The 143,876-nt window shown below is 42.6% G+C and overlaps 3 protein-coding genes across 6 annotated transcripts; all 3 read left to right on the forward strand.

The window, feature by feature from the left end:
• The first annotated feature begins 11,218 nt into the window (after positions 1 to 11,218).
• CPEB4 (cytoplasmic polyadenylation element binding protein 4) lies at positions 11,219 to 47,568 on the forward strand. 4 transcript variants are annotated; one of them, XM_015876194.3, is made up of 9 exons: positions 11,219 to 14,058; positions 21,167 to 21,248; positions 33,219 to 33,242; positions 35,249 to 35,422; positions 37,633 to 37,722; positions 38,385 to 38,503; positions 39,366 to 39,480; positions 39,696 to 39,877; positions 43,076 to 47,568. In XM_015876194.3, the coding sequence occupies exons 1-9, from the start codon at positions 12,937 to 12,939 to the stop codon at positions 43,301 to 43,303; spliced, it is 2,136 nt and encodes a 711-aa protein (XP_015731680.2). In that variant the 5' UTR covers positions 11,219 to 12,936; the 3' UTR covers positions 43,304 to 47,568. The 4 variants fall into 4 exon arrangements, 2 of the variants coding, with proteins under 2 accessions (XP_015731680.2, XP_015731681.2); XR_014935629.1 differs by lacking the exon at positions 39,366 to 39,480; XM_015876195.3 differs by lacking the exon at positions 33,219 to 33,242.
• A 3,191-nt stretch (positions 47,569 to 50,759) lies between these two features.
• On the forward strand, positions 50,760 to 59,872 carry C18H5orf47 (chromosome 18 C5orf47 homolog). Its single transcript, XM_085518989.1, has 6 exons — positions 50,760 to 54,879; positions 55,827 to 55,924; positions 57,401 to 57,503; positions 58,648 to 58,697; positions 59,278 to 59,333; positions 59,554 to 59,872. The coding sequence occupies exons 1-6, from the start codon at positions 54,519 to 54,521 to the stop codon at positions 59,573 to 59,575; spliced, it is 690 nt and encodes a 229-aa protein (XP_085375115.1). The 5' UTR covers positions 50,760 to 54,518; the 3' UTR covers positions 59,576 to 59,872.
• A 5,843-nt stretch (positions 59,873 to 65,715) lies between these two features.
• On the forward strand, positions 65,716 to 100,307 carry NSG2 (neuronal vesicle trafficking associated 2). The gene is made up of 5 exons (XM_015876193.3): positions 65,716 to 65,894; positions 66,260 to 66,410; positions 79,536 to 79,655; positions 96,696 to 96,806; positions 98,366 to 100,307. The coding sequence occupies exons 2-5, from the start codon at positions 66,282 to 66,284 to the stop codon at positions 98,555 to 98,557; spliced, it is 552 nt and encodes a 183-aa protein (XP_015731679.1). The 5' UTR covers positions 65,716 to 65,894; positions 66,260 to 66,281; the 3' UTR covers positions 98,558 to 100,307.
• The last annotated feature ends 43,569 nt before the right edge of the window (positions 100,308 to 143,876 follow it).

Raw genomic sequence — 143,876 nt, forward strand, 5'->3', positions numbered from 1 at the left:
CTGGGCTCCAGGCTCCAGAAAATGGGTTGGAGCCTTATAAAACAGTCCCTATTTTGAGCCTGTGATGCTTTTCAGTCTGACAGCGTGTGGGTGGGCAGCGGTGTATCAGATGGAGCGCAGTCTCACTCATAGCCTTCTGAGGCTGCAGAAAGAAACAGCATTGCCTAAGTGGCAAGCAGCCTTTTCCGGAACATCTGAGTGAGGCAGAGATGTGGTTACATGGACCCTGGTCTCTTCAGATTGTGTTCCTGGAAAAGCCGTTCAGTTATTGATAAGGGTTGCACTGACATCACCAAAAGACAATGAGGTTCTTGCTTCCCTTTAATAATTTCTTACTCAGCAGATCTTTCACTTACAGCTCAGCAGAATCAGCATTGCAGGCACATAGCTGAAACACAATACGCATGCTGTAACGGCAGACAGGCTGGGCTGTAAAGGCCCAGCTCTTTTATTTGTAAACTAGGAAGGGATGTAGACACGGCAGCCTGGGTTGATTCTGCTCTGCTAAAGCCTGCATGCCACTATGGAGTTGGCACTGCCAGACTTTCTTTTCTGCTGATAGCATTTAGTCCTTGTTCTTTGTTCAGAGCTGCTCTTTGGTTCCTCCTCCCCCTATTTATCACATAGGCTGGAAATGAGGATTTCCCAATAAAGTTAAAGGGAAGAGGCTGATACTGATGCTCCAGATCTAATTCAATTTAACAAGCACTATTCTAGCTCATAAAGCTGCTACTGTTTTGTTCGAACAATAGTGCTGACAGCTTATACAGGGAGGAGCATTAACCCCACCTGTTCCTTGTGATAGACCCAGTATTCCAGGAAAACTTCTTGCATTAGATATCAAGCTTTAAGCCTACGTGTCCCTTTGAGATTTGGGACCAACTTGGAATGGGGCCCTACAGCACCAGATCCAAGCTGGAAGCAGGCTGAAGCTTCAGAGGGCTTTGTGAGGCTCTGGCATTCATAAACTGGAACCCGCAGTGAGTTTGGATGAGAAGCTGAATTGCCACCTAAAATAAATACCTACAGAGATAGGGTTGGGGTTTTTCTTAATGTTTTGTATTTTTCTGCATCTTCTGGTGGTGGCTGCTGTTCTCCCCACTAATGGGATCACTATCTGCCTGTGAAGTAAGGAAGCTAATGATTGAGGCTCATTAGTGGAATAGATACACTCTCATATCAGCAGATCTGAATGTCAGACAGGGCTCCCCATCCATCTGAAAACATCAGACCACGTACTTGCTAGAAATGTCACACGGTGCTGCAAAATCAATTCCTTGCACCAATGCTGTGCCTGGGGAAGGGCAGCCTGGTAGTGGAGCTTGATTTTGGTGCTTCCATTTTATTTGAGAGTTCTGGAGCCTCAGAAGCTGTCACACCAACTGCTTTTCCACCTCCATTTGGTTTTAACAGCAAGTGGGACGCGTGTGTTTGAGCAACCTGTCTACCGTGCAAAGGTAAACAGTCAGGTTCCCTTTTCACAATTAGGCCTGTGTTAGAGGTACATGCAAACATTGGGTTGCCAGCACTGCTGCGTCACGGATGCAAACAATTTTCATTGGGGTGGAAGCCCGGATGATACCACCATGGCAACCAATTTTAAATAGAAACAGTAGGGCAGCTCCTTTGCTGAAATAAAGGCACAGGACCACAGGATCTGGTTCCATATTTGTACAACGTGCAGCAACGTGTGGTTTTGCTGCTCAGAGCATCTCAATCTGCTCTTTGCACTTTCTATGCAGTAAATACTGAAGAAACAAAGCCATCTCACTGTGGCTAGCAGCAGTCAGAAAACAGCATGTGGATAAAGGGAGTTCTTGCCAATGTTACCTTTGCAGGTAAAGAATATTTAAGACTCATGTGGGGTAGCTGGCCTGCCTTTACCTTGAAAACCTCCAAAAAATAGACAAGTCATTAATGTTGGGAAGCTGAAGTGCTGAACTGTGCCTCCCACGCTTTAGAACTTGTGTTCTACTGGGTCTCATTATTTCACGCTTGCTACACAGATCTTTGAGCAACCTCTTCTGAGAATATTCACATTGAAAAAGTCTAACGCTGTGATAAAAGCTGTGGTCAAACTCACTGCAACCAAATGTTGGTTGATCTCCCAGGAATGATGGCACCAAACAAATTCAGGCAAACTTGGAATTACCATGAGAGCAGCATAGTCAATGTGTAGCTGACCAGGTGTATTGCAACCTCAAGAAAATGCTGAACCATAAAGGCACTTTAACCAGTTCCACTTATGTATCTGAGATGGAGTTAGAGTATGTTTGAATTCCACCAGATCCTTCTCCTCTGTTGCAGCCCTGAGCAGAGCAGAGAGTCAGCAGAAATAGGACCCTGCTTTTTACTGTTGCTTGAGTAGTGGGGATAGGGAGTTACTATTTGTTTAAAAAATGCATAAATAAATTACTAACCCGCAGCAAATTCAGGAAGGCAATGCATCAGGTAATTGACAGCTCTTAATGCTCAGAAGGAACTTCAGCACTATGGCATTGCTTTCCTGTGTGCTGTTCTTATCTGACAGGTAGTACCAGCTGCCAGAACCCATGTGGCTTTGCTCTGTACTTTGTATTGAAATACAAATGGAGCTGAATGCTTGTCATAGTCCTTTGGGCAGGGCTCCTGACTACTGCAGAGTTTAATATTGAGATTGGCAAAGCGAAGTCAGATGATGTAATCCATTCCATTACAGATATTTACAGCGTGCCATATTACAATACAGAGGCAGAGGTTTAGAGACTAGAAAGATGTGACAGTCCAAAAAGCCAACCCATTCAGAACCAAGGTTGGCACCGAAGGGCACCCCTCAATTTACATTCACAATAATTCCTTTTAATGCCATTAGGAGTACACAGGGAGCAAAACTCAGGTCAGGCACAAAGTACACGGCAAATAAAGTCACTGTTCCCCAAGGCACATCTGACTGTAGATCTGTCTTTAGCATTACCTAGTGACTCACAATCACCAGCATGTACTGTCCAAAGTCATTCCTAGGTTTCCCCATTCTTTGGCCAAACATCACAAGCCTTTCCTTACTGTAATGAAGGAGGAAGGAGAAGCACAGAGGCATTTGTTCCTCTTTCTAGCAGCCTTACAGTACTCCAGCAGTAACCCAGGAGCACATGCAGTGATTTTTGAGCTATTGCAAGTCACAAAGCTATGTGCAGTTCACTTATACTTTCAAAGTCCTGGATATTTCCTTCTTGAATTTCTCACATGCCACCAGCCTCCATCAGAAGCCAACCCTCATCAAGAAGCTTTTCTAGACTTGAGGGTGCAGGCTGAGTGGCATAACCCATTTCTTTCCTAAAGCACTCCTATGACATATATTGAGCAAAACTAGCACTTCCTCTGGTTTTAAGAGGGGCTCAGCTTGTGGAAGGCACTAAAGAGGCTTTACATGCAACTGGAGATATTCTACTACAGACTATTGAAATATACACAGGTAGTGGTGCTTGGGATTGGAAGAGAAAAAACTACTGGCAACATACTTTGAATACACTGCTGTTTTGAATACAGATAGGCTCAATGTGGGTGCACCTTTCCCCAGTTTTCTTTAAAGTTCAAGGGAGGCTGGAGCCCAAGTGATTAATTGAACAGGATCATTATCTGTTTACTTGTATTTGTGAAGGGAGAGGTAAAAAAAAGGGTATACGAAACAAATGTTGTTTGTTGTACCATTAAATCAATTTCTTTCTTCTTTTGCAATGGTTTCTAAGTGTTGTTGGTAAAAATAAAGTTGCTTTTACAGTATATCACGTAAAGTGATTTCAGCTGCAGTTTTTCTGCTGCTGATCTCTGCACTGCTTTCACTTCAGACTATTTTATACATGTATTGATTACCTGATGTACTATTCTAATTTCTAGGAAGTAAGAATGTAGCTCTTAAATCATCCAGACTCTCTGAAATGCTTTAATTTCCTAAAGCAAATAGGGAATAATTTGCCAGGAGTCAGCTCATGGATCTGATTCCACTTTTACATGGATTTTACGCCTCTACAACTCCCTTCACTTCAGTGAAAATAATCCTAATTAGCATTAAGAATCAGGTCCGAAGTGTGGGAAGGAGGGCAGGTTAATGCCTTTTTTACTCGATATTGAGTGCTTTAAAAGCACTCTGAGCCTGTAACCCATTACCATTCCACTGTAAGTGCCCTCTGAGATGACTGAGAAGGATTGAAGAGTTTTTAACCAGCAAGTCCCTCCAGGTCTTTCACAGAACATTGGTGATCAGTCATTTCCAGCTACTGGCTATCTGGTGACTAAATGTCAGTGCCAAGTCCGAGCAGACAAGGATCCACACCACAGCCACGTTAGCTCCATTGCTGGCACTCTGGAAAGAGGGTGAAAGAAGCATGGGGCTGGTTGTCTTCCCAATCTTTGCAAGTTTTCTATAAAGCATCCTATAAAAATGCTTTACAAAAGCGTATTCTTTGCTTCATGCAGAACTGTCATGCTCCAGCAGCTAAATACACAGGCTGATATTCTCTGAGTACCCTGTCAACTCCCACACTGTGGATGACTGCTTGAAGTTATAAGCACTCCCAGAATAGGGCTGGATTCTCACAGAGCCACCAGGGAGGTTCTGTAGGTGGGAGCAACAGCAGAGACAGTAGTATCAACAGTCAAGGATTTTCACCAGGCTGCTATCTGATTTTATTATACTATATTTACCATAATCCTATCAATGTATAACCTTCCTTTAGTGGATATCTCTGGTACAGTTATGGGCCCTTTTTTTGTTGTCTTTTTGTCAGTGTGAGGTTTCAGTGAGCTAAGATAAGTTCTTATAACTGCCCTTAAGCCCTGGTTCAGGAAAACATTTGTATTTGGGACTGTACTTAAACTTTATGGATGTTGCTAAATCCTGCTGGCTTCAGTGAACTGATGACTAAGAAAAAGATGTTCCTGTGGGGTTTTGTTTTCCTTCAAAATGACGTTTACTTGTTTTTCTTTTCTCTCAGAAGCAGACTCAAAGGTAGATGTTCACCTCCAAGTCCACCTGTGCCACAGACCGGCCAGACCCTGCAGTAAGGCCTCCTGGTTGACTCCATAGGTACGAAGGAAGCCCATGACTGTGCACTGTCCTCCAAGCACCTCCCACCCTCGTTACTGCAGATCCTCTCCATCTCTTGTGCTGTGGGCTGGGGAGAGCTGAGGCTGGGAAGCTGTTCCTCTCACTGGTGCTACAGTGTGCAGATGGTGTTACAAACTGCAAAAGAAAGAGAAGCCATGGCCACTCATTGACCCAGAGGTAGGCAGCAGCAATGCCCCCATCTCTCAGTAGCAAATCCTCCTGGCTCTTGCTCCCCATTGCCCTCTCTGGGAGCCATGTTCCCACACCGCTCACCTCCGCTGCTGTGAGCAAACCCAATGGAGCCCCAGCTGTCTGAGACAGGCAGGGCCAGGGAAACGGTGATGCTATGAGATGGGCACTGAGAACTGCTGCTGGCTGCCCCACAGCACAACCCAACCAAGGCATCATTTAAACAGGGAGAGTTAGAGACATCACAGTTATCTCTTGCTCAAGTTACGACCCCATTGGTCAGTGATCTTACAGTCCATCACTGTGTGTATTTCGGCACCAGCCTGAGCCTCCATCATTCAGAGTTTTTCCTTTGTAACGGTGATATATTTGGGAAAAGAAAATTCATGTGTTTACAATCTCCACAAAAGAACTGAAAAGGTGAATATCAGATTATTTAAATATGAGTTAAATAATGAGCAGCTAAACAGAGTAATATTCTCAGTTACTGTAAGCAATAAGTGCTGTTCTTTTGGGACTACGTGGCTAGAAAGACTGAATCAAAGACCACTTATGGGTCATATTCTTATCTGTTACGCTGCTGTCTCAATCAAATAATGCCAGAGCTGCACTGTGGTAACTGCTGTTGAGATCGGAATCTGATTATAGATATTCTGTCCATGAAGTTCTTAAAGAACTGTTATATCTCAAGACAAACTGCAGAGGAAAGAGAGAACAAATAACACAATTTGTTTCTGCAGATTGTTTTTATGCCTGTGTGCCCCATTTATAAGAATAATCAGTAAATGAATTGTTATCAAGAAAAGTTATTTGTTTGCACTAATCAAGCCTTAAACTTGTGGGCATAATATGGAACTAATTATTTTTAACTAACTAATCGACATGTTTCATTCATAAGTTGGGATTTATCAATATAGCACATGAAAGGAGAGAACATATTATTATTTCAATTTAGATAATATGCAAAAAGCACTGTGTTTGTAATGACCTGCTTTCACTGAATATAATCAAGCTCCAAAGCTCTATTACAGGCTGGAAATAGCAGCAGCTTACTTTAATGAGATTTCTGGCTCTGGGCCCCAGCTGTTCTACGCAAGGCTCTCCCTTTGCTCTATGACCTACCAATATGTGCTGTCACCAGTAATGAGACAGGACCTATTTCCTAACATGGGGAAAAATTGGAAAGCATGAGTTCACTCTACTGTCAGTGGCAACACACCCTCCTTCCCCTGCAAGGCAGAAGTGGGGAACGCTGAATATGCAGCGTCCTCTGTCCCTGCCCACTAGGATACAACACGAGGCCCATTAGGTAGAGAACTCCAAGGTGAGACCGAAATCCTTTTCTTAACTCATCTCCCCAGCACACAGGCACCAGCATTAGGTTTATACAGAATATGTCCCTCCCCTGTGAAGTACCCCAGAAGAGGACTCCGTCTGCGAGAGAAGGGATAACAGTAGCAATCTTAGACACAGAATGTTATGGATTTTGTGGAATTATGCTCATTTCGGAGCTGTACAGGGAATGTGCCAGGAGTCAAAGAGCTGCACTTAATTTGCCTAAAATGGAGCAGATTACCACTGTTCTCCTTTTTAATAATAGAGCTGCAGCTTGGAGACCCCCGATGCAGCAGGCAGAGCTCTGCAATGGCAGGGCTGGGTCCTACTGCGCTGCATTGAGGTGCATGGTGACTCCGGGGGAAGAATCACACCCATCACACCTTTGTGACTCTGAACTGGGCTCTTTACATTGTTTTCCTTACTCTTTAATTGCAATATCTCGTGCTTTTCAAAAGCAGAGGAAAATTCTGTTCCTGAAAGTGGTTAGTTAACAATTGGATTTTGTAATACTATTTTCATCTTTAAACTGCCACTCGCAATCATTAACACCTTGCATGTGAATCTGTGATTTTTAGGACAGGAAAATGCTGTTGTTGTTGTTTTTTTCCCCCTGAATAGCATCGTTAAGTATTTCAGGAATCGAAAATCCACAATCTATTTCCTTGCCCTGAATCTAAACCTCTTTGGAAAAACTCATGTACATTTTAGTCAGAAAATTGGAAAGTGTGTGCTTAATGCACTTGGAAATTAAATGATTTGGTGCTTTTCAATTTGTCTTCTCGCCCTTCCCAAATACCCAAAGGCAGTAGCCCACTTTGTAAATGAATAGGCTATGAAATCTTACTTTGAGAAATGAAGGTGTCACCGAGTTGCAGTAAAAATTACACTTAGCACCGGTGCACTTTGTAAGCCCTGACTAATTGGCCCTTGCAACAACTCTGATGCACTCCTCCTCTTTTATTAACAGGAATTAAAGAGCCTGTTATTTTATATTAGAAGTGAAAAGTAACACGGACATCGGGTAGCCAACTCTCTGCTGTACCAGCAGATCCTATCCCAGTGCAGCTGCTGCACTGCTCTTAGCATCCAGCTGCCTCACACACCATGGATGCTATGGGCAGGCAGGCTGGCTGGCTTGGGGTTGGCTCACCCACTCCTAAACATATGGGAAATGGCACATGGCTGTGCCTGGGGCCATGCCTGCAGGCCAGCAGTGTTGGTGGCACAGCAGCCCTTCTTGGGGCAGCCCTTTGCGTGCAGACTGGGCGGTGTTCTTAAGTGAGAAATGAAAGGCCGCGTTGCCAGATTCTGAAGTATAGCACTAAGAACACCACTGCTGTCACAACACTATTTCCTCTCCTAAATTATTTATGTATTTATTGTATTTTACATGAGCTGTGGAAGCTAGAGGCATTTTTGCAGTGTCAGGTCATTCTAAAGTACATTCCATACAAAGAATAGGGCTGGAAAGTACAGTTGTTCGTGATATTGTTCATTAATATTACATAATTACCGCACACAAAATAGTTCTCTGGGCAGTGATAAGGATTTTTTTTCATAAAGACTAAAGACTCCAAGGCAGTGTATGCCATTAAGGGCCTGCTTAATGTATGGGAGTATATCAGTATATATAGCACCTTCATCCAGCTGCAGAAAAATGACAAAGCTGGCTTAGCCAAATGAAGCCATTAGCATGTATAATGTGTTTTACACAAGAGTTAAATGGTTTACTGGCTTTATAAAATCGTACTTTGATACTGCAGTGACCAAGCTGAGATACGATCCAGCAAACAGCAGTTGCTGCTGCATCAGCACAAAAACCAATAGTTGGAGTTTCTCTGAGACCAAGAGAACAATTTCTGCAGTCTTTGAAAACTGCCCTGAAATTAACATTTTCTCCATGTGTAGGTTAATATTGGCCACTGACAGCTCGGCTGGAGACTTTAACTCAGCCTTCCTGGAGCAATTGTTGAGGATGAAATGTTGATGCAGCTTTTTGAGTCTGTTGGTTGCCTTTATTGCCACTGAACATAGAGAAGCGCTGAGTCTTATGAGATTCATTAGACATAATGTAAGGTGGAGGAACACCTGAGTGACAAATAATCCCATAAATGATCCCTCTGAAGTTCAGTACAGCCCAGTGCGTTCCTTCTAAAGACCTTATGCTCATGTACCGTGTTAAATTTGACTTTTGATTTTATTTACTAAATTGTGTTCATATGTCACAGAGTTTGGCATGGACAAGACACACCAATACTTATTAATATAGAGCTGCAGATCTGGACATCTTGATTGAGCTTTTGACATTCAAGAAAGCATCAAGCTTTGCTGCAGTATTTCACATATAAGATCCAGTTCATAATTCCATTCATAGAAAAATGATTCTTATCCTCTTTCTGCTCCTTTTTATTTTAAAGCAGTCAGAATAGAATTCTCAGCTTCCCCACCACCAGTGTTAAATAGGTGCATCAGCCTCATGTTTCTGCAGTCAGCAGTGCGCAGTGTTAACACCAAGCTCGTGTGTTGAGTCATGGAGGGTTCACCTTTCTTTCTGGATGACACCATGACAGCTGCAATCAGCAGATGTGTGAGAGCTGACAGTCCTTTGATTTAAAAAAAAAGGAGAGTTTTGCTGGCAAGGCGTTTTCCATAAGGAGTTCCTTCTGAGCTCTGCAACTCAATTCACTTCTCGGCTCAATAGGGCCCTGATTTGCTAGCGCTGGGGTTTCACACATCTGCTCCTGCACTCTGCCAGGGACAGCTTTCTTCTTGGGGATTCCTTTATTCTTTTTTCAGGTTTAGTGTATCTTTCAAGTGATTAAAGTATTGTTAATAATTACCCTTCTTATGGTCATATGGTCTTCCCAAGGCTGCATGGTCCAGCTAACGAAGTTCTGCTTTGCTCTGAAAATATTAGAATCATAGAATCATAGGATCATTCAGGTTGGAAAAGACCTTAAAGATTATTGAGTCCAACCACGACCTAACCATACTACTCTAACTCTAATGACCCTCTGCTAAATCAAGTACCCTTTGTTGTGTTTTATTGAGTAACACTGACTATTTGAAAGGCACTGTATGAGATCTAAGCAAACCACAGATCTCATTCTTTTTTTGAGTCAAAAAGTATTTCTGTGACCTAAATCATAACAGAGCATTTATCAGGTGATGTGTTAGTATCAGAATAAAAGCAGGCAAGGAAACCAAATCCTCAGCACAGAGCTGTATGTTCCCACTTGCAATGTAGTCTCCCATTGAAGAGTTTTCCAAGGACTCTTGGATGCTGGTGCCACTGGCAATCATCTGCCACAGTGGCAGGGAATCCTCTCATGTAAGATCACCAAAAGACTTGCATTGTTTCCAGAAATGAGGCCATCAGGTGTTGTTAGTGATTAAGGTGAGTGACCATAATGACTAAAGGTAGTCAAAGTATAATTCAGCTGGAGGGGCTGAGGTGAAAGGTGTTAGATACCCCATGGCCAAGCTGCAAGGGAGAAGACCTTAATGCTGTCTATAACAGCCTGAGAGGAGGCTGCAGTGGTGTTGGTCTCTTTTCTCAGGTGGCAAAAATTAGGACGTGATGAAATGGTTCCAAGCTATGTCAGGTTTAAACTGGATTTCAGGAACAATTTCTTCCTGAGTAAGGTGGTCAAGCATTGGAACAAGTGATGGACTTTAGGTCAGGTATAGGGTTGGACTTGATGATCTTGTTCCAACATATATGACTATGATAAGCTATATGTTGAATTAGGGCAATAGGACAGTCTTTAGGAATGCCTGTCACTCCCTTGGTGTGCCTGAAGTGAAAAACAACATTTCAGTCACTCCATGGAAACGAGCTCAGTTTTGCAGCTGGGAAAGTAAAATTCTCTCCACCAAAACGTCAAAGAGGTTGAATTCAATGACAGAAATCCTGCTGGGTGGCTGATATCGATGGTAACCTATGATGGTAACTGTTATGGTAACCTATTACGGCAACCTATTTCCATGTTTCATCTCACGTATCCACCACAAGTACTGCAATATCTGCTCTACACCAACAGCTCTCTGGGTGTTGTTACAGGGCAGAATAGGGAGGTAAAGGTTCCCATCTTGAGCTCTTCAGCCCTTGGGTGCAGCGTTTCAGATGTTATTTCATTCTTAAACGTTAGATATGATGTTATAGGACTAAACGCTGGCAGTGGATTTCAGGGCCCTGAATAGGGGAGGAAACCCTGCCCTGCACAAAGATGGCCGCCCCGGGGGAGGGCTCATCACCCCTCACTCCAAGATGGCCGCCATCCGCCTGACCTTTTGCCCTCGGCCACCAAGCTGCGGTTGGGACGTGCCCAAAACAAACGTGGCCGCCTCAACTAGGAAGCGACGGGGGGGTGGGGGGGTGTCTGCCCTTACAAAAGATGGCGGCTGGAGGATGGGGGCCGGGCCTGGGGGTGGGGCGGGGGCGCGCCCGGCTCCGAACCGGAAGTGGCGCGGTGCCTCCTCCAGCTGGTTGTCATTTGGTGCGGCGGCTCCGGGCTGACGAGACGGGGCTCGGGCAGCGGCCGGGCGGGGAGGAGAGGAGAGAAGGGAGGCACCGGCTGCGGCAGCGAGGCAGGAAATCTGCGGCCGCTTTGGGGGGGTGGGTGGGAGGGGAAGAGAAGGAGAAAAGGGGGAAGAGACGGAGAAAAAGGGGGGAAGAAAAAATTAGAGGCGAAACGAGGCGGCGGAGGCTCCGCGCGGAGGGCTCATCGCGGCCGGCTCCCGCAGGTTCACCCGGTGCCCCCGCTCCCGGCGCTGTCTCCCGCGGAGCCTCCCTCCCTTCTTCCCTTCCTCCCTCCGCCGCCGCCCGGAGGAGGCAGCGTCCCCCAGCTCCCGGCTGCTGTACATGAGGGGGAAGGCAGCCTGCTTGGAGCCGAGAAGACGTGAGGAACGGGAAGGACTGCACCGAGGAACCGCCGGACCCCACGCCCCGGTTAGTCTGCGGGGCCCCTCGTTACGCGGCGCCCAGCGGCCGAACCCCCGTCCCGTCATCATCATCACCGGGTGATTTGGGAGAACCGGTTAAACACCTTCCATGGGGGAGAGAGGAGCCCGGCCCCCCGCCGCCTGCACCTTCCCCTCCCTGCTGGAGGCTGCTCCTTTCCTGAGGTAAAAAAAAATAACAACGACAGCAAAAAAAAAGAAAAAAACGATAAAAAAACCCTCCCGACAGACAGACGGACTCTCGCGGGGTGGGGGACACCCATAGCCGGGCCTGGGAGCCCACGGATCTGGGTGGAAGGAGCGAACCCGGCACCTCGAACACCCTCCGGCAGCACAGAGAGCGAGAAAACCTCCTTCCCTTTCCTCCTGCGCAGCTCGCTGTCCCCCTCCCTTCCCCTTTTCCCGACCGCTGAATGCTGATTTCTGAGATGAAAATCCTCTCCGAGCAGCCAGGGCTCGTCTGAAGGACATGCAGATATCGGATCACAAATAAGAAGTGAGTCTGGCGATCTCAGCGACCCAACCCAAAAGGAGCAGCAGCATCGATAATCCACCCTTCTCCTTCTCAACTCACTCCCCACCCAGCGCACACAGAATACTAATTTCCTGAGATAAGATCTTACTCCTTTAAAACGACACACATACACACATACACACACACACAGAGTGTATATTATTTCTACACAGAATAGGTTAAACCCTGCAGCACAGTAAAAAGCCTCCTCTGCAACTCACCCCCTCCCCTCCTCACTGCTCTGAATGCTGAAATCCTGAGGTAAATCTTTTCTCTTACCCACAGCAAAGACTCTTTTTGAAACAGGACACAAATATATATTAGATTATAGAGATGTATTAAATTATTCCAGATTTAAATCTATTTTTTTGCTGCCAAGGGGTCGGGGGACCAGACGTCATTGTATATTATTTTTTTTTTTTTGCTCTTAACTCATTTATGGGCAAGTCAAGGCTGCTGAGGAGGAAGAAAACAGGATAGTTAGAATCTCTTTATCCTTATTTCCCTGAAGCTTTTGTCAGTCATTGCTGTGCATTTCCTTTAGGAAAGAAAGGAAACCTCTTATTTTGTGAACCAAAGATTTATTTTTCTCCCTTTCTCCTGGCTGAAGGGAGGAAGTGGGCACCAATTTACGCATTTGAATAGTTGAAGAGATCTATCTTTTGCATAAAAAAAATAAAATAAAAATAAAAATCTATGATCCAAATCTGAGATAAATTTGCGTGGAGGGAGAAACTGGAATATCTAACTAAAAACAGGCTACTTGCTAATATCTCCTTGGAAGAGGAGGAGGTAAACACTAAACATCAACTTGTTCTTGCAGGGAAGATTCAAACCCTAAGTATAATAAATGGGGGATTACGGGTTTGGAGTGTTAGTGCAAAACAACACTGGGAATAAGTCAGCTTTTCCAGTCAGATTTCATCCGCATCTGCAGCCTCCACACCATCATCAAAATGCAACCCCCAGCCCTGCTGCTTTTATAAATAATAACACAGCTGCCAATGGCAGTAGTGCTGGGTCAGCTTGGCTCTTTCCTGCTCCAGCTGCCCATAATATTCAGGATGAGATTCTGGGGTCAGAAAAATCTAAAGCTCAGCAACAGGAAAAGCAAGAGTCCCTAGAAAAACAGCAACTTTCCCCCAGTCAAAGTCAGGAAGCAGGCATGCTCTCTGAACCCGAGAAAGCTAAAACTGAAGAGAATCAGGGCGATAATTCTTCGGAGAATGGCAATGGAAAGGAGAAAATAAGAATAGAATCGCCGGTGTTAACAGGATTTGATTATCAAGAGGCTTCAGGGCTCGGTACTTCGACACAGCCCTTGACATCCACCGCATCTTCTCTGACTGGTTTTAGTAACTGGTCTGCGGCAATAGCTCCTTCTTCTTCTACAATAATCAATGAAGATGCAAGTTTTTTTCACCAGGGAGGGGTCCCTGCTGCCTCAGCTAACAATGGTGCTCTGCTGTTTCAGAATTTTCCACATCACGTCAGCCCTGGCTTTGGGGGCAGCTTTTCCCCTCAAATCGGACCCCTCTCTCAACACCACCCTCATCACCCCCATTTTCAGCATCATCACAATCAGCATCAACAACAGAGGAGGTCTCCCGCAAGTCCTCACCCGCCGCCATTTACGCATAGAAATGCTGCTTTTAATCAGTTGCCTCATCTGGCTAATAATCTAAACAAGCCACCTTCTCCATGGAGCAGCTACCAAAGTCCATCGCCTACACCGTCTTCATGGAGCCCTGGTGGCGGTGGATACGGTGGGTGGGGTGGGTCCCAAGGTCGAGACCACCGCCGGGGACTGAATGGAGGGATAACACCCCTGAACTCCATCTCGCCATTAAAGAAGAATTTTGCCAGTAATCATATCCAGTTGCAGAAATATGCTCGACCCAGCTCAGCCTTTGCTCCGAAATCATGGATGGAAGACAGCTTGAATAGAGCTGACAATATTTTTCCTTTTCAGGTGAGTATGTTCTATTCTACCCGTAAGGAAAATAACACATGACTGCGTTAAAATACCATATAGAGAGGGTGGAATGGGGGTTTGAATAATACTCTACGATTGTGTTACTTCTGTGTTTGCAGCTAAAAAAAGCCACACGGTTAACTTGAAATGCCACAGTGTGAATTACGCTGGGCTGTGAATCATGGTGTTTGTTTTTTTAGCAGTGGTGATCATATAAATATCTATTTCCCACCATACATCTCCGATTAACCAGTTTCCTTCAGCTTAATACTTAATGTTAAGAAGTAACCGAGGAACAAATCTACTTGTAAGCAGCACGTATATCCACTAAGAGGAGTAAGGAGAACAGCGCTGCCTGATGAAGTGTGAGAGATCTGGGGCCTTCTGAAGTATTTGAAAACACATTACATCTGAGAAAAGGATTAAGTGATTGTATTTTACATTAGAGAATCTCACAGGCTTGCAGCTCAGTGTAGTTTTTGTGGCATTTTGGGGGGAATAATCCTTTAACATGATGATGATCAGCACATTTTGCTTTCCTCAGCAGCAGATTTTAGTTGCAGGCCGTTAACTCACAACCCAAAATAGATCTGGATGATTGTCAGGTGGTGGTCTCCTATATTTTCACATGGTCTCATGGTGACAGCAGACAGGTTGTGTGACACTTCAGCCCCTCCTTCTAGCCTGACTTTTTATGAGTTCAAAATGAGCTGTATAATGTTGAGTCTGGCCTGCAGTAAATTTTAAAGCTCTTCATCTGACCACTCATCAAAGCTTGTTGTTTTTGTTTTCATTTTTTTCTCTCTGTGTGTATACACCTTTTGTGAAGTCCTTTAAAGTGGGTTCCAAAGACTGTGAGTTCTTTTACATGGAGTGGGTTGCTTTTAAAGGCCTTCAAACGAGGGCAAAAGTGAGAATTTCCAAAGGATTGCAGTGCTGTTTGCCATGGTGTAAGAAGCAGAGTGACCTACTGTAAAATAATCTGAAAGATTTTAGATAAGAACGGTACAATATGTCTCATGTTCTAAACCACCTGAGCGATATAAATGCATGTAATAATGACACTGTGGATTCAGATGTAGGAGCATTCAGTTCTCCTTAGTAAACTGTTCAGTTTCTGTTTGGTTTGCAGGGCCAGCCTATGCAGCCTTCAGACAACCGAGCAGCTGCTGGCAATAACTTTCCATTAGAGACCTTTCTTTCTGCTGCAGGGCTGGCTGGTTCAGTATCAGGTAGAGCCCATTTAAATTTAGAGCGCATAGTAGCATTTGATGTTAATATCAGGATTTGTAATTCGTATAATGAACCTGTGTCCAGCAAACTGAATTTATACACTGAAACCATTAGAAAAAGGGGCACAGCTGGAGTCGGTCTTTTTTTCAGCCTCACTGCAGCACGACTTGGCTCGCAGTTTAATTCATTCTTTACCCTGACACGTAGCTGATGCACAGAGTGACAGAATGAGATCAAGCGTGTCCTTGCTGCTGCGTGTAGGGCCCAAATGTATGTGCACCAATAGAAACGTGCTTGGTTTGACATCAAGGAAATTTCAGCTAAGTGACAAAGTCAATTTTGACTTTTGGGTTGTGTTCTGAACATAAAATCTCCAACACGCTTATTTTGATCATAGTAAAGAAATAATTTTTGTGTGGCCCGTTGGTGTCTGTTTACATGAACACAGAAATGAAGCTGTACATGTCAAGACCGAGTCTGACGCTTCTTCATGCCAGGAAAAGGAGAAGTGTTGGAGTGAAGTGCTTTCCAGTCTGTTGCTATCGCTTCTGTGAAGAAAAGGGCAGGGCAGCAGAGCAGGACTTCATCACCGCAGACCCAGAAAGATGCTGATTAATTCTGAAGCCATCTTGGACAAAATGCTTCTTACAACATCTTTTTTTGTGTGTGCAGAATCTTCAGCTCCTTTGGTCGCTTTGTGCTTTCTGTTTTATGTAAGGAGTAAGTTGTTCCACTTATTGTATATTTGTGTTCATGCTTATATACATTGATGCAAACTAGCCTCAATGATGCAATCGAGTACTGGTCAAAGCTATTTTGTTACTGGAATCTTCTTGGATTCCTATTTAGGAAATAATTGAAAGCTGTCTTTGCTGCAGCAGCATAATGGGGTAATTTGATACAACTATCCCTTTCATTCAATATTTATGTTTTGCTGCTTAAATCATTAACAAGTGTTGCTGCAGCCTAGTGAAAATGAGTTTCTTTAGAAAGCAAGCTGTAAACCAGCAACTGCAGATAGTTGGGGATCACTTTTTTTCTACCCAAAGGTTGTCTTTACTCCAAAGCTCAGGGAAGCACAGAGGTCTATGTTTAGATGCAAATCTTAGGGTAGCCAAGTGCAAGTGCTGATTTCCAATTTGGAGAGGAAACCAAGGCATAATGATGTCCCCATCAGCGACTGATGTGCACTGCTGCTCACTTGAAAAACGTCTGACTTCTGAGATGAAATGGGCATTCCAAGCAGCGCAGATAGAAGGAAAATCCTGTGTAGATCTGCTTGCTAATCCTACATTTTGGTGGTAGCTTGCTTGGTGTTTGAGAGTTACCTATAAACCACCGTGTTGCTTGTTGTATGTATTCTTTATTTGGTATTCTGTCTCATAACGCTTCCAAAGTGACACATCTGTAGGAACCTCGTCTTGCAGAGATGGAACTCGAAGTGAGGTTACAGAAGAGACTTCTACCAAATGTGTTAATGAAATTAAGTGTTGATATTGTGCTTTAACCGCTGGGCAGCCTTCCCCCTTCAAAGATCTTTTGAAAAGAGAAAAGCCATTGTTCTTTGTGTGTTGGTTTGAAAAGGAAATGGTGTCCAAATGAACAAACGGTTCCTGAATAACAAAAAATAGTCGCGTGTTTTTGGGCTCAGCAATCTGCCCTGGGAATTAATACATGAAAATATCTTTAACCTGTGACTGTTGCATCTTAAAGTCCTGATTTTTAAAATTATTCCTTTTATTTCCCTCCTCACAGCACTGAGAAACTAAATGTTCAGTAATTGCATTTTGCTGCAGCATCGCCCTCAGGATTGTTTTGGCTTTTCCTTTTGCTGTGTGCTCGCACTTCCTCATGAGAGTGGAACATCCTGCCTGTTACGCAATGCATAAATCTTGCTTTGATAGGAGCTTCCAGGTTTCCAGATCTCATCTTCCAATGTGCGGGGATGTTTTTTAAATCGCTCTTTGAAGGCGAGTTAAGCAATAGAGTTCAACTTTCTGTGCAAAATAATTTAGAATAATTCGTGTTTCTTCCCGGAATTGAGCTCGACAACAACTGCTCGTTTCAAAGAATTTCATGCTGGAGAGCACTTCATCATATCCACTTGTTCAAAACTGTTTTTTCCTTTCTTCTGAGGTGGCTGGTTTCCAGGTACATAACCCCTTCCAAATCCACCGAGGGGCTGTGCCAGAGGGACTTTCTCTTCCTTCAGTCTGATACGGAATGTTTGAGAAAACACATACGTGATTACAGACTGTGTTTTAATTCTCAGCTCTACGTCATGGTTTGTTTGCCCATAGAAATGGGTTGATTCAAGAAGTGCATTAAAGCAAATGCGCAGGAATTTGGAATTAAAAAAAAACACAACAAAAACCTTCTTGAATACATTTGCCAATCTTTCTTCTTGAAGGAACTTTGCAAGTAAATTTCTTTACCATGCCTCTTTCATATTTGCTCTTTGTAGTTGAGGAGCCTTTCCATAAATCACGATGGCTGGTTGCATAAAACGAGGCTGCTGCTTTTGCAGAGCTTTGTCGGATTTTGTTCTCGCTTGCAATGATTCCAGGAGATTTCAATCTATCATTTTAAAACAGGCTCAATACTCAAAGTTGAATTTTGAAAAGTCAGATCCCCCATTTTTCAATGAGACCATCAGCTGGGTAGTAATTAGTGTTTTGTGTGTTGTTCCCCACAGCTATTGGTTTGTGGAATTAGAGGCACTCTAATGTGGTACGACATGCACAAGTTAAGTACTGTGGAAGTTAACACTGTTCTTGTTTTATAAACTCACTACTGACGTTAATACCTCGGCTTTGGCCCTCCTGTGTGTTTTTGACCTCGGGGTTTCTTTTTAAAGGAGCTTTTGATAGGAGCTATTTGAATTCTGTTTGTATTTTGCAAGGATTAAAAGGAGTACTCTTATTAAGCGTTTTGCTTTGAAAATGAATTGCGTACTTAGCAGCCCGGCACAAAGGCTGAGAACACAAGATATTGTGGATTATACTTTATAGAAGGCACATTAAAAAACCTAAATATATGGCTAACATAGAGTCAGGCATGTTACTGGAGGTTTTTATGAGGCTCTGTGATTTTTAATGCTTAAAAAAGGGTTTGACGAAACCAGAAGTGCACACTCCTCAAAACGTTCCTCTTTGGCGTCACGTCTTAAGCATTTTCTTATGCTTCCCTGCTGAAGCTGTAAAGGATGAGCAGAGCAGCACACAGCAACATCCTTTCAGGAAAAACCTGTTTATTCAAAGCCTGTAATTCACTGCCTTCTGGATGGGGAGCTGGAATACAGCATTTGCAGGGTGCTGGGAAGGAGGAGAAGCTTATCCAGGACTATAATCAAGACCAAATTTGCTTTGCAATTAATAGAGAAATGTGGAACCTGTATGAGTACCTACAATTTACCTCTCCCCACGCATCTTACTTTGCCTCAGACATCAGGCTTCTTAATTGTGGGAAATAGGTATGAGGCTTCAGTAAGTTTTAAGCTTCCTGTGCTATAATGAGGGTTGCAAATGTGGCCGTAAGTTTTCTAATTTTTGCAAGTATTCTGGTTTCACAAAGCTTTAAATAAAACGAAGCCTCAGCTTTATTGCTGCGCCTACTTCATGAATCCTGCTAAGTCACCTTTAATAAACTGCTTAACTCAGTGCCAGGTTTTGCACTGTTATTGATTCTTTAGCCTTCAGAGGAATTGTGTTTTATAAAGTTAGGTGCAGTCTTGACTATCAGGAGCTCATAACTTGCCGTGCTTTACCTGTTGGACACTTAGGGGCCTTAGCACTGTCAGGCTCATCCTGGGAAGCTCTGAATGGAAACTCTCATCTTCAATCTGAATTGCTTGGGAGATCAGAGTACTGTGGGTACAGATTAATTGTAATGGGTCTGCACTTTACTGGTATAGTTAGACTTAGGTTTTTCTGATCTGTAAGGGGGATTAGGTATGGGATTTGTGAGTGCCAAGCATCAAATATTCACATTTAATTTCTTTTGTGTAGGAGCATATCCTATCCATTTGTATGTGCTTGGTACCGTTGTTTTGTTTGTTTTTTGTCGTTAAATGTCTTTGGGCTTGGAAAAATAATGCCCTTTGAGTCCTCTGAGGAAACAGAATTTTAGATGCACTAAACCAAACCCGTATAAAGCCAAGTTCTTTTGATCAATCTACGTAACTAATACCAGGCTGTAGTTAACTTCCATTGTCAGTGGAGCTTATATACTCCTCTGGATTCCAGGGTAGTCGTTATCCGTGTATCTTTTCTTTATAAATAAGTAAATCAGAGTACAGAAAGCAGCGCAGCTCCTTGGAAAGCACTGTGACTTTGTGAATCGGTCCATTAGAAGCTCATTGCTCACACTCTGTGTTCTCAGTGTTGGGCAATGTTGACTGTGCTCCTGTCTGTAGCTTAGGTTGTTTTAGTCACTTCAGGAGGATTACTGGAAATGTAGAGACTGTCTTCCTGTACACATCTCTAAGCAGTTGGATCTCAGTGGGTTCAGTATGCAGATCCAAGGACTTTTACTCAATCCTCATAAGGTATTTTAATGCAACTGAAGTTTGAAATAGATAGGAACTGGTAATGTATGAACTAAACCAAGAAGCTAAACAACTACCAAAGGAAGAAACCAGCTGGAAATGTGAAACTGAAGAATCCAAATGCCTGCAGTGTTTCCTCTAAGGTACACCGATGAGCAAGGAAATAAATACTGTGGAGAGAGAGGGCAGCGCTATGCTTTTCATAGCAAAATTGATTTCGGGCTGGACTAATACAACAAATGGTTCCTAACTCTGATCTCTCTAATGCTATTTGAAATGCAGTGCAATCGAGTGGAAATACTTCACCAGTTCTGCATCAGTAATCGGCTGTTCTGAGGATATGAAAAATGAAGAAAATCTTGTTGGAAAACAGAATTTTTTTTAGCAGTTGGAACATAACTTCCTTGGAAATGGATCAGGACTCTAAGAGCTAATGGATTCCTCCTCTTAACAAGTATTAAGTGTTTTAAGTCCAAGATGATTGATTGTTGTCTGACAGAAAGAATGGCTCTCACAGCGCTGTCGATAACTACTTTAGCACTTCATTACTGGAAGTAGAGGACGTTGTGGCATTCTGTCCTGCACCAGAGGTGCAATTCCCTTTTGAATTCGCTCATTTAGGCATGATCTGTTTGTGCTGGAGAAATTTCAGCTTTGCAGCTGGAGTCAGGGAGAGACAATACATTTTCACTGCAGTAATAGCAGTAGTTGTAGAGAAGCAGATCAGATCCAGTGCGCGTTGAATTGCCTTCTTATTTGAACCAATACCTTTCATGAATGATCTCTGATCAGAGATGAATCCCTTAAAACATATCTGTGTTGTCACTTAGCAAACCAGACTGCTGCAGCTCTGCTACCTGTGTGAAATGCTTTGTAATTGTGCAGAATTAGAACTGATTGTGCGGATTTAGGGCTGTTTATCAGGGTAGTAATTCAGGTGAGTGGAATTCTGTGTGTCATTCAGATTTTCTTTAGTTCAGGCTGCAATACCTATTTTATCACTTCTCTTTGCTATCCTGTCTCCTGGGAGCTGATCTTTGCGTCCTGACTGTGAACTCAAAATATTTTTGACACAGTTTATCTGCATAGCTAGAAACACAAAGTAAATATTGGAGCTCTTACACAAATGATTGGTTATTATAAACATACATCGGATTTGTATTCCCTGTATTCATATTCCAGTACACTGTTCTCTGTATTAGACTGACCTTAGTGGTGTATAAGCATGTGCTGTAGAATACAACAGTTTTCATGTTACAAGTGGCTTTTTCTTTTTGTTTTATATTAACACTATGTGGCCTAAACTGTCTTTGTATTTGCTTGCAGGATCGCACAAGGACTTTTGACATGCATTCACTGGAGAATTCGCTGATTGACATAATGAGAGCCGAAAATGATTCCCTGAAAGGTAAATTTAGAAGGAGCCCTTTTTCTGCAGTAAATAATTGGGAAGATGTGCTTGCTTAGAATAAGAAACTGAAGTTTTGGTTAGGAAAAGTAAAGCTCTGTTGTTCACCCTGGTGCATGTAGGTCAGCTCAGGTAGGCCTGCTATTTCAGCCGTCCCTTCATAAGGCCACTGCAGCGCATTGATGCTGGAGTGTGTTTTCTCTTTGCATAAAACAATGCGAAACACAAACATGAACCAGTTTTTTGTGCAAATTGCCAGTATTGTTTTTAATAGATCCGATGTGTGCAGCCTGTAAAAATGATCAGCTTACAAATCTGAAGCAGATTGGTGAAACATAGCTATCAGCTCTATAGTATTTTCCTGCTTGATGTCATAGCTCTCAGACCTGGGGAAGAATGAGTTTTAGGTATGTCATTGGGAGAGCAGAGTATTTCTGACTTCTTAGTTAAAATAATCTCTTTACCTTTCTATTTCTCTCTTTATTTTTGCCACTTTAATTGCAGATTTCTTTTTGCCATTGGGAAAAGGAAGGGGGGCAGCTTGAACCAACTTGCAGTTTGGACTGTTTTTCTGTTTTTATTTTTTGGCAAACGTAATCTTTCTTTGAAATTACAACTGACAAAGTACTCAAAACATTGTCTACACACTTGATTGAAGCCTGATTAGAAACTGCTTATGGGATTCAGAAGTGTAGTTTCTCATTCAGTACAGTGAGTAATCTGTGTCAATTTGAGGGTTAATCGTGTAAGTGAAAGTAGACAATCTCTTATTTATGCTCATTATCCAAGAATTCAGTTTTGTAACCAGTCGTGAGACCACTAAGAAACAAAACTAGACTTGTGGTTTCTAAAAGTAAATTTCTTTAGATATCAAGGCTTGTGGTGTTAATGAAATATGACTTGTTCTAGAGGTGGTTCTTTCTCAGACGACCAGCCTTTGATTAACTGTCAATAGCTTGGTTCCTGCATTCTCCATAGCCTGAAATGCAGCTCGCACATCCCCAGATCTGTGCCAGCATGATGAGAAGCACCAAGAAATACACTTTCGTATTGAAATGCCAAGGGGAGCTTGGTGTGGATAGAAACTAATAACAAATGGATTCACAGAAAATAAAAAGAAATTCCCACCTTATGCGTTGGGAGCAGGCTTTTGTTGATTACAGATGGTAACAGCTTTTGTTTGTTTAGTATGCTGTCTGTTAAATGGCAGCATCATATGCCTCAGCATTGTATCCTGAACCAAGAACAGGAGACCTCATCTTCATCTACTAGGCAGGCCCAACCCAATTTTTAGCTGCTCAGGTCTGGCAATACAACACAAAGTGACATCGCTGGAGGCAAATGAAATTTCTCTTAAAAGTTTAATAATGAAGTCAGCTTGGTTTGTATTTATATTCAGCAACTAGACAAGGGTGGTTCTGTACAGTAGTGTGATATTTTGCTCGATTGCTTTGAAAGGATTATTTGCAACTGTAATTTTCCAGCATTTTTTGAGTGCTTTCCTTGTTTTAAGAATGATGGAATAAGTGTGTCAGTGAAGAACACAGGTAGTTCTGATACACATTAATTACTGCTTGAAATTGTTTATCTCCTTTGCAGAGTCATCTTTGTTTTGTGTTGAGTTTTGTAGGCGTTGCAACATGCTGATCAGAGCACGGTGGTATCAATCTGATTGTGTTCTGAGTGTTACTTCCTGAGCTCTGTATGCATTTTTATGTTTCATAGTTAATAAGTGTAAAGTATAAGGAAAAAAAAAGCCCCAGAATGAAGAAGAAAAGTTCAAGGATTCCCATGTGAAACATTTGGTTGCTGTGAAGTCTCTTCTTATTTTTTCAAGGATTTCTACAGCTCAGGTGTTATGTTTGCTTATAGTCAAACATGCAGGATGCTGAACTTGGCAGCTGTTGTCTGGTATAGCAGAACTGATACAGAAATGTATTTGCTGTAATATACTTAGAAATGGATCTTCATTCAAACTAGCTTTTCTCATAGTGTGGTAATGCTGTAGTGATCATCTGTAAGCAGGGTGGGATTCCTAAAGTGAAGAAATACCTTTAACTAAATGAAGTGATAGAGCTGAGAAAAATTGCAGCTTGCCAGTGCAAAGTGCATTTCAACTCTGAAGAAGGGTTCACTTGGTTGTTTATTTTTCCATCGATATCTGTTGGTGTAAGATTGTCTTAACACAGGTTCCCTCCTGTTTTTCTTGCCTTTATTTAAGCTGATGAAAAGGAATCCTTAAGAATTTTAGATCTGAAATTCCTAAAATGTCACGGATTATGGTAGTCAGTTCAAAGTATCACCCTCCGTTTCGAATACCTGCAGTTAGATTATCAGTTCCATAGGAAGATTTTCATTTTGTAGTTTAAATGAGCTATTTTGTGCATGCATTGCTTTTGAACTGAGGTTGGATACTCTCAAAAGGGAAAAGCTTTTGGGTTTGAGACTTTAAAAATAGCCTGGACAAGACACTAACAACACATGCTGCAGAGAGCAATCTCAGAATGGCATGGAAATAATTCAGATGATCTAATAGGTCTCTCTGCTATCTTCCAAGTCCTCGAGAGGCTGTAATGTTGACTTAATGCGAGTTTAGTACATAGCACTAATGCCACCCTCATATATTGTAGAGGAGTTCAGAGAGAGAAAATGTTAAAATATACTTTCACAACAAGAGTATGGACAAGACAGTAGGATAGTACTTTATTGAGGTGATTAGCCATGCTTTCACTTTGGTTGGGAGCCTTATAGTCAATGTTACTGTGTTGTCTCACAATACAAAGTAGTATTTCCCCCTTGAGGTTCAAAGGTGAATCTTAACTACCACTTGTTACTATATTCAACCTTACCATTTAGCACTTCTGATAGGCCTTTTTACCATTTCTTTTCCTCATTCTGATGTATATTTTTACCCCTGCGTGAATCCTCTTCCTTTGCGGAGCAGCTGCCATTTCACTATGTTATTTTTATCCACGCAAGTGAATGTGCTGCATTCTGCACAGCCAATGACAAACTGCAGAAGCCTTTCCCCGGAGACTAATTGCATCTTCTCCGCTGTGCATTCGGCCTTTCGTGTGCTGAGCCTGGGATCCGGAGCCTCATTTTTGAATCTGGCTCTTCCAGATGGCAATTTGAGCATTACTGTAATAGTAGTAGGTTGACTAAATATTTCCTTGTTAAGTGACACTGAAATGTCTTTAAATACTTTATAGCGGCAGGCTGCTTTATTTCTGAAATACCCTATGGTTCAGCTCAGGGTGGAAGGCTTTTTGTCTGCAATTTGTGCTGGGTGAAATTGAAGCAGACCAGCATGTCTGTTTACGGCGCTGCAAAGCTCTCTAAAATTTGGGTGTGAATAGGTCGTTATCTGTATGAATGTGCATCATAAAAGGAACAACGAACCAAACAAGCAAAAATATGCACAAAAAGAATTATTTCAGAGGTAGGGCAAAGTCAGAGTCTACATACAGACACCGGCAGAGCGAGTCAGACAGCAACTCTGCATTTTGGAGGTGCCAGAATGATGAGAACTGGCACCATTTGGGGTTTTTCTGGCTGAACTGATATATGCACAACTGTATATTTAAAGAAGTCATCCCCCTCCTTAATATTGCTCTGGAAAACTATTTCATCTGGAAAGAAAGTAGGTGGGGATTCCACCGTGAACCTTAAAGAGTGTTCTTTGATCAAAGGGAGGAAAATTGTTTTGACAGCATTTTTGGAGTGTTGTTTCTTTTCTAGCTGTATGGATTATGCAACACATTCATATTGAGTAAAATGGGCCATTTCCTTTCCTGTGTGAGCCAGAAAAATAGTGAGAATCTGGCCCAATTTTTTGCTAAGGGCTCAATAAGAAAGGGTGTGATCCATTGTAGGCAAGCGGTCCTTTATGTTTGCATAGACAAACTGAGCTAGTTTAAAATCTAAAATAATAGATTGTGGTTTTTGTTTTTTAAACATCTTCATGTTTTCGTATCAGTGAGTAAAGCTTTAACTTAGTGGCTGAGATGAAACTCTTCCCTCTTCTTGTTGTGTGCGGTTACACAATCCAGTGCTGTCTGGAACTAAATGATGCTAAGGTGCCTTCCAACCCAAACCATTCTCTTTATTGAGCCCTGAATGTCAGATTCCTCTGGCAAATGTGTACATCTACAGCCTGATGTTGCAGGTGTCCTCATGGCCTCTGTGAGTGTCCTGTCCAGGGGGAGACATGGGGGTTTCCCCTCTGACCGCAGGAGCAGCATCAGCACAGTGTGCCATCAGCTATCTCTATCTAAGGATCACTCACTTGCAACACTGATGCACCCAACTTACCATAAATTGTGCAAAAAACTTCCTCTCTGCTGCTCCTGGCACCAGCAGGGTTTGCTGTAATGGTTTTTAGGACTTGGATATTATTTTTTGCATGGGATCTTCCTGAGTTTCGCCTTCCTGTAACCAGGAAAAGCTGATAGGACTTTCAGACTGAGGTGCACGTTAATGAAGAGTAAAACCAATTGTGGTGTCTTCTCAAGGTACCTCTGCACTGGATCTAATAGCAATAACCCACACCCTGTGCTGACAGAGCTGTGGTGGAGGAACAGTTGATGTGGTTGTTTGCCATCAGCAGCTCTCATTGCTGTTCTTGCCACAGTTCTCAGCCGGCCTAGAACGGAATTGCTATAAGTGCATAAGGGCACACTTTATTTGCAAATATACCTGATGTTCATAATTTTGGGGCAGTGTTCAATATTTTAACTTTTTAATCTGTTGCTTTTCCCTCAGCTCATCTCACATGTTGGTTGATACACTTTGCTGAGCTATTCAGAGCGTACCAAAGTTCTCACCTACAAGCAGTGAATCCCCCCTGGCAGTGGGAATTCTCAGCTCTGCCCTTAACCACTGAGCTCAGTTGAAAGGGACCCATAAGGATCATCGAGTCCAACTGCTCTTGCTGCTTTCTTTATTGTTTGCTATAAATCTTCATTGTACCACAAATACTACAAAAATGCCAGGACAGGGGTGCAATATTTCAGGTGTTATATTAGAAACATTTTTAGCAATTGTCCCAGATTATTAGGAAATGATACAGAAACGTTGTTTGTTTTCAGTTATAGGAAATAGCTGTTGGAAGAGCTGAACTACTGTTTACATTAAATTAATTCCTTCAGATTTACTGAAGCCTTTAAGTGTTTGAAGTAGCCTTTTGGTGATGGCACTGCTCAGAGTTTGGGGAATACTTGAAGATATATCTGCCTCTGATAACCTTTGCATTTCTATAGAAGTACAGGATTTAATGATGCAGATGCCAAAGAATGACACATTTGTACCTCTGCAGGAGTTGGGGTGAAGGTACTCAGCTAAGCAGGAATAACACCACAACGTGTGCTGCCATCGAGCAAAGAGCAAGAGGGTATTAATGTAACCACCCTTTGAGGCCAGGAAATTCCTTCGCCTGCCATCACAGAGCAGTACAAATATCCCAGGGTTTTCTGATCTTGGTCCAGCTTTAAAATCAATGTGAAGACTCCTGTTAAATTCATTAGGGTATGAGGTCTATGTTTTTATTTTCTCTGGTCTTGAAACATCGGCCCCTCATCGTGTGTTCCCATCTGATGTTTAAAATACTGCAGTGCAACAACAATGCTGCTACAGTATTTAGAGCCGAAACCAGTGGCTTGATCTTGACAGGTGTTAAAGCCAAGTTGTGCTGAGTACCATCCCCACAGCCTTGCTAATGTGATTAAGATCTTTTCTAAAGTTTTCTTGGTTTCTGTTTAACATTTTTTCGGTTCTTTTTTCTTTATTATTATGATTTTATTTTATTTTTATTTTTTAAGTGTTTTTTTAGTCTTCTGCTTTGTTTCAGTGTTACTGTGCACCACGTGTTTTTTGTTGGTTTTTTCCTATTCTTTTCTGAATCCTTGCTTTGATAATCTCTGGTCTTTCCAGATTCATCTTCAAAGAAGCCTTTAATTTGGAGCTGTGTTCCATGGGTAGTTTCTGTTCATGGCTTTAAAAGACAGAGCTCTCCCTTCCTCTCCTCCCAGGCTGATGGAAATGGCCCTCCTTCATCTTTTGGCTCACTTTGTTTGCCTTTTTTCCTTGATGTTGAATCATTTGTTCCTTGAATCCTTTATTAGCTACATTTTACACGCTCTCTACCATGTTGATCAGGATAGAATTGCAGGAAAGGGGCAAAATGAAAGGGCTGATGTGCTTTTCTTAAACCTGAGCAGGAAGAAGAGAAGGGAGATTTAATGGAAAGGAGGATGAGTTTTGTAAAAAGAAAGCAACAGGTGAGACCTTGGTATAAATGGGGACAAGAGTTTGTGTAACAGCACTGCATTACCTTCCTATGGCTTGTTACTAGAACTCTTCTAGTGAAGACAGTCAAGTGACACTGCTAAGCCAGCTGTCTTTTGAGACAGGCTATTCTCAAAGTATCTTTGCCATCATAGAAGGAGATCAGAACACAGGAGTTTAATTGGATTACCTGTTAAAGACTTGCAGTTCTTGAGACCTAGTTTTACTTGCAAAGCAGCAAACCTTTCTATAATGCTCTTCCTTCATGTTGACAACTAATGTATCAATTCTATTGGACCATATCAGATTTCTAATAGTGGTTTTCCAGCTGGAGTTCTGCATACCTGCAACAAATCCAATTTGGATTGGTTTGTCTTGAAATCCTGGGTATGGAAATATGGGAGCTGATTCTTGAATGCTTTTAATTTCAATGCTCTGCAGCACGGGAGACTTCAGCTTACTTAATGGCTGTGATAACAGAGTGTGATGGCCTAGGAGGAACAAATTAATGAGTGTACATGCAAACAGCTGTGATGTTTCTCACATTTGAGATATCTGGTTGTGCTCCTTAATCATTCAGAAATGCCTTTTATTGGAGGATTGAAGAGGAAAACTAAGTTTAAAATGCTGTTTAATTTGTCGGGAGCAGAAGTAATGGTTCAGCACAGTCCATGCTTAACTTCTGCTCCTCGATTCTGCTTTCTGAAGAGATATTAAAAGCTCCTAAAAATTTCCATTTTTCATTTGTGTTTAAAATTCAGAACAAATTACTCTATTTTTTTAGGCTGGATATATATCCTATGTCTACTATCAGGTGCTTTATCTTAAAAATAAATAAATAGATAATTCTTTTCCAGTTATTTCAGCATTTTTAAATAGTCTTCTTGGGAGTATAAAGCTGTGTATTCTTTACCTGTTTTCTTTTGTACTTAAACATAAGACATAGTAAGAAGAACTTTGGATTAGAGGAGTCTGAAAATACATCCTGAAGTAGATTCTTCCTTACTCTTGGCTTCATTTGTCATTCACTGCAATGCAGATGGGTTGGCTGTCATGTTAGGTGTTTGGGGTTTTGTTTTCAGTAAATAAAACATTTGTTTTTTGAGATGAGTGGGGCAGTCCTTTGCATGTCTTTGATGCCTGTATTTATGTAGGTGTTGAGGTACACAGAGCTGTATTGTTTAAGCTTTACTTGGTGAGAAATCCTGATAACAGGAGTCCTAGCTTGGCAGTCACACTGCATGGATGTGAGTAGAGTGGAGGGTGGGGACACTTGTGATAGATAAATGACTATAGCTCTATTTATAATAAATAGTTTTCCACTGTTTTGTAGCAATGTTATATACAAACACTGTCACCAGTGCACAAAGAGTCAGGGAGGTGGAGACAAGTTCATGGAAGCATCCATAATAATATCTTGGTTGTTCATGTGTGATTTAACGTTGTTGTAGTAGTGTTGCTGTGCTGTATCTAGGCAGAGGAAATAATATGCTGATTCATTAAAAATGCAGTTTCTGTTTCTCCTGTTGGTTGGAGTGGGGCTGTCGTGCAGTTCTGTCTTCATTTTTCAAATGAATTACTGGAAAAATTAGTGTCTTTTTTACAGTTACTGTAAGTATGAAAAATGGGGAAATGTTTTGTTGCAGAGACTTGAGTACATGTGTGTCTCTTCCCGTATTGTTTGGGACTGAAGCAAGAGGATGCTTAAAAAAGGAACAAAGCTGTCATGTTGCATTCCAGGCTGCCTTGTGATCATTCCTTCCACAGACAAAAATAAGTTGCTTTGAACCTATTATTGTACTTAAGGAACTCTAGTTTTAAATCTTGCAGCATGTTGGTGTGTGCCAGTGTAAGCTGAGCTTTGAGTCACATGCAGGAATCGTGTTTCAGGTTATTCATTAAAGCATGGGCAGAGCTCAGCCTGCCCTTCTGCCTCTCTTGAGGGTGTGTAAGGGATCCAGGAACAGGGGATGCATGTGAACCAGAACTACAGAGGGAAGGTTTGTGAAGTTTTTTGCATCTTTTCTACATGTTTCAATTAAATCAGTAGGAAGTTGTTATGGGTTAATAATATCTTATTCTGTCACTTAGTAAATAAATTCTACCTACTGATTTTTAGCACATGGCATCCTTTTCTCTTTCCTCCTATTGGAAAGTCCATCCTTAGTGTGTATTTTGTAGCTGAGAACTTGTTTTGTTCTTTATTAGCAAAGTCATTGAATACTTTTCCTTCTCCCAGCTGCAAACTCTGCCTTCACCTTTTTATTTATCAAGTATAGCAATAGCATACGTGTCTGGAAAAGAAATGCTGTGAGTTGTTCCATCTCATCAACTGGGAGATGCACAGAGGGAAAAGACTGGATATTTTTATAACTCATATATTCCTTAGAAGTCGTGCATTAACATAAGGCAAAGCTCAGTGCCACCAGCAGTGGGGTGGCTGTTACTCTGAAACACACACACAATTCAAAGCATCCATTCTGCAGCAGGGGGCTGTGCTTCATGATTTGCTTTTCTGCTTTTGTTTTGTTTTGTTTTTTAATCTCTGACCCTATTGGGATTCCCGAAGGGGAAGGAAGAATTATTCAAGTATCGATGATATTTATGGGTTCCATTTAGATTGATTTACTATAACCCAGCATTACATAGTGGGAATTATAACAAAAATATGAGTACCTTCTAGACAAAATTGTAGCTCTGTTTAGGATTTAATGCAGGTCTGATATGGAAAAGATGGCTCTGCGTTATTCTGTTTGATGGCAAAGAAAACTTCAAAGTTAGCTTTGAAGCTTCTGTATTTTTTGTGAGGAGTGAGGCTGGGTTTGGTTTGTCAGCTTTCAGGAGGAGTTAAGTGGTTTTTGCTATGTGTAAAAGCTCATCTGTAGAGGTTCAGTCTGCTTGGCACTGTGTTAGCCCAGTAAATTACCTGAGAGCATCCTCAGGAAAGGAATAATGAGAGGAATAGTGAGAGGGGAAGCTCTCACCCAAACCCTATTTGTGTGTTTAATAGTTACTTCTCACTGCAGTGTTTCTCAGCTTCTCTCCTTGCTGACCCCCCCAGTGTTTATAAAGTTGTTAGAAAGTTGTCTCTGACCAAAGTACAAGATTTGGTTATATACATATATATATATATATATATATATATATATATATATATATATATATATATATATATATAAAAGATTGTTATATTGGGAGTCTGCTTTGGCATAGAAGTTTATGCTTTTGAAATGAAGTCAGATTCTAATTCATTTATTTTTCCATAATTAAAAAAGAAAGTAGAATCATAAATGTTGCATACATCATAATCAGTCCCTAACATGAGAATAAGAGACTGTGGTGTGTTGTTAGGTTGGAGTCTGTGCTGATGTAAAGAACACAATCCCTGCCTTGAGCAGCTTGCGGACCAAAGAAGAGTTAAGTACAGAACTGTACAGGTGTTACATGAACCTGGACTATAGCAAGGAGGTGAGGATGAAGATACGGCCGTCATTTAACTGAGCATTCTGGAGCGTTATGTTTACATCAGTACTAAGTATGAATGCTGACCTTTTTGTGTAAATCCCCTGCACTCAATGGCACAAAATACAGCTGCAAGTGCTACCAGTCTGCAGAGTGGGAGGCAGCAGGCGCTTCAGCTGTGCAGCAGTTCAGCTAGGATAAGATTTCTCTTAATATGAAATTACGAAAGCCAGAATCAGAGCTGGTAGATGGCAGTTAAGCTGCTTTCCCGGCCTGCCAAGTGAGCATTCTTTTGTTTCAGGGTTGTTTTACATTGTGCGAAATTAATGGCATGTGATGAGCTCTGAATTCAATGAGCGGAGAAAGTTTGTATCTGTACAGCACTGGGGTAATTTACAAGTGGCTCTTGAGAAACGTTTTGAAATGTCAAGTGCTGGTATTTTGTGGGTTAGAGGAAGCGAATGCGCAAAACAAGTTAAATGAGGGGAAAAAAAATATCTCAGTATTTGGTTCTCAAACCTTCTTCAGTGGTATTTGGCACTGGAAATGCTTTATAGCTGGTGGCCGAGCTGTTTTGTTTTTTGCTGCTTTCCATGCCAAGAAAGGAGAAAAGGTCTTATTGTTGTGAGTGACACAGGTGGCAAAGCAGCAAGGAAGGGCTGTGCTGACCTGAATTGCGTGCACAGATCCTCAGTGGGAGCCGAGTCTGTGCTGAGAGCTGTGCTGCCAAGGGTGGGTGTTCCAAGCGAAGGAGTTTGTGCGGTTTGGTTCTGATTCAGGAACCGCAGGCAGGATTTTTATGGCTTTATAGGCAGGGCCGGTTTTGAAAGTGCTCGGCATTTCTGAAACGTGCACACGCTTCTGATCTGTGTCAGAATGTTGGAAGGTTGCTGGTTGCTTTCCACTGAAAGCCAAGTTTCCCAAAACTTCTCACTTTGAGGACTATATGAGCCTCTTGGATTCTGTGCATAGAGACATGTAAAGCCCCCAGGCTCTTCCCTATAGCCAGGATCTGTGAATGTGAGGTGATGTGCTGCGCTCTGAACACAAAGGCTTTGTTTTTTAATCTTGCTGTTAATTGTGAATGTATCAGCAAAGCATCAGAGACATAAATGATCTTACAGGTGCCAAGTAATTGTGAAGGAAATTGGATTGATATGTTTTCTTTCTTGATTTGGAAAGCAGAAACTATTCATGTTTTATTGTGGTTTGCAGATATTTAAATACTTAAACTAATTGTCAGCCTCAATTTTGAATGAGGAAGCAAAATAAAACGTGTGATGTGCTCCGAGTTTCTCGCATTACTTGCCAGCAGAACTTGAGCCTTACAAACAGTTGGCCTTCTTTCAGGTACAGATTTTAATGAGACCGAAACAGAAAGAATGTGCAAATGTGATGACAAAGTGTAACTGTGCTGAACAGGTTCTGGAAGCTGGCACCGAAAAGTGCAATACTTATTGCTGGTAGAATTGATTTGTTTTGGGAAATGAAAAGTAGGAAGCAGCAGGAAGCTGTTGAATTATTACAGTGAAGTACAAAGTCAGTGTGGGAGATTCTGTGCTGTTGTGCACAAACTGCGGGAGGTCAGAAAGGCAGATTATCCACCCAGACATTTTCTCCTTGAATTTCAGTTTTTCAGCCAGTTGTTTGCCAGTAAGAATTTCAACCATGGATTTTGTGATTCGCACGGAGTGCTTGTAGCAAATGAGTTTGGAAACAGAAATAAGCACTATTGTCCTCTACCATCTTTGTGTTAGGGCTGGGCCTGCAGTTCTGATGTGGCAGGGCTGGTCCTGCAGGTCTGATGGTGATCAGTGGCAGCGCTTGATGTTGGCAAGAGGAGAACATGGTGGGCTGAGCGCAGGGCACCTGCTGCATGAGAAAAGATGGGTTTATGTACAGGTGCGCATCCAGCAGGGGAGCAAGGTGTAGATGCTACAAGAAATCTGCAACTTCAGACGTTACATTGCTTTCAGAAAGTCTCTTTGACTACACATATACCTTGTCAGCTTCAAAGCAACATGTTTTGTGAATAAGAGATGGTGCGAGGAAGGTGTGGTGCTGTGGGTGGGAGGGGAGGTCAGCTCATGAACTCCAATTTAAATGACCTGGAATATGAAGAGGCTGGAGAATCACTGAGTTAGTATAAAGGCAATAAATCAAGGTCTTTTGGTCCTTATAACAATGTTTGAAAGGCTGTTTTCTTTCTCATTTAACATGCAGCAAGGACATATGGGAGAAGGCGAGGTAACAATATTCCTATTTAATTTTCTAATGTTGACAATGTCTCATGGGAGAAAAACATTAAGTTGTTACTAGTGGGCAAACTCCAAAATATCTGAGTATAAAACATCAGTTTCACATAAGTTTCCCTAGTCTGCATGCCGTAAATAAACATTTAAACTGAATTAGATAGTACTCCACAATAGTGCTACTGGGGCTGAGATTATCACAGTCCTTTCAGTGGACGTCTGTATGATATGTTATACCGTAGAGCTGTGTTGCTGTTTGTGTGTATGTAATGAATGCTAATGCTGGAGAAGCTTATTTTGGTTCTTTGGGTGCTGATGGTTTTCTTGACGCAGCAGAGACTGTAGTATTTGTCCTGGCCTCTTAGGTTAGAGAACCAGATGCTGCAAGCATGTGTATTGAGTTATCTCACAGCAGTGGTAATGCTAATGAACCTAAAGAGATATGTTAAGGTACAGAGAATCGCTCCCCTCCAACAATGCCTGCAGGACTGGGGCCTTCAGAGATGAAACAAGTGAAATACGCATCAGTTCATTAGGGAAAAACAAAGCATCATTTAAGTATATATTATGATAGTTTTATAGTACAGAGTCAAGTTTATCTAGTTATGGGAGTAGGTCTTATTATATAGAGATTGTTATTTTAATCAAAGAAGTAAAAAGATCCCTGACGTTTCAAATAAAGGGAGCTGGCCAAGTCTTCCATTTTTTTATTCATATCAATTCTGTGGACTGTTTATTTTATTTTACTTTTTGCTTTCAACCTGTGAACTGTTTGATTTTTGCATGGGAATAGCCAGGATATTGGATCTGGTAAATCTGCTGTTCAAGATGTTGTTTCCTTTTTTAAAATGAAGTAAATGACAGTAATTTCTTTTCAGAGGAAGGAAGCAGAGCAGCATAGATTAACTGTAGCAATGCACTGCTGTGGTGGATTGTAACGGGCTCTGGAAAAGCAGACACATTATATCGTAACTCAGGCTAAAGGAAATATATCCCAAATCTTGTGGCACACCTCATCAATTGGTTACTTTCCCTATGTGTATTTATTCCTAAAGCGCTCATGAAGTGAATAGAAATCAGTTTGTTTTCTAGCTATTGAATACTGTAACCAAAGGAAGAACTCAGGGGTGAGATCAGTTTGTGTGCTCCGTTTATTACGTTATACAGTTGCATTCAGATAATCTTATTTAAAAAGTAATGGATGTTATTAAAGAAATCTATGATAAAAGGATTATCAGAGAAGAAAGAATATTGGGCAGTGAGGGGAAGCATGCTTACATTTTCTCTTAGGGTGATTTCATGAGCAAAATCCTTCTCTAACATCCAAGTGAACTTCCTTCTGAGGATGTCTCAGTATTGCCAAGTTTTCAGTCTTCATTTGCGGTCAATGAGAGTGGGGCTTCCCAGATTGATCAGGATATTTTTGTTATTTGCAAGTGGGTGGCTTGTGATTTGTTTTGCTCTCAGGAGTTGTAGATGTGTAATGTATCTAGGTGCAGAATTCTTTTTTTCCTGCCATCTGCGCTGTGAAATGTTCTCTCTTCCTTGTAAGAAGCTGTTCACTGGGAAGCGAAATGTTTTCAGTGTCTGCTATTGGGAAACACCCTAAAGAGAGATGGGGATGGGGGGAAAGTGGGGCTTTTATTCTTTTTCATTGGAAAGTTCTTTTAAAGGGGTTTTAATTAGAAACATGACATTTATGGACAGTAGTCTGAGCATCCACCATTTTGCTTCGATTTTCTGTTAGTTGTGTTGCCTTTATGAGGGAGGTTGTGACCTTTTCTCTGAAATAATGCATTTGAGTTACTGAACAATAATGAAAACTTTTGAGAGTCATATGAAATCAAGAACAGAATTGCTTATTAAAAGGGAAGGCTGCAAACAGTCCTACTGCCAACACAAAAGCATTAATATGCATTAGTTACCTATTAAAACAGTTTGTGCTTTGTTCTGTTAGCATGTTTTTTTTTTCTCTTCTTTTTCTTTTAACTCCCTCTTCAGGTCAGTCTTCGCTGTTTCCAATGGAAGATGGGTTCTTGGATGATGGCCGTGGTGATCAGACTCTGCACAGTGGGTTGGGTTCACCTCACTGCTTCTCCCATCAGAACGGGGAGCGAGTGGAGCGCTATTCCCGGAAGGTCTTTGTTGGTGGGCTGCCCCCAGATATCGATGAAGGTACGCCCCAAAAATCTTACCCAGAAAAAATTCCTTTTGGCTTAATGGCAGAAAAGTGGTGTGAAAACTTTTGTCTGTTAATTGACTGAAAGGATGTTTTTTCTGACTCTACAGAAGAGCTTTGATGTGTAAATAGGGCTTTGAATATTGCCACTTTTACTCTGTGGCAAATGTGAGATAATTCAGACTAGTTTTGGCTATGACGTTGTTTTGCTGCTGTAAAACAAAACTTTACATTATCACACGTGTAACCGACATTTACAGTATAAAAAGGTACAAAAAAGGGGGTGGTGGTATAACAATAAACAAGTAAATATCCCCTGTTGAAAGTCACAGCGCTTTGCAGTCATTTTGTATGCACCAGAACCTAGTAGGAGGAAAAGGATTTCTAGTAGATTAGTAAGGTGTATGTAACTTAATTCATATGTGGAGGTTTTCGTATGATTTCTTAGAGGTGATTTTTAGCTGTGATCCCATCTTATGGTAGATTCTAACATGACTATGGTGAGGACCACAATTGTGGTGAAGCTTTCTTTCATCAGAAAGTTCTTTGTGTGCATAGAGCATGATGTGGGGATGGTTACAAGAACTACAGCTGTAAATCTGCAAAGTTGCTTTTATTTGTTTTCCAATCATGGAATTATTTTTAATCCCCACTTTTTTGTCAGGGAAGGAGCATGTAATGCACTGCAGTTTGTACTACTGCAGCATGACAACCTGCTACAAAGCTACATGTATCCTGTTTACCATTGCTTATTCCTTCAGCACTTCAAAGGTCAAATCTAACATGATGTTTACAAGAGGAAATTCTTATTACAGCTTTTTTGTTGGTTTTTGTTGTTGTTTCTTTGTCACCTTTGTTGATATAAAAGCAGATGAGACCAATAGTTCTGTGTGTGATCCTGAGTTATCAGGGCACAAAACCTTTGCTAAATGCATGCTGGGAGGGTAGCTTGAATGTGTCAGAGTTGCTTCATGTCAGCACTCCTCTTGCTAAATGCACGAGTATGAATTAGAATGAGGATGATGTGATTTAAAGTGTCTCACACCTGAGTCTGAACTTTTTCTGGCTGTAATTCTAGGATGCATTTTAAGTAATGTAATTTAAAATGAAATTTGCCTTAGTACTATTCTAAATGAAGGTCTGTTATAGGAACAGAGATGTAATACATAATGTTTTCTTTGGTTAATATCTTCATCACCACGTAACCTTGACATACTTCTTTTCCTGGGTACATTTCTGATGATCTGTTGGGTACAAAGCAGCTGTCAGTATGATGGAATGGGAGCTGCTATTTCATTAGCAATGTCATCAGCACATATAAACAGGCTGAGAGGAACATAATCAGTAGCACCATTTCTAACCCTAACACTGTAAAAGGGTCTGTAACACCTTAAGCAGAATTCAGCTAAGAGTTGTGCCAGTTTAGATGGCACTCCAACAACAGGAAGTTTGTTCTTTTTGTTTCCTTTTCCTAATGAAGAATTATTGTTCAGAGAACTTTAACTGGTGATGCTTCAAACGTCTTTTGTGGAGAGGGGAACAATCACTTTCAACAAGAATTTTAACTAGAAGACTCCTACATGACTAGCACATGCACATTTTTACCAGCAATTTTAAGTGGAAGGCAAATTTGAAATGGATGCAAGAGTTGCTTCTTGCTATAGTTACATGTTGTTTGCCACCTCCCCTATAATATTGCTTAACACTGTTGTGGGAGCTTGCTCTGTATTAGTTGGAGGTCACGCTCAGATAGTATTTGCTGATGTGGCATTGACGTGCAGTATGAACAGGTGTGACTGACTCCTATGATAGTCTGCTCCTTTTTTCTCCATTCTGCACTTTTAAGACCCACTGACAGGGCTGGTTGCTCACCAGCAAATCAACAAGTTGCCTTTAAACTCTTTGTGGCAGAATAGTTGAAGCTGTGTTATGGTAGCTGTATAAACTCAGTTTCTGTCAATTAGTGGGTTTGAAATCAACAGTAAAAGTAAAAGTTAGATCTTTGAACTGTCTTGTTTTGTAACGTATGTTCTGACTTGTCCTGAAGATGCTCCATCAGCCAGTAAGCACTGCTATAATTTGGTAAACCATTAAGGTTATGGAATGTTTGTTTATATAATGAAGCTTAATGAAGTCTGTGTTTTTCAATTGTCTTGCAATCAACTGATTTTAATTTCAGTTCATGCCTTTTTTCCTCTCTGTGTAGATGAGATCACTGCAAGCTTTCGTCGCTTTGGACCTTTGATTGTAGACTGGCCACACAAGGCAGAAAGCAAATCTTATTTTCCTCCTAAGGGTAAATATCTGATTATGGTATCGTTGTTCTAGAGTTCATTTTTTCTTGATAAGACTCAACTTCAAAAGAGATTTTTTGTGATGATGACCAATGGGTAGGGGGAAGAATGATGAATCCTTGGGTTATAAACTCATTTTAGAATGGGCTTTGCAATTATTCTGTACTAAAATAATTATTCCTTAACTTCCTGTTTTTACTTCATTTGGTTTTCCTTTTCTTTCTTTTTTTTTTTTCTTCCTTTTTTTTCCCTGCTGTTCCTTGTTCTGCTTTACTTGCTTTTGTAATAATAATCAAGGCCAGTTTTCTGTAAAGCAGCTAAATAGTGTTCACAGATGCCAGAGAGTACTAGCACCTTGTATTAACAGCCATGCTGGGAAGCGTGCCTCCACAGCTGTGGCTTTTGTTCAGTTCTTACTACTGGCTTTTCCTTTTCAAAGGAAATGGGGAGAGAATGTGTCGATCAGCAATCTCCCTCTTTTCTTTCCTTCATGACTGTCAGCGGGCTTGCAGGAAGTTGTGGGAATGTGTGAGGGCATCTCAGAGTTTGTCCTTTATCATATAGCAGCACGATGACATGGTGCTAGGCATAGCTTTGGGTTAAGTTACTGTACTATAAGGTGAATAAAGCAAAGAAATTATGTGCTGTTTTTCCCTTTTGGTAGGATACGCATTTTTGCTGTTCCAAGATGAAAGCTCTGTGCAGGCACTGATTGATGCATGTATTGAAGAAGATGGAAAGCTCTATCTTTGTGTTTCCAGCCCCACCATCAAAGACAAACCGGTAGGTAGCTTTATTAGGGCCGACACAGTTCTTGTATGATAACCAGAAATTGTTATCTTCAGATGCCTTTTGTTTCTCCCACCTTCAGAATGGTAATGTTTAAATTTCCCCAGATTGTCAAGTTAAGATGAATAACATGTTTTTTAAAGTAGATATCAGGAAATGTTGAAGTCCAGTTACAATTCACAGCTTTGTTAGAAAAAGTTTTGCTGAATTTCACCTTTGGTGTAAGAAATAGATTTTCAGGCAGGTATTTTAAGCTTCTTGTGGAATAAAATTCTAATATTATCTGTAGTGTTGTATGCAACCTGTTTTGACAGAGACGAATAAAAAGCATAATATGGCACAGAACTGCACATTATTAATACAAATGATTTTGTGACCGATGCAAATCTGTTAATAGCTGAGAGACTTCTGTCATGTTCTTGCACTTAAAATTTGGCCAGCAGTAAGTAAATATAAAGCTGCTAGTTTGTCGTAGTAAGTAAACACGTGCATTTGAGCCTGTTCCATTGAGATAACGCTGGTCTAGTGCTTACACTTGCCTAGACCAACAGGAATAGTGTAGATATGTGTGCAGTAGTGTGGTTCATACAGCACCGTTTGGTCATGATTAAAGTAAATGCGTAAGTAAGAAGTGAGTTTTTTTTCCCCAGAAATGTGGGTACAAGGAAGTGATGAAATTTGGTACAATCAAGTGGAGCTTACTAACGTTTCATTTTGGGAAATGATTGCTGAATAGGAAGTTAAAAAAATAGTGTAGTTTAAGAGGCTTCCTACTTTGTAGATTACTGTTTTAAGTTATATTACTGATAAACTTTGAATTGTGAATGGTTAAAAAAAAAAGGCTTTTTGTCCATAGGTTCAGATCCGGCCTTGGAACCTTAGTGATAGTGATTTTGTTATGGATGGTTCACAGCCTCTTGACCCACGAAAAACCATTTTTGTTGGTGGTGTTCCTCGGCCTTTACGAGCAGGTACACTGCGTGTTCCGCAGCACTGGGCATGTTGAATATGCAGTCTGATTTGGGGAGCAAGGGGGGAGAGAAGTTATTTCAGCAAATAAACAATGAAGTGTTCCTGACACTTGCAGTGGGGCACATGAATACAAATCAACTATCACACTGGATGCTTTTAGAGGGGGAGAAAAAATAACCAAGTCCACACTGTTTCGTTTTCCTTTCTGGTTTAGTGGAACTTGCTATGATAATGGATCGACTCTATGGAGGGGTGTGCTATGCTGGAATTGACACAGACCCTGAGCTGAAGTACCCTAAAGGAGCTGGGCGGGTTGCGTTTTCTAATCAACAGAGTTACATAGCTGCTATCAGCGCTCGCTTTGTTCAGCTGCAGCATGGAGAGATAGATAAACGGGTAAGGTCTTCAAGTGTATTCTACTTTTTTTTTCAGTGCCTTCTCTAGAAATGGCTTTCCATGTAAAATGTGTGTCATTGTGAAGACTGTAAATGTTATATCAAATGCATTGTATATTTAAGGCTAGATTGTGCCACTAAGATGTAACACAGAATAAAAATGATGGAGTGGTGCAAAGCTATTGCTTCTGGAACGTGGGAGGCAACTGTGAAGCTGACTTTCTCAAATTGCTTAGCATAATGGGAAGCATGTCAGCTGCTTTGCCCTTTTATAAGAATATTACACTCGTCATATACTCCCACTGCAAGGATTTGCACTTGTAGTGTTTGTATAATGTCAGGCAGGAGGGTGTCTGCTAAGGGTGGAGCAGTTTTTACTCTTGTTCTGCATTTTTGTAGAGAATAGGCCAAACGTAGCTCTGCTGTAATGCATTGTATGCTGAGTGTTTCTGAAGAACATCACAGTAATGCACTGTGAACTCTTCGACAGGCACTAAAGCCTCTCAGTTGTCCTGCACGTCTCATGTAAAGGCTGCCCAGTTAATTGTTTCAGTGATAATCTGTAATAATTTGTTGCTTAATTTGTTAACATAAACTAAAGGAATATGTTGAAAAGATCTGTAATCTGCCCTCTCATCTATATAAGATGTGACTTTGTCCACTGCAACTCAGTTTTGAGAAACTGAGATCCCTATATCTGTTGTTCTCACTGTTGCTTTGTCTCTGAATTTTCCTTACGTGACTGTCACTATTTATTTCAATTTTATTATTACTACAGAAGAAAACCCCCCAAACTTGGCTGATGAGCTGATTATCATTTCACTTCTCCCTTGGCTATAAAGCTCGGGTAGAACAACTGTTTGTCTCAGGGCCTGTGAGATGGAATGTCTTTGTTCTGATCTTGGCTCTGAAATAAGTTCTGTATGGCTTTGAACAAATAATTTGGGCTGCCCTTGTGCAACTTCTGCTTGCATAAGCAGACATTTGGGTGAATAGGTCCATTGAAGCTGTCGGGACTAGAAATTTAAGTAATTGTGAACTCTGGCAAGTATTTTGCAATCTGTTTCCCCTTCCTTCTCTCCTCCTCTCTATTTCCCCATTTTGTGTGTTCAGAAAAACCATGGGGAGATAAATGCTCAGAGGATTCGTTATAAGGGTGTTTGGTTGCATAAAAGATATAAAAGGGCAACCATGGAACTAATACTTTTTATTAATTACTTGCTATTTATAATTTTTTCCCCTAATTAATAAGAACAAAAGTAATAACAAGAAGGGATTTCCTGTAAAATTAGGCAAGTAGGTGCTGCTAACAGATGTGCCCTTCAGAGAGGCAGTGCAAGGTAAATGCTCAGTGGCCTGCAGTGCCCACTGTCACTGAGGTTCTTCTGTGTGCTGCCACCTTAAGTGTGCCTGATGAAGCTGCTGTACTTTAAGCTATTTCTTGTACCAGCATGGGTGAGAAATGCAGGCCATGTTGGTCCTGTGCACTATAGCACACACTGGATAAATGTGCTGAGGACTCTGACTCATACCTGTGGTTTATAAACTTGCACAGCAACCAGTGGTGCAGTAACAGGCTAAAGCAAGCAGAGGTATAATTACCTGTGCTGTAGTATGGCCTTTAGGTTGCAGCCTAAGCCAGCCTCTGAACACGGATGTTCAAGCTCAGTAAAGCTGCAGAGCTGCCACGTTAAGGAGGTCAGCACAATGTAGCTGTGTTTTCTTCTCTTAGCTCATCACTGAGTACCAAACATCAAACTGCTTAGCAAACTAGATGACAAAGGGAGAAAGTGAAGTCTCCCTCTTCAGTCTTCTGCTATTCTTTTATGAATCCATTCTTCTGAGCTGGTCTGGAGGAGTGCTGGAGAAACAATTATAGGGAGAGGAGAAATAGAAGCAGGGAAAAGGCTGCTGTATTGTCTCCCAGGTAGTTTGTAAGCACAAATGACATGAACCTACTGCAATGCCTTTTCTGGAGTGTATTAGGATTGGGTGAGTTTAAAACTGTAGGAACTTGTGAATCAGCTGGCATACAGCTCAGCTTTGTGAGTTGTAGAAGGAGCCATCCCTAAGCAGATGCAGAAATAGCAGAACAATGTAGAGATGCCAGTTGCAATCTGGATATTTGGAAATGTTAGTGAAAATGCCTGATGGCACAAGCTTCAGAGAAGGCTCACAAACACAGTCAGGACAGGAACTTGTCTGTATGCTTCATTAAGGTGAGGTTTAAGGTTTGTTGTTTTGCTTCTGATGCGCACATGGACCTTTCATAATCCTAGGGAGTGAAGGAGTGGGAGCAGAGGTGATTCTTGGTTAGGAGGTGAAACCCAGCCTGTAGGGGATGGCAGTGCAATTTGAACACGTAGGCATGTCTAAACTAGCTGTACTCTAGCCAGCTTGTATACTGAGAGCATTGAGCCTCTCCTTCCTGTCACACAGTCAGCATTCTGCGCTGTGGGCAGGGGTTTGTTTTTGGTATGCAAATGCTGAGATGAAAAGCTGGTAGCCTGCAGATGTTGTAGAGGTATCCTTGTACCAGCTGGTAAGTTCCTGTGAGTCATTATCAGTTAAGAACTTAAAGAAATGTCTCTTTCTTGTTTGCTGCTCATCTGGCCCTTCATGCCAACTGAGTAGATGGTCATCAGTCCCATTTTAAGCTTTGTATTTGATACCAGCAAGAGTAGGTGGGTCTCTTTCTGCTGAATGGGCTAAGCCACAGGAAGAGAACAGGGCTGTGCTGTTTATTGAAGATAATGATGGCTTCTTTTTTTTTTTAAAGCTGGGGATTCAGACATTGAAATTTGCAACCTCAGTTTAATCTGCAGGCAGTGTTGTGTAAACAGTTTACGTTCCTACCTGAACGGATAGGAGCTTAATGGTGCATCACGCTACTTAAAAATAAATCCCCAGAATTCTCCAGCATTCTGACGTGAATCTGTGCATATCAGTTCCGCAACAACGTGTTGATTGTTCCTTTCTGCAAACAAATGACGGAGGTTTTTGAGGTTCTGGAGGGTTTTGAAGGATCGAGGAAGGCGGTGGGAGCAGAACTGTTCTCACATTAAGTGCCTTTGAGTTTTGGCATTAAAATCTTGTCTGTGTTGTTCCCTGCTAGAACGCACAAAGCATATGTTGTGGAATTGTCTTCATCTACGTTGTGATTAAAATTGTAAACTTTCTTCTCATTTTCTGCATACAGGTGGAAGTTAAGCCATATGTCTTGGATGATCAGCTTTGCGATGAATGTCAGGGGGCCCGTTGCGGTGGAAAATTTGCTCCATTTTTCTGTGCTAATGTTACCTGTCTGCAGTATTACTGTGAATATTGCTGGGCTGCTATCCATTCACGTGCTGGCAGGGAATTCCACAAGCCCCTGGTGAAGGAGGGAGGAGATCGCCCAAGGCATATTTCATTCCGCTGGAACTAAATGATCGCTGCAGCGCTCGTATGCAGGCCTCAAATTAAGTGCACTCTTCTGTTATCCTGATTGTCCCTACCCACCCTGCCCTTTCTCTTATTCAAGATAGCATGTCCTTTTGTAGTAGTCTGTAATTTAACAATAGTATAATGAAAGAATGACCTATAATATGGGTATTTTGTAGAATCTTGTCATTGAAAACTGTATTGGGAACTCCTTTTCGTATTGATAACATGTTGCAAGTGAGTTGCATTCTCCTGTCTTTACTAGGGAGAGAACACTTAATTTCATGCAACGTTTTCTTAGAGGAGAGAAAAATATTAAGAAAAGAGAACTGAAACAATAGAGTATTTTGGTTTTTTAATTAAATTATTGTTAATAAAGAACATAAGAATACTTTTATTAAAATAGCCGTGTAACAATAACACTATCAGTCTGTTCTGACACTTTTCCCCAGGGAAGCCTGTTTTTTGCCTCTCGTTTTGTTTTGACTTTGAATTTTTCCAGCGACAGATGAAGTTAGCATTTACCTATCAAGAGGAAAGAGCATGTTTAAAGCAACAAAAAAAATGCATGAGTAAAGTTGAAGCAGCATTTTAATGATGATAGTTCTTTCTTTCTTTCCTTCTTTCTTTCTTTAATCCTTTAAGGGTTTTGAGGCTGAAATTTTTGCTCGGTATATATCTGACCTTGCCTCTGACTACCACCCACATCCAAATCAGTAATGAGATAGGCAGAGCTTACTATATTTTCATCAAAATGACTACATTTTAAGAATTCCTGAATGTAAAAGTTGAGTAAAGTTACTACTGAGGGGGGAGTGCACTTTTCTTTTTTTTACTATATGTTGAAGAGAATCCAATTGTCTGGTTACAGCCCTGGAAGTCCAACCAAAGCTAGAGTAATGACAACTAGTTAACTGGCATTTCCTCTCCTGAAGGATAAATATATAGATTTTATTTTTGATGGCTATATATAACTCTATATCCTAATATACTAACGTTCATCAGGGGCCAGCCTTTGCTCTCCATTTTGACATGAAAAACTAGAAAACCTTAAGATACCTCAAGGATATCACTGATTTTTACTGAAGTTTTGATATTCCAGTGTGTCACACAAAGTAAAATCAGCTGCTTACTGGTTTCCCGTCATGGATGTAAAGTTAGTTTTAAATACTCTCTAACTTAGTTGTAACAGAAGGCATGAACCTCCATAGTTTCCAGGTCTTGTTTTGCACTGTTTTGTGCATGAAACGGTGCAAGCATGCATATGCCTTTCTTACTCTTCTTGTAGAAAGAATCCCAGCTAAAATTCCTCTTCTTCAGAACCTAATATGGAGAAATAGAGAAACGCAGGCATATGAAGTGCCAACGTTATGAAGTTAATGCCTGCTTTATAATAAACAAGTTCTACCTTGAGAAGCATTAACACAGTACATGTTAATGGAATGACAAAGAGTGGGTGCAGGGGTTTAGTTTGAAATAGCTGAATGAAGGAGTAGTTCTGAAAAGTATTTTTTTTCTTTCTTGCTTTTGAACTAACGCCCCGGCCAACTTGTGAAACTACTCTTTAGCAGTGTGCAACCAAACAGGTCCAGGGGCAATCTTCTAAACCGCCCAACTGGCGTGGTACCATCTTAGATCCTCTCAGACCAAAGACTTGCCTCAGCACTGCTTGGAAAACATCTGCTGAGCTAAAAGCATTTGCCGGCCCCCTCGTCCCATCCCTCAGCCCAGATTATCTTTATGAGAAGCAGTTTTTATTTTCAATACAGGCTTTAATGAACTATACCTTCTCGAGTTCCAAAGGTCAAAATGGAGACATTTGCTGTCTATTAGTCAAGTATAGAAAGGGAGCTGCTTTTAATGAAATCCCTGAAAATATTGACAACAGTAATGCAAATGCAGAGTGCTCTTGTGTAGATTGTCAGGGACTTTTTTTTCTCTGAAGTACATAATTAGAGTTGGAATGTTCCTTTAATTTTTTTAATGCTTGTAGGTGGCTTTGGGGTGTGCTATTGTGCCGATCCTACCCAGTTAAACAGGTGAGATGGGTTACCATTACGAGAAATAACACTGTTTGAGAACTAGCTTTGAATAATAATTTTTCCCTTTGTACATGACCTGCTGAATTTCGGTACAGTGTTTTTGTAGCTAACTTATTTTGTCATGCACATAATGTATATTTGTTATGCACTACTTTTGTATATCTTGTTTTTCCAACAGTGAGCATTTTTAGGCACACTTTTCACTGACGGGATATCTCTTTATGCAATACCTCAATTTTTCATATTGCAAAGAGTAGCTTTTTGTACTTTTATTACTGAGAGATCTTCATATACTTCATTTTTTAATATAAATAATTTTAATAAATTTTATTTTCTTATATTCTGCTTTTTATACATTTCAGTGCTCTGCATACATTTTGAATTATGGATGTTGTGCACTGGCAATGCTATTTTAGAATCTGCAGAGAAAAGAAAGCATGTTGCTTAAACATCTTAGCCCAGCACCAGGTATTTGGTGTACATATAATTTAAGAAATAGTCTATGTAAAGTTGAGAATTAAGGAAGAAAAGCATGAAAGTGACAAACGACACTGTCTTTAGACCCTGAAATTTAAATGCATCGATATAGCGTAGGATTTAAAAGCAAAGAAACATCGAAATTGTCTACCGCTTCTTACTGAGTTTTTAAAGATGATACACAAATGCAGACGTTTTTGGTGAATGTTTAGCCATTTTTAATATTAATTAAAAATCGATGTTAGGTGTTTGATGCAGAAATGTGTCTACTCTTTTAAATTATATTTAAAGAATAAAAGAGAGCCTGCTAGGTGGCAGGTGTGTAATGTTAGTATGCATGACTAATGTAAGAAGTTGTTACTCTACTAATATTCACTTGTGATTGTGTGACAAGCGTGTTTACAGATTATTTGGTTACACTTCGATTTACAGGGCATAAACAATTATAGACATTACTCTGTACTTCAATGGTGACGACGTGTCCTTCTGATTACATGGGATTTGTAGTTGGGGTTACCGTGTAGCTCCAAACATAATTAACATGTAATCGGTTTACCGGTCTTAGGGTATCACTTCGATTTGCAAAGGGGTTGATGAGCATGTAGTTTTAATCACACTAGCATGGCACCGGCCATGTATTTACAGTGTAGTTACAGAGTAATTACATGGTTATTTTTGCAATGTAAAATAAAGTGTTTCTGATTATTTTGTATGTAAAGGAACCCCACTGCCCCGTGCTTTTTTGGTATAGTATATACTTCTCCATACACAGACCTCTGCAGAATGCAAATCTAAAACTTGCAGTGAATGAATTTAGCGTTTTCTAAGGATGCTGTTGGAAAGACTTGATAATTCACCCCTTTTGTTTTTAGAGGAGTTGAAACCTTCTGTTAAAAAAGGTGATTTAAAACTTGAATGTGATGAATTGTGGCAAGTTAACTTCAAGTTATGTGCAATACCTATTTCAGACTTCTGGAAGATCTTTGCAGTGTAATTCTTTGTTTTTAATTGCAGACATTTAAAAATGTCATTTTCTACTGTTGTAGTGAATCCTCTTTCTTGCTGGCGTTTCTAAAGAAAAAGAATCAGAAATTGATCTTTCTACTAATGTAAATTTGAGATTATTTTTAAAAGAAAAAAAAATGGAATAAAAGGTTTTGGTCATTTGCTTTATTTTATTATTTTAAAGCTACTGTGATAGCGTTGTAAGAATTGGGACAATATTGTATTCAACTGTTTTATTTTTTATATTTTTAAATCTTAAAGTATAATTAGTTTTTATAATTTTCATCAGATTTTTTTTGTTATATTTTTTGGAAGTGAAACTTTTAGCAAGTGGGTGTCTAGTTTTTACTAATCCCTAATATGTTTTTTTTCCCCCCCCCTCCTGATGTATTGCTCATATTATCAGAAGGAAAAGTTATTTAAGTATGTCAGTTAATTGTACTACTTGGCTGAATTTCCATATAGTTTTTACTGTGTATGGGGAGGTTGTAGTATTTATTATAGCATTTTAAATAAGGGTAATTCATTTTTTATTAAAGTCATTTTCACGTTTAAGTTCATATTTTTGTATGTTCTACTCTAAGTTATATAACACAAGTTACTTTTTTTAAAGAGTTCATTTGTTGAAGTGCTAGTGAAAATTAATGTTATTAAATAGTTTGCAAATGACTATTTATACCAGTATGCATATAATTTTTAAATATTTGTAATGTGAGATGTTGAATGAATAAAACTTTTAACTCAATGCTTCCCCTTAACCTCTTTTTGTCTTTTTAAGCTTCCAGCCAATCGCTGTTCCTTTGTGACTGCAGCTCCTGGGGGCTACGGAGGTGATGCTGATGGAGTGGGCGAGTGTCTGATTGTATGATGTGTGAAGTAATCAAGGCCGTGTTCTGCTCAGAACACTGATCATGGTTCTATGGAGGGCAGGGAGATGCTGAGTGCTCGGAACACTGCGTTAAAGCACTGCAAGATAAATGTGCGGTGCAGCAGAAATGGGAAGGGTGATGTCTGGAGGGCTGCAGAACTGCTGCTTGTTGAATCAGTCTATAAGAAGAACCGTTCTTACTGCTTAGGTGCACATGTTATCTTTAGGGAATGTTGAGTGCTAACTACTTAGTGTTGTGGATGTGGTGCTTGTTGTGAAATCTTATGCATCTCTGGAAAAACCTTTCAGCAGCTTCAGCGCTGCCATTTCTATTCTATTTTTCACAGCCATAAGAGTGTCAGCCTAACCAGGAATTGGATCATTTCTTTCTGCTTTCTGCTATTAATTCACAGGGGCAAAGAGGATAAACACTATGCAGCTGAGAAATCAGGCTAACTGGGCAGGTGATGTGTTTAATGAGAAGAATACCACTGAGGCACATGCAATGCATGGCATAAGTCAGAAACCACCATGTAGCTGGGACAAAGAGATAACCAGGCAAGGACCTGTCTGAGCATGGCGCAGATAGACCAGGATTGCTTTTCACTTGCCTTGCAGTCGTGATCTGATATTCCCAGAAGGAATAAGTCTGGAATTTTAAAGAACGTTCTTAGATGAGCTTGTTATTGTCGGCATTGATTTCAAATATCTGATCCTGAAACATCTAAGGAGCCCTGTGAAGGGTTGCCACCTACTGTATCTGGCCTTCAGAGGCTGTTCTTAGTGGGTAGGAGTTCCATGATTCATTTTTGTTTGTTTTCTTAACTTTGATACAAGTAACATTGTGCTGACCGGTGCTTTTTTGTTGGCATCTGGGCCAAACAACTGCTAAGCTCTGCTGAGGAATGGTGTTGTAAATGTTTTATAGATGTTGAGTGGAATTATTTCCATGGGCACTGCAGAAAATGCAGAATGGAGCTGTAATGGGATTAGTTCTGCAAGGTGCTAATCACTTGAATTCCTGGTGGCTTTGGGGTGATGCAAACTTAGGAGCTAATGCCTTTTTAACAAGGAAAAAAAAATGGCTGGTGACTCCATGTGATACTTTCAGTCCCTTGAAACGGCTGTTTAAAAATGATCACAAAATGCTGGTGAACTTTGGAAAGTACAGAGGCTGGAGATGGGATGAGAGCTCTGCCTGGCAATTGCTGAGTTTCATGTTGTTCCATTTTGCACAGGACAGAGTACTGGCTGGTAGGGGAAGTATCCCTCCATTCTCTGTATTCCTATTGCTAGGAAATACTTACAGGTTGGCCTCTCCCATTGCGATAACTAGTTCTTGATTGCGCTTTCAAGTGCAGAGTGGTCTTCTGGAAAGCGTGTGCTTATCTAATGCTTTATCTAATAATGGTTTCTAACAAGCAGGATGGAGTTGAAGTTTGATCCTCCAGTGTGGGCTTGTTAAGTTTCCTGAGCCATGCTAGTAGAAGGAGAGATGTCTTTCACAGACAAGGCACTCCCACACTCATTTGAGTTCAGCAGTGCTTATCAAGATAAAGTCTGATTGGTGTATAAATTAATTAAGAGCTTTTCCCCTCTGGAGACTGCAGAATACTTTGTGAATAATTGCCTATGTAATGAGATTTAATTTATTAGTGTCTTAAAAAAGAAAAAAAATCACCTCAATAAGGTGAAATACCAGAAGTGTGGGGTGTTCCAAACTGAAAATGATCACCTTTTTAGCAATGGCCTTGGCTGGTTCTGAATTGCTGAGAAGTACATTCTAGGAAAGAGAATATATCAAATCTCTTTTGGGTTTCAGTTTGTCCTGAACCTATAAATAAATGCTCCAAGCTGACTCCAGAAGGTGGAGGTTTGCCTGCGGGGTAGAATTTCAGAATTTCCACAGTACATGAATCTCAAATACTTTCTTTCAGCACAAACTGCTCGTTGAGCACAGCCAGCCACCAGCTTTCTCTAGGGTGCTGCTTTCACTAAATGAACTGCTACATTCCGCATCAGTGGAGGAACTCAGTTGGGGTGGAGATGGATAAAACCCATCTAGGACAGAGCTGAAGGCTGAGGTATGTTTTAAAGACAGTCTCCTGGCTGTCAAGTTGTTGTCGGACAGTTTCTACTGTCTGTCCTGGTTCTCCAGCTGCTGTTTATACAGTGCAATGAAAGCCCGCTCAGCCGCAGTCCAAAATGCACATTGCTAACCTACAGGAAATCTAAGACAAATAATAGCCTTAGAAAGGATAGATGAGGAAAAAAACACTGACATCTCTTCCTCTGTGTAAAATAAGCTGATTCAGTCTGCCACTATGAAAAACAGCCTCTGGGATAAGAATATACTTGCAGCTGTCTTCCCAGTCATAGAAACTGAAGGGGTGTGGAGAGGCTGAATCAGTGCTCCAAAGGTGTTACTGAACTCCCTAAGATGGAGAGAAGGTCATTCTAAAACTTAGCGCTTTCAATAGTTCAATATCAGGTATTGCCTACTTTCATGACACACAAACTCTTAATTTGCTGACTTTTTGTATGGCTTGTCAGAAGTTTTTTTAATTGTGTTTATTAATTTGAATGCATTTATTACTAAAGGAAGCTCTCTCAGTTGTCTCAGGGCATTTGGGAAGCCATGGTGTGGTACTATTCTGTTCAGGGTCCCTCCCAGAGCTTGCTGGTGAAAAGTTCTCAGTTCTCCTGGTATCTCTATGTAGTGGAAATGCTAATTCACAGCCTGAAGCAGTGATGGAGCACCTGGTGGAGGGCAGGGCCAACCCAGGGGAGCTCAGGTGCACAAAATGCAGCTGAGTGACTGGAAGGGCTGGAGCCATGATTCACCCCTTCCCAGACCTCATTTAAGGGTTGGCATTGGAGGTGAGGGTATCTCTTGCTGGAGATCCCTGTCTGCCTGAGGCCTTCCAAAGGTAAGCAGCTCTTTTCCTTTATCTCTACATTAATGTCTGCAGCATTTGGGCTTGTTCTCATTTGCTGTAGCTGAAGACTTTGCCACTATGCTATGATTGCAGTACTTTCCATCCCATTATAGCATTACACTATAAAATATGTAAGGAGGTAACAGTTGTTCCTGATTGTATTGTGCCCAGTACTAGTTTGTGTATGGCGTACATTCCTGCCAAGTGTTTCTCCATTTTCTTTCAGTGAGTTAAACGTGATTTTTAGGTATTTGAGGAACATTATTGCTGTAAGCAGCAGGCAGTAGCCTCCAGCTCTGCTGTACTGAGCCAGCTGTTCACAGGCAGATGCTGCTCAGTACACACTGCCACAATCAACTCAGTTCTTCAGTCGGTAGCAAGGAAATTTGCTCAAGGGTTGCTTATACAGAGGGGTGTCTTTGGAGGGATTTGATGGCAGAACAAAGCAGCGCTGCTTCAGTTTTCTGTGCAGAGCTGGCAGTACCCGCAGACAGAAGCCCTGCTCTGTTCCTTTCCTGGCAGCGTTCTCATGTCTCTGGGAATAGGAAGTGAGTGAACTGGAACAGTTCTGCTAAAGGCCCAACTACTGTTACAGAGTGGACCCCCTGCTAAAGGGAATGTTCAGTGATATTTATACTGCGGGTAGATAAGGCTGTCTCGTGTGCAGGCAGGTGCATTGGTGGTTACACTGGGCTGCAGACACTCTTTAGGCTGATATTGTGATGCTAAGAAAGCACAAGTTTCTGTGCTGGGACAAGTAGACTTGGAAGACCTTGGTTGCTTCAAAATTTGGAGGATGATTTATTGCTTTTTGCTTTTTATATGCAGTATTGAGCCAGTATTCTTCCACCACATGAAAAGGTTCTGTCTCAGGTAGGACTAAGTGACTTGAAAATCTCTCAAGGTGAGACTCAGGCTTTTATGTAACAAACTTAGTTTATAGTCTGCTAAATATTTTTTATCTTCAGTATAAATAAATGGGGAATGAGCCTCTCCTTATGAGTGGTGTGGATGAAGTGATTCCCACACGTATGGTTTGTAAGGCAATCTGAGACATGTGGCTTCATTAATATGAAGTGCAGGTGTGTTGAAATGGCAGCTGGCCCTTTTACATCTCTACTGTGCTGGTTTGTCGCTTCCACAATTAACTGTGAGATCTGTTGTGAATTACACAGGTAAGCAAAAACTGCAGGCATAACGCATTGCTCACATCTACCTGGAGCGGTGAGATTTGTTTTGATAATGATTCCTAGTTATACTAATAAATGCTCTCCTGTGAGTGTTCTGTACAGTCACCCCGTTCTGATGGAATTCCTCACTCCAGTGACTCCTATCAAGTCTTCTGTGAGAATGACAGAGATACTGTAATTGTTTGTACTGCTGTCGAGGATATAATTAACAAGGTTTGACTGGAGCTGTTGTCAGAATTAGCATATTTTTCACACGAAACTCTCTGTTAACAGGGTTAAAATTCATATTTCAGATGAATTCGCAATTTGATCGGGTTAATGTAATATTTAATAAGCAACCACCCGCCTTACTAGAACTGTGTTGAATAATTCCTTGTAGCCTACAAGGGCTTCCTCATAGAAGAACAGTTCTCAAACAAGAACAAGTTTTGTTTTTGCAGGGTGATGACATGAGATGCATCACTAGAAGCACACGCAGCAATGCCCTGTTGGCTCCTTCCTTCCTTCCTGGCATAAATGGAAAGGCGTGCAACCACCAAACCTATCTAATTTTAAAATGGTATTTGAGGTTAGCAGGAGATGATGCATGCTTGGCCGAAGTAAAACCGAAACAATAGAATTCAGGAAACAATACAAGTTCTGAGCTGGAGAAGCTGACATTTGAATACAAAGCAAGCAGTGTGATGAGGTGCAGGCTGAGAGCTACTGCCTGCTCTATTTTTACCTACGTGGTTGAAGACGTGCTGAAAAGCTGGGCTGTTTGTTCACAGCAACAAGTAGCAAAGCAGGGTCTGATTGCTGGCCTGCTCACACTGGGAAAGGTGAAGGGGGTGGGGTGCATAACAGTGAAAATAGCTGAATTTACCCATTTCTCAGAGGTTTTAGGGAGGCATTGATTTTGTCATCAGAAGTTGTTTCTAAATGGGGTCTCAGCTGAATTTGCTTTTGACATTGAAGTCTTGGCAACGCGCTGCTGTGGAAAGTAGGCAAAATGTGTTACACGAGGGATGTGCCTTTGTATTAATAGGGTGAGAGAATATGCCATAGATACAGATGAATGAACCACTGATTTGGCAGCTCTGATGCCCTGAAAGGGCCATAGGAAGGGAGCAGCCTGCCAGCTGGCAAGGTGAGCTCCTGTTCAGGAACATACAGCAGCAAGTGTGTATGCAAAGTGTAATGAGAGCGTGTACTGAAATGGGTCCTGCTTAGGTTTGTGTTTCTGTGCTGGGGGGGATGTGGAACAAGACCTGTGTACTTCAGCAAGAGACGTGCTTTCTTACCCAGGCTCTGTGATTAACAAACACGATGAAGTTTGCGCTGCAGGACCAGTTTTTAATTGGTTACCTCACTCTGTGCTTAATTCCCTCAAATTAGATGCACTTGTTAACTCACTAGGCCAGAATGTCAGCTCAGACCTTTGAAACAGAGAGAGGCAATCCCTGCTGGATTTTATTTTGTCTTTTTTGAGGTGACTGGCTTGCTGGCTGTATTACATGTCCACAACCTCGTTTCTGCTCTTTATGCTTTAGAGGCTGCAAAAGATGCCCCTTTATCACTGGGAAGTGAAAAAATAAATACCCTGGCAAAGGGTCAGGCTGTGCCTCTGGAAGTTATTTCCCTCTTTTTCAGCTGCGTACACAAACTGCCATTTTCTGACAGTGTATAAAATAGCTGAAAATCCTGGGATGCTTCTCATAGTGTGCTTTTATTTTTTCCTCCACCCCTTGGCTCCCCGTACCACTGCAGGTTCCTGCAGGGCTGGAGTCTCCAGTTCAGTAGGTAACGCTGCCATCTGGTGGGGTCCTTCTGCACAGCACCCTGCCTTGCCAAGGGGACGAGGGGCATCAGCCCTGAGACCTGGAGGGTTCTCACCCTCCTCTGATGGCCCCTGAGAAATAATATTGAGAGGTGTGTCAATACCAAAGCCAACATCGATAGGGTGTGTGCTTTTAAGTGGTTTGAGAAACCTGCTTGTCACCTCCTAGCCCCAGTGCTGCAGTGGCAGTATTTCCATGGTGAGACTGTTTGGGGGGAAGGGCTCCTGGCTGTGATAATGTCACACAGTGCCTGTGTCCATTTCAAGCTGCTGCTTGAAGGATGAAATGACAACACGTATTTAATGTTTCCTATACGCTCACCAGGCGGCTGGGCACTCACCCATCCACCTGGATGGCTGTTTAGCTTGGGGTATGGCTTCAGGCTGCACACATTATACTAAATCTTAACTAAACGGAGAAGTTGTTTACTGTGAGGGTCTGAGGCACTGGCACAGTGCTGTGGGTTCCATCTCTAAAGGTGCTTAAGGCCAGGTCAGATGGGCCTTTGAGCGAGCTGGTTAAGTGGGATCTAGCCCTGCCATGGTGGAGGGATTGGTGCTAGATGGTCTTCAGGGTCCCATCCAACCCACTCTGTGATTCTATAATGGTGGCCAAAGGCAACTTAGTGGAGTAGATTTCTGTCTCAGGGGGTTGGTTTTTGTGGCAGGGAACTGAGTTATACAGCAGGATCATTAAACCAAGGGTGCTTTCTGAACTGCTGGAATTCTGTGGGCAACCATTTTGTGTTGGTGTGACTGGATGGTACAAAGGCCTGCTTTGCACTGTGCTCTGTTGTTCCTTCCTGCTCAGCCTGCACATCCTTTCCATTTCTTATTGCCAAGCCAGAATGCTACACCAGGGCAGTGGCAGCTGATGGGATGGGGCAGGAGGGTGCTTTGCATTCCTACCAGCTGCTCATCACCTCACAGCACAGCAGGCTGCCCACCAACATGGAGCCAGGCCGTGGCAAGGCGAGGCTGCTTGTGCAGCATGTTTATGTCCACAGCTTTGGCTCCCACCGTTGTGGATCCATCATCCGCTATGGCAAGGGCTGCCAGCAGGCTGAAAGAGACGGGGATGGGAGCCTGCTTTCCCCTCAGAGTCTCACCAACAGGACCAGGGGGCAGAGGGCTGCCCGGATGATGAAGGATGAGGCTGACCCTGGGCCCACAACTGCTGCTGATGGGGTGCAGGCCGCAGGGGGCTGCGGTGGGGTGAAGCACGTCAACCTGCGTTGTGGTATGTATTTCTAAGCCTAGGGAACCCCAAGCTTCAAGGGAATGTGGGCTGTGCTCAGGTCTCCGCCATGTCCTCCTCTGGGGCAGGCCGTTGCCATGTGGTAGCCCAGTCAGACCGTGTATGCTAGGAGGTGAACTAAAGCTTTTGTAATGTGCTGGAAGGGATCTATAGAAATCATAAAGTCCAACTCCTAAGTGATGTCCACAGAGCTGCTGTGTTATATACTTTATTTCTGGGCTCTTTCTGCCTTTCCTCAAGCAATTTCTGTCTAAGCAGAGTGCTGCTGTGCTTCTTGCTCCTTCCCCACTGCAACCGCTTGAAGATGTTTCTTAATTTTCTTCCTGTGTGGCTGGGATCAAGCAAAGTTGGGATGGGCATGGGTGTGGGTGCATTTTATTTATTTAAAGTGCAGAAAAAGAGATTGAGCAGTTTCCTGCTGGTTGCAATCTGTTATGAAACATAGCTCTGCTGCATAAGATGAAATGGAGTGAAAACAGAGAGTGTGACCCGGCTTCTGGAGGAGGAGAAGCTGGGATTGGGAGTTGGAAAAGAATAGACTCAAATTGACATCAAGATTCAGTGTCTTGTTATTGCACAAGTCCAGAAAGCCGCAATCAATCCAGCCTTTTTTTTTCCTAAAGATAACAAAGGGAAACGCTACTTTAGTCTGTAATTAATAGCACTGGTTCTGCTGGATTGATTTCTAAGTGATGCCAACTGGTGGCTCAGAGGCAGCCTGTTGGGAACTGGAAATCCTGCTCCCACAACACGGCAGGCACAGGGGTCATAGTGGCCTGTAGGATGCTGGTTTGCCTGCAGCCCTGCTGCAGGAGGGAACATGCCCACATGTGTTCAGCATCACCATGTGGTTCACACTTTCACTCAGCTGCACTGCTTGCCCAGCAGCTCAAGGATTTATTGTAAGCACTCTGAATACACTTTCTGAACTTTCTTCCTAGGTGACCCTCTAGAGGAGAAGGCTGATGCCTTTGACTTTCCCTTCCCTTCAAGAAACGTTGAAAAAGTAATTAAACGAAAGAAGAAGGTATGAAATGTGGGAGCTGAATTAGCTGCCTTTGCATTTGAGATAATAGCTTCCTGCTTGTTCTGTATAAGTCTATGTGAGTACATAAGGGAGATTAGAAGATTGAACTCGTAGTCTGTTATTGAAAGCCTCAGTTACTGAAAAGTGGGATTATTTTCCCTCTCTGGGGGCTTCAAAATTCTGGCTCTCATTCAATAAAGCACTTAAGTGTGTGTGCTTACCTTGAGGATTGAGAGTTCTGCTGATTTAAAGCATGTACAGAAATGCATTGCTGAACTGGGGCCAGGGCACCGCACACCTTAGTTGGTGAAACCTGGCAGGTAAAAACCTCTGCAAATCCTCTTCCCTTTTTGTTGTAAGCAAAGAAATTCCACGGGTGAGAAAGAAATGAAGGCAAGAACAATAGGAATAAACATGGCAGTAACAGAGATATGAAATTACTTTCTGTTTCACAAACGTGCTTCTGTTCCTGTTCAGTAGTTCAACAAATGCTTGAAATTTACAAAGGCACATTTATTAAAAGAGCAACTCATGATGAGGTTTCGTAATGTGTTAGGTACAAGTAATCAGCTCGACTATAATATAGTAATGTCACAGATACTTGATTTAAAACCAGAAAAATATTACAGACTTCAGAGGAACAGCTAATAACATGCTGTAGTATCACTCTTCTAGTACATTAAATAGTCTTCAAAAAGAACGAGGAAAATGCATTGCGTTTTAGCAATAAATGTCCATGAGCAAGGAATTATCTTTAGATTTAAACTAGTTTCACGGATGGGGTCCAGCAAAAGTCATAACGTTAGCATGTTAACATCCATTTATATTTGTTAGTCTGCCTCTTTGTCTGAATGCCTTTGTCAACAGTTCTGAATTAGTATTTTTAATGTGTGCTTGAAATAAACCTTCTATAGATGTAGTTTTATGTCTCTAAAATAAAAGTCATCAACATCTATGAAACAGATTAATACTAACTTGATATGAAATAGGCCAGGCCATTGCTATGCTGGAATTTAAGCATAGGATCTGAATTATACTGCTGGTGTGGAGTTAGACAGGAAAGTTCTTGCTCAGAAAAAAATGAGCAATTTTATTCTAATTTTTCTCCCATTTTGAATGACTTTGAAGAGAATTTAATGTCTCTGCACAGGTTTTCATAAGCTCTTATCTACAAGGGCAGTTTACAAGTCCTGGATAAGAAAGAATGCTAGGCGAGGAAGTAGCATGATTTCTCATGTGGAAAAGCACAGAGTAATTCAAAGTTTGTTGACTTTTAAATTGAGGTGACTCTTCCCATGTATCCCATTGAAATATCCTTCCTCCAATTCTCCCCCTTGATGTCACCTCCTCCAAACCCTTAACCGATAAACAGTCCTCATGGTCGTGCTGAGGAATTCAAGGTTCTGCAACACGAAAGATGTTTTTGCACAAACTTTTTTATATGCTTCATTGAGAAAATTCATTTTCTTCTTTCAGTCCAAAGTCTGGCTTAAAGTCTGGAAAGTAATTTCAAAAATGCTTGAAGAAAATGAAAAGTTCAGACATCGGCTGTTGGCTTGCAGTCAGCTCGATGGAGAAGGTAAGTAACAAACTCATAATATTTGTTGTACTAGAGAATACAAGCCATCGATGCAAGTCTTTGACTTGAGATGTCCAGGTTTGAAGTTCATTAAGCTGATTATTTTGGGTAAAATGCTTTACAGCTCACAAATGATGGAACTCAGCATCCTTTAAATTCTTCTAGCCACATTTGATAGACTCGTGTTTAATTGAAGGGCTTATGAAAAAGCATATGACTTTATAAGAAGGATGGGAGGAATGTTTTCTGCAGTCTGTAAGATTAAAAATATGACCACAAAATATCCATGAGTTTTTCTGAACACATTAAGTATATAATTAAAATATTGCTCTCAGACTGATCTAAGGCAGCACTTGGATGAATAATGATTTCTTTCTTCACATTGGTAAGGTGGAAAGTGGTAGTTGGTTTCATACTGGCAATAAACAAATTGCATGCTCCCCGAGGGTAACTGTAATACAATTTAATGTAACTATCAAAGTTGTCCTCACACTGTGCCCTGAATACAGTTATTCCATTACTAACAAAAGGCTTGGGAATTTGGTAACAAAGAATAAGTCTCCTAGGGTTTGTATTTACTTGCTTTTAAGTAAAAAGAGAACAGGAGAAACAGAAGAACAGGGAAAAAGGAGTAGAAATCTTTAATATGTGATTGCCTCCAAAATTTCAAATTATTATTTAAAAAAAAACAAACACCAAAAACAAGAATGCTTTTAAAACAAAATCTCCCCTTTGGATTTACCACCTCAACACTCTGGAGCTTTAATTGAGAATCTCCTATTAAGCTCTATTTAGCTGGAAACCATCAATTCTAACACTTTCTTTCTAATTAGTAGATTTTACCCTTCACCAAATCAAGGACATAAGCCTGAATGCTTCATTGAATCAGAAGCAAAGGAAATAATTCTGGCAGACTTTTAGATAGGGATCAATAAGTCTGAATAAATTTGCATTTTGTGTGTGTGTGTAGATTAATAGATTTAGAAAATTAATGTTGTTTTTTTTATTGCCCCTATTCATAAATTAGTTTGAGAGAAACAATCTATGCAGCTATTAACGCTACCTATTCAGCCTCTGGAATGCTGCAAGGTTATAGATTAAGTTTAGTGAAAATGCTGATGTGATAACTGATATTATCCCACAGGCAATGATGTGAACCAGAGTTCACAGAAGGAGACACTCCCCCTGGACAGGGTATGTATGGAGTCAATTGCCAAGTAAGATTAAATAATAAGCAAAATAGTCAAAAAAAGATGCACTGATATCGTTTAATGTCATTAATTATTGCCAACCTTTCACTTCAGTATTAATGATGTTGGCCTCACTTGCTTTTTAAGATTTTGAGCAGTGGGGAGGTGTATGTGCTCAGTAGGAAGGGTTGTGTGCACTCCCAGAACAGGGAAGTGGGCTTTCCCTTATGGAGGGACAGTCCGTGTTCCTGCCCATCAGTTCTTTGTGCATGTTGTGTTAATGACTGTTCTCATCTGCTCTCACAGCATATTTAAAAACTCAGGTCAATGTCCATATGGTGTCAACATTCAAATGCTTGTGCACGTTTTATGTCTGCCCTCAGCAAATACAAGAGGGAACATACGCTGTCTGCAGAGGACAGAAAGGTGCAGCATTTAGGAGTTGTTTAATGTCTGAGTTTACATGCTCATGTGATTTCACGTTTAACTCAATGGCTATGAACTTTTATCCGTGATCCAGTGAGCAGTGCTGGTAGTTGGCATTGAGAACACTATCAAAAGAAATACATGTCGGTCTGTTACAGGGAGAAGCTGTGTGGGAAGAGTGGGCACAACAGCTTGAGGAAGGAGAAACACTTGTGTAAGTCTGTCCTTACGTTGAGGTGCTGTGGAAGGCTCTCCGGAGCTCTAGCTGGCCCCTTACAGCAATCTCCTGCTTGTAGTTAAGTGGTCTCTCTCTGGGCTGCCTGTACATGCAGTGAGGATCTGAACAGAGTCTGTTTGTCACACTTCACATCTAACTTTCTTTTTTCTGTTTAAGTGAATGTACAGCTTCACTTTTGCCATCTCTTTCTCTCTAGGAGGAATGTAGCAAGAAAATAATGGAAGATTCAGACCAAAAGGAATATAAAACTAGCAAAATTGTTATTCTCTAGATCTTACTAAAATTAGTGAGAAGACTACAAATGATTTGGATGAACACCGTTTCTCCGCTGTTTGTTTGGCATATATGTTTCTGCTGTTAAATAGGTTTGTTTCTAGAGTGGCTTAAATAGCTTGTTGCAAGATATTTGAAGTCATTAAGTCTAATATTTCACTTAGTTTTTGAAAGCTTTTTAGTGAGCACTGTGACAGTTTGCTTGTAAAAGAATAAAGGTGCACATTTAGTGTTGATGTCTATTTTATTGTTTTTTTGTAGCCTGTCAGAGTCATAAGCATAAATTCAGTAAAGCAGAACCCCACGCGGTATATAGAAACACTTTTGTTCTTAGTGATTTGAGCAGTTTTGATTTTGTTATATTAAAATAGCACACAATTACCTTTCTGCTCATTCATCCATTTCGATGTGAATCTCAGCAAATCTTTTGAATTTAAAACCAGGTGAATGTTTTCTGCCTCACTGTTCATTGTGATGGCCATAATGATATCATCATAACCAGAAGATATTTATCTAGCTGACTTCATTAACGCAGTATTGTTTTCTTCTGTTTTGGCCTTTTACACTTGGACTCTTGATTGTTATAACCTTTTAAACTAGCAAGTTGTGTGAATGGAACACAAAGACAGCATAAAAACAGTGTGTATACGAACTTCATAGATAAAACATTCACCTGTCACAATTAGACACCACTGGCTTCAATAAAAGGATGGTTTTCTCATTGCATAACATCTTACTGTTTGCAGACATAACGACCTGATGTGGGGAACCTGCTTTGGCAGGGGGGTTGGACTTGTTGATGTCCCTTTGGATGTCCCTTCCAACCCCTATGATTCTGTGACTGGAATGTTGTAGTGTTGAGCTTTAATAACATGCCAGTGTTTGCGTCATTGAGCAGCAAAGCATTTGGAAGGGTTTAATCTCCGTTTACTTAACAGCACAACTGCAAATATGTAAATGGCATGTGTCCTCCTGACGGCAGTTCTGGCATCAAAGTTTCTTTTTAATTCTGATTTGTGGTTGAGCAATATTCCGATTTGACTTGGAATAGCTGACATTTCAGCTTGAGAAAGGAAGTGAGAAAGCAAAGTATTCAATCAAGACGTGATCATTTTTCTGGCAGAGCAAAAATGTCACAGTTCTTTGGTATTTTCAAAATTCGTGTTTGGAGTTGCGTGAACTTATTTATGTATTTAATAGCAGATACGATCTTCCAGCCCTGTCGGTACAATTGTTTGCATGAGGAAGTAGTTTATAGTCACAGACTGTAAACTGTAGAGTTGCTGCTCTGATGTTTCTTTCCTTGTAAGCTGCAGCTTGTCCCCTTGCTCACACAGATGGAAGTGGTGCTGGAAATGAAGCTTTAGTGTCTCTGCTGTGCTGCAGCTTTTTCATCCTGGTGTGATGGTGATTTGAGGAGAAGGCCTATGCAGCATTAACAGGCTGTATGACTTTATATTTGTCAACACCTGTCTTCTTACTTACTGATTTTAGCTCTTTTCCTGCATGCCCTTGTTCTGTCTTCACCTTGCTTCCAGCTCACTCAAGAACACAGCCCGTGTCTGGAGGGGAGGGTGGTGAGCAGCAGTGCTTCCCAGCCCAGGAGGTGTGTGATGATAGCACAGGCAGGGGAAGAACTTTATTTAAAATCTCTTTATTAAAAGGAATCAGAAATAAATAAGGGAACCTCAGGGCGCACTGGATCATACACTTGAGATTCATCAAGCAGCTGACCCTTCTCTGAATCCTTAATCACCACCGCAGAAGCAAAACCAAGTGTCATTCCATCCTGCTGTGGATCCCAGGTAGCAGTGTTGTTCTTTCACATTCTTCAGAACACATACCAGTTACCTGAAGTTTTTAATAACAAATCTCACTTGGAGTGTGAACCGAAGCAGATGTGTGAATATAGAGGTCGTGATGTTTCTTTGCTCTGCAGCCTTTCTTTTTTTTGTCTCCGGATATAATTTACCTTTCTACACGGAACAAAAGCTAACGTATTAGGAAAGTTCAAGAACAATTCTTGAAGCTCAGCCCTGTGAAGAGCTGCCAGGAGATCTGAGGAGGTACGTTGTGGTATAGAGGTCAGAGGGAACAGCAGAGGCTGGCAGAGCTGCTGGAGGCATTGCTGCTGTAATTCCTCTATCAGTAAGCACCAGTGCCAGGCTTTGTCTCAAGATCTCAGATCTGGTCTGAAAAACCATTGTTTCATAGCATGTTTTCATAAATACAGATGACTCTGTAGGAAACTAAGCAATGGAGGGTAAGGTCTTCAGTTAGAAATTTACTGGTAAAACAAAGTTTAATGGGAAATAGCACATCTGCTGGGCCTGGAATGTTTTGACTGGAAGTTTTTCAGCTTGGTGAGTTCTTTCCAGATTGAGGTCCACTGACTCCTGAAACACTTCTTGTATGTCATCCTGGGAGCTGAAGCCTCTCATGTCTGCCCAGAGCCACCGAGGCTACAAGGCTTGAAACTCCAGCTCATGCTGTTAGGCTACCACTTCCAAACTACTGGAAAATCCTGGGAGTTTGATCTCCACTTTGATTTTCATGCCTGGAAGTGCTAGGAGGCTTGGCCAGAGGCTTGGCCTGATGTGGAGCTGTGACTTTTGGCAGGCTTCCCTGGACAGACCTCGGTGACAGGGCTGCACTGAGCCAGGGGGGCCTGGGGGCTCCCAGTGCTACTGTGCTGAGCTGCCGCTGTCAGAGGCAGTGCCACTGAACAGCCAAGGCTGAGAAACTTTGGGATCTGTGTTTTGGAAGTGTTGGCTTGCCAGGCAGCTCTTCTACTCATGCCCCATCTGCTCTGGTGTTGAGATGAATCAGATTCTGCTGCCCTAACAGCAGTGATTCTGCAATCCTATGGCCTGTGAGGTTATAACTTGGCCATCACTGGGGCTAATCGTATTTCACTGCTGTTTCCTTCCATGAAAAGATTTTAACTCTTGAGAAAAGTTGAGAGCAGGATGTGGAACTTCTACCATGGTCAGACTTTGGGAAAGTATAAGGTGACCTTTGTGTTCATGGAACATTTATACCAGTAAACGTCTTTGTCTTTAGGGTCCTGGTCGATGTTAATGTTTTAACTTCAAAGCATCTAATACAATTTTCCATGGCCTCTGACTAAAGAACAGCCTTCAGTACACAATTCAGTTCTATCCTTTTGGGAGGGAGAAGGGGACTTAAAACAAATTTTGTGCAGAAGTGACGTTTTATGTATGTGTGCAGTAGATCATGTGAAGCTCTTCTGTTGTCAGTGGCAGTATCACAGACACATGATCTGATGGATGATCTTGGGATTTCAGTTGAGGACATGGTGTGATTCCTTTCCATGTTGATGTGCTCTAAATGTTGCTTTCCATCACATCATGGTGTTACCTAGAGGAGAACTCAGATGTGAATTCATGACTGCACACGTTTCTTGAGTCAGATGATTCAGATCAGGGCTGAGTTTGCCTTGAGCTGTCTCCGAGCTCTCTCAGTGGTTGTTAGTGCTCTTTTGGACTCATTTTGAAATGAGTTAATGGGAATGTCTGAGAGACAAAGCTGATCTTTCATTGGAAGAGCCTGAGGTGGCTGGTGTTTTAGCATTGCTCTGCTTCCACTGCTCTGGTTTCCTGAGACTGTCAAATATGGAAAGTGATGTTCATGAGCACTGAAGAGCAGTTGATTTCTATGTTCAGACTTGGAGTGACTGACATTTTGTTTACAGGTTACAGAATTCTTGAATGCAGTGAGATGTTCTACTGAACCTTGCTGCAAACACTCTGCCTCTTAAAGACAGACAATAATCCTCCACGTAAACTGGTAATGAAAACAGTAATTCCACTTTGATTTGTTTAACTGCAAATAGAAAATAGTACATCATGGGAGTCTTACGGAAAGAATAAGAGAGGGATATATTTTTGTTGACAAAAGGCATGTGTTGTTTGTTCCTTTGGAGCCTCACGTTGCTCATACTGCTGCTTTGTCTCATTGCCATCGCTGATCTGCTCTGTGTGGGTGGAAATGTCAGACTCTGTGTTCGCTCCATAAGAGCAAATTCACTTGTCGTATTCACTTGGGTTTACTTTCATGCTGTCTGTAGAGAATGTTCTCTTTTAGGATCTTGCTGGCAACTTTAAACACGTGTATTTTTCCATAACGCACCCTGCTCTAACTTACTGCTGGTAGTTTGTGTCTGCCTGTGAAGCTGGCATTTGGCAAAGAGGTATTTTCAAATTGAAATCGAGCGTAGGGCCTGAAGTAGTTACAGGGATGGTTCAGTCTAATGGAGAAAATAATGGCAGGTGGGGATGTTGTGCAAGGGACAGCTTTGAATGATGTGGTTTCCCCCTGCACACCTTCCCCTGCTGCTTTGCCAGAATTCTCAGTTGGTGCCACTGAAAGACATTGCCTGAAATGTGCTCCTATTCTGAAAAGCTGTAAGGTGGAAGCTGCATCTGCTCATTTATTGCAGGTCCTCACTGCTGGGATTCTCCTAGTGATAACGTGGCTCTAACTGCCAGTGCTTGGATGCTGGCAGATTGATCTGCGTTCTCTGGGCTGTAAGAAGTATCCCCAGCAGAACTTAGTTCTATTTAGTTACCAGATTTGCAGCTACATGGAAAGTATTTAGCAGTGAAAGTAAGGCACAAGAAGGGACGGGATTTGCCTCATGGCTGCTTAGCTTTGTTACTCAGAAGAGTACTCAGGTATTACCAGCTGAAGGCAACACATTAAATTCTGCAAGCATATCACCATATCTGTGGGAGTAGACATGCTGAACAAGCAGGTGTCTTACTTGCAACTTCATTTTTCATGGTGCAGCCACACTTCCCATGGGTCTGCACGAGTGATTCTAGAGATACGAAGTGACTGTGTTTGTGAAAGTTATTGCTTAGGACATTTTCTTAAGTAAGAGGATCTAGGATCTATCTACTTGCTGCTAGGATGGCATTTGGACAGCAGAACATTCATTACTGATGTTGACATGCATAAAAGTAGTTTGGCTTCACGTCATGATACGCATTTTCAAGCTATGAAAGGCATCGCTTTGCTTTTCAACAAAGCACTCTTATGTCCCTTTGTAATTGCCAGATAAAGATAGAAAACCACCATGTCATTTCTGTGGAGTTACAATGCAATTGTTTCCTTTGCTTTTTTGTTTCTTTTGGTAGTATTTCCCAATCCCTCAACTGAAAAAAAGCTCTTTTTGCTGAGAGAGGAGTCAGAGTAGTTCAAACATGTGCATTCAGTATAAGGTAACTGCAGAGTCTGTGACTCTTTGGATAGTCAGATCACTTCATGTGGTACAATCTGTAATGGAATGAATGTTGCCCACTCTACAGAGGTTCTCACCAGCCTGAGGGATGGGATGCATGAATGATATGGGATGGTCTAATAGGAGCCTACTCCAGTGCACCTGCAGAGCTCTTTAAGGGTTGATATAGAATCTGGAGAGCTGACAATGTCTAGGACAAGCCTGGGCTCCTGTCAACATCTGCTTTTTGTGCTTTTAGATTTTCTTACAACCTCCACGTTTTGAAGGCCTTAAAGAACATCCTGAACCAAATGACCAACACGACATTCATCTCTGCACGGAACATGAGCAAAGGGTTTTTCAGGGTTCATAACGTGTTGGAATCAACATGTTAATGAGGTGCATCAACGTTAATGAGGTGCTGGCACTTGCTGCTCAGGAAGGTGGTGAAGTCACTGTTCCTGGGGGCGTTCAAGAGCCGTGTGTGTGTGGCAAGGAAGGACGTGGTCAGCAGGCAGTATTGGTGGGGATGGACTGAGGCTGGATGAGATGATCTTAGTGAACCTTTACAAGCCATGATGTATTTCCACAGATCCCATCCCAGATGAGCAACGACTGGTTAATTTCTGCTGGTGAGATATTGATAAAATTAGTACAGCGTAATAATCCTTATTAATGAATGAGAAGGACACCCCTCAGCCCCGGGGTCTCGCTGGTACCTGCAGGGGGCGCCGGGGCGCACGGAGGTGCGCGATGGGAACGCCAGGGGGTGCCCGAGGCCGAGCGGGGGCGGCGGCGACGGGAGGAGGGAGGTGGGAGCAGCCGCCCGCACCCGCCCTCACTTGCGCTTGCGGAGCCGCAGCCGCTCGCAGCGCTGTCCCTTCAGCACCGCCGGCACGCGGCGGCCGCCCGCTCCTCCCGGTCTCATTTATTTCATTGCGGCTAGTGAGAATTAAAAGGAACCTTCCCTCCTTCCCCCCTCCCGTGCTGAGCCGCCACTAGTGACCGCGTGGCTTGCAGTAAGTAGGGGCTGGGGGTGAAGGGAGGGGCGAGGGGGTGGCTGCAGCCCCCTGGGTGTGACCCCTGGGGCAGGGTGCGGGAGGGCAGATGGCTTCAGTGCTAGGGATGGGGCAGGAGTTGGGGTGGTCGGTGCTGCTGAGGGATGGTGTTGGCAATGGCGGGGCATTGGGAGCGGCCGTGTTGCACAGGGATGTGATTTTAGAGTGCCTCACACACAAACCATGGGTGAGGTCAGCCTCGGTTTGGGCATTGCTGTGTGCCTGCAAAGCTAGGAAAGCAATATGGCAAGGCAGAGAGAGCTGGGCAAAGCAGAAATCCTCTTCCCATTGCCCCTGTGACATTGACATTGTCTCAATGGCTTTAGGTCTGGAAAGCAAGGTCCAAGCATGGTGAAGCTGGGGAGTAATTTGAACGACAAGAACAGCAAACCACCATCCAGTGAAGATGGGTTTCAGACTGTTCCTTTGATCACACCTTTGGAAGTAAATCACCTGCAGTTCCCAGCTCCGGAAAAGGTAAAGCAAAACCCAACAGCACTCCTGCATGGCCATATACGTGGACATCCCCTTGGGTTTATTGCCCGTGGGTTCCACTGCCCCTCATCAATCAGTCTTTGATGAGAAAGGCTGTGGCATAGCATCTATACAGTAGATAAGAGATTGTCTTTCATGCCATGTTTATCTGCTTTAAAGCGGTAAATGAGCACACAGCTGTCCCCAAATCCTTCCCTTCTCAGAAAATATCCAAATATTCCCTCATATGTACAACTGGAAAATGCTGAGTGTGTTTCTCTTATAAACACTGGAGAAATTGAGGAGCAGTTTACAGTGTGTAATTGTTATCAGTCAGATTAATTGCCTGCACTGAGTGTAATGTGATGACCCTTTCAAAATAAGAAGCAATTTTAATTATCTCACTCAAGGTTTGTTTTCTTCTCTGTGGCTGTGTGAAGCTCTTTTGGGCATCTATGATTTTGCTTTTTACCCATGATTTCCCCCATGCTTGGGGTGGTGACAGAGTTATCCCACATTTGGTTTCCCCAACTGGTCCCACTTGCCAGGGGACAGCTTTCTCCCCTACCCACTCAACACTCTCAGTGCTGAATGCAGCAGTAAAACGACCAAAAATGTGCCCCAGTGATTGGCTGAGGTTTGGTAGCTGAGGTTTCTTAGATGCAGTCTATATGCTAGGAAGTCTTTTGTCTGTATTGACGCAGCGCTGGTGCATATCAATACAACCTGGTGAGGACATGATGTGATCGTACAAATCTGTATGCCCCAGCAGTACTTGTATAAACAAAGCCTTTCTGCAGTGTAGTTCCCAGATACTGCAGAGATGGAGCCAACTCACTCGAAAGTACATGACAGAATGATTAGATCTCATAGGATAATGGAATAACAGTAAAATTAGCACTGATTATTATTGAATATACATCCTGTTTTTACTGTAGCACACAATGAACTTTCTCTAAATACATTAGGAGAACGGGATGATGATGTGATAAAACCGTCTCGATAGACAAACTTAGTTTATTTTATGATGGAACTGAGACAAATGCCTTGACATCCTGGGAACCAGAGGCAAAGCAGAGAAAGGAGTTTGCTTCAATCCCCATGGGCCTCATGGCAGCTAGGAGAAATTTTACTGCATTCAGGAGAGATATGCTCCCATGACTTGTTGTGAATGAGAGGATAAACTGGTCTTTGTCTATGACTCTCATGAAAACAATTAGGCAAAAAAAAACTTAGGCAAAGCAATATGGTTTATGACAAATGTCTAGGAAGCTCAGGGGAAAGTATAGATGTGTAACAGTAACTCATGCTGGTGCAAACGGTTTATTGATGTCACACACAATATTGCATGACGTGAAATATAAGTGGCTCGTGTATCAGGTGAGATGTGGACAACCTAACAAAAATCCTTTCAAGCTAATAAAGTGGTAATGAGTGTTCTCACAGCCATCACATTGCAATCGCTTGTTGGTGAACAGATATTGGAGTGTATTGGTCCAGTGTGATTCTGTGCTGATTTTCCTGTTTAAACATGCCTACATCAATAATTCACATGTCGTTAGGTTACATTACCTTCATTAGCATACATTACTGTCAAGGCATCTACTGACATCCTTATTTTTCTTTGCTGGGAGAGTGGGATGTATCTCCAGGAGAGCTAAGCATGATTCAGAACTCATTAGAGTCAATGGTATTGATTCCTGCAGGCTGTGGTTCAGCTCTTGTGTGCAGCAGACCCAGAGTTGACAGCAACTGAAGATCTGTTACCAAAAGGAGAGATTATTTGGGATAAAAGCAAAATAATTCACTGTCTGTTTCCTTTGCGCTTTGTAGAATAGATGCTGTGAGGGTGAGTTCACCCTGGGGCAAAGGGTTCACATAAAGACCTCATAATGAGTGGGGCCTCAGGTGAAGAGCTTGGCTGAAGGTTAAGTGGTGGGGGGAAACTTCAGCTTTGTACTTGGAAAAGCAAAGCTGCTACTGAATTCAGTAAGACCATGAGCCTGAGGTAGAGTAAACATGGATTTCAGGTCTTTCAGAATGAATTTTTGTTTGGACTTGCCCTGCAGTCAAAGAGGCAAGTTAAAATAAAGAAAAAACCAACACAAGGCAGAAATCAATTTGACATTTTTCTGTGTGTTTGCCAAACCTGCCAGCGGTTGATTTTAACTTGTGAGAGTGGGAACATGAGCCAGGGTGCTTTCTGTGCCTCTTACATGGGATGCTGCAGAAATCACTGGAGGTAAAAGCGGTTTGGTGTTGGGGTCTCTGTGTATGAACTCAGAAGGGCTTTGCTGTCATTTTCCTAAATGCAAAGCCATTGCTGCTCGCTTTTATCCACCAGGAGGCAATGCTCCTGGCCTCCAAGCTCCCTTCAAGGAACCACATCACCTGTGCCACTGCAACAGAGGGCTGTACCCCCTGACGTTTTCCTGTAGTTGAAATCTAGAGGGGGGGAAAAACCCCTAACACCTGCTTTGCATTCCCTTTTCTGGATTTATCTTGGCCATTAGAGGATATCATCATTTATGACGCTGCAAGCTCTCAACCCAGATCTAACCTGTTTTGATTTGCAATCCAGGGAGCATCAAAACCAGAACAAGGAGGTTTGGCAGCGGCTTGTGTCTGTGTGTTTGCTCTAGCTGGAGTCTAGTAAATGTGGAGTGAGGAAGGCTCTGATCCAAGATACACTGTGTCTGCGCTGGGCAGTCCAACTGATGTTGCTGTGTGCAATAATGCCTTTGTTTGGTGTGTGTGTGGTGAGTGGCAAAGATTTTCAAGCGCTGTTGATACACAGACCCCTGTTTTCTTTTGCAGAGCTGAGTCTTAGACACATGCATGTATGTCAAAGCAAAACCTGTGTCAAAGCAACCCACAAAGCCCATGGTGTCTACAGACTGAAAATCATTCGTATGGGCTTTAAGTATCTGATTATTTATTTTTTCCTTGTTTTGAGAATATTTTTGTAACCGGTGTTGGCCTCTGTAGGTGCTTCACCTCAGCTTGGCCTCTTCCCAAGTGATTTTTTTGTGTCTGTTTCTGCTTTCAGATAAAGGATACAGAGAAAGGCCATCAAGGTGAGACTTGCTTATGTGGTGTAATTCCTGCAGCCCATCTCTTTTCAGACAATTCTTGATTAGAATAAATCACGTGGTGCAGGGGAGAAATACTTAAAGCTCTGCATAAACTTACTGCCTGTCCTTTTGGGGATGGTTCCCTATCAAGTTTGTGTTCTGATGTGCTTTGAGCTGGGCAGCTCCCTCTGATTCCCACCTCAGTGTTGTTGGTGTTGATGCACCAAGCGTGGATGTCTCCTGCAAAGGCTCATGTTCTTCCTCCTGCAGCATCAACATTCTGTCTGCAGCTGTATGGCTGCAAGGGGAAAAATGTACCCAGGATGGTAATTTTCCCCCTAGGGTGCTAAGCCTGCTATGCATTTATATTTATTGACTATCACCAAGCTTTTCCCTTGCTCCTCCCTTCTCTTGCTGGTGAGCGTTTGCAGGAGGCAGGAACAGATGCTCTTGAATCGTTTTTGCTGGAATAATAGCTGGTGTCAAGCCTTTGACCTGGCTTTTTGTGTTTCCGAATGTAATTTCTTTTGTATTCAAAACAGCAAAACAAAGAAGTCTTTTTCTTTTAGGAGCGGAGGGCAGAGGGGAGCTGTTTCACTTGTTTTCCTAGGCGTAGGCAAAATGCTTTGGCTGTAATTGTGATGCGTCCCTACAGTGATAATGCTAACGGATCTGCGGCTTTTCACAGCCCGCTATGCTTCACTGGAATCTTAAATGAGACCAACAACCCGGGACCTCCTGGTCGCAGCGGCTTCAATGTAATCCTGCAGGAAATGCCTCTGTTCTGGCAGTAAAAATCCTAATTTTACATAATACCAAAGTTCATGAAAGCTATTGTCAAGGCTGAAAAAAAACATCCGGCTTGTCTTTTGTGGGGAAGGCTGCAGAAGGTTTATCGTGTGGTCCATTGTTCTTTATTCTGAATGCATCTGGAGGCTTGAGAAATCATTTCTCTGGTGACAAATTCCTGCCATCAGCCCGAGAAAGAAACAAAATTGATAGAACTGCTCTCCTCAGATGTGCTTCCCACCCCATGGTCCTTCAGTTTTCCTATGTGGCCGTGGCCCATGCTGTGCTTTTGTATGGTGTAATCAAGAATTCCTGAAAATCAGGAGGGTCCCTTGAGCTTGCCGTCTGTCCCTATTGGTTTAGCAGAAAACAATGTTTTGTCCTGGCCAGCTGAGCAGGCATAATTAATAGTATGCTGAATGAGTGCTCCTGTGCCCTAGGGAATACATGCAGCCCTGATGTCTGCCTGCTCTCCTCAGAGCTCTCAGTGCAGCAAGGGCAGCAGTGAGGCTGGTTTTGGGTGCTGCTGCACCTTGTATGGGCAGAACTCAGCCCTCCCTGCTGTTGGCTGGGGGGCTTTAGGTGTTTTGTTCCTGCTTGCTCTGCTGGAGAGCTTTGGAGTTGAGTGGGAAGGAGCAAATGGTAAAAGAAGTGATGGGGCAGGGTTAGTGATGGTGGCAGTTGAAAGAAGGAAGATGAAAGGGAGGAGAAGGGAACAAAGGGAAAGAAAATGTGGAGAGAAAAAACGAAGTTATTTCTTTTATCGCAAACCTGAAGGAATGGGCAGGCTGTCCTGCCTCATTCTTCCCTTCCTGCACCTGGGAAATGACGCCTAATCTCCACAAATACCAACCCTGAGCCTTCCTCCCCACTGACATTTGTCTCCCTTCTGCACTGTGCAAATCCATTTGTCCTCTAAATGTGTGTTTGGATGTAAACGCCGCCTCTGCTCATTAAGCCATAATAAATATTTGCAGCAACGCTCAGCGCTGGCAGTGCTGTGTTTCTGGGGTAACCTTTCTGATTTTATCTGCTTAGCTTGGACAGCCCTTCTTGGTGCTTTGTGCTCTTCTTCTCTGGATGCGCTGCTGTTGGGCTGCCCTTCTTGAACAGACCAAGCACCTCTGATCTCTGTGTCTACTCTGGGCAGCACTGTGCTGCAATCTCAGCATGCTCACAGCCTGCGCAGACACTGGGTAGCATGCAGCTACCTTGCTTGCATACAGATAATGTGATGCTGCTGCAGCTCTGGAGGATGGAAAGTCTCTGGGTTTGTGCAGCCTGTGCAGAAATGTCTCTCCTTAACTGCACTGCTGTCAGTGTCTGAATTAGGCAGGTTAAGGCCAGCTCATGCCTGTTTATGTGGGCTCCATTGTCTCTCTTAAACTCAGTTACGTCTACACTGCGTTTCTTAGAGCTGCATTATGCAGAAGCAGCAGAAATGGACACAGGAAAAATGTGTTGGGGTTCAGGTGTTTGGTTAAGCCTGTTGCAATCCATTCTTTGTTCTAAGGTGAAATGTCACTGCTGGAGGTGTAAGTTATTTCAGCAAGGCTGTGGGTTGAGCCCCACATGCCAGTTGCTTACTGGTTCATGAAGGAAGACTGGGAACATCTGTGTTGTTTAAATGAAATCAATGGAGCTCTGCTAATTTACCCTGGACAATTTGATTGTCACTGCTGCTGAGCGATTGATTCTTTTGTCTGCTTTGCTGTACCCTTCCTCATCTGAACCTATAGAAATCAATTTTTGTCACCCCTTTGCAGCCTCCCATGGGTTCCTGCTGGTTGTAGTAACCATTTGGGGATTTGTAGGAAGACTTAACTGAATCATTTCCAATTGCCTTTGTGCTTATGAGCCATCCTTTTCCCTTCTCAGCTGCTTTCAGCTCCCAGTGCAGCCTCTGCATTCTGTGCTGCCTTTCGTTGGTGATGCCAGGGCTGATTACATTTGCTGTCTTTGTCCTTTTGTGATGTTCCTTATGCCTGGAATATCCTCCTGGAACTGATTCAAGAGAACACTTTTTTTTTCTCTACCAACCTCTGTAAAGATCATTTCTAGCACAACACTCATTAGATGAGTTGCTATAGAGAAATGCAAAAAGCAACCTTTTCCCACAGAATGTGGCTTTCTTTATTGACTATGGAGGCCACGGATTCGATCCTTCCACATCCTTTTTCTTTTCACTTATTCCTTTTTATTTCCTTTTCTTTTTTTTTTTTTTTTCTTCCTCTTTTGCTGGTTGGTATTTCAGGCATTTTGTGCATTCAGTGTATAGGGTGTCATGGGGACCACCATTACGTCCATCCAACGCATCAATTTTATCATTAATCTTTGGGAAGTCTGCCTGCTGAGATATATCGTACTGTGGCTTTGGAAGCACTGCTGCCTGTCCCCTGGGGTGGGACACAGCTGCAATTATTTGGGGAAGTTTTTAAAGGCTGCTTGTCAATAAATCTGGGAATCTGCAATAGTTGATTGCCAGGTAGACTCAGATCACTGATCCAGATGAACGTGCCCTATTTCCAGCACCTACATGTGCAAGTGTCAGCAGGACATACAGGCAATGCACTGGTAGATACGGAGCTGCTCTGCTCCATGAACATTTCATCCTAAGCCTTTAAAGAGACTGTTTTAAGCCCCAAAATGTGTTGTTTTTTTTCCCCATCTCTTTTCTTACTCTCTTTTACTACGAAGTATTTTAACTTCAGCTGCTGTTGGCAGTGTGCACAGCTCATTTGCCCTCTGAGACTGGCTGTGAGTGAGGATTAGAGTTTGTAGGTCACTGGAGATCTTTGCGTGGGAGCAGGTGGTGTATTTTAGCCATCCTTTGGCACGTAGCACATACACATAGAAACAGACACAGTGACAGCAGATTTAGTGCCAAGACTGGGGGTCACCATTCTGCTATCATCAGTAACCTGGACGGCACGTTGCAGCTGGGACTCAGTCAAAGGTCCTTCTCAGATACTAATGCTCAGTTGGGTAATGACAGCAAAGAAAACCACCATGTCATTGGCACGAGATTTTGTTTTCTCTTTTTGCGAGGACAGGCCTGTCTTTGCAAGCTGAGAGCCTTATGGTCATTTAAAAGTGAGCATGGCTAAACCACAAGGAAACCGATGGGTGCATTACAACCATTTTGTGCGACTACAAAGGGAGGCTTTGAACCTGGTTGAAACCTTTCTCCTTGGTAGGAGAAGTGCATTGTTTATTTCTTCTGTCAATCTGAAAGCCACTCGGAGTGAGAGACTCTTCATTATTAATAATCCTGGGAAGTAGTATTTTAAATTTTTATGGTCTGCACTTTGCATCACCTGAACCACAATATATTACATGCACCGTGGCAGTGAAGTGGGAATTACAGCAAGGCTGCATGTCCTTTTCCAAATGAATAATTTAAAGTTTTCACAATGCCAGTTATGTTAAATATTATTACTCATTTCTTCAGGGAAAACCATTGAGCTCAAACGCAAATATAAAGTGGCAATAAATGATGTTACATTTAGCCAGCGCGAGACAAGACTCAGAATTCATATCAGTTCATTTTCTGAAACACTTACTTCATCCCACTGCAGGAAAACCTTTAAGTTTCCATGCTCAATGTGACGTTTTTCCATTTGTCACATTTCACGTCTGGGCTGCTTCTTCCCTCTGAAAGCAAATGCTTTTAATATAGTCCATTTGGTGAGACGCTGCCCTTCTTTTCCTTTCAGCATCCCAAATGTCTAGATTTCCCAGACTCTCCTACTGTTTGCTGTCTCAAGGTTGTCCATGTTGGGTATCCTGCTGGTGTACGCAGCCTCTGATCTGCTGTTTCTCACATCAGCACACCTATAATTTTCCAAAGCAGCACTACAGAGAAAGTGTCTGGTCCTGCATTCATTACAAACAAGGAAAGGTTTCTTGTTAACTCCAATGGTGTCAGTAGTGTTAAGCTGTGGATATTTACGTTTGGTACTCAATAAGTGTTTTAGCAAACAGCCTCACTGGAAAAATCTTGCTTGTGTGGGCCAGCATGATCGATGTGGCTTGTCCTGTTGTGTTTGGGTTTTTGTAACTTACACAGCTCGTTGTGTGTAGGCTGCTACTGGGCGTTTGAGGGATTGGAATGAAGAGGCAGAAGATTCAAGAAAGCAAATAAGAAGTCAATACCTTTCCAGACATAGGGAAATTGCAGCTGCTATCCTAGAATGACTGAGGAGAGCAGTTGTGCAGAGGACAGACATTTCCCATACAGCATCTGGCTTCCTCCTCATCCTAGCCCTGTCACTTGCCTACACTTAATCCCAAGAATGTTACCTTCATATGGAGATACTGTTGCCCAGTTAATGAAAACCTGAGTGGTGTCAGCAGAAGCCATGGGTTGCTGGTGTGACTCAGCACATTACTAAGCTTTCCCCTCAGCTGCCCCTGCTGATACTGAGCCCATGCTGCAGTGGGAAGCACTTGGAGTGGTCTTGCAGAAGAATGCTACAGGAACCCTGTGCCTCATAGTTACAGTTGGCTGTGGGGAAGTGGTCAGAGCAGATTTAAGCTCTGATCTGGCCAAAGCATTTAAATGCACACTTAACTTTAAATATCTGACTAATCCTGCTGATGTTAATAAGACTACGTGCAAGCTTAAAAGCTTCGCTGAATTAGAATTTAATGAGTTCAAATGTTAGATAAACTTAGCTTTGGAGGAAGCTGCCAGGACGAGGCGTGTGGATTCTTGTAATTAGATGTGTCTTTTTGCTGCTCTATGGATGCCCTTTTCTCTTGTGTTCTCGTAATCTCCTCTGTCAACTTCTCTAGGAAGCAACTTTCAAAGAACAGTTTGATCTTGGGTGCAAAATGAAGAAAGTCCCAGGTAATTTGTTTGTGTCCTCCTTATTTTATCTGCCATGTCACGCTGTATCTTCAAAGTGGAAGTTCTCTGGGAAGCAGTGCGAAAACTTTGAGAATGGGATGTAACAGCAGCCTAATTTGCAGGGAGATGTTCTGAGATGATGTTTATCCAGACTCCATCCATAATGCAGGCTTTAACGGCTGGGCTGCAATGGGCTGGCAGGATGGCTGCTGTGCTTCACAGATGAACTCAATACAAAGTGAGGCATAAGAATATGCTGGATCAGGGCTTAGATAAAGAAACAGGAAGGCTGATAGGTATCCAAAACTGTTCTAAGGATATTCATCTGGCAATCAAAGTTGCAGTCCATAAGGCTGATATGTGGGACAGTTTTTGCTTTTTAATACCCTTTTGTGGATGTGCAAGTTGTGCTGTGTGTTGAATGGAAATAAGAGTAACAGTTCCCTGCCATACGAAGCTCACACAGTTATGGATGGTGACCCAGAACAGCCCAATTTTTAATCACGAGGAGTATGAGTTAAGATTTAGGGAGCGTGCAGGAGGAGGTGAGAACTCAGGGAGCCAAGTGCAGAAGATGGGCTGAATGGTGTTGTTGCGCTAGGGGTGGCAAAGGCACTAATTGTCTATTTTGGGAGTATTCAAGAGACTTCTTGTCCAATTAAACACTGATTTGATTGTTTGCATTTGTTGTCGGTTCTCATGAGGCTGGAGCACAACCAAACCCTGCTGCCAGCTCTGGTACTTACTCCCTTACTGCAGCACATTTCCACTGTAATAGCATGGCAGAGAAGGGAAAGAAGTGGTGGGAATTTCTCCCACTTCAGTTTGCTTTGATTTGTAACCTACACAGGACCCCAGTTTATATTCCCTTTCCTCAGTCAAGAGCAACTCTACCGAAGTCAGCAAAGAATGAACAAGAACTGAGAATCAGGATTGTTGTTTGCTGTGGTTTGTAATAAATGCTCATCCCTCTCCCAAGAAACATGTCGTGGAGTGAGATGAATGTGCCTTGTTTGCAGTGAAACAGTAGGATCCTGGTCTCTGTTGGAACTGCTCTGGGGCGGCCGGTGATAAACGAGCTCTGATCATTGCTGTGGCTGTGGAGTCAGTGGGGATTTTATTACTGTACATCCAACAGCAATTTGGTTAGAATTTCTGGAAGACTTCGCTGCCAGGGATTTTTATTTATTTATTTTTCTCTGTGATGAAAGAAAAGATGAAAAAGAAGTGATGGAAGGGGAACGGGGGGGAGGCAAAAATCCCATCCCACCCTAACAACCTGAATCAGAAAACCAGAAAGTGAAAACAGAACGAGCAGCCAAAATAGCAGCAATTGCACACAAAAAAAAACCATAGGAAATATTTCAATATGAGACTCATTATTCTTTCTGTGTGTACGTCACCACCTGACAGTGCTCACTCCTATTCCCAGGTGCTGCTGAGGCAGCCCTGCCTGGGGTGCTCTCACTAGGGCCCGAGGCACAAGCGTTTGATGAACGCAACTCAATTTCCAGAAGCCTTTGCGTGGGCTTCCTGATGGCAGCTTGTTGGATGGAGGGGGTGCGCATTGCTGCAGAAGTGGGATCTGTGCTCTGCTTTATTTATTTAGACTGTAGGCGACTGAACAAGACGTAGCTCTTTTCTCCTAAATGTGCACCCAGAGCCCTCAGCAAAATTGCATTTTTATCCTTACTGCCACAATATTGAGCGTTACCCCCACGCTGCAGGTCTTCACTTTTCTGTTTTTCCTTTCTCATTTTATTTCTGTGCTCTCTTTTAAGAGGAGACCTGACTGACTGCCCTTTCTTCTGCTGAGTAATTCCACCAGGTGTCTGACAAAGATATTTCTGTAGAGCAGCTATTTAGCTTTTGTAGTGCCAAAAGTCATTTAGCAAAGGTATTTCTTCGGTCCTCTCCTAAAGCCTTTTGATACCTCTGCAAATGTCCCTGCAAAACACTGACTGATGATGACTGTGGTTCTACACGCACAAATCTCACTGCTGGCACAATCAGCACATTGGGTTTCAAGCAGCTTCTGATCTACCTGGGAGCTGATCTGATTTACTTATTCCCAGACCTGATAGACGTTGCTACCGGACTTGAACCTGATGCCTTATGCAGGGTTGAGTGGGTTTATTTTCAGTCTCATGCATTTATGTAGATAGCATATTTCATACTTGCCTGCTTACAAGATATTTGTTGAATGTAATGACAAAGAGTGGAAGAAAATGTCAACTATACATAAAAACATGTCAGGCTTTTAATGTCTTTTTTCTTTTTTTGCTGGTGTTGCAGTCCTTCTTTAAGACCTAATGTTAGAGCTTGTAGGAAAGTCCTATTTAAAGATCTTATTGGCAACAGCATTATTTATCAAGCAGGAAGCATGAATTGGTGACAATTTGGTATTGAGGTTGGTAGGTTTAAAAGCAGAATGAGTGCAATTTCTGAGCCCTGGTTGGCAGGTGTTGATGGCTGACTTTAATTTACTGTGCTGTGTTACAAAAGGCCTTTCCCTGACTAGAAGCTGGGGCCCAGCTGTATTTGTTCTTGAGTGCACCTGCCATCTTTTGAGCAAGAGAATGAGGTTATTGCTTATTGTTAATTCAGAGCTAACCTGGGCAAGCTTGTCCTGTCTGCAGAGGAAGTGTTGTTTGGTTTGGTCCAAAGTGTGTCAGGCTGCATCTCGGAGCACAGCAGGAGTCAGTTCAGTAGTAGGGTCATTGTGCAGTTAGGGTTCATCCCAAATATGCCAAATCAAACTTATCCCCATATGCTATATCCCAGCGTGTACATTGTGTCATTAGAAGTCCTGAGATCCAAAATGCTAAAACAGATATATTTATATATATATAATAGATATATTTGTATGGCTTTTTTTATTCTCTGTTCTTTTCAAGACTTAATGTTGCAAATACCGCTGCAGTAACTGTTATGGATAGGGATTTACTGAAGTATGTAAATATTCATTAGTCTTTAATGATTTGCATTTGAATCCAGAAAATTGGCTTATGACTCCATGCTGATTTTCTCTCACTCTGATTTCCATGTGGCATTAAGTGCTAGAGAATTAAATACCTTGGGTTTTCTGTGGTCCAAGCCACACTTTGCTGTCTTCACTTGCATTAAAGTTCTTCATTAGCTGGTAACTCAAGCTCATACATTGCCTTATAATCTTTCCCTAAAATCTTCAAGACTTTGTTTCTAACGCCGAGCTTTAGGACCCGCCTTGCTTCTCCCCTATGAGCTCCTCTAGTGTTTTATTTTCACCTTGGCAAGGCTGACACCTGCGTTGTTCTGCAATTGAGAATGGGAGGCCAAAACGTGGAAGTGTTGGCCCTGTCTTGTGGAGCTTTAATGTACTCAATCTCTCTGAGCCTTTGGAAGTCACACCAAACTGTTATGTGCCTTGTGGACCCTGGCTGATGGAATGCTGTGCATTCACCATTGCTTGTGGTTGTTCATGGCCACAACCCCACTTCTGTGGGGATGAGCTCAAACCCTTGGCCAGTGCTGAGGATGGACGTTTTGCCTCCAGCATTTCCTAGCTAGATTAAGACTAGACGCCTGTGCTGGCATTCTCTCACAATGTTGTTTACCTGCAGAGGCTCATGGTTGAGTAGTCTTTTAGGCATGTATATGGATATGCTCACACTAATATATCAGAAGAACTATTGATTTCAGAGCACAGCCCTCTGGGAGCAGTTGGCATTAAGTGTTATATTTTCCATGTTTGTGATTGTCATGGTGACAGTGGTGGGATGTGTTTTACCCAGAATATTTAGGATTGTTCTAGGTTACAAAGGAATTCAACGTAGATTGAAAATGCAGTTTTGGTAATTTGTCTAAACCCTTTTAAAAACCACTTGCAGATGGCTCCACTGGCATAAGCCACCTTGATTTTATAAGATTAGCAGGAACTGGATTAGTCAGCAGATGGCACTGAGATCTCCTGGGGAAAACCCAAGGTGATAGAATGAGATTAATATTGATAATATCGAGCATGAATAAATGAGAGGGCAAACAGCCTAACTTTAACTTGGGTTTGGTGGAACTTGTTAGGCTGGGGCTGTTAGTACATGAGAGTCTTCTTTTGTTTGAGCTATTTGTTGTTTTATATCTTCTGCCCATTGAATACGGTATAAAAATTATATGCCTGACCCTAAATAATAGTGGGTATTAAATGTTTTGCTCTCAGCTACTTTAAGACGCACCATCCGAAGTCTCTGTTATCTGCTTGTCTGTTTATCTGTCTTTTAGTTCCTGAGGGAGTTATGAGCCTGTATTAATTGATGGTTATGAGATCCTTCTGTAGGTCTGGGGGAAGGTTGGGGTAGAAAAGCAATGGCTTAGATAACAAAAAGAAAAAGTGCATGCTGTGTGCAGCAACCTTAAAAGTGTTGATATATTTTCCAGGTAATTGTGAAAACAAGAACAGAGTATCAGCCTGACCAGAAGAACAAAGGAAAACTCAGAGTGCCCAAAATTGCTGAATTCACAGTCAGTTTCACTGATGGTGTAACAGAAAGACTAAAGGTAAGAAATGATTATCCTGCTGCCTCCTGATCTGAATGCCATTCGTTCTAAAAATGCTGAATCAAAGTGACAGCAAAGACACAACAAATTTAATGCTCCTGTCATCACTTGTGTCAAAGAGAGGTTTATCTGCGTGAATATGAAGCTGTTTCTTTCTTAGGACTGGCTTGAAAATGCCTTTATAACGATGCATATAGGAAATGGTTTTCTTCTCCCAGGAAGAGCGATGAAAATGTTTTCCAGCACAAAATGAAAGTAAAAACAAAACAAAATCAAAATGACCTGAATCTTTTCCTTCTCAAACAGTTCTGTCTAAGAAAAAAAAAAAAGTGGCAATGGATTGAAATGTTTTGTCATCCTTTTGTTTGGTAGTAAAGGAACCCTGTTAATATTTAAAATATGGGTTTTTTAATTAGCGTTTATTTCATTATAGATGAAAACTCAAACTGGATAAAAGAAGAGCTATTAGAAAGTATCCAAGCGTATCTTGTTCTGTAAGCAGTTGTGGTTCACGGGAATTAGAATTTTCTGAGGAAAAGAGTTTCCTTGAGAAATTTTCAACAGGCTCTACTGAAACGTGGAAAGAAACTCATGAATTATTGAGGGCCTTCAGTTCCTGTTGACTGCGGCAAATTAGAATGGCTCAGTTCCTCCTAAAATTAGACTCCAAACATGTAGCAGATAGTATTTGCTGCCTTTTCATTGAAAAGATATGATGCTTTTACTGAAGCGCAGAGCATATAAAAAAGCAAGATCTGTTTTCACAGTTCCAAAGCCAGAGGAAATATCAATGATTTAAGTAGAAAATGTAGCAACTTGGCACTGCCTAATTAATAGTTCTCCTTGAAAAACTGAGATGGGGCTTATACATTTATAGAACAGAATGTGATCCTCAACAATTAACAGGAATTCTCCCAAGCAACTGAATAATTGACTGAAGTAGCTTCTATTTGCCTTAGTTGTTCTTTATCATGCTAGGAGTAGAGAAGTTTATTGTAATTATTTTCTAGTAATTCAGAAGACAGTATTACTTTCAAAATTGAAATGAGATCTGGGATGAATTGTTATCATTTTTCCTTTCTAAAACGAGGGATAAGGCTTATTGAGCTGATTGAAAGGAAGAAATTTCAGCTACGCTTTCTGAAGCACCACAGAATGGAACTGTTTCTATTCTCTCCAGAAATTCACTAATTCATTTCACGAGGAGAATTCTGTAGCTTTCATCCACGGCATTTAAAACTATGATCTATTTCTAAGGAGTCTGTGAATAATTCTGTATGGCTTCCTTTTTCTATTTTATTTTATTTTTTTCAGTGGAGATCCCATATTTTGATCTAAATTACAAAGGATTTACATGCTATTGATTTTGACTACATTCTTCACTGATCTTGCTGCATGCATAGCTGAGTTCATTGTTAGCATTGGTAAAGCACACAGTAAATTAGCTGTGCTGAAATCCCCAGTCTTGGATACCACAACAGGCATTTTCCATCATGAACAACGTACAAATCAGAACCAGACACAATGTGCCTGAGAAACAACAGTAAAATGTGGAGTCTTTGAGAAGGGTTGGGTTCTGACCCCCAATAAATGGCATTATTGTTGATATTGGATGGGGTGGTGCATCACAGGGTATTTAGAACTTAATCCTGCAGCCCTGAACAACGTTAGTGTGGGTGTAAGACCAAGGTTTGGTGACATCAAAAGTTCTAGCTCCGCTAGTTAAAAAAGCAATCAAGAGCATCTCATCCCTATACATTATGCACTCTGAAGGCCCAGAAGTTAGAAGTGTAGCTAATCAACTAAAAAAGGATATACTTCCTTTCATCAGCTCCTTCCATTAGCTATTTTTCCCTTTCTTCGAGACCTCAGCTTGCTGTTGCATTCAGATTCCTTTGGATTACCTTTTCCTATTCCCTTCCTATTTTCTGTGCTGCTTGGCCATTGCTTTTGCCCATGTGTGCACAAGCACTGATGCAGCAGCAAGCACAAGGAAGTAGGAGGCTCTGGGAGCATGCACAGTACTGGCACCAACGTGAAGGTTTAAGCTGCCCTTTGCTGCATAGTGGGGATGGCTGTGGGAGTTGTGGCTCTTCCTATGCAGCCTGGCAACATGACAGTTTCATTTTTAAGCTATTTCCTTTCCCTAAAATCCATATGATTTCCATTCACTGCTGTTCAATGTCAACTTATTAATCAGTCAGCCTCTCGTCTAATGCTGGATAAGACTATAAGCCTCTCCCTGCCTGCTTTTCATAAGGCTTCCATGTATCATATTAAGTTTGTAGTATTATTTTCTGACAAAAATGAGCTGAGATAATAGGTAATATTTCATTACCTTTTGTACTTTTTTTTTTTTTTATTGCACCGCATTTTTATGACAGTTTATATTTTTAGTGAAGTTATTAAAAATACTGCCCTCTGGTTATAAGCAAACCTATTACCTCGTACTGATGAAATCATATTACATTTGTTTCTTGTAGGAGGAAATCATAGTAAATACTTAACTTTTATTATCTCAGTTTGGCTACAATTTTAAAAGCTTGAAAAAAAAAAGATAATATAATGAGATCACCATATTTTCTGTTGCTGGCTGGTTGCTTTGTATAGCTTTCCAATAGACTTGTTGGAAATATCCACACATTCTTGCTAATTCACTGATTAAAATTAAAATATTAATCTATTCTTGAGCCTGTCTGTTGGCTGAGTGCGCTCCAAATACATGAGAACTGTATCCAATAACATGTATTGGACTGCATGCTCTTCCAACATACAATGCACAACTAGTGTGAGTTCACCGTAATGCTTAAATTCAAGCATTTTCACAAGGAACCATTTTGATACTGCTGTCCTACTACTCTGTGTATGAGGAGCAATATGTGTCTCTGCACCTCGTAGCTGTACAATGGGGGAACAGGCAGGATGGTATGACAGTGTGAAGAAATAGCCAAGACGTCATCTTCTGCCTGCTATTACTCTATTTTTGCAACTAGCAGAGTGCAAAGAGAGGTGTTTTAAAGGTAATATTATCATCAGTTCAAACAGAAACATGGCAAAGCGAGTCCCTATCGTTAATGAGTGTTTGTGGAATAATGCCATGTTTATGACTGTGCTTCCTTACTGACTTGTATCTCTTTGGAGCAGTTTATAATGTTCTTTCAATCTGGGAAGTACTTTTCTTTCTGCTCTTCTGATTGCTAGATATGGGAACATTCTTAGAGAAGAAGGACGCTTCCCAAAGTCTTGTTTTTTCTTTTTCTGAGTCATAGCTGCATTACAAAGAAGAGGAGAATCTCTGGGGAAAGCATGGGACCTTATGGACAAGGCAGTCGAATCTGTAGATGCCCTTTATTCTGTCTTTTGGCTATCTTTTATTGAAGAGCCTAATAAATTATTAGGCAACTTTCTAGCATGAGTGAGCCAAAGCCAGAATCTAAGCTTATGCATGCATATTTTTCATCCATCCAGAACAGGACAGATCTGAGCTCTTTAATTATTGTAAAGAAGAGACTGTCCCTAGGCAACAGTTCTTATTTCACACTACCTCTTCCAGGAATTTTAGATAGCTTCTGCAACTTGTCACATCTCCTAATAGATGAGATTATGATTCTCTATAGCTCAGCACACAGTGTCCTGGAAGTCTGACCAATTATGCTTATTCTTCAGCTGGATGAGTCACCCCATACCTACTTTATAACAAGTGTTTAAGTAGTTGTGCGTAGATGGGTCGCAAGAAAGTGATGTAAAAGAGCATTATGATTGAACCATCTATATATAAAATAAATTTCTTTAATTATTTTACTCCTCCACAAGGAAGCAATGGCAGCACTTTCTTATAAGCAGACTGGCAGTGATTTGTAGACCTTGCCTCCTTCAAGCCTTTGGAGTGCATCACTCTGAGGGTTTTTGAACTGCAGATATCTTACTGTGCAGTAATGATAGATACCAAGGTTTCTCAATCTGAAGGCAACAGTACCTGGTGTTTTGCCTTCCATGTTGTATTTTTTCAAGGTATTGCATGTTACCATGCTTTGCCATCAGTAGTGACTCTGAAATGGTCAAGGAAGGCTCTGCAAATGTGATGACTTCACTGACCACCATCTAGGTGATAGTTACCTACTGTAGTTGTTTGACTTCTCGAATCTTCCACAGTTCTTTCCTTTTCTTGGAACATTTTGTTAAGAAAGCTGAACTTATCCATCTCTCAGAGTTGGAATAATTAAATCATGTACTGTCTTCAACAGAATAAGTTGGGAGTGGGTGTATGGGGGAGAAATTGAAATATTTAAGAAGCAATTTATCTGCTTGGAACAATCAGCTGAAAGCATTGATCAGTACTTCACTGAAGAATACTGGGAACTTCACTCTTCTTGCTACAAGTTGGGAAGATTCATTTTTGAAGTCACTGACTGTGTAATCTGTTCCTTCTGAGTACGCAATGTCAGTATATTTCTTATCTCCAGATCAATCTTTTCCCCTCTCTCCACCCTGAAGCAGTTCTAACACATGCAATATCCAGTGGATGTAATGATTCAAAAGAGTTTTCATCGAGTCCTTCAAATATAGTGGAACCCATTCAAATGTTTCTGTTATTGAAATACTCATACTGAAACAATTATTTTCCTCTGACCTAATGTGAATGTTGTAGAACAGAATGTGTTTGTCTCCAGCCGCACCCTACAGAGCTGACTGTGATGCAATATTTGTTCTTTATCAAAAAGAAGCCGGTATCTGAAACACTTAATTAAGATTTTCTGGGCCAGAGCCAGGGCTTGATTTCATGTTGGTAACAGCTTTGTTGGAGTGGAAGGTTTTTTCCCTGCTTGCACCACCAGAATGTAACCTATTGAATCCCAGTGTGTTCAGTTTGACCTTGTAGTGGGAGGCTCCTCATGTGACAAGCATTGAAATTCAGAGGGTTCTGGGCAGGTTCTGGGCTTGGATGCTTGTGGAGGAAGATGTAGAGTTTTAGTCATGAGCAGGAGCAGATCCGGATTGCTTTATCTCTGTGGGTAAGATCCACTGAGGCGTGAGCAATAGTGTCTTTATGGAGTGGTGCAGAGAATTGCTGTGTGACCTCTACAGACACTGCCAAATGAGTGCACCTTGAGCATAGCTTTGAGAAATGCATCATTTCCCTGAATGCATATATTTATCTACCTGTCCATCCTGTCCTTGGTTTTAAAGGACACATCATCACTGCAGCTGGATAGATGATAAGTCTTCCTTGCTCTGCAGCACCCTCACTAAATGTTGCACTCCTGTTTCTTCACTCTGAATGCGGTTTCCTAAACTCATTTTCCTGCAAATGTTTCCATAGTAAGTTCTGCTTCCATTGGTATGTTGTATGTTGCTGATTTATGCTGATAGTTCTCCCTCTGACCTGTAAAGGCATGAATCCCAGGAAAATAGCATGGGGTATTTAATCATGTCCATTCAACAGCTAAATAAAATTAGAGGTTCCCTCAGTAGTTTAGTTACCACAGGGCAGGAGCAACTCATGGCTTATCTGAGTGTGAGATGGGCAATTTTCCTTACTGCTTTTTAATGCTAACAAAACAGTGTTACCTTGGTGACTGCCACATCACATCAGTAATCTGGAAGATGCAGAGTGGCTGGTGAAAGATCCCATTACACTGACTAATCTGAGCGGCGCTCAAGGGAGGGAACATGTTCTAAAACAGAGAGATTTTTCTCACTGTGGTGATAATTGCTACTGCGGCTGTTTCCAGGCTGCACAGTAATCCTGTGGGCAGTGTGATCCTGGAGAACAAGGGACAAATTGGAGGAAAACTGGAAAAGTGGTAGACAGTGTAACATGGAGCACATGAGCATTGCCAATAGCATTTGGGGTTTTCTTGCACTTGCACCAGCACAGAGAATGTTGCAGTGGGTTCCTATGGAACCTTGTATTCAAAGAGGGGCTTGAGGAGGTGTCTATATGAGGAGACTGACTTGGGGGCTTATTTAACCCTTTGGAAGTTCCCAACTATCATCAGGAAATCTCAATTTCTGGTGGATATAAGTGCTCTTCCACTCCACCTAAGGCTGCCTTGGCAGTTCTTTATTCCCTGCTTCAGGTATGTTCTTCTGGAAGGGATGGCAGGCAGCCCTTGCTCCTCCATCTAAGTCTTCACCAGACAGTGAGAAGTTGGATATCAGGAAAAACTACTCTGAAAAAGTGATGAGGTATTGGAACAGGCTGCCCAGGGAGGTGGTGGAGGTGTTCAAGAAGTGTGTTGATGTGGTGCTTAAGGACATGGTTCAGTGGGCAAGTGGTGGTAGGTAGATGGTTGGCCTAGATGGTCACAGAGGTCTTTTCCAACCTTAAAGATTCAGTGATTCTGTAATATGGCTTTTCTGTGGTGTCTGAGCTTTGAGTTGTCTTTGGGCTGAGTGTTTTTCACTGCAATGCAGAGGTTCTCCATTTCTCCTTGTTCACAGATCCACTGTCCAGTCTGGCCTGGTCTTGATGTAAGCTAGCACCTGCATGGACTCAGACTCCCACTTGTGGTGCTTCTTAAAGAAAATGAGAAATTTTGCTCATCATCTTTCTGCCTCAGCCCAGTGGTTGTTCTTCTCCTCCTCTGGCTGTAATAGGAAGAGAAGAGAATAGGTTATATCAGTCCTAGTTGGTCTCACAGCTTGTATGGAAATAGAATGATGGGGACATTTGTGATCATCAGTGATAATTCAGAGCAGTGAGCTTAGTGTGGATTTGTGCCAGGAAACAGCTATTTCTAATCACATTCCCAGGTATGGCACTATGAACCCTGCAAGCTTCGCATTGCAGTGTCTGTGTAAAAGCCTGAGGTTCTTATGAGCATTTCTATGTAATACCTAACTTTCTGGAACAGATGAGGTCTGTGGAAAAGCCAGATAGATTTTCCATGTCTAAAGCACATAAATTACCAATACATTTTGATTTAGCTAGAATGATCTGAGACTGGCTCGAGTGCTGCCTAGTAAAATGAAGAAAGCACACAGTTTTACAAAGTCAAAAAAAAAGCAACAACCTCAAATATGTTTTATTTTTGCCATCTGTGAACACTGCCAGAGTAATCAGCAGAAGAGAATTTTTCAGGGTTTTTTTAATTTATTTATTTTTTACTTGATATTTGGAGGGAAGAAAGAAGTTAATTGCAATGCAGAAAATGTCTAAAAATGGAAGTCACAGAGTATTCGCGTGACTAAAGGTTTGTGAAGTAGACCCGCTGAATCTGGATTTTCTAAACCATGATATATTGGAAGAAAAAAAGGGAGCTATAGAGCAGGAAACTCAACTGACCCTTTGCTTTGGAATAAAATGCTTGGAAAAGATTTTCATAAGAGATTGCATGGAGATACCCATTCTGCTTAGAAAATGTAATTGCAGTTTCTATTTAATTTGAATGGTTTCTTACACTGTATCTTTGTCTTCCACAACACAGTGCCATGGTACCTTGTGGTGTCTTTGCTGCCCCACAGTAAAGCCTATTTGTCGAGTAATTTTCTTGTTAGTGTTTGAGGTGGAATGAAAGATGCTTAATGCTGTACGGCTGTTGTAGCAAAAAGGGCCTAATGGAATGGAGAGGGAAGAGATTTCAGCTAGCTGATGCCAAGGCAGTTTGTTGACAGTTGTAGAGTGCATTTGGAGTGTTGTAGCCAGACCACAGAATGCTTTAAAAATGAAAATAAAAATCAGAGATGTGAAATGCTTTACTCTCATATTTTTTTCCATGTAATGTTTCATTCTCTCCATTTATAAAGCAGCACAGGCTGCTGACTGAATGCTAAACAGACCTGAGCTCTCTCTTGTTAGCACTTGCAGATGTATTAAGCCTGTTGGGCCAGCTAATGGAACTGGCTTCATGCCTTTGAAGGCATCATAATCAGCAAGATTATTTATTTGTGTTGTTTGTTTTTAAAAGAATAGCTTTTCTAAGTCATTTGCAGCAAAAAGCTTCATATCTCCAATTTAAAATGAAAAGGCTTTTAATTCACAAGTTACCTAGGGAACACTTTGCTCTCCAAGTCCTCACTTTGTCTTTTATATATCACCCACAGAATAAGTTTTTAAAGAGAAGTGGATGTACTGGACCACAAATGCTGCCATGTTATTAGCGTTATTTCCTGACCTGTGATGGTAGACACAGAAGCTGAAATGCATGTGAATATGTTAACCTTCTTGAAGGAACAAGCTTCCAATCCATTTTATTTTAACCACAACAGTGCAGTGAACGAATGTGTTTCAATATATGCAAACTTGACCTTTGGTTTCACTTTATCTGCGAAGCATTTAGGACTGTGGAGTGGTAGGGGGAAGTTATCTTGTTCCCTGAAACATGAAGAGCTTAAATTATTCTGGACATTTTAAAATCCAGTCTTCTGTTGTGATGTGGAAACAGTAGCTCCATATGTGAAATCAAAATGTAGGAAAGCAGTTGGAGAGGAAAATGCATGGGAAAAAGGGCATGGAGGAATACCATTTTCTGCCTTAGAACGTCAGTACTTGAGCCTGAAAGGTTTGCTTCAAACCTTACCCTGCAGAAGAAGATAATTTCATAAAGCAAACAGATGTCAGCTTTGCTTAGAGCCAGGCCAGTCCTTGGCCATGAGACAATGTCAGTGCTTGGCTGGTTTTGTTGAGTGTGTGTCAGGTCTCACAGAAAGCCAGTAATGGAGGAAGGAACACAACTGGCCTTTCTCAAGTTTGCAGCCGTGTGCCAATCTATGGAGCTATTCTTAGAGCTCCTGACACTTTCCCTGTGCCAAATCCAGTTTGAGGGAAGCAAGGAATGAGGTAAGATTATGCGTGCATAAAACTCTTTGGAAGTTAAGTCTTGGCTAAGAGTAGGCCAGGAGACATTTTTCTGATGGCTTGATTTCTCTTGTATTCCTGTCAGTGCATTTTAAAAGGCATCCATCATGTTCTGCTCAGAGACCAGAGGAAATGTCACAGCTTAGGCTTTGCATGATGCAAAGAGGAAGGGTTAGCTTTGGAGATGTGTCTATCATAAATTCCATTAATGGAGAAAACACTTCAAATTAGGGGGTAGGGAAGGAAGTCTCTTCCAGGATTGCTCAGATCAGCCCTTTGCTTTTTTTTTTTAATGTGTGTGTGTATGAGATAACAGTGTGCCATTTCATGAATGGGACCATGGACTGGGGAAGAAAAGCACCATTGCAAGCAGTATTCCTGAGTCATTCTGCTTGTTTATTTTTAGGTTTTTGCTTCTTTACTCTGTTCTTCTAAAGGCAGCAGAATGACAGAAATATGGAGAGGAGGTTTGTGTAGTTAAAAGAGGAAAGAATCATTCCTGTAGGAGGAGGGGGAAAAGACCTTTTAACACTTTTCTAAAATGGCCGTGTATTTTTTGGGTGTTCCTAAAAATAATAGTACATCACCTCGATACACGCAGCCTATCCTGAGCATAAGGGACTGTTCTTGGAGTCTACTGTAAGGAGAAGTGCTGTACACTTTTAAGAGTAAGAGGTGAAAATATCGCTGTCATGTGTAACATAGCATATATTGGAAAGTACTCATTAGCAAGCAAAAAAAACCTGTTTGGTTTGTCTTCCAGTGAACTTTTATTAAAGTAATGGAGGAAATGTTTTTAGTGGCAATAAAGGGCAGAAAAGGAAAAGCAAAACAAAAAGAGCTTTTTTATTTACACTTAAGTAGAAATTCACTAGTCAGCAATCAAAGCATCCTCATTGAAAATGGCATTTCAGAGCTTCCGTAAGGAACAGCTGTAAACTGAGCCATCATTTTTCCATTCAAGGGGCTTGACTTGGCACAGGAAGACATCCTGCAGACCACAGCTGGCATCATGCACAGTTAAAAGATCTGAGGCTGCTAGTGCCTAAACAGCCACTAGAAATTATATTACATGATGGAGACTGGCTAATATAATTGAGCCAGCTAGTTATTCTACACATAATTTAATTATTTGACAAATTGCTTAGAAACACAGTGTTCTTGTTCCATGCTTGTGCTGCACTCATAGTATTAAGAGGCATAGAGCTCAGGAATTGCTGGTGGGTATCTAGTCAGCTCAGCAGATAGATGCTGATTTTAAAGATATGTGAGCATATAAAGGTTCACTGTTGTAGTGGAGCAGTGTATCCAGTGATGGGGAGAGCCAAAGGGAACATAGCAAAGACAGGAAATTGGCTCAGAGATAGCTGGTGCTTTTTCAAATGACTACATTTGGGGCTTAGGATTGTTGGAGAGGTGGCTCTACCCTGTAAGTGCTTCAGAGTCTGACTGTTGGGATGTGTGGGCTGAAGGAAACCTATGAAACAGTTGAGCAGATGGGAGATTTTTGCACCCCAAGATTATAGTGTCCTCATGGATGTTGTTCAGCAGTCCTAGGAGAACTGGTGCCAAGTTATTTTATGGTCACAAATTCAAAGAGAAGAAAACAAAACCAAACACATATAGAAGCCACGTAGCACAAGAAGTATTTTCCCAGAACTTTGAAGATTCAGGCACTTGACAAAGCATCTCTTGGAGGCTATTTAAGAATCTGGGCATCATCTAGAATAAAGTTGGGCTGTAAAAATGAAGGACAAATCCTACTTCTTCTTGAACAGTACTAGGAAAATATGAAGACTGTTTTGCCACTTTATTTGTTAGCATTTCAAAATATCAGAGGCTGTTCTCAAAAAATCAGCCAAACCAGCAACATGTTACAAAATGGTTGTTATAAATCAGGACAGAAATGCCATTTTTGAAGAAGTTTTATTGGTGGAGCAGATCATTTTGTATAACAGGGTGCTGCTGCACTACATTGCTTCTTTGGCTGTCTGAACAGTAGAATAGCTCTTTTTAGGATGTATCCCAGAGTCCTTGTCTCCCTGGTCAGTCCATGTGGGTCATGCAGTAGTTCCCTCTCTGCCCGTTTCTGGGTTTTCTTACAGGATGTAAAAGTTGGAGTGGTTCACATTTGGATTTCCTCTTGACATGCAGGTGGGAGGCAGCCAGGATAGATAGACAGCTGGATCTGGAGCTGGAGCTGCTACAGAGTCTTTCACTTTTACTGTAGCTTTCATGTCAAGATTTAATGTTGTCAATCTTACATCTAATTATCGGTTGGAAGAAGTTATGGAATGAAGGGGAATAAATTACTCTCCTAAATTTTTCACTGTCAAGCATAAATTCTTTTAACAAGATCATGAGTGTATGATACAAGATTGCGATGTCCTTACAGCTGAAAAATTTCTCCTGAGTAGCAAAATCTTTGAGACTGGCCCAGTGGCACATTGACTGATGATTCTGCCTTTTTGTTGTAGATTGTTAACAAGGTTGTCAATGGGTTGATAGGTTTCCAGGTCGAATGGCATTAGCATAAAACATGGAAAGAACCCTGTTGCCTATCCAAGCATAGCTCTTATGTAGCTCCTCTGCAAAAATAATCTTGACAGAATTTCAGCCAATTTTATTTGCATCAAACTTTGCCTCATTCCGAGTCTTTATTTTATAAAGAGAAAATTTAAGCAGGATTTCTACAGCTGAATTGCTTATTAAAGGTCACAGAATTAACCAGCACCCAGGAATGCTGGATGATGTATCCTGGAGGACCAGACATGGCATTCACAGTGACACCATTTCTTGTCTGCATAGAGAATGGACTGCAGTGTAGGAATGGACAGAGGCATCTGGCTCCTGAGGTCCCCTGTATCCATCATAGCTGCTAAGATTAAACTATGCAGAATATGTGAAATGATATTTACCCAGGAATCAAACTATGATTTCCTTGACTGCAGTGCACAACTCTGTGCCCTCTGAGAGCATTAATTCTTCTCTGGATGCTGTCTGGTTCTTCTCTAGGTAGCAATGCTGTGGCATGCTATCTTGAGCATACATAAGCATGTATGTTGAGCGAGTCAGTTATTTGCTAGGTTTAGAAATAAAAAGATGATTGTTGATGTCTAAGAAGTCCTACCCCAGTGGATGAAAACCTGGGCTTGCAAGCATCACACAAGCATTACATGAGCACTGGAGAGGTTTTCCTTGGTTTTCTTCAAACAGATGGATAGAAATCACATTGTCTGTTTGCATCCTGAGAATTTTTTCACTTTGGCAGAAATTGGAGGATGAATTTAAAGGCTGTGGCATCCAGGACTTGTGTCTGGTCCACAAAGAGCTGGAGGTTCTTGCTGAGTTTCTCAGCTGGTCTCACTGTTTCTCTTTCTTTCTCAAAGAAACAGCAGCACAGTGGTCTTCAAAAGAAATTTCATACAGCAGATGACAAGACTGCTGCCTGAGTATCAGCTGTGATTGGACTGAGCTTTAGCATTGTAGTGTTGTACCTGGTGAGCTGAGTTCTCAACTGGAAATTCAGACTGAGATATGTCAAAGGAATATATGAAAGCCCAGAATGGATAATTTCTTACCCGTCTGAAGACACCTGGGCATACAGACAGTGCTGAGTTACTGCTGATTTTAGTGTCCTGTAGGAAACTAGAGCAGATTTAGATGTTTGTAGGCCTGAAGGACTCATTCAATTTATTAAATATGAGAGCTCAGCAGGGATAGAGGGAGCTGCCCCTTTAGTTTTACTAAGTCCTACTTTAAGCTACATGGAGGATCTCCATGTGAATGTCTAATCTTTCTAGAATTTTACTGAGATCTCTGCTGACCATATTGTACAAAGCAAATTTGTTAGATTAATTATGATTAATTTCATAGAACAGCTGTTATTTGGGTTAGGGAAAAAGAAGTCCTTTTTTCCAGTAGGTATTGCTTGACAGTGTTGTAAGACATCACGTTCATGGTGAAATGGCTTGCAGTTGAGTGCTTGTGTTCTATTCTCTCAATACCCAATTATTTATGTAATGGTTAAGCATTTTTATGCTGAGTTCTCACAGGGTGAACAATATATTAAGGTGGAATGACAAGCCCCACCACCAGAGCCATGACTATAAGTGATATTTCTCCAGCTGGTAATCTAAGTAATATGTTGTTTAAGTGGAGGAAAAAAAAGCAAACCTGCAAACCCCTCAACTCAACCAGCACAGGTTGGATGCTGATGCTGAATACTAATGGAGAGCAGTCTGCATCCAGTCCCCACTGGGAAAAAAAATATTTGTCAACTCAGTTCAAACAGTGCATAAATTTGAGGGAGCTGCCATCTGCTGACAGACCCTTCCCCCACCTGCACTGCTTGAATAAATCCCTGCAGAATCCCTATGAAGCTTCCTTCAGAAGCTCTATGTGGTCATGTTCCCATCAGCCTTAGCTCGGGATCTGTCTTTCTCAGCTTCCTTATGTTTTCCCCAGGTACTTCCAGAGAATTTAGGTTTCATAGGACTCTCAGGCACCAGAATAAGTCCCTGATCTGTGCCACAGGCAGGAACAGCCCAAGGCTCTGTAGCTCAGCAGGTCATCAACACTGCATTCAAATCCTCATGTGCAAGTCAGAGCCTTAAGGCTTGAGTTTTGGAGTGACTCACTGCTCCCAGGTGTTGCTGACTGCCCTGGGGAGCAATGGGTGCACGTTTTCTTTGCAAAATGTGGCCAGCGGGAAGGTTACCTGAATGGATGATACGAAAAAACTTAGTGGCGCCTCATGTTGTTTGATGAGAATGTGTGTTATTTTTGTCTGTGCTGTTGTGAAGACACAGTGTGTACTTCTATGGGAAAGAGAGGGAGGAACTGACCCAACACACTCATGTTGTTGGGAGCTTAACGTCTTCCAGTGATGTCAGGGGGCTTAGATCAAATCTTTTTCCATGTTTAATGGTGGATGGGGAGACTTTCTGGTGTGGTCTTGATGTTCTTTCTGCTCTGTTCCAGCAGACACACTCCCCTATTAGGGGAAGCTTTGGGAGCTGTATATGACTTTGGGGAAGGGGTGGGCAAGTATCCACCTCCAGCTACCCACTCAAGCAGTCACACATGACAGATTCATGCCTGTAGCACTTCTAGGTTTTATCTGCTCACTAAATTTTATTTCCCCTCTGTGAGTGTTTATATTGCTCAGAGACCAACCAAGGTTCATGTTAATCATTAAAAAAAAAAAAAAAGTAAAAAAAAAAAAAAAAAAGTGGAGGTTTATTAGATATTGCAGCTCTATGATTCTTTGCTGTTTGAATGCTAATTAAGCTTTGTATTTTCTGGAATAGAGGTGGATCTTAGCTCTGACTTGGCAAAATATCCCTTTTCCTCTGGGCTTTAACATTGTACGCGACATTTCATCCCAGAACAATTTTACACTATGCATCATCGTGTGTAATATTGTGTCACGCTGTAATTTTGCAAGTGCATGAAATGGCAGGAGGGAGGTGAAAATGGGCTCAATTACACCCAGGAGGGAGAAGAAAGCTCAGCGGAAGGGACCTGCTCCTGGGAGGTAATGAATTGGGTGTCAGCACTTTGCTGGAGCAGAGCGACAGAGCAGATGGGAATTTATTATTTTAGGGGCTCAGTGGGCAGACAAGAGGAAAGGAACCAGTCAAATCACATTACTAATGGTCATTTCCGCAGGCTGTGTGAGCACAGGGGATTTAGAAAAAGAAGAGACATTCATTCTAACTCCAGACAGCTCAGTTCTTTCTGGTTTTGAAGGCCCTAAGAAGAACTTGGCCATTTTATCTAGCTTAGAGTGAGAAGCCTTCGAAACAACTTTGGCAACAGCTCTTGGGGAAGGCAGATATGGAGCTGTTTTGGATGGGAGAGACATCTCACAATTCAGGGAATGCTCCCCTTTCACAGCTCTTTCTTTAGCTGCAATCAGCCCTGAAGGATCCCTGAAGGATTTGATTCAGAGTGGGCCTTCCTTGTTGCATCTTTGCGTGCCCTGACAGGGTTCCTCTATTTCTCACAAGTTGCCAGGGTTCTTTTCAACACTCCGTAGATTTTCTTCTGTTTGAGTTTTTCCCTGAGCTCCTTGCTCACCTATGTGGGTCTCCTGCCATCTTTGATTTCTTACACTTAGGGATGCACTGAACTTGAGCTATCCCTTCTATCTGCTAAACAAAGCTAAAGAAAGAGCATCTTATTTCTCAAAAATAAGAGGTACTTTCACACGCAGTTATGCTCTGTGTATTCACGGGTGGTATTTAGTATAATTTCAGTGAACTTTGTTACTTCCTTTAACCTGATCCCAAGTTTGTTCCTCCAGATTAACCAAAGCAAGATTTCTTTGTTCGTTGTATGTTGTAATTATAGTAGACCAACCAAGCTGGAAAACTGAGCATTTCTTGGTTACTGAGCCTGTTGCCAAGACTGGCCTATAAACACTGGCTTTGGTAGACCAAGATGTTATGTCTTTCTTTACTGCCTTCATATGTGTATTACTACTTACAGTGTTACGAGAGGAGTTACCGGGTCTACAATGCTCTTCTATTAGATGAGAAAGAATTGATGGACACTTTTTCTATGGGGAGACATTCTCTTTCACATCGACCTGCAAGATCAGGGTCTTGGAGTGGGTTCTTTTCTGCAGGTCTTCTGTTGGAAAGAGTAGAGGGTATAGGTATACATACATACATACATGAATACATACATAATCCAGGAAGTCCATTCAAACTCACAGTCAAATGTCCTTTGCTGGAGAGGAAGCACAGCTGTTCTCCTCTTTTACCAGCTATCTCGTCAGCACACTAGGACTTTTACACGTGTTCTCTGATGAGACCCAGCAATAAGTTCTTCTCCCTGTGCACCTGTCTTTTGCTTAATTAACCCATTTGCAGCAGATTAAGCCCTAAGGAGGAGGTTAACACGAGCAGTTATTCTAAAAGTAGAGTCAGGGTTTCAGTGAACTGTTCACCACTAGAAAAGCCTATTAGCTCCAGTCTTACCCAATCATTGCACCTTTTTGCACTTTTATTCTAAAATATTCTGATTTAAGAATGAATTTATGAATCATTCCTTCTAGATATAGTCTCAATACCTCTCTTTTCCCTGGGATTCAAACAGGATGTGATGGGTCAGATTTGATATATTGATAATTGATATATGAATTATATTATATTGATGAATTCTGAGATGCATCCAGTGTGTTAATTATGAGCTGCTGTTCTTTACAAGCTTGGTCACTACAATGTGGGAATTAACTCTGATTTTCCCCTCTGTACTATGACCAATCTGCTACACATACTCAAGGAACAACTTCTGCCTGTACAAACCATTGAATTTGCTTGGACACCTATAAGAGAACACAAAAATAGTTGTGATGTAACTGTAACAGCAGAAGGGTGGGTGGATCAGCAGCTGAATAATTTGATAGAAATGCAAAAATTGTGGCTCTTTTTTGCTAGGACAGTAAGTGACAATAGCTGCTACAATATGAAAATACAGGAAAATGCAGCCCCGTTACTTGGGAGAGGGCATATTCTGGATGTCTCTTTTGTCTATAAGGATGAGCACATGCCTGGTTTGGTGGGAACATGCCTGCAGGGTAAGCACGCAGTCCGTGCCTCTTCCTGCCATTGCAGTTCCCTTAGTGGTTCAGTTTTGATGCAGTGAGAGTTTGCAGGCTTGAGCTCTGCTGCTGGTGGGAAAGTTGGAGCCAGGAGCAAGCAGATCGAGGCTGGGAGTAGCAAAAACCTAATTAATCCTCAACCCTCTTGCAAACTCATGCCTGATCTCAACCTCTTGTTGTAGGATTGTCCTCAGTTCAAGCACAGTGTATCTGAACGGTGTGTATTTGAGACTCTTGCTCAGCCTGTAGGAAGGACACAGGTTTTAGCTCAGCTAAAACCAAGGGTCAGGGCTTCAATCCAGGCATCTGAATGGGGAGAATAAACTCACTGTTAAATGGGTAATCCAATAGGAGCTTGGAAGGACTAGAAGGAAGGAGCTACAGCAAAGAAACAGAGCACAGGAATATGCGATCCTGATAGTCTGAGGGGTGAGGGGGGATAGAAATGATGTGAAGATTCAGGGCTATTGGATCTAGCCTTCATTCAATTACCATGCTTTGTTAAGTATTGCACAGTGAAATGAGGACTGCAGTCTGTTAGGATGGATGTTACTATAAGTCATTTAATTATGAGGTTGCTCATATGCCATTTTAACATATGTAGAGTAACATTATCCCTCTTTTGTAGGTCACTATTCTCATCAGTCTGGCTCTTGCATTCCTTGCCTGCATAGTGTTTCTTGTGGTATACAAAGCCTTTACTTACGACCACAGTTGCCCAGATGGATTTGTTTATAAGGTAAGAAACTTCAGATGGATGAATTGCCTGAGATAATGATAGACTCTAAATGACTACATGGTTACAGTCTGGTCTGCATTTTTGACCAGGCCGAACAGAACATTTGGCAAGAATGTGTTGAAATGGGAAAAGTGTTATGGGAAATGTGGGGCTGCATCTGCTTCCATCAGCTACTGTTACACTGTAATTGTTGGGATTAACTTTGGTGAACACTACAGACAGATGTTCAGGAACAATCCCTCCTATTTGTGAATGGATTTATTGCAGCTGGAATATCCCATGTTTTTTTCCCACACACTGAAGGGACCAGGGTTTTACTAGCATACGTTTTAATGCAAAGCAAGCTCCCAGAGTGCTGGCACATGTGTCCTTTCTGGAAGAAATCCAGATTTGCCCGTTGTGTTCATTTATTGTGCTTCTGAGCATCTATCAAGAACAAAAGCACGCAACCTAGTTGCTGAAAAACTTTTGCCCTGCAGTTTTACATCAAATACTCACAGAGAACTATTTGCTTGCTCTGTTGAGATTAAAAATAATAATAATAATTGCAAAGTAGTTCACTCGCTCTATGCTACAAATGAACTCATAAACACGCAGGAGGCTTGACCACACTGAGAATGGTCTGTGAGCTGGAAAATAGAGTAAGCTTATTTGTACAGCAGCCATTGTGAAATTATTTGCTTAGGTTGTATAAAAAAGAAGTTAGGACTCAGACGTGAGTTTCAGAATCAGATCCAAACCTGAACTTCTGAAAAGATTAAAGGCTTTGAACTCTGATTTCTGCTAATCACATTGATGTGGGAGCTGGGTTGTCTCATCATTTAATAATAATCATACCTGGGGCCCTTTGTGTCACTGGTGCTACTTTGTGAATGCCAACCTGTCTGATATTTTTTACCGTTTCATTGCTCTTTTACAGCTGTTGCAAAGTGAACTGATTTATCTGTGCAGTTCTTAGCACCCAGTGCCCACAGTAGTGTAGGGGAGACACTGGCAGTATCTGCACAGCCAAGAAACTCAGACAAAGGCTGGGCAGTTGGGCCATGCTTCCTACCATCCTTCCAAGATGGTTGTCCTACAGGTCAGGGACAAGATATAGCAACAGAGCCAACCATCTGCAGCTTACTCTGCCTTTGTCTGTCCTCTGCCTGGCTGAGGATTAATCCTGAACTTCGCTCTATGGAGCTCTCCATCAGGACAGAAGCTGCCCCATGTGTTCCAGTAGGACTCCTGCCAGGGACCTTGGTCCTTGTATGTGCCAGTAACACACTGAACCCCGCATATCTTCATTTTACAGCCCCCATTTCCAACCCAGCAATGAAATCTGCCTGCAGTCAGGGTTGCTAGTAGCAACAGGCTTGGAAGGCTGCTGCCTAGTCTAAACTTTGTGCATTCCCACATGGCTGCTGAAGGGCCATGTAGGGGTTGTGCAGCAGATGCTCTCGCTGCAGCGTATGACTCAAACTTCATCTATACAAGCACCTAACAAGATTTTTAAAAGGAGAGCCTTAGGCTGATGGGACCCTTCTTTACTTCTCATGCTTTCTCTTCCTTTCCAGCATAAGCGGTGCATCCCGGCCTCCCTGGATGCCTACTACTCTGCACAGGATTCCAACTCCCGGGGCAGGTTCTACACCGTCATCAGCCACTACAGCATGGCCAAGCAGACCAGCTCCCGGGCTGTATCACCCTGGCTGTCCTCAGGGTCAGTAAACCATGAAGCCAAGGCTGCCAAAACAGAAGGTCATTAAAATTAATGAGTGGTGATGGGCAAATTGGGAGGGTGGGGGGACAACACCGTGTCTATACTGCATTGCTCTAATTGAGAGTGGGTGCTGTGCCAGCAGCACGATGGGAAGAAATAAGACCCGAGTGTGGGAGTCATCTTAATGGATATTTCTTTTTGTGCATTGTTCTCGTTGATTTGTAACCGAGTCGAGCTCTTGTACAAAGGCATGTTTGATGTTGACTGTACCTTACGATGTAAAAATATTTTTAAATCATTGCTTAACTATTTGTTAGAAAAAGAAAATTAAAAAACAAAAAAAGCAAATTAGATAAACAGCCAGAGAGGATAAAAAAGCAGCAAAGGGAATCCTGCAAAACGTTACCATTGCTGGAAGTGACTCAGACTTAACGTGCAGTTGAAGAACAGATAAAACCCTTTTTAAGAGACAGGGTAGAGAGAAGCTGTCAGGAGGACATTACAGTGTTGTTTAACTTGCCAAAGGGGGATAACTGGTGTGAAACTGAATCCAATATCAGTGTGCGTTTGTTGATAAATACAAGTATCCCCTCCTCCCTCAAACATACACAGGTGCAAAAGTGAAAGTACCTGCACACACATCTGAACAGAGGCTTATGTAAATCCAAGGAGATCCAGGCATTCCTAAAGAGCTGTCACTGCTCTGGTGATCTCAGCTGGGCTCTGAAGTCCTGGTTGGTGTGTGGATGTGGAGCAGGATGAAAACTGCTGTAGTGAAGGCAGGAGGAATGTACTTGTGAGTGCAGGGCTGGTGGTAGTCGGAAGATCAGGGCTTTATCTACTTCTGGCATAGATTTCCCGAGCAACCTTTAGTTAAAGTTATATGAGGTTTTGTCCTTTGAGGCCTCTGTCCTGAGGGTCACAAGGAGACCCAGAAATGCCATTATAACATGAGGAGCCTCCCAAGGGTGGTGATAGTATAAAATACTGCTAAGATTCTAACTATTAATTTTCCCCTCACCCATGAAAAAAGATGCTCCAGGTTCCCTCCTCTAGCTCCCAATACCGAAGTCTTTAATGTCACTCTAGGCAGTCAGGGAGGGGTTGCCCATAGAATACTCTTAGAGTAGGAGAGTCCCATTGGATCTCTGCTTGCATACCCAGACCAGACCCCAAGCTTAGGCCAATACCAGCTGGTGTAAAACATCTTCTCCCCACAAATGGCAGTTAGAACAGGGTGGTAGGACTTTTTTAAAAGGGATTCCGCTATTCAGAGCCACCACTTGGCCTGTTACTGTGAGGTTCTGCTGCTTGGCAGGAGATGCTGAGCAGCAGGAGCAGATTGCACATGGAGGGCAAGGTTTACGTCGTACTAAGGCTGCTTTTTCAGATTTGTGGCTAGACTGGGATGGAAATTAGGAATTGACCCCTTCTTCCCCTGCATTGGGCAGTTTTGTCCTCCATTTCGCATACATAGACACTAGAGGGTGTAAATGAGGGCAGAACTCCTCAGTCCTAACAGGCATCATGATAAATAACTGTATAGTGTAGCTAAAAAATGTAGTGCCAAATGCCATTGTCTGATTTCCTGTCCTCCCTTCTCCTTCCATCTGTAAATCCATTTCTCACTCAAAATGTACAAACCCTCCACCAAGAATCCAAACTCCAGCAAACCACTGAACAGTTTATAATTTTGTGGTGTATTTTTTGTCAGTAGGTAGCAAAGACTGAAGTATTTTTTGGTGTAATTCTTGAACTTTTCTGACGGGATTAAAATAAAGTTAGATGTGACCGAGTGTCTTTGTGGCTTGGGCAGTTTTCTTTGGTGACATGCTGGGAGGTGGTGGTGGTGGGGATGGTGATGGCTGCATGTCTGGATCTGCAGAATGAGGCTGAACCCATTGATCTATTAGAGTCCTATTTTGCTTTTCCCCAGTGTTTTGATAGTTTTGATGAAACTAGGCAAAAATACTTCTCTTTAGCCTGCACCATCACGTGTTGTTATGTGCTATTCCTAGCAGGATGTCAGCGCTTGCTGCAGTGCAGCAGAGGTGGTGGGAGAGAAATGCAGCTGTTACAAAACCAATTTTCCACAGGTCCTTGTGGAGCAGGGCACATCTCAGACCTATCCTGTGACCCTGAGCAAAGACCCAGATGGGTTCTGACATCCTCAGAGTCAGGATGGATCTGGGACTGAATCGAGGCTTGGAGCAACATCAGTCTGTTCTCAAACACGGTGATAAAACAGCTGAAAATAAGGACTAATGCTTTTGATTGGTGATTCTTGACTTTACAGAGGGACTTCATTTCCACTGCTGATTTAAGGCCAATGACTACTAGAAAGTTTGGCTGGCAGCAACGTGTCCTTTGCCATCTGCTCCTGTGACAAGTGTCCTGTTCTGCTGCAGACTTAGGAAGGAGAGCTGCTGCAAAAGGAACACAGCAGGGAAATACTGCTGACAAACCAAGAGCTGCTGCTGAACTTTGGAAAAGTTGAGCTCTGAATGTAAACTCCAAAGCCTGGTTTCTAATGAAACCACAACTTATTCATCTCACATTGTTCAGAAAGCAGATTGCATTTCCTCAAATCCTTCAAGTCTTTGAAATGGAATGATACTGTGGCATTAAATTGGCTCATTCCCAAAGGCTGAAAAATGACTTAAAAAAACCTTTCCTTAAGGAAAAAAAATATATATATGTGTACTCAGAGTTGTGAAATTGAGCTACAGTAGGAGAGAAACCACTCTGGTGTTAGAGGTCACTACTGAGTACTTGTGAAATGTATTAAATGGCTCCAGCTCGCTTTGCAGAATTGAGTCACAGGATAATTTGACCATGGTATTTCTATTGCCACTCTCCCAGTAATACCCGAACCATATATTTACTTTAATAACTCATTTGAATTGGAAGGGTCTAGTTATTATTAGATAAGTGAGTCAGTGGGGATAGCTATTTCTATTTAATAAAGGAAAGATCAAAATCTATATGGAGCAGAGTGAAGGGGAAAAAAAAGACCCAGGGAAGACTCATGGGAGAGCAAAAGAAAGCAAACAACCCAACGCAAGCTGAAAGTTCCATTACTGCAAATGTTGTTATTATGGTGCTTGTACAAGCTGCTGTAGAGCTTCCAATAACAACAGTATATTTTAAACTCAGTAACAAACAGGGAGAGGTTATATTAAAGTTGTAGCGTATCTAATTTCAGTCTTTAAAAGCTTTCTTCAAAGTTGATCGTATGTTTTCAGTGGTGATTATAGTAGCATATTTGTGACAGTGCAATCTTATTGTGCCTCTTATCTGTCTGTGAAGTCTGCAGCTCCTGACTGGCTCTGCAGGTTATGGCCTGGGCAGCAGCTCCATCTCAGCTCTTCATGGAGCTGACTAAAACGAGCCTTCCCTGTGTTCCTCCAACGTGTGTGTGGTGAGCAAATCATCTGCTTCTTCTTCATCTGTGACTGACCCTGTCTGTGTCAGGAGTCCCTTTGGGCAATCCTCTCCATTATACTAGATAGCTGCAGTGGGCTCAGCTTCTCAAAACATCCTATGGAGTCTTCTCTATAGATGTTCCCTGATTTTGGCTGGTTCTAGCAGATGGGTGACTCATTTTTTTGATGGATAAATGTTAAATTCTCTGCCAAAATTTGTATGTGAGTCACTGGGACTGGAAGAGTTGATTTCACCTCCAAGATAAGGGGTGGGTTCTAGGACTATTTATCTTATCTGAAGTTTTAGGAAGGGATGAATGAAAAGTATCAGCACATGAATGAGCTCACCTGGAGGGACAAGTCTGCATCCTAAGCAGACTGTCATCCCATGGTGTTACTGGCAGAACATGTGGAAAAGATAAGGAAACACTAAAGGGCTGCGGATGCCATGATGGAAATTCAGCTGCCCTCAGATGAGGCTCAGGAGCAGGAGGAAGAAATTGTGACTGCTTGAGCCTGAGAAGGATTGAGAGCAAGAGAAAAAGGGGCTGCTACCAGGATGGAAGTAAGTATGGCTTTTCTATTCTGACCTAATGACCCCAAAGCACTATATCCTGCTTGACTAATACAAATTGCCTTGTTTTGGAAAAGCTGCCCACTGTTGCTATGAATATCTGCTGACTGCAGCACACTGGAGGGGAATCAGTGCACCACTAATGTCAGTCCCCTTGGACTGCCTAGAAAAGCAATGTCAGAAAGAGAGGGGCTGATGCAGGACCCTGCTGGCTGGTCATGACCCATTCTGAATACACAAATGTCAATTGATGGGCATGGAGGAGATCTCATGCTCTGGATCTGTATTGACAGCCTGAAGTGCTGGCAGTGCCTTGCTATGAGACTGGGAAACGAGCAGTCTGTGTCCCTTCACATGGGTATTTTTTCCCCCCCTTTATCCTCCTCCGTGTTTGCCAGCTGTTTCTGGTTTACAATAATACCTCAAGTGATAAGTGTAAGGGTCATGCACTGAACTGTCTACAATCACTTTTTATACGATTAGTCAGGGTCTTTTTAAAGCACCCTAATTATTACAGTCAAACCGGATTAAGCTATTGCTCTAATAGATTTCCAGTTCCTGTAAAATAGGCCAAGAGGATGACTTACAGAGTAAGGATGGGGGAATGGAAGCTCTTTCCTGCTGTATCTTTTGCCTCGTATGCTTTTTTATTTAAATGCTATGCAGTATTGGGGTGTTGCTGGGATCCCACTGGAAGCACACGGTGATTGTCAGGGGTGTCTCAGACCCCCATCTCAGCAGGGCTGGTGCTCTTTTGGGGGCAAAAAACATAAAAATCTTTAAGATTTAGAATATTACTTTACCTGGGCGGAGGATGGGGGTGCGGGGTGGCTGAAATGTCATTCAATGAATTTGAGGTTGCTCCATCGTGGATAATAATCTACGATAAGCTGAAGTACAGGAAGGCGACAAATGCAGTGGCATTATGCTTGAAAACACTCATCAGGGCTGAGCAGGATCAGTCCTGAAGAGGCTTTTGTCCCGCAGTAGGCAGACTATGGCTGCTAAAAGCAGAGAAAGAGGAAGTGGAAAAGCCTCTTAGCAGCAGGTTACGCAGTTCATTGTCATGGCTGCTGCCCTGCTATGCTCTGATGTGATGAGCTGCTCCAGGACACACTCACTGCTCATCTCTACTTGCACTGCACCAAGTTCAGCTGTGCACAGCATGGTACCAACTCATGGGATGTATTGCCTGCTGTAGCAAAAGGCGCCATGCTCAGCAATGATGCCAGCAGTTTCCAGATGCTGGTTGGAAGCTCTGGTGGCATCAAGTCTATCCTTGTACTGGTGCTGGGGTCTTCACCAACACTTTCCTTTGCTGGATGTGTGCACAGATAACCCAAAAACCCAAACTCCTGAGTTCCTACAGTCACCAAAACCTTCTCAGTGAGTTTTGCTTTGCAGGCCTATGGATGAACCCCGATCAGCTGGCCAACATCCAGAGCAGGTAATTAGCTCTCCCAGCCATTAAAATGAACACAGGTTTCTGCTGAGCAGTCGCTTGCTTTCAGCCCCTCCAGTTGTGGCTACGTATCAATGGTGGGTAAATTGATTTCTGTGTATATTTTGTATGCCAGGTTATTACAATTACTCTTCAGTATCCTGTGGGATGAAAGCCTATTATAGAGATGAAAGCTCATTAACAATAAATATAAGAGGTCAAAACTCCCTATAAAAATGTATTAGAAACAGATTCCAGTTTGGAAATGTAAATATAGTGTTTGGCAGTGGTCCGGACTGGCTAGTCTGGTGAGCAAGACAGCTTAATCCACTGGGAAGATGTGGCTATTTTAATAGCAGCAAAAAGAATTACTCTGTGAATTATGGACTTTTGGCTCACTAGGAATAAAAACAAACCTCCCCTCATCACAAAGAAGAAAAGGAATTGCTGGAGTCGTCTTGGGGATGTGGAAAGAAAAGTGAGGGGAATCATGAAACAACAGAAATAGGAGTGAAAATACATAAACAATGAGAAAACCTTTGGGGGTTTTTTCAGCTGTTTTCTTCTTTTTCACAAGTTTTCTGCTAGAAAAACATTTCTACCCACATACCCAATACTTTTCCATACATATACCTTATACTTTTCCATGTGAGTACACACAGACTTTGCTTTGCAGACCTCACAGTGGTAGAGGAGCCATGGCTGTTTCTGTGCTCCTATAACAAAAGCAGGACTCAAGCAAACACACAGAGCAATGCTGCTCTGCACATTTAAGCAGGGCCAGTGTTTCAAATGCCAGCTGATGATTTTGATCCATTGGCATAATCATCAAGACCTTAAGATGAGTAATTAACATGTTGAAGTCTTCAGGACCTTCAAATGATAGCAGTCTGTGCGTGCTCCACAGCAGGGCTGCCACCCAGCTCACAGCGTACCCCATTGTCTGCTTACTTCTGTATCTTGACCTTGCTTTAAAAAGCTGACTATGAAGGTTTTGTTTTAAAGAAGTGAGTTGCATCACTTTAACCCCCTCCAACTAAATATGCAAAGAAGGGCAGAATAGCTATTCTGCTTCTCGTTCAGTGCAGTGGTTTTGCTGCTTTTCTCCTGCTGTGCTCAATCTGCGAGCTGCTGCAGTGGCTATCTATAAAGAAAGGACACCTGGCCTCCTCTGCAGCCCTTTTATTTCCAGTAATATTTTGGTATATGTCAGATGGCAAAGCTGTTGCTTTTTGCACAGACCCACATTAATAACCTGCCCGATAGAAGGAGCACAAGAAAGGGCAGGAGATTAGGAAGGGAGAAGGAAATAAAACACCCAGGTCCCTGCATCAGCTGACATTTAGTAGGTATCACTGGTTGCTTCTGCAGTAAGTTATTACGAGGTCCATTAAAAATGCAGCAGGGCTGGGAGGTCTGAGTGCACCATCAGAGACTGATGGGAGATGAAGGCTGAGCTGCTGTGTTTGAAGGGAGCTCAGGGAGGCAAACCTGGGCAGCATCCCTGTAGAGGTTCATGTATGGACTGCTGCATACACCTGCCTCTCTGTATCGCTGCAGACACACAGGCACTCCCCACAGAATTCCACATACAAGGAAGAAGATGAAACTCTGCTAAAATGTAAGTATATCTTCAAGCAAGCATCTCCTGGCTGCACTATTAATACCACCTTAAGGGACGTACATGCAACCATAATACACCTGCCAGAACTAATTCTGATTCAAGGGAGATTTAGTGTTATTGAAATACTGTCACGCTTTACAAAATTACTTACACTGCTTTGCATCTATGCATTGTCAGTGCATGGAGGGAGACCTGGAGGCCCAAAGCAAGATCAGTATTTTGCAGCTCTACTAAATACCATAAGGAAAATGTAAGCTCTGCAGGCACTGTGAGCCCTGGGTGCCTGAGTTCAGGTGCTCTGTCTGTGGACTGAGATGGACTCAGAAAACAAAGAGTATCCAGGACTGATCTTGCTTATCACCAACACTGGCTAATATTCTGCCCAGTTGAAACTCACAGACCAGTTCTCTGCAAGATTTTGTTCTCATTTATTACAATAAATAAATGGGTGACACTGGATGAGACACAGACGCCCACCAATTGCTTCAGGATTGCAGCCTGATGATGTTTTAAGCATTGAGAACTGAAGTAATTGAGCCCACAGACTGCTTTGATTCAGGTATGAAGGAAATTAGAAGGCAGCTGGGGTTTAAACACAAAAGATCAGCATGTGGGAAACATTCATTCCAGCTAGTCAAAAAGAGAGAGATGCTGAATGGAGCAATACAGGATGATGGGATGGTCCTCATGACAGTGCTGTGTGTCAGGTAACTTGTGCTGGGTGTTGGCTGGAGGGTGGGCTCACACTGGTGAATCACATGCAGAGGGGTGAAGCACTGGGAGGTATTGTTGTGGGCTTTGTGTTATGGCACTGGGTGCCTGTGGGAAGCAACAAGGCATTAAGAAGTCACAGGTTTTTAGGAGGCACCATGTAACCTAGAGAGAAACAGCACAGCTCTCCATTAGGTAAGATCACATGCCTTTTTTTTCTAAGCCTTCTGCATAAACATAGGGTAGAATAGGTAGTATGTTTCCTCCAAACTGGCTTCTTCTGAATAGTGCATGTGTCTGTTGGGATGTTTTCCACAAGCATCTACCTCCAGACTGCTCCATCCCTGTATCAGCATGGGTTCCGGCCAGCAGCACACAGGGCAGAGCCAGGATATGGGGACAGCTCAGGGTCCTGGCAGTGCTGTTGGGGTGTCCTGGGGCTGGGGGTTGCAGGGTGGGTTCAGCCAAACCCCAGTGCACAGCCAGGCCACACATACTGCCCCAAAAAGCAGCAGCAGGCAGGAGCGGTGCCTGAGCTGTGCTCAGAGAAAAGTCCTTCAAACAACATCAGAAGCTCCCAGCAGCTTTTCATCTCCCAGCTGGAAGTCAGGAGCACTTGGCAGCTCCTCTGTACTTCCAGTGCCTATTGACTTCCTGCTTGTTCCTCAGGTTATTTAAGCCTTTCTGTCCAAGTCTCAGTGAGAGAAGTCTTTATTAGGGATGTGCTGCACACAGGATTTGCAGAGCTTTGCTGCTAGTTTTGGTGTTGCAGGGGCTGCGAAGTGCCACTAATCCCACAACATTCTGGACCCATATGGAAGGAAACATGGAGCTGCACACACGTTCCTGCATCACCACTGAGCAGCACAGCCCAGCCACGCATCATCTGGTTCATTGAAGAGATTTTCCCCTCCTTCCCTTTGAAGTCCCTGAAATAAAGGCAACGAGTTCAGCCTCAAATCCCAACAGTGGCTCCCTGCAATCACACCATGCAAGCAGATCTCACAGCTCTGTGATAGAATGTGGCCTGTTCCAAGAATGTGAATTACAACCTCATCTGAGAGCACTGAAATCTGCCTCTATGCACCAGAGATAATGTAAGTGTTCCTGAGGGAGCCCTTTAAATTTCACACCAGTCAGAGAAATTCAGCAGAGTGGGGGAAGTTTGGGGGATAGAAAGAGAAAGAGAATGGCTGGAGTGCAGGTAGGGGGTTGTGGAGCTGCACATTTCCATGGTCTGCATATTGGTAAGTGCAATGCTAGTAATTCCACAGTGCCCTGTGCAGGGACACAGCCCAGGTGCTCAGCCCAGCTGGATCCTTGGGACTGGCTGTGACTGCAGGTTACTCCCAGCCCACTGTTCATGGTCTATGCCTGCAGAAAGCATTCCCTCTGTACAGATGTGTAGCAAACTGCTGAGTTCTGAGCCAGGCAGCAGAGCTGGAAGCCACAGCTGGGAAGGGAGGTAGGGATCACACTGTGACCTGTGCCATCTGTGAGTGAGGAAGGAGCACCTGAGCTGTGCTGGTGAACTGACTGCCTTTGGCCATGTGGTTTGCATCACCTAATTGGGCAGGAAGATGAGAGAAAGTTAGTTGGTGTGGTTGGGCTGTAAAATAAAACACATTTCCATTTTATTTCTTTGTGCTGTCTGAAAAACATTAGATTCTGTGTAGGAAGAAGACACTGTCTTCAGTGTGATTTGCTGCCTCTGTTTTCCCTCTGTTTTTTTCTCTTTGTGTACAGTACATCTTCATGGACTTCGGCAGAAATCACTTTCATGCTGTCCTCTCATTACAATTGCTTTAGTTTGGTGAGGGCTGGAGCCCTTGCGCCCTCTGCTTTCAGTACAAAGCTGAAGTATGTCTCACTTTTGGAGAAGAAGAGGCTCAGGAAAGACCTTATTGCTCTCTACAGTGCCCTGAAAGGAGGCTGTGGTCAGGTAGGGGTTGGACTCTGCTCCCAATAACTGTGATAGAGAATGGCCTCAGGTTGCACCAGGGGAGGTTCAGGTTGTATTTTAGGAAGAATTTCTTCTCCGAAAGAGTGGTAAGGTGCATCTCCTCTGCTCAGACAGGGTAGTTTTACTGGTGAGCCAATAACCAGTGAAATGATTTTCTTTAAGAACGCAATTATCTCACAGCCATTCCTATACTGTAACAAGACAGCTTTTTGTCTCATTCTTTCACTGCCTTCAAACCTGTCCAGCTGAACTCACAGTTATCTATATATCCTAAAGATGCTGAGGGCCCACAGCATATTAATGGTGGGTCCATATGCCTGCTTTTTAATAACTCACATCTCTGATTTTCTACCTGTCTGTATTCCCACAGTCACCTGCAGGTTTTGGAAATTACGATGTAAACGAGGCAGTTGCTTTGCAGGGCTGCAATAAGATCTATATTTCCATTTCTCTCCTCAATGGCCTGTTTATGCCAGCTATAACTCTCTTTAATAGTCTTGTCCATTTTCAGCAATTTTCCTACTCAGGAGCCAAGCATACTGAAAAAGAGATGATTTAATTTAGGGAGATGTTGAAATAAAGAGCAACTATTTCAGCTATTCATTAAAGTATTTTATTTTTCACTCTCAGCACCTACATTTTGTCAAAAAATCAGCACGAGGCACCTGGAGTAAACACTTTTATCTCACCTTAATTGCATTAATGTTGAAGATTACATCTCAGGCACTCCAGAGATATGGAGTAGTTAAAGGAGTGCTGACAGAGCCTGACACACAATGTTTTCCTCTGTGTTTGGTCCACTTGCCCTGGCCATGAGGAGTTTCAAAATGACTTTAGAATCATAGAATGGTTTGGGTTGGAAGGGACCCTTATTAAGATCATCCAGTTCCAACCCCTCTGTTGTAAGCTTCCCACTAGATCTGGTTGCTTATAGCCCCATCCAGCCTGGCCTTGAACACCTCCAGGGCATCCAGAACCTCTCTAGGCAACCAGTTTCACTCTCTTTTCCATTTGATCATTTCTTTCTTTCCTGGTATGGGGATGTTTGGCACTTCCACCTCAGGTAGGATGCTTAGGAATCAGAGAAAGTCTGTTGTAGTTGCCTTTGTTCCAGTCAGCTCTGCCACGCAGACTGCATTAGTGTTAATGTCTCCTGGCTGTTAAACAGACTAATACAGAGACTATTAGAAACCATTTGCACTGCTTATCACCTTAGGAGGCCTTTGGGCTGGTGTCTCTCCCAGTTATCTCCCATGCTATTCCCCTGGCAGCCTGCTGAGCTTTGCTATGGGGGAACAAACAGGTATCCTGCATGGCTGCAGGAGAAGCCATTTCTGGGAAGAATCAAGACCTCTGTGGTCCTAGCTCTGGCCTTCAGCAACTGTAAGGCAGGGTGATGTACTCTTTAGAGTATACAGGGTACTTATTTATTAACCCAGCTTGCAGCCAGAGCCTGCCATTTTTATACAAGCACATTCATCATTTAATAGAGTCTCTCTCAAAAATGAGTGTGCATTGGGAAGCTCTGACCCCCAAAGCATTTGGCTGATATTTATAATCCAAGGAAAGGATGCACCATCACTGCACTTTTGTTTACAAATCAGACTTTCATACACCTGCATGGGCTGCTGAATGTGAAAAGGCTGTAGTAAATTGTACCAGCCAGCAAAATACAAACTGCTGAGGATGGAGTTTTAAGATATTGAAGCACATCTAATTGCTGGGTTAGGAGCAAAGGGAATCACTATAAATGTGCAGCGTGGCAATATGCTTGGGAGATGAGAAGCTCCAGCGAGGCTAGTCCTGACATTCCCTTCTTTCCAGTTTGACATTACCATGACATAATAACGTGTGTCCAGCACTTAGTCCTGCTGCTGTTGTCATATTGTGCTTCATACCTCACTCTGGCTCCCCTTGTACATCCTCCTGTAATACAACCAATATACCCTGCAGCATGGCTGCATATTCAGGATTACATCTTCCTACCTTTTATCTTTGCTTTTGCATATCAGTGCAGACATGACTACGCTTGTAGTTCCTCCTTTTAAACCAGCCTTGACAAGACTCTCATTTGCTACATTCTTTTCCAACATGGTCTTTTCAAAGGCAACCATCACCACCTTGGGGTGTGTTTTTTCCATCTTTAAATATGAATTTCTTGACATTCTCCATCTAATTCTGTCTCAGTTACAATGTAGTCCTCATTTTGTTGTGGTCCTAGAGAATCAGTCAGTCTGCTGCTAATCTCTCACAGAGTTTACTATCAGTATACCCCCCTATTCTGCAACATCTTCAAATCCTTTCCTCTGACTTTCTCATTGCCATAAAACATGTATTTGTATAACTTCACAGCTGCATCTTTGCATGCTGCTAATGTCCTCTTCATCCTTCTGTTTTCCCTGTCTGGTTTGTAATCACCTTTGAATGTTATATATCTGTTTATCTCCCTGTTTATGCTTTGAATGTAAAGGTGGACTTCAGAGATTAACTGGTGCCCCAACACCCTTCTTTTTTAATACTTAATTTTATTGCACTCAGTGATCCTTATGGGTCCCTTCCAACTTGGGACATTCTATGAGTTTGTTTTTTTCCCCTTTTGAGGAGGTTCTAAGTGATGATACAAGTGCATTCTCTTAGTGTCACCTCATATTCCATTAACTGCCCATGTCTTCCACTACTTTGGTCAAGATCTTACTAACACCTCAGACTGCCCCCTTTTGTTTCATGTCAATACTCTTCCCATATATTTTAGAAATTAAAAGGAAAATGTCTGCTGTTTTATCCATAAAAATCACATCAGCCCCATAATTCCAGACTCACTATCATAGGAAATGCAAAACTGGCCTTATTTTTAGGAAGGAAATACTCTCTCTTTGCACGTAGCAGCACTGTATCTCGTATTTAACTTTGCACAAATACTGTTATTAGGAACACTGCTGAAGTGGTTATTTCCCTCAAGGAAAGTTAAGAAAAAATCCTACCCATTTCTATTCCTGGCATAATTTAACTCCTGTTCAACCCATTGCTATGGTAATAGCACCGGGAGTGATGTGTTCTGTGGCAAGGAGACAACACAGAGAGGGAAGAGCCCCATCGGAGCAGGTTGGTCTGACCCAGCTGCCTTTGGGAAGGCAGTAAGAAGTGATGTGGGCATTGCATTTCCCCATCTGTGGGCAGCAAGAGATAATTCGCACTGCTTTAAGAAGCTGATCTGTTGGGTATCTCTCTGTAAACTGAGTTAGCCTAATTATTGTGATTGGTAACGGCTGCTGCTTGCCAGGGACCGTATGAATAAGATCCACTCATCAGGGGCACACTTCAGCACTGCCATGCAGCTGAAAATGCTGCTCACTTAGGGATGCAGAAAACCAGCCCTACTACTTCTCTGTAACATCCCCAGCTCACACCCAGAAAGAGGAAAATGAGCTGTCCAGCCCAAATATAAGCCAGGGATGGCTTGCTGAAGAATAAGACATACAAAGTAATGATAGCTGTATTTGATGCCTGTTTCTTATCCTTTCCCTGCCCCCCCCTCTCCATGGCCTAAATACAGCAGCTTTTAAAAGACATCCTCTTTCATGCTCAGCTAAACCACACAGTGCAGCCTGACCCTGGTGCCTAAGATGAACGTGTACTAATCCAGTGCTGAAGCAGATTCCTAATCCAGATGAGGAGCTGGGACTGCTGCAGCTGCCAGCTGGGCTGGGGGAGCTGAGGATGGGGCACAGAGCCCTGAGCCCCTTTTATGGAAGGGAATGGCAAGAAAGATGCTCAGGATGGAGGATACAGCAACAACTTCTCCTAAGGAACAGTCCTCAGGTGGAGAAAGTTTATGAATATCCCATACACAGATGAGAGAGAAGAGAGAGCTGAAGCAATGCAACAGTGATGTCATTAATGGAGACCCTTCAATCATGGAGCTTTATAAAGCCGTCAGGAGAACCCAGAAGACACTGCCACTGTGGCAGCCATAGGAACACTCCATCAGCTACTTCATGCAGCAAGGCACCCCATGACAAGAAACAGGGCCAGCCACATTCAACAAACACACTTCAGCAAAGGGGAAGGGACATAAGGCCATGAGAGATGGCAGGCCTGGGGTCATGCTTTGAATTCCACTTTCCATTACAAAAAATATTAAATAAATAAAATAAAATCATTCAAAATCTCCTCTTGCTTGTGATAATTCTTCAGTGTTAGAAAGAAGCAGGATGATCTCTTACCAACTCAGCCCAGTTGGCTTTGGCTGCTCAGCCCTTCAGAGCCAAACACCAGAACGGTCCTTACAAAGAGAAAGAAGATCAAAATTCAGCACGGTGCTTGGACTGCAAAATGAAAAACGTAAACCGTTCCCCTGCAACTTTCAGGACGGTTAATGACAAGAGTGTGGATTTATCGAATTGCCACTTTGATCACTTACTTCACATGCTGTCTCATCCTGCAAAGGGCTCCTGCTACGAGCAGAGGACCTTATGCTCCCTGTGTGGAGCTGAGGACACTCCACATCACACAGAGAGAGGTCCCCAGAACTAATTTGATCCTGACGAATAGTTCTTGTAGAGAAATAGCCCTATAGAGCTTTGCGTGCAATAAGGTAATTAACAGATCATAGGACCACTTGGGACATTAAAGGCTCAGAGAAGCCAATAGACCAGAGGGCTGTAAATTCTGCCAGGGTTAATCCAACTGTGGTGCATTAAAATAAGAAGGGAGAGAACAGAAATAAATGAGTTTAGTTTCTCACGTACCAGCTCTGAGCTACAGTTTTTGCCATCATCCAAAAGCTTATTAACCTACAAGTGATTTTTCTATGGGTGATTTTTCATTCTTCTTTTTTCTAATTACATTCAGGAGTGTAGGGATGCTGTGGTGCTCTGTGCAGCTGAGTTGATGTCCTCCACTGTGCAGGCAAAGCAGCAGCCCAGCAGCAATAGGCAGCATGGGCACTTATGTCCTGAGCTGGGTTTCTGATAACAAACATCGGAGGATCACCAGTTTCCAACTAAGACTGGAATTAAACTCACTTCCCAGAAATGGCACCTGCTGCACTCCAGTCACCTTCATCAGCTTGTCCTGCGCCTCCTGCCCATTGCTTCAGGGCCTCCTGCTGTCACCATGTCCCCTTTCCTTCTTCCCAACAGTGGGGCTGCTGGAAATGTGAAATCACCCAGAGCACTCTCTCCAAAAAGCAGCATTTATGTCACCTGGATGCTACAAACCACCAGCAGCTGATTCAGATGATATTTTGCAGGGACGTACTACAGAAATGTCAGGTCAAAAGAAGCTCTAAGACGAATGTTTTAAAGGGGTTAAAAGACTTTTCCAAAGGAAATCTCTAGCAGCTATAGACCCAAGTCACAATGTGCCAATCCTCATCAAGCCACAGAGTTCAATTTCCCTTAATTCTCATTTAACCCTTCTACAGGGACTAACATCTCTGAGTATTTTCCAGCACAAGCCCTTGCTCAGTGCCTCCAGTTAAACCAGGTTGGCCATAGGGTCACAGTAGGCCACCAGCAATATAAAGAGGAAATTTGTAGAGCTGGCTTCTTGTTTACATCACAGCAGCACTGAAAAGATCCAGATTTATTGTTGCTAAGTACTTCATGCATGTGTAATATGATAAAACAGCAGGGACAGAAAAAAGGCATTTTGGCTCTTCCCCTTCAGTCAGATTGGGCAACTGACAAATAAAGACATGTGGCAGCTTTGAAAGTCAAGGCAAGAGAGAATAAGCAAAGATCTGGGTGCCTGCTCCAGGATTTTGGCCTATCATCCTGATTGTATCCCTGGGTGGGGGAGGTTCTCACAGATAAATTCCTGTCTCTTGGGATGTCCCCATGTTTCCAAGGAGACTGAGGGCAGATGCTCTCAAAACTGCAGCTCGCTGCAGGGATGTCATTAACCAGGTCTGTGCTGCAGGCACTCACTAGTCTCCAATGGCCAGAACCTGGGCAGAACTCCCCCAGACTGCTGACACTGATCTTCCTACTTGAGTGAAGAGAAAAAAGTCCCTATCTCTTATCATTCACTCAGGCCGATTGATTGCTTTTTTTTGTCATAAAAACATTTCCCAGCTCTCCCTCAGTCTCTTCCTCCTTGCATCCCCAGAAGCTTTGCCTCTGCAGAGCGGCCATCAGATGCTCACTCTCAAGTCTGGAGGCGTGAGGAATAGCTGCAAGGGCAAATGTATCACGGAGGAAATTGTTTACCTTTCCTGACATCTCTATTTTCTCATATGAGGCTCAGATAACCCACTGCCTTCTCTGAGGACATCTGTTTGTATGAAATACTACAGCACACACCTGTCTCCTGGCATGCGTGGGTGCGCAGGTGTCATGTGGCATTAGATTTGCTCAGCCATCAGAGATGCACTTTGTCATCCCCTTAGGGACAAGCTGTAACTTTCTTCGCGTTAGAACACAGCGGAGACTTGGGGCCAGATTTTGTTTCTATTTTTTATCTTGCTGATGCTGATCAAAACAGTCTTTACTGTTGTCAGTGGAGTGGTAACATGTCAGCATCTGATTCCAAAAATGGGGCACGGAAGAAGGGCCAATTGGCAGGAGAACTTAGAAACAAAAAACGAAGCAGAAATGCTGGTTCTTTCATTATTATTGGCTTTCCAGTGCTTGACGCTATTGTGCATCGTGTCTGCATGCTACAAGATGGAACAAGCAGTGCATTTTTAATCTGACAAATAATCTGTTGTCCCAATTTCCTTCTGCAGAATGAAAATTATTAAGTCTTTTAGGATCATTCCTAGCTGAACATCTCTCTCTATTGCTTTTCTAAACCTCCTACCATTCGACTGTCCGGATGCCAATGTAAATAATCTTTTCTCCAGAGCATCTTCATAAGACTTCAAACATTATGGAAATAAAGAAAATAAACCCAGTTATTGTCTGAATAATCGCTTGTTTATTGATGGAGACAAGTATGCTCATTTTTCTTGCTCTCTGGTGATTAGATTATGATAAACTGTGACATTTAGTGATAAACTTGGTATGGTTGGTTACATACAGCTTAAAAAAGAGGCTATCCAATTATTCTTTCATGTGCTGGTGAAATGCATTAACCACTTGTGAAGGGTACTTCAGTGGTTATGAAGCAAGCTGAGTATCTTCTTCTCTAAGCTGCTGTGACAATGCAAAGGTCACACATGGTCCCTGGCCTATGGATAGCATGCTTTGTTGTATCCCACTGTTTACCCACATTACAGCAAATCCTGAAGCCTGAGATAGAATAGTGATGTTCTTCCTGCCTGTAAGCTATCATTTCTTCTTTGCTGCCTTAAAAGCTGTGCCCCAAAATGCAAAATCTCCCAGTCACAAGGCTCAAGAAATGAGCCCTGGCAGTGCCATTCCAGCTATGTCAGCCTATGAGATACCACTGAAGATCTCTCAGATCTTCCTTCATGGCAAAGACTTACTGCACATCTCTACTGAGATTGCTGGCATTACATATACATCCTGTTGAGCTGAGACCAGCAAATCGTGCTGTTGGCAGATGCTCACAAGATATTATTTCTTAGCAGCTGTGAAAGGATGACTCCAAAGCCACAGAATTGGAAGAGAGAGGTCCCTGGACGTGACCTTCTATTTTACAAGGAGAACATAATCTTCACAGCTCAGGTCCTCTAGGAAAAAATGACATCCAGAGTCAGTGCAAGCCACGTGACACTTCTCTGTTAGTATGTCCTTATGTCCTGATTGCAGTTGTTCACTGAACAAAATCAACAGTATCATCAGGAGTAGACTGCCACGAAACTGTGAATTTTAGAACAGTATTTTGGCAGAAGCAATAAGGCACCTGGGCCAGCCAAGAGGCTGAACCATCCAAACAACTTGATAGGAATTAATTTCAACAATGAGAAAACAGAAATCCCCTGAGGGAGCAAGGTATGTACTAAATGCAAAAACGGCTCGTAATTAAATTCTTGGCTATGAACTGAAAAGGTTTAGAGGAGTGCTTTCTTTTGTCCTTCTGTGTTCCTTCCCGGGGGCAAGGAGGCTGTGTGGGAGTTTGACTTGGCTGGTACTCTGAGATGGGAGAGTGAAATCTGCTCTGGAAAGGTCTTTTGGAAGAAAGCTTGTTATTCCATGGCCACCTTTTGAGTTTTATGTTCACCCAAGGAGAGAAATCCCAGTTCAAGGCCAGCCTAGGAGGCCCAAATGTACTAAGAAGACCCAGCAGGGCAGGGAATGGTGAAGGATTTGAGTTTACCCTCCTCCTAAGTTCAGTGACTCCTCCTGGCATCAAGGCTTATAAATCAGCATCAATAGCAGGTGCACTTGAGGGGTGAGGATTTGAGTCTCGAAGCTCAGCACTTCACCTACATCACAGAACAGCAAGGTGTCTGATGGAACAGAATACATTTCAGACCGTAATAAGGCACTTTGTTATCCAGGATGAATGTCTCACTCCCTCCTGCACTCCCTGCAGTCAGCAGGGAAAAAAGCAACTCTTCTCTCCCAGATTCTTTGGTACAGCCCTGAACGAACCACCCATGCACCTTCCACCTCCCCATAGAACATGTTACCATAGAAATGTGTTTTAACACACAGTGTAAGAATTCCATGACTATCTTTAGTTTAGCACATGTGATGTGCACTTTGCAGCTCTAGCCCAGAACACAGCAGCTTTCCAGCTCTCAGCCTGCATTTCTAACATCCATCCTGAGTCTGCTGGGCAAGGGCTGCACAGACAAGGAGTAGAAGAGAGGCTGCTTGGCTCCCTCTGAATGCAGCACTGAGAAGCACCGAGCATCCTCACCTCACTGCTGCTGCAAATACCCAGCGGGCACCGTGTCATGGTGCAAAGGATGGGGCTGGAACTCTCACATCATGTGGTTATCTTGCAAGAGAGCAGGAAGGGGAAAGAAAAATAATAGATCTGGTTTGTTAGGACTGCGCCCAGAACAGCTCTTCTTCATAATAACTATAATAACAACAAACATTTCCAGTTGTCTATCAGGAAAACAGAAAGCAGGCTGTAGAATACAAGTAATTGTTTTATCTCTGGAATATTAACTCATTTTTAAGAAAGGTGTATATGGATTTTGCTTCTCATTTCCAAACCTTTCCAAACGTTTCCCGGGCTTCTATTTTTTGGCCTGCACCACTCATATTTTCCATTAGCAACTTCTGAACTCTCCCTCTCCACCTTCCAGTTTAGCATCTAATTTTTGTTCCTTTATTTTCCTGGTATTTATTACAGCTCTGTCTTTCTTGTGTTTGTGTTATTTCAGTTTCACCTTCGCTTTCTTTTCTTCCCTATTGGGCTCTTTTACTTTGTTTTCATTCCTCCCACCTGCTTGTCTCCTTGGTCCAAAAACCCACCCACCCATGCAAGCTTGCTTAGGATTAAGCTTGTGATTAAGCACTTCCCTCAAGAATAACAGATTCAAATACTCATTTTCTGAAGGAGAATCACTGTGTGAACCAACCATGAGCTGGACCTGCTTCAGCTGCATTCCTGGGAATGCTGCTTTTCTCTCTTACAAGGCAGCTGGGGCATAAATAATCAATATCCCCATAGCACAGGCTTAGTGTTGCAAACAAACCAGGTCCAGCATCCCTGTGAGGCACAGCGTGGGCAGCTCAGAGGTTACAGCACACCAAAGTGCTGGGAACAACTTTACGTTGAAGAGATATTTCTTTTGGCTGCCAGAGTATGGGAACTAGCTGATATATGTTGTACTGTGCTATGGTTCCAGGCCAGCTATACACTAAGCTGCTGGAAATAATGATTGATCCCACTGGGTTTGTTAATTATAAGATGAATGGGCAACCAGAAACATATTAGTGAGAAGAAAAGAAACCAGTGTGCAGAGACCATATGTTCCTGAAAATTATTCTAAACATTCCTCAGCCATTCAGAGCAACACATCTTTGTTTATTTTAATGCTTATGGATGTTTTCCCAGTGTAACCCCTCACTTAAACACACACCTAACTTAAAAGTCATGAAGAGTTTCACTGCCATCAGCTGGGATTGTCATGGATGTTCTATGGTAACTGTTGAGTCACAGCCTGAACCACTGATTGAGCACCTGGGGAAGGACCAGGTCAGCCCTGGGAGCACAGGTGAGGGCAGTTCTGCTGCCTGGAAGGGCTGCAGCCTGACTGTACCTCTCCTAAACCTCATTTAAGGGCTGACTGCCCCTGGGGAAGCATCTCTGGTTGGAGATTCTTCCCTTTTGGAGTCTTTTCTGCAAGCCTGGATCTTTGGAGGTAGGTGAGTGTGCTTCCTTTATAATACCGTTCTATCCACACTAGTCCCTTCTGTTATATTCTTCTATTGGCTTTCCATTGTATTAATCTTATTAATTGTAATACGTGTGTGCCAAGACTTGAAAACAGCAGGAATATGCACAGCTTCTTAGTACCGAAGTACCAGATACAACCAGGTTATAGGACTGTGTTCTCCACTCTGTGTGTGTTGCCCCTAGAGCTGCATGTGGTAGTGTGGATGTAAGACCTGAAGGCTGCAGTTCTACAACCAACTGTTCTTTTTGTTGGTTGTTGGTTTTTTTTCCATCATTGAAGCTTTGGTACTGAAAGTATCTCCTTGCAATTAATGTTTTATTTTGGCGGTGGCCCACAGCGTGCCCTCTGGCAGTACATTAAAACAGTGGTGGATGAGCAAGAGACATTTGTTTGGGGATGTCTCTGTGTCTGAAGTTTGGGAAGAAGTTAAGAGAGAAAAGTGGAAACACCACTACAATTAAGCTCAGCTGCTCTTAACAGTGCTTTGTAGAGCTAAGAACTGAAACCCCAGCACCTGGAAGCCTTTGGAAGAGGCTTACTGTGCATACTTAGATCTTCAGAGCATGGCAGCAAGCACTGGGAAGACACAGAAGCTTAATAATTGAGACATTGACACTTATATTTTCCATCTGTTTAGAACTGTCATACAGATACTATTTCAGATCCTACCCGTGGTTAAAGCAGGAGGATGTATGTGCACAGACTCGCAGAGAAGCAGATTTTCAGCAGAATGTGTTCAGATCAGACATACATGCGAACAGTGAGGGTGCAACTCTGCTTATACATTAACACTGCAGCTTTTGACACTTTGCCAGGATGACATACAAAGGCAGGAATGGCAAAGCTGACACCCAGGCCTTAACTCACCATTGCTCATTTTCTGTGTTTCTCATGTGACAAGCACACTGTGTTTCACAGTATTGCCATGGACTGTGCAAGGCAAGAGTGTGGGGACACCCCCAGTTTGCTGACAGAAGCATCCCCTGCAGTGCACTGGACTCAGATTGGAGTTCTTAAAATTAAAGCTTCTGAAAAAAAGCTGGGAAAACGTGTTGGCAGGAGAGGAGGTTGCTTGCACCAGCTGTACTCATGCATGATAAGCTCCTGGCCCTCCAGCTGCTCTGGAGACCTTCCTGCAGCTCTGATTCCTGTGAGATTTATTAGCAGCATGATGTGGGATTGGAACAGGTTAGCAGGCTGCTGGTCAGAGCTTCTGTTTGCAAGGTGCCTGCAAAATTTCTAACAAGCTTTAGAGTATCTTGGAAGTTGTAGTATGCTGAGCTTTGTTAACTGTCTTGGGCATAAGAGCTCTCCTGCTGTGCCGTGAGGAATAGCACAACAGATCATGTGCATTTAACCTGGGACTACCAGAGTTGGAATCTGCTTTTTGATGGCTTGGTGTTGCTTACAATGAGAACAGAAAAGGAAAGAGTTTTGTGAAGATCTTGCAGCAGGAAAGAGGAAGAAAGCACCTTCTCTTCCTTGGTTCTGTATATGTTGGAGTGTCACTGTGTGCTCTATTGCCCCTCACTCTCAGCACCTAATGTAGCTGACAGCAGACCCAAACCCTCCCTGCCATGCACTCCCTAACAGGGCTCTCAATTTTGTCTCATAAGCACAGTCATTGATTTTAATTTGATACAAAAGGTTTTGAGCCTTCCAGCTCCACTCCTGACCCCTGCAGTCACTGGGGAATGGCAGTCCTGCTTGTAGCATGGCCAGGTGAGGATCATGAAGAGCAAAAAGTATTTCTGGCTTGTGAAAGTAGCAAAAGTTAACCAGGTGCCATTTAACTGCTCTTCTACCATATGTTGGACTGTATCTCTCATCCACGTTATCTAAGAATTTATTCCATTTTTTGTATCATACAAATTCATTTTGAACTCAGCACCACAGAGGACTTCTACCATTTTCATTTGTCATGTCATCAACCTGCCTTTGGAAATGAACTTCACCTAAGGAGGAGGAAGGCTGATTCTTTGCCTTTGTTTGCTTTGTTTTTATTTAATAGAGGGAGAAGAAAAAGAGGAGAGAGAGAGGAAGGGACACTTCATCAGTTCCTGTGGCTTTAGGATTTGTTGGAAAATCAGTCACCAAGAGGGGTGGTCCTTGTGAGGAGATTCAAGCAATACTAAAATGTTCAATTAAACTTATTGAAGAGAATATTAAGATACAGTTTAATCACCATTTGTGAGTACCTACATGGGGAGAATATTTGATGTAAGAGGGTTCTTTATTCTAACTGAGAAAACACTGAATTCATCTTTCAGCAGTTTAACAAAGATTCAATTAGAAATGAGATGAATTTATCTGTTTACTTTTAATGGTGAGGACGCCGTAGATTCAAGGACTATCCTGACCACTGGCTACAAGGAAATTAAAAAGAAAGAGCCAAGCTATTTTAGTCAGGGTTTAAAGTCCTAAACTGCTTTTTACCCTGAGATGTTTTAAAAAAATATATAATAATAATAAAAAAATCCTTTTTGAAGTAGTACAAGCCACCTCACACAGCAAAACTGCTGGGAGCCATAAATCTCCCAGAAGAGAACTTATTTTTCTCCTGATTTTCATGTTAGCTGCATTTGACTGTCTTCCCATGATGAGTTTTGGCATCTAGGTGTAGTAGTGATGTAAACATCAATATTTTAACGTCAAAGAAGAATACAAAATGAAATTGAATTCCAGCAAGTGTAAGGGAAACACAACAATAGCTTTCCTACTGAATCCTCTGCAGATTTCAGATAATGGATTATTCATAGACCTTCAGCTCATAACAAGGTGCCCTTTATTCAAAGAATCATGGAACGGTTTAGGTTGGAAGTGACCTTAAAGTCCATCCAGTTCCAACTCCTGCAGGGTTACCCTCCACCAGCTCAGGCTGTCCATCTGGTCTTGGGCATCTCCAGGGATGAGAAAACAAAGGTGTAGATTGACTTCCCAGTTAGCACCATACTAAAATCATCCTAACAGTCTTAGTTTCTTTTAAAATGGGATTTTAAAACCTCTACTGCACTTAGTTCAGCACGTTATTCTTTAAGAATAATCCTGCTTTATGAGGGAAGTGACCCAATGCTCTCAGAGGCTTTTTCGCTCTCTGGGCTTCATGGTCCTTTGCCACTGATGTTCAGAGTGGCTTTAGACAAACTGAACTCTGAAGGCTTCGTTTTCATTTGTTAAATGCCTACTAATTCAAGAGGGTATTAGATGACTTAATTAATACAGTAAGACTTTGATAGGTTCAGATGTTAGACTCTCCAGAAGAGCAGGATGTAAACCAGACAAAATCACAGTCCACCATCAACTGTTCCTTTTTAATGAATTTCAATCCTTGATCAGAGGCATGCAAAGAGATTTCATTGCCTTGTTGTTTGCCTCCATGCTGCAATTCTGTGTGACGCTGATGACCTGTTAGTGCTGCTTTGAGGAAAAGGCACAACCGAAGCAACTTCAGCATTGAATAGTCTCCTGTTTAATAATAGGGTTTACCAGAAGCAGCTCACTTTGCAGGAGAACTGTAGCACAAGATAATTGACCTTAATACAGTTATGTGCCTTTGCCTTTGATTTGGGCCGTGCAACTAAATTTGTGGTCAATTACAGAGCCTGAAAGAGTGAGCACGGAGGCATAATTACAGGTTACTGAGAGGTGGACACAAAAGGAGTAGCTTTGAAATTTAAGTCCACTAATTCACTCTGGTTCCAGGGACATAAACAAGGTCTCAGCTCTGCAGAGTTCAAAAAGCCATCTGCACAGGTAGCTCCAGATTTCCATTGCCAGAGGTCTCCAGGGCAGCAGCAACACAGCATGCCCACTTCATTAAATGGATGAAAGAAACTCTTTTAGTACAACAAAGTTTTCTAGCGTTAGGAAGTACACTTTCAAACAAAGAAAACTCATTTCTGTCTTTCCATTCATGGAGCCTGTAGCCAAGACATAGAATCCCAACCAAGCTCTACATGAGGGCTCACAACCCTTTTGATCCTCATAGTCCACAGAGAAATGCCCCAGTGGTAGTACATCAATATACAGCCCCCTGGGTAAGAAGGGCGCACCATTTAAATGTTAATTGAATGAAGTGAGACTTAGGAGGTCAGAGCTATATTTGATTTCATGCTATCCTATTCTATCCAGCACTATTTCAGCACAACCTTGATTATGTTGCCTTTCCTTTTCATTACTCAAATTCCTTACCCATAAAGAGGGAATCATAATATTTATCCATTTCCAGGAATGCTACATTGGCAATGTACATTTGAGTGTCTTCATATGGAAGTTACTACAGGAATCAGGATTTGTTTTTAAGAAATCTCTCAAAAAAGGTTGATTTCAGTATTTTGTGATCACAAATAACCAAGTGAAGAATAGCTCTGAAAGAACACATAGCAAGCTTTGGGCGCAGTGCTGGTTCTCTCAAAGGGCTCCAATCCATAAGGATAAATCGACGCATGATGAGAATTCATGAGCTCACAGTAAGAACAACCATCGCATTCAGAAGAGATATATACCTGTTCTGCGATGATTGCTTGTTGCAATGAGAATACAGAGAAAGCAATATACAACCCAAATGATTAAAGGCAAGAAGCAGAAGTCCACTGTAAAAGCAGCAGCCCAGAATGCGTGTCAAGAGTGAATTATGAAAATAGCCTTGTACATCCATGGCAATTTCACACAGCCATTCTGATAACGATGAACATGACAGCGTGCAATAGGAATAACAATGCCTGGAATTATTTCAAACGATATATTTTTAAGGACCGTCACTTTAGTTCTCTCTTCGCATCTGTGCAGGGTAGCTGAATTAATGATAAATATGACTCAAGCAACAAAAGAGCCAACATTACACTCTATTATCAGCCCTCCTTCCTGCCTGGAAATAGCACAAAGATATTCCTTACAAGTGAACTGCAGATGATCTTGTACCCAGTGAACCATAGTTTGTACAAGAAACCAAGAGGCTGGGGAAGAACAAAAAGCCTCGCGGGTCACTCGGTGCCTGCCTGCAAGGTGGTAGGGATCTGTGTTGTTAAATATTTCACTGTAAAGCAGTTTCCCTGCTGAGATATCTGAGTTCGCTGCAGATGTTAATGCCAGGATTCACACACCTTGCATGGGTAATTTCCAGGTCTGGGTTTTGCTGCTGCCATTAGGGAGTGCAATAGTGGAAGGACCAGGCACTGTTGCTTTGGCAGGGAAAGGCAACAGCCTTGGTGCTACAGGGTCCATGAAAGGGCATGCATGGGGGTGATTGTTTTCTGGGCACAAGTATGAGTGGGAGGGGGACAGTGGGATCTGCCCAGGTTCCCATAATGCTTCTTTGGAGTGTGAGTGTTGCAGTAACAGCCCTCCCATCTACCCAGTGCAGAAACACAGTGGTGTGCATTGAGGCAGGCAGGTACTTGGTGCCTCCAGCTATTCTCTGGCAGCACTGTACTCCTTCTCCCTCTGGCATCATTATTGAAGTCAGTGCATGGCAAGTGCTGTCAACTTGATGGCTTTGTCCCATTGGATTCTTTCCTAAAGACATTCAGAGCTCGAGTCTTCCCGAATACTTCTGCTCATCTTGGCTTTGGCAAGAGGCAAAGTCACCCCCCTGCCACTGCAGCTGCCTTCTCCCTCTTCCAAGTTTATGATAAGATCACATAGCTGTTTAAAAAATGACACCCTAACCAGACAACCATGCAAGCCCTGCGACAGCTTGTGTTTCAGGAGGCAATACTGCTATAGGCATCAAATGCCAACTGTAGAGATGATTTGCCTTTCGCTCCTCTACCTCTGTGTTGCAATTGGATTTGGACCCCTCCCTCCAGAGCAGAACATTTTGTTGCAGCTCTGCTCAGATATTCAATTTTGCCCAGTCTTGTGGGGAACAGCCTGCAGTCAGCGAATGTCTGAGGGCATTACTTCACTTTCACCAGTCTGCTTTAAACAAATATTAGAGAGCAGTGCTCCCTTGGGTGCCGTTACAGCAAACAGCAATTTCCAAGCAAGCTCCAGAATAGATTGCTTCTGAGATGTTCTGTGTTTGTTGGATGTGTATTATGCATTTACGAGGGGGGCAGCAATGGGGAAGCTTGCTGACCTGATAGAGGAACCAAGCTGATAAGCCCCACAGTTTTCTTAGTGTGTGCAGCTTTATGCCTGTTTCACACCTCATTTTTTCATTTCTTTTCTGAGTGCAGAGCTAGGGCTCAAACAGCCCCTTTGCACAAAGAGGGTGACACAATGGTGGGACAGAAGATATTTGCTTCCTATGTGTATGAGTGATATATCCTTTCCCAGATCCCCCATCCCCATGGGAGAGATCCAACCTGCAGGCAGCAGCTTGATTCACCTGAGCAGCATTTCCCAGCCCTCCACAGATGAAAACATTGTGGTCAGGAAAAGTCATCCATGATAGGAGTGAACCAAAGTAAGAAAGGTTTCAGCTGGAGTCTCCCAATCTGCATTCCATAGAGTTTCACAGTCTTTGACTCCCCATGCTGCAGAGCCATGTGCCATTTGGCTCCCAAGCCATTTGCCTCACTAGGTCCTGCTGGGCTGCCCAGTGTCTGTCTATCCTGTCCACCCCTGGAACAGCCACACCAGAAGGGAATTTCTTCTCATCCAAAACTGCTGGAAGACCTGCAAGGAAAGCGATGTGATTACAGATCTGCTCCTCCCACTGCTAAGCAACGGGCTGGAATTTATTAAGCTTCAATACCTGTTGCTCACCCTATGTCAAGGGTATGCCCAGCAGAGCTCAAAGTCTCTATTAACAAATGTCTGTGTGAGGAGACCCTCGTGCAAGTTAAACATGCTCTTTTTTATGCTAAGCTGTGCAAAGAAACCTGATGTGTGCCTGCCTGTGTGGCTTTCTGGCCATGACAAGGAGAGAACTCCAAGCATTCCTGATTTCTCCCTCCACAATAAGAGCCCACAGATGGCCAGAAGTTCCTCTGCTCATTAGCTAACCACCTTTAATAGTGCGGAGCTGGGTGTCCTGCATGCTCCGTGCTGTGAGGGCCAGCAGCTCCCTGCTGTGGGGACATGCTGTCAGACAAAGCTGGTTTTGCTGAGCAGCTCAGCCTGCAGTACGCTGCAATGATTCCCTATGGGTACAGTCCGGGAAGCACAGATTTGGTAGGGGCTGCATACTGCCTGATACTGGATCAGACCAGCCAGCGAAAATAGAGTTGCTGTCTCAGACGTACTTCATTGGTATTCTGGAGGCAGCCAGGCTAGAGACTGCACAAAATTATTTTCAAACAAGAATTACAATTGGAAAGGCAAAAAGAGAGAGAGAGGGAGAATTCTGGGGGCATTTGTCAGCTGAAAGCTTCAAGGTTGTATTCAAGCTGCCTTGCTGAGGACAGAATAAAGACAGGAAAACCTGAAACAAATGGTGCTTCGAGGATCAAAAAGACGAGATTCTGCCACAGATACTTAGCGTTCAAAAGCTTTTCATTGTGGAAAGGGGGAGTGGGACCAAGCTGAATCCATGATGAATGGGAATACACAACTCTCTTCTGCTGAAAACAGGCTGGCAAGGCGCTGCTGGATGGGGTAAACCCTGCATGTCCTTCTAAGTCCGATTTATGCAACAAAGCAGCCATCCTTACACGCTGTAGCACTGTTCCCCTTCATATCTGCTATTGGGCTGATAGACATGATGCTTAATTCTGCCAAATTTGTCAGCCTTGACCTGCGAGTCTGATCTTTGGGAAATTCTATTCATTGCTGAATAAATAATGCATGGGCAGCCATGCATTTTTCATACTAAGACTTTTAAAGGCCACTGTAGTGATGCATGTAAATTCAATTCCCCCCTCCCGCCCCCTGCACGCTCAACTGCTAACTAATTATTAACATCTGACTTGTACAATGGTGAGCTGCACCATCCATAGCATCCGCTGCTGTGCTGACGCTGCTGCCTCCTCTCCATCCCTGATAGAGTTTAAGAGAGATAACGCCAGGCAATAGCAAAGCAATCTGTCTCTTTTCCTCCCCCCCCCATCTTTTTTCATTTCTTTTTTTATAAGGCTCAACAAAAACACATGTGTACAAAGTGGAGCAGAACAAAAGGACCAGCTTGTGGATTTGATATTCTTCTGGAAGCACACTAATCCCTTCCAGAAAAGCAAAGCCGATGCCTCTACATGTAGCTGTTGGCTAATCTGTGCGTCAGGGAACTGAGCGAACACTGGGCTTGGAGGCAGTTTTTTCAAGCTAAGGGCTAAAGGAGGCAGAAGCGGTGCTGCTAAATGAAGGCTTAGGAAACAAAGCCGGAGAGCAAATCTGGCATGATGGAGGCTAGCTGTGGGGATGTAAAGCCCCCCAGGTTAACACTGTGCTTATCAGTGTGGGTTGAGCTCAGGACAAGAGCAGGGCCCTCCATGGGGTTTGGGGATGCTGCACTAAAATACTGGGCAGCTCTTCTGAGAGCAGAGAAAGAGGTCGAGGTGATGGAACCACTGGGGTTTCTCCCAGCTCCAAGGGGCACTACTGGTATTGAAAGGATCAGGAAATTCCCCCGTTTCACCCAGTGTACTGGATGAGATCCATCAGGCAACTCTGGTTCTCCTTTTGGGTAGGGGATGAGGCAGAAAGCCTTTAAATCCTTCTTATCTACAGCTCGGCCATGCAGAGCCTTGCCAGACAGAGCACTGAAGCAATAAATATGGAAAAGGCAAACTACTGAGTTGCGTTTCAGTCTCTATCCCCTGGGAATGAAGCAGCAGTTTTACTTAAGCCTTCAGGATCTGCCATAGCAGAAGGTACAAGGGATGCATTGAGGAAGTCACTTTGGGCGTGAAAGCATTAGTTTTAGCTTAGAAAATAAAAGGTAAAACGCATGTATTTTGTACAGCTCTCAGACCCCCTGGCAGGAGCCAGGTACCCATAGCATTGCTGCAGTTGTATCTATTCTTGAGTAATCTCCCCAGTAAGAGCTTTGAGATGGCCATGTATACATTTTCTTGGTTACACACCAATATTTTAGGCTACAAACTCCCCAGTGGGACGAAGAACTTTTTCCCACTGCAGCTCAGTTTTCATACACGCTCAGTGAGGTTATTCACATGCTTAAAGTACACGCTTAAGTGATACTCTGCCATGGGACCTAGCTTTATCATTATATGCTTAACTTGATGACATTTCAGACTTGAGATCTGATGTTAAATCAGGGTGAAACAGACTGCAGAACAGTCTGCTTCAGTGCTTTTTGGGCTCTTATGAAATATCCAAAGCCTCTCCACAGGTCAGAAGAGGTGAACTTGCTTCACAGCTGGTCTTGAGAGAAGGGCTCAGGACAACCATATGAAGGGAGAACTGTGTCAGCTTTATTCAATGGCAGCAGAGAGAGGAGGAGCTGGGAGGGAAGGAAAGAAGAGAGAAGTGAAGGTGGGCGCTGAGATCTTGGGGGGAATGGAAGGGCAAATGCTACTCAGAGGCTTTGCTGCTCAGCTGGGGGATGTCGTGTCCGTGAGAGTGTGGTCTTGGTTATGATCAGCAAAGTGGAGAAAAGGAATCTCTCCAGGTGCAACTTAATGCTTACAGTAACACAGCAGCCTGCACTGAAAGATTTTGTGGCTGATGCCACTCAAAAAACTCGTAGATGTATAAACCTTTTACAAATTCTCCTCTCTGGGCTGAAGAGCATTTTGAAATACGGACGAGAGCTGACTGCAAATACATCTGGAGAACGAGAAACCTCTCTGAGATCACTTATCATGGGATGATGGAAATGAAATGCCCATCTTTACAGATGAATGCAGGGAGTCCCTGCTGAGGAGTGCAGAGATCATTTACCAGATGTCTCAGCCTGTTCACCAGGATTCAGCACCAAAGTGCATTGGCTGATGGGGGTGTTACTAAAAGTGTTGGCACCAGGGAATCAGTCCCCTGTATGTTGTTTGTGGACTTCTCATCCCCGTTTCATTTGAGACTTCGGGCTGGTAATAGATTTGCATTTAGATGAATGCAAACTGGTCACAGTAAGTACAGAAAGAGAAGATGACCACTTATTGATCATGACAGCAAAGCCTTCTCCACAGCAGGCTATTTCAATTGACAGTGAAAGTGACAAATTACCCAATGTGCCCAGGAAAGGGATGCTGTCCGTGGTTCAAAACCCTGTGCCACGTCACACACTCACACTGTCACTATGGCCACGTCCCTGCCTTGCTCCCAGAGCAGAGCTATGCTGTGCCTTGCTCTACGTTGTACCTTGCAGTCACAAGAGCTGCTCTGGTATGTTTTCCTTCCTGCCAGCACCCTTCCACATGCAGAGTTATACCTGGGGATGAAGGTGTCTTCTCTGCTTTCATCCCTTAGCTGGCGTGCCAGAGCTCTTTTCCAGCTGAGCCCTCTTTGCTTCCTCCTCCAAGGCTTGTTTCAGGGAACCCCCAGGTCATCTTCTGCATTCAGCGCCTTTGTCAATCCTTTTAATGAAGAGGGCTGAGGGTAGGAAAGCTGTTAAATAAATCACAGCCACGCTTTGCATTTTTACAGGTGTTTTTCATGCCTAGCTTGCAGAACACCACACAAAGGATGGTAAATATCATTGTTCCTCCTTCCCAAAGCTGAGATCAAGGACCTGAATCAAGGTGACCCACGAGCCCATGAGGAACGGCTCAGCCCTCACCTGCTGTCACCCACTGTTACACTGAGGGGTGGGCGATGCTATTGCTGCTTCAGGCTTGAAGAACCGAGCATTTATAAAGAAGGGCCAGATGTTATTTAAGGGACATTGAATCCCTGCCATGCAGTCAGTTTGAAAGGGCAGCCCTGTCAGGATGCGACATGAGAGTTTGATGAAGCACCGCTGAAGCTTCCAGCAAAAGCCCCGTGGGCTGTGAGGATGCAGGTTGAGCCCATAAATTGCACAAGATTCCCTCCAGTTACCATGTGAATCTTGGCTCTGTGTGCACGTAGGATGTGATTAGAGACAAACGTTCCCGTTAACACAGAGTACATAGGGACCATTATAGGATGCTCTGACAACAGAGGCATTTTTCTTCAGGTGTAACTTCCTCTCCCCCCAGTCCTAATAAATTTCAGGTCTTGCTTTCCACCCCACTGATGCAAGCGGGATGTCAGCACCTCTGTATTCACATCAATAAGTTGCAAGCCCTGTCCAGGAGAAAAGTCGCAGTATGAAGGTATAAATGCACCCACAGCCCTCAGTACATCCTTGTTCTTTGGGCACAACTTGCCCACATCCTACTATTGCCCCCACAGCAAGGAAAACCAGGTCCTGTGCTGCGTTCTGCCTGGACCAGCCTCAAATAGCTGCACTCTGTTGCTAGGCTACCCGGCTGCCTTCTGCAAATCCCTATTGCTGCTGGTAACCTCGCGTCAGATTGCAGCTCACATGGTGGGCTATTTTTAGCTTTTTGGGGGGAAATGGGGGATGGATGGACAAACAGGCAGAAAAGAAAAAGATATTCAAGTGCTGGGATCCTCTGATTGTCAGATTCTTTGCTGTATGTCTGAAAAAAGCTTGTGAATATGAATGTGTGTGGTTCTGCTTAAACAGGTAGAAGATATGCGGGACCATAATGAAATATCTGGCTGACTAATGAATATCAAATGACAACTTTTGTGCTATTTTGAGTCCTTGATAATTTGTCTTGTATTCTATAAATGCCAGAAAAGAGCTGGAAATGGCTTTACAGAATGCACTGATGCCTCAGAAAACCTGTGAAGGGCTGGCAAGTGTGGCTCTTGGCATTTACGCAGACACAAGGTCTTTACATGTTGCTTGGATTCAAATGATCTCATCAAAAAGAAGGATAGAAAATGGGTTAGAAAGTGAAAAAATGGATGCAGAAAAGTGATTTCTGCCCAGACCAAGGGCAGAAATGAATGATGCTGAATGCAGCATCCTGGGTTACAGGATAGGCTTCTAGATTCTGCTTTCAGGCCTTTGGAACAAGAAGGAAAAAGGTTTTAAAAGTGTCACTGAGCACTGTCAAAGGATCAATGGGACAGGCTGCTCAGAGAAGTGATGGTGCTCCCTCCGTGCAGACACCTGCAGTCAGGACTGGAGGGGCTATGAGCACTGATGGAGCTGTGGGTGTCCCTGTTCACTGCAGGGGGTTGGACCAGATGGCCTTTAGTGATCTTTTCAAAATCAACTGATTCTATGATTCTGTGATTCTTTAACCTTTCTCCCTCAATATTTGCATTAACCGAGGTGCTCAGTTTCAAGGTGGATGGAGAACATTACCCTCACTCTGACTGCACATCTGCTGCCTGCCTGGGACCAAAGCCTCCCAGAGAGACACAGGGGGGCTGGAAAATAGCCATTACTCAGGCAGAAAAATGATACTCACAGTTATTGCAGCTGTGAAATGACGGTGAAAGGGTGGAAAAAAGAGGGGAAAAAAAAACCCCGCATGGTCTAAGATCTACTTAAACCTCACTCCATGAAAACCCAATTTGCAGTCATGAGGAGAGATTCTCTTTTGCTTTCAGAGATGGATTCCTCCTTTAGCCCTGGCTGCCAATTATAGATGGAATGAATGCAATTCATAGAACTCAGTCCAAATCAGGTCTCCCACCCTCGCTCCCTCTGTTCTCCTGCACATCAAGCAGCCGCCCTGGGCTGAGCCCCAGCACTGCCCGTGTGCCACAGCAGACGTATTCCTGGTGCTCGCAATCACGGGCTCAATCAGCCACGAGGAGATTATTTCTATTTCCTTAGCAGCTGTTTGAAGGGAAATAATCGTGGAAGAACCTAATGAATTAGCGCTATGAGAGTTATCTGAACTAATGAGAAGGAGTGAAAGTGGGCTGAGAAAAAGGGGTTGTGTTTCAGGGAAAGGCAGAGCCCTTATTGGCTCTTCGTCTGCTTTGGATGTTCAAAGACCCTTTCTTTTTCTTTTTCTTTTTTTTTTTTTTCTACAGCAATTTATTTCCTGAGCGGTTGAAGAACAAAAACAATTACAGACTGTACCAATTCCTTTTTCCCTCTCTAAGGTTTCTCATTTTCACTTAGCGAGATGCTCAAACCGACAACATTCCCAACCTCCCCTTCACTTCCCTTTTCTGCAAGACGCGAATAATTAGAGACCAGCTAGAAACAAAAACAATTCAGAGTAGCAGACGCCTTTTGAGCTGTGCCGGGTTAGGTGCTGTGCCAGGGTGTGCTCGTGGAATTAAAAAAGAAAAGGGAAAGAAAAAAAGGGGAAAAAAAAAACAACCATCTCTTCTAGTTCCTTCAAGATCAAAGGAACAACCCTTGAAATTTGATGGCTGGGAACTTCTGAGAAAGGAGGCTGTTAAACCAGTCCTGACTTCTGTGTCTCCTTTATCAGTGAGGAGACAGTGACATTGTTTGAACTCCGTACCAACTTTCCCCACTGAGGCTGTGTGATGCTTTCTGACTGCACTCCCCACGGCTAAGGGCTTGCTGTGGCACTCCAAGAGCAGGGCTATGCTTACACTCAGATGGATCTGGATGCTTCCTGCATTGCCTGCATCCAGTGGCCTTGGTAGGGGGAGGAACTAAGGCTGCAGACCTCCCACACCAGCCTGTGGTAAGTGATGCACAATTATTGCACATCTCCTCTGGTACTGTGAAAGATGCTGGTGTGCACAGCTGAAAGTGGCAGCTGCTTTTGCAGCACCCAGCTGTACTGTCACCAGTTTCCTTTCCTTACTCAACTGCAGCCAGTTGCAGCATCAGAGTCAAAACCAGCATTTGCATGAGCAAAGCTGCTTGCTCTGCACTGCTTGGTGCTGATGCCCTGTCTGACACACCCGGTTCAGCTTGTTTGTTCACCTTCTCCCCACTGCTCACAGCACAGCCCTTGAATCCCTGGAAAATACACCCTTCCCTCCTGCTCAGGTTTTTCTTTTGCTGTCAAACAAATTATAGTGAGATGTTTGCTGTGAAGGCAGAGAACAGTTGATCTATTAAGATATTAAGGGAATGGTTTGGGTAAATTCCTCTCTGAGGAGTTGAGACTGATGCTGTGGACACAGGTCTTCTTTTAGAACCATCTGTGAGGATGGGAAGGAACGCATCCCCACCGTCTGTCCTCAGTACCCTGTGGTGACAGCTGAGCTTCTGCTCTGGTCACTTCTTAATGACCTTCGATCAAAACAAATTAAGCTAGCAGCAATCTACTATTTAAAGTAGCTCGGCTCCCTTCACTGAAATAAGCTGATGAGCAATCAGATGAACACTTGGCAGGCAGAGGTGAGAGCTCGGTTATGATCTGCTGGTGTGCTAACATTTCTGGCACAGGAGTCAGTAGAAGGCTGAAGACCTGTTGCTCCCCACATAAATAAATCTTGTTATCTGCGCTACGTATGCCTGCTTGTTCTCTCTCTGCTGTTAACTTCAGGCACTCTACACGCACCTTCTGTGCAATGGGAACTTCATTTCATTTATGGGGATGTCTCTGGATGTTTACACTATGTTTTCCCTTTTCCAGCTTCTCTGGTCCATGCCAATGTTCCTACACTGTGCTGAGATCAGTAGGAATCAGTAGCAAAGTCCATGCAGCTGAGCACAAGCAAATGCACTCACAAGCTTCAGATCACAGCTGGTTTTGTTCAGAAGCCCGTGGGCTGTGTGACACCACAGCACCCCCACCTCCCTGTGATTCTGTAAGAGGTGGGAACTGCAAAGGGAAAGAAGTCAGCAGAATGCAGCAGAGTTCCCTCTTTGCTCATCAACAAGCACTCCCTGGTTATTCTGAGTGCTGTGGGTTACCACAGCCCCTCTGGTGCCCTGCCCCATCATTCACACGACCTGGAAGGCATCCAGCACCTATTCAGCCATCAATTTCTGGCTCAGCACAGACTGGCAGGTGGTGCTGAACTAATAAGTTTGCTGCTGCCCTCTTAACTCCAGTGCAGAGGTGCATTGGGATGGGGAGAGCCATGACCTGAATGTGTCATGCTGTAAGCATGCAGAGCTGGTATGTGGTCTCATAGCAGTCACAGCCAAGTGAGAGCATCCTCCTGTAGCTGCACAGAGTGCAAGAGCCATCTGGGTCTTCTCTAGGGCACAGGAATTCCTAGATGGTTCCACATCCCCCGCTTGACCTAATGATAAATAAAGACTTTACCTTTTGTCTCGGTAAATGTAAATGCTAGAAAGGAAGAAATATCAGGCAACCAGATGGATACATACAGAAAAGGGCTTGGCAAGGCCTCCTTTGAAGGCTTGTTCTCTGGTTCAGCTTTACTGAAGTCTCATACTCCAGAAATGTGAAAGTAATACATGAGAAGCAGAATGCTTAAATAGTTGGAAATGGAAGTGGAAATGACTGATGGAGGTTCATCTCTCAAAATGAAATGTGAAAGGAAAACACGGAGGCAGAAGAAATGGAGAAAAGCTGAAATGCAAATTAAAAGTTTTAAACTCATCTACAAATCTGTGGTGGGAATTTGTTTAGAAATAGATTAATTTTATGTTCTCTGTCTCTCTAAAATTACAGTTTTAAAATTACATGAAATATTCATGGAAGATGGGGTGGGTACCAACATCAACTTTGCTTTACTGTTCAGATGAAACAAACCAAAGTGAAAAAGACAGTTAAGTGACTAAAGAGCTTTTCATTCCAGGAGAGTATTAAAAAAGAGATTTTTACTTTCCTGTATTCAATGATTACAGTGATAATGGCCACATAAGAACCTAGAAAGAGAAATTTCCAGCCTCTCTAAAATTCTCTGCAGCTTGCAATTACACATAGTCAAATTTATCATGGATGCCAGATGGCACAGCTAGCATATTGGCAGGGATTTTTGAAATAAAAGAGGAAAAATAGCTGGCCCGTTCTGTGCATAGCTTGCCTTCCTTTCTCCCTCCCCTCCTCCCTTCACTCCCACAATAACCTTCCCCTCATCTCTCTCTGAATGTAAATTTTCCCTCTTCTTCATAAAGCAGTAATTTGTGGAAATACACAACCTGGTTTATCTGGGATTAGACTTTCATCTAAGATACCCACAGGTCCCTGACTTGTAACTGGATGAAATCATTTAGTTCAAAGGCCTTTCTTGCAGTTAGCACTATTATTTGCACTGGAACGAAGGTGAGAATTGAAAGAAGAAAGTGATTGCACGAAAAGACCCTTAGACTGCAATCAGAGAATAGGCTGCTGGCAGGACTGACAGACAGAAAGGAAAGCACTGATGTCAAAAACAACACAGCAAAGATATTTCTCAGTCGTGACGTTTGCTAAAGACCCCACATCAAAAGATGAAGCTGACTGCATGCACCCTCAAATGCCCGGTATGGGATTTTTTTACAAAGGCTTAGAATCACATTTGTAAGTGATCAGCAACCAGCTGCTTCTCTTGTGTCACTTGTGGCCAGATTTTCAAACCATCTCAATACCCTCCAGGAGCACTGTGACATGCAATCTGCTCCCTGTCTCAAAGGAGACAAAATTCCTTTGAAAATCTGGCCCAGATGGTCAATGCCAATCAATTCTGGAAAAGCCTATCATGCCCAGAAAGTACCAAGATATGCAGAAGAAGGATGAATGAAACTATGGCTCCTGGAGGGATGCAGACCTTATTATCTGTAACAGGGTGAGGAATTCATGCCAAATCTCACTTTGGCTCTTTGTATTGATACAGATTTGGCTCTTCCAAGGTATTCATTTGAATGATTCCATTTGGTTTCTTTAAGAGTTACTTGCCTAACTGCATGGGAAATAGAGATTCTCATTTATATGTTTAACCGTGTGTCGGTCCCTCCCTCCATCTGCTTCATTTCACTTGATTATTCATGTCCCACCATTTCAGAGTTGTTTTTGTAGCTCATAACGGTGTTGTCAAGCGTAACATTTTGGAACCTTTTTTCCTGAGCTGTGTTGACAATTCTCACTATCAGGATATTACAGGTTAAAAGCTTTTGTCTCCCTGTGTCCACACTCTCCCTCTCTCTATATGAACATCTAAAGGAAAAAAAGCAGGCAGGATGCGAGTGCTGCAATTTGCTTTGTCTTTAATCTCAGCCCTTGTGTGTAGCGCTGTTCAAAGAAAAGGCACTAACCCTGCAGATACAGAGCTGTTGCACTGTTCTCTTTTCTGATTTACACTCCTTGCCCTGCGTGGGTTGGTGTGGATGTATCAGGAGAAGCAAAGAGACAGACAAGAAATGGCTGCTGCCTGCTCTCAGAGGTCTGAGACATCAGCAGGAGCATCCTGCAGCAAGCCCTGGCAGTGAGCTCAGTTTCCCTTTAGGCCAGGTTTCTGATGCATATTGCTCCTGGTTATTTGGGATGTGGGTTTTCGATGGTCCGGTGCCCCTTGCTCTCCCCAAACCTTTTGTCTCTTAGAGATCCATGTGCAGGTTGCAGTTCCTAAAAATGCTACAAAACCTTTTACTTCCCTGAGAGAGTTTATCCCTCTGTAAAGTTAGGGTAATGTTGCTGCTACCTGCTAAGAAAGCTCATTTCTCCTGGACATTTTCTTTAGATATCAGAGACTACAACTCAGGCTGGTTTTCTCTTATCCATTAATTAGTTGGTTGCTGTGTCTCTGTACGTGTGTGTGACCCCCCAAAATCAGTTGTGGTTAGGAAACAATCTCCAGAGCACCATTTGGCACCAAATAAAGTCCAAATAATAATAATAATAATAATAATAATAATAATAATAATAATAATAATAATAATAATAATAATAATAATAATAGATAAAAGTAAATTTAAAAAAGGAAAAAAAAAAGAGAGAAAAGGAGGAAGAGAGAGGAAAGGAAGGGAGGAAGGGAGGAAGGGAGGGGGGGAGGAAGGAAGGAAGGAAGGAAGGAAGGAAGGAAGGAAGGAAGGAAGGAAGGAAGGAAGGAAGGAAGGAAGGAAGGAAGGAAGGAAGGAAGGAAGGAAGGAAGGAAGGAAGGAAGGAAGGAAGGAAGGAAGGAAGGAAGGAAGGAAGGAAGGAAGGAAGGAAGGAAGGAAGGAAGGAAGGAAGGAAGGAAGGAAGGAAGGAAGGAAGGAAGGAAGGGAGGGAGGGAGGGAGGGAGGGAGGGAGGGAGGGAGGGAGGGAGGGAGGGAGGGAGGGAGGGAGGGAGGGAGGGAGGGAGGGAGGGAGGGAGGGAGGGAGGGAGGGAGGGAGGGAGGGAGGGAGGGAGGGAGGAACAATTACCAACACCAGAAAAATTAAGACTACAAAGAAATCACTGGAGATTGAATGAGCTGATCATGACTCTGGTGTAACTATGTATGCACACTTTTTAGGATGTAAATATAATTTGAGATGATGTGTCCCCTCCATACTTAAAATAAGAGAAAAATGCTATCTTACCAAAAGTCTGTATACCTGTTTCTCAATTACTCATGCAATCATGCTTCATTTCAGTCTCAGACTGACTCTGCAAAGCTAGCTGTGATTACCTTATTGTTTCTTTAAGGCCAGGCCCTGATTACTCTATTCAGCCTCAACAATACATAACCTCTTAGGCACCTGCCAGGAGGGTTCCCTGAGTTGAAGAATAGGAATTGAGCAAACAAGTGCTCATTCTTGGGCAAAGTTCATCGTATAATGGCCAGTGCACCTCAGGTTAGAGCCAACAAGCATGATGAGCATTTGGGATAGGGTCGTAGAGATTTGCTTTTAGCTATTTGAATTCTTCTAACAGCAGCTTTAGTGAAGTCTTTTTCTCTTCCAAGTGGAACTGCCAGAATCTGCCCTTTGCCTGAGTGTGCAATAGCTTTTTAGGATTGAGGGGGACCATCTGACCCTTCTTTGGCATCTGACTTCCTGGATTTGCAGATTTACATACAGCTTTGCCTTGAATAGAGATAGGGAAAAGAAGGAATTTCTGACCCATGTAAGGACCCTTCAGGAGCCACAAATGGAAGCTGAAGTCACAAAGCAGAGCATTTAAAGGTCTCCATAAGCAACACTGTCTCCTACAGGACCTACTGACTCTGACCTAGCCTACGCATTTACCAATGGGACAAGCAAGTGTAGTGCTGACCTCTGAGAAGTATTTCAAGCCAGACACAGAGCAATCCCTTGAGCAAACAAAACGCCCAATTACCTCCTTCTCTTGCTCATCTTTTGGTGCTAAACATCCACTTCAGTGCTCTACGCTCCTCCCCTTACACCATGTGCATGGCCTGGGAAGCTCTGGGGATGCACAGTGCACTCTGCCTTAATTCTCAGAAAAAGTGGGGAAGATAACAAGAGAGATGCCTGCTTTGAAACTGCACATTTCCCTGACTTTTCTTCTTTCCTTTGGTTTGAATCAAAGCATTGCTGAGCAGTGGGGAGGCTGTCCTCTCCGCCCCACGTTTGAGCCTGTTGTTATTTAACAGCGTAACACTCTATTTATTAACTCCTGCCACTGTAAATGTGTTAGAAATGCAGAGTTTCCATGTGTGTGGGAGAAGCATTTGTGAAAAGGGAAAGAAAGCAAGGGAAAAAAGTAATGCCACAAATAATTGTCTTGGCATTCTAGAGAAGAAAGGCATGGGTTTATGCCTGGAAAACAGTTTGTCATTTGTCTTTAATAAGAAATGATTGCAAACAGATTTCCTACAGACACTGGCCACATATTGAACTGATTAAAAATCATGTGCTTATTGATCGTTGCATTCTTTCCTTGTGCTGCTGCATTTCCTCCCCTCAATCACCTCACCCCTGTGTACTGCCAAGGGCGATGCTCCATGCCAACACACGGCACGAGGATGGCTGCCAAAGACACAATGCCATCACAGGAGGGTTGGCCCAGAGGCTGTGGGGGTCAGGGCTTTGTTCCCAGCTTGCTACTGTCTCAGCTTGGCTGGGGATGAAGGTGAAGCACTTGGTTCCTCTGGGCTCAGTTGCCTTCTCTGTACAAATGGCCCTGGTAGATTTTTCCCTATTGTCAAAGGCTGTGAGATCTTTTAGAATGGAAGGAATATGTGCTTCTGGTCCCACATATTTGTCTTGGCGTCTAAAGAAATTCTGATGTGGGTAACTCTGGGTTAACAGGGCTGAAGAACCCCTCACCCCTCACATGGTTATGCATCTGCTTGGAGCCACGACAGTGAAGGGGATGAATTAGAAAGCGGAACACCGCATTAGGAAGTCCCAAAAAAGGGGCTACAGCCCCCCCTACCAGCCAGCTAAATCTGTGGCTGTCTTATAACACAAAGCAACATACAAAGAAAGCCATAAATTAAACTACAGCATCCTAGGTCATGATTTAAGGCTCACGATTCAGTTTTTCTTGCTGCCTACAGAAAGGAGTGTCAGATACTGGGGCCTGGTGGTCCCTCACCTCTTACTCTTGCCTCCATCCTCACTTGTTTTCATTGTCCTACAATGGCATCAGCATCCCAGGAGGGCAACGAGCTCCATCCTTGGGGACATGGGAGATGCTCATGATCATAATCATGGAAGATAGTAGTCCTATAGGCTTGGCCTTTTTGGTTTGTTTTTTGTTGGATTATTACGTTTTATTTTGTTTTGTTTGTGTGTGTGTGTGTTTGTTTCTTTGTTTTTCTTTGAAATATTTCCTCTCTGTGTTGTTTCACCATTTTCTGGATGCTTGGTTTCCTTTCAGGCATGGATAATGAATCAGATCTCAACAACACAGAGAGTCTGGGACCTTCTAGAGAAGAGGAAGAGCACCAATATAAGAGTAAGCACTGCAGATCAGGACAGGACTCAAGCTGATGGGATGCAGAGGAGGTGGCAGCAGTTCCAGATGAACGGTGGAGGGGTGGTGAACTTCTGGTCCTACACAAAGCCTGATGTGACCACACTCCTGATGCAACTGCCACAGTGCTTATTGAATGTGAGACAGAGTGAATCCAGGACAGGGCTTTATTAATGCCAGAAACACACTTCTATGTCCAAAATTTAACGGGTCATTTCACTTTAAAGCCAAAGGTCTTGCCAGGAATTGGCATCCATTTCTGAAGTATCCGTAAAAGTCCCAGTTGTTAATAAAAAAGCACCCAAGCAACCTCCTTCCAAATCCTGGACTTGCCAAGCTACCCAGCAGGTCACTGCTGAAAACTACATGCCCAGCTCAGTGCAATAAGAGCATGGCTGAGGAAAGAGTTAATTCTGTTTCCATGCTTTTTAAAACATAATCGTTTGTTGTTACCATGAAGAGCAATTGATAATAATGGTTACAGCTCAAGTATATTTTTCAGTTGTTTTCCAGGGAAGGGGCTAAGTACAAATCAGCTAATGCAGGAGGGTGGAGGTTTTTTTTGAGAGCACTCATAATTTGGTTCCTATCACATTCCATCTTTCTGCACAGAAAGAAGGGAAGCTGCCTTCTGAAGAATCAGAGAGAATTCTACCTAATAATAGCAGCATGCACTGGAGTGATGTGTGAAATCCATGGGGGAAGGGAGAGAACACAGCAAACAAGGGCAAGATTTATCCAGCATCATCTACATGTTGTCACTGATTTTCTGAGGTTCTTGCTAGTTGCCTTATAATGTTTCAAACAGAGCTATAAAATGGTGTTTAGTTTAGTACGGAGCTCAGCTAAATCTCTTGCCTGATCACGTCATGTTTTCATTGGGTAAAAGCAGGCAGCAGAGATGTTTATTAGGGATGCTGAACTCTGTAAATATGAACAAACAGGCGATGGTGCATACAAGGAATAGAGGAAGGGCACAAGCAGATGTCCACAGACAAAAAGACATCTTGGTTGGGAGCTACATTATGAAATAGTGGCAATACAGGAGAAACTGCCACATTATAGCTATTTTATTTGTTTTTTATTATTTTATTCTATTAGGGACTATATAATGATTTCCTTGTTGAAACGTTAAAAACTGCTTTGTAAAGCAGAGCTTTGTGGTTTATTTTAAACCTTCTTGTTAAGGCTGTGGGCAACACTACTATCAGTTCACAGAGCAAATGTATACACGTATATTATATGAGCCATATTTATGTCACCTTTTCAGGTTTCTGTCTCTAAAGAAAGGTGTTTGAACAGGGTGAGCAATGTGAGTATCAAACCCTTGAAGAATGCAAGAAATCCTGCAGCATAAGCCTTCTCCCAGAAAGCTGGTGCAAGAGTGGGTGGTTTTATGGTAATTACATGAATGCGAGATTGGTCTTGAGAAGAGAACTCTGCAGAATGCCTGGTAGACATGTAAACAATAGGGGAGTGTCTGCAATGACAATGGAAAGCACTTTCTCTAATGGGAAACATCCTCATCATTCATACCATATCCTCACACTGTGTGGTTCTTTGGGTGGTGAAATGTAGGATGGTGAATTGTAGGGTGGATCCAAGACCCTGATTGCAGCTGATCCAAGCTCTCTAATTGCGGCTAATGCTTTTTCTTGTTGGTGGGCACAAGAAAGTTGTGTAATGAAAAACAACATTAAAATAGTACAGGGACTCTATCTTACTGCACTAAGAGAAAAGAGGCAGTAGTCTTCCTGCATTAGGGATGCCAGCCACTCCAGCTCCCCAGCCAGCTCCCTTTGAACATTTTGTACTGTATCTACAACAATACTAATGAATGCAATTAGGATGAATCACGTAACAAGGATGAATCAAGGGTACAGAGGGGATCTGGCTGCTGAAGAAATCTAAAACTAAAGCCACCTACAGCATCCCTTTTAGAACAGCAATGGTTTGACTGGAATACATTGTAATATTGTATTTTTCTGGAGGTTTTTTGTTGTTGTTGTTTTGCTTTGGTTTTTTTTTCTGCAGGTTTTTTTTTTTTTTAGGCCTAATGCTGTAGCTATGGCCATTGAAGCCTTTCTTATTTTCAATAATGCTTAAGTTCTTTTAGAAGGGCTTGTCATATATATACCACCATCCGAATGGAATGACACCAACTTCACACCAGCTTCTACTCAAGGCAAGCTGCTGCTAAACAAGGGGATGGTCTCAGCTCAGTACGTTAGAGTGTGGCTGGACAAGTATGGCACTTACAACACTTACTCCCTGCTGGAGCTTCCACTGCAAAGTGCCTTCCTGCAGACTCTTAGAACAGAGCATAGGGGCAAAAAAGATGCAGTGATTGATACTCATGACAGAAATTGGAAAGCAGATATTTAGTTTGAAATTACCTGGAAAAAAACATAAACCACCCAAAGGTACAGCAAGAAGGCAAATTAAAGAGAAACTGCTAATGCCTTTCCCAAAAATCATCTGTTTACTGGCCTGCAAATTCTGAGCAAAGAGTTGGTTTACCTTGATTACTTTGCATTCTTCACTGTTACAGTTGAATAAATACTGCTGTTCCCTTTTTTGGAGTATGCATTAGTTGATTTTTAAGTATCAAGCCTGTAGCCCCCACGGGTGTCCTGGAAAGTACCATCCAACCCATTTCACAGCAAACAATTTATTCCACAAATATTGCTTCCCTTCCCAGCTCCTGAATTGGTTCTGGATGGTTTACAAAACTCTCAGATTTATTTGTTATTTAGAGTTGCTTATAAAATTCTTCCATGAATAATGAAGTCGGGCTGGGGTTTGTTCACTAACAGCCTTTTGTGAATAGTTGTAATTCACTATACAAAATTCATGTTGCGATTTGATATGTTCGCTATGTTTTGTGATACCGTCTCTGACTGGATGAATTATATAGCTCACCAGGGAGTGTGCAGTGAATTGTGATTGTAAAAGTCTTGATTGGCCATTTCTAGGCAAAGTGGGAAAAATAATGTAAGCGTGGATGCTTGTTAATGGCAGGTATGTTTCTCCATCCACTTACACTGACATAATTGGAGATTGCTTAACTTATGTCAGCAGAAACACTGGCTGTAAAACAGAGGTGAAAAAGGCATTACAGTCAGTATTTCTGAAATAATGCAGTCTCCAGGGGTTTCCTAGCTGGCATCTGGTCACAGGTAAGAAAAGACAGAAGCAGCAGAATATTCTTTTAACCATGTTTTCATTTCATTTAAATGGGAATACACCAGTGAATCTGGTGTACTGTGTATTCGTGACTCAGGAGAAGGGGTTCATAAAGGCTTCTTTGGCAGCTATTTGCTTTATAGCAGTACAGGCTGCAGCATTTTGTTCCACTGGCAATGCTCCCTCGAGGTGAACAGAAAGTACAAACAATGTCTTTAACCACAACCTCCTTGATCTAAAGCCCTAACTCAAGTTCTCAGCATGGGCTCCTTTGTCCTTGTCCTATCCACTCTGCTGTTAGCTGACTCTTCCCTCCAACCCATAATTTCCCATCCATGTCCCCTCTGGCCCGTGTGGATACAACGAGCAGTGACAGCAGTCAGCGTCCTTCCTGCACTGCACACAGAGCTCTGTGTCTCCCTCCAGCACAGATCCAAAGGGAGGTTGGAAAGCTGAGCCCTTGGTGCTCTCTGTATAATGGGTAAGGATTTTTAACCTCTTACATGTGACCAAAGCCAAACTCCCCAGTGCAGAGAGTTTGGCAATCCCTCCTGCTGTGGAGATAAACCAGAGGGCAGGATGATGGGACAAGGTAAGACCAGCCTAGTTAAACAAAAGAGGTTTCCTCTGGTAGAGGTTATGCATCGTTTCCTTCCTTTTATCCTTTTTGTTTTGGGTTTTGTTCATGTGGTGGTGTTTCTTTTTCTAGAATGTTTTGATTCAATTGAGTTTTTCAATTGCGTTTATTTCATTTGCCACAAGGTTATAGGGCAGTCCAAGGTGAGAGGAGGGGAAGGCACAGCTAAGCTTTATAAATCCAACAAACTCAATTCTGACATCAGAAACATCAAACACCAAGGTTCTATAATCAGAAACACATGCACATAAACAGATGAATCTCAATTGTAGCTCCCCAAACATTGCCTCTTCCCCACACTGTGTTTTTACCCAACAAGGACCTCCACTATGATCACTACAAGAGGTTGTTCATTCTCAGCTCTTACCCATTTCCAGGTGTTGGGAGAGGAGATAGTGCTGAGCTGTGTGTACACAAAGGGCTCATCTGGATGCTGAGAGCACTGTACAGCCCTGTTTACTTCTCCAGCACATCTCCAGTTTGCATGCTTATGATCCCTCCTCCTCTGATTTGGATGGACAAAGGCATTGCTATTTTTGTTTTCTGTTTTTGATTAGAATTTGATAAAACTCTTTTACAAAAAATCAAAAATCCAAGCAAACATTCCCTAAAAAAAAGGGGGGGGGGGAGGGGGGGGCGTGCTGCTCTTCATTTGACAAATCTTCTTAGATTTGGGGTGGTTTTTTTTGTTTCATTCCCCTCCTTTGCTAATGAAATTCCTAAAGATGAGATGGGCTGTTGTTGCCATAGAAACTTAGTGCTGGCAGAAACTAAGACTGCAGATTTATTCATGCAGCTTGTTAGTCAAACTTGATGCAATAACAGAGAATTAATATTTTGGTCTCATCGAGATCTTGCTGCTTTTGCCTTTGTGCAGAACCTGTGAGCAGAAGGAAATGCTGAACCCTGCACTGCTGGGCTAAATTCCTCAGTCATCCTCAAGAA

The sequence above is a fragment of the Coturnix japonica genome, chromosome 18, assembly GCF_054131305.1.
Source record: "Coturnix japonica strain WE chromosome 18, WE-NBRP24, whole genome shotgun sequence".
NCBI lineage: Eukaryota > Metazoa > Chordata > Aves > Galliformes > Phasianidae > Coturnix > Coturnix japonica.

Coding starts and splice junctions, on each gene's coding strand:
- CPEB4 (XM_015876194.3), top strand. CDS start 12,937: ATGGGGGATTACGGGTTTGGAGTGTTAGTGCAAAACAACACTGGGAAT. Junction 21,249..33,218: donor CGAAAATGATTCCCTGAAAG/GTAAATTTAGAA, acceptor TTTAACATGCAG/CAAGGACATATGGGAGAAGG. Junction 39,481..39,695: donor TCCTCGGCCTTTACGAGCAG/GTACACTGCGTG, acceptor TTTCTGGTTTAG/TGGAACTTGCTATGATAATG.
- C18H5orf47 (XM_085518989.1), top strand. CDS start 54,519: ATGGGGCAGGAGGGTGCTTTGCATTCCTACCAGCTGCTCATCACCTCA. Junction 55,925..57,400: donor TAATTAAACGAAAGAAGAAG/GTATGAAATGTG, acceptor TTCTTCTTTCAG/TCCAAAGTCTGGCTTAAAGT. Junction 57,504..58,647: donor CAGTCAGCTCGATGGAGAAG/GTAAGTAACAAA, acceptor ATTATCCCACAG/GCAATGATGTGAACCAGAGT.
- NSG2 (XM_015876193.3), top strand. CDS start 66,282: ATGGTGAAGCTGGGGAGTAATTTGAACGACAAGAACAGCAAACCACCA. Junction 66,411..79,535: donor AGTTCCCAGCTCCGGAAAAG/GTAAAGCAAAAC, acceptor TATATTTTCCAG/GTAATTGTGAAAACAAGAAC. Junction 96,807..98,365: donor CAGATGGATTTGTTTATAAG/GTAAGAAACTTC, acceptor CTTCCTTTCCAG/CATAAGCGGTGCATCCCGGC.